General features: G+C 40.1%; 3 protein-coding genes across 10 annotated transcripts in view; 2 read left to right on the plus strand and 1 right to left on the minus strand.

Moving 5' to 3' along the window:
- The first annotated feature begins 45,515 nt into the window (after positions 1–45,515).
- ZNF25 (zinc finger protein 25) lies at positions 45,516–70,164 on the plus strand. 7 transcript variants are annotated; one of them, XM_029245016.1, is made up of 7 exons: positions 45,548–45,657; positions 47,923–48,038; positions 53,529–53,612; positions 62,162–62,288; positions 62,588–62,683; positions 64,704–64,767; positions 65,262–70,164. In XM_029245016.1, the coding sequence occupies exons 4-7, from the start codon at positions 62,255–62,257 to the stop codon at positions 66,343–66,345; spliced, it is 1,278 nt and encodes a 425-aa protein (XP_029100849.1). In that variant the 5' UTR covers positions 45,548–45,657; positions 47,923–48,038; positions 53,529–53,612; positions 62,162–62,254; the 3' UTR covers positions 66,346–70,164. The 7 variants fall into 7 exon arrangements, with proteins under 7 accessions (XP_029100851.1, XP_029100848.1, XP_029100849.1 ...); XM_029245014.1 differs by lacking the exon at positions 53,529–53,612 and adding an exon at positions 47,715–47,815 and having other exon boundaries at positions 45,577–45,657; XM_029245015.1 differs by lacking the exon at positions 53,529–53,612 and having other exon boundaries at positions 45,537–45,657.
- A 13,866-nt stretch (positions 70,165–84,030) lies between these two features.
- Positions 84,031–120,176, minus strand: LOC114908647 (zinc finger protein 33B-like). Its single transcript, XM_029244997.1, has 5 exons — positions 119,894–120,176; positions 117,578–117,636; positions 105,604–105,730; positions 105,251–105,346; positions 84,031–86,960 (listed from the first exon to the last, which is right to left on the minus strand). Exons 2-5 carry the CDS (start codon positions 117,590–117,592, stop codon positions 84,841–84,843), a joined length of 2,358 nt encoding a protein of 785 aa, XP_029100830.1. The 5' UTR covers positions 117,593–117,636; positions 119,894–120,176; the 3' UTR covers positions 84,031–84,840.
- A 10,594-nt stretch (positions 120,177–130,770) lies between these two features.
- ZNF248 (zinc finger protein 248) overlaps positions 130,771–131,324 on the plus strand; it is a 20,238-nt gene continuing 19,684 nt past the window's right edge. Inside the window, exon 1 of one of the 2 annotated variants that reach the window (XM_029245007.1) lies at positions 130,771–130,854. The gene's annotated coding sequence lies outside the window, so the exon portion shown is untranslated. The remainder of the gene's footprint in view (positions 130,855–131,324) is intronic. The other variant, XM_029245008.1, reaches the window with a different exon arrangement.

Here is a 131,324-nt window from a genome sequence, read left to right on the forward strand (position 1 = left end):
CGACCCTAAGGAAGGAGGCTGGAGGTGGGAACCCCGCCACCAGGAGACATGGAGCCCAGGAAACCTTTCAAGGCTCTTCCAGCCTCGAGACTCCATCATCCTTTGGGTGCACTAGGCTTGCTTTCGCTGTAGGAGGGCCCGCCTGGATCTGGAGATTGTGGGCTCACACAGAGGGGAACAGGAACTCCAGGGGCTCAGTAGCTGGCTCATTGGCATTCTCACTGGCTCACTGGCACATCTTCCCCAGCTCCCTCAGCCCCACCACAGTCCAGCTTTGGAACACAAGCCTGCTCAGGCTCCAGGGATGTGACACTGGCCCAGATCACCAAGGACTGGCGGGAATAGGTCAGCATTTCTTTCTTTTCTTTCTTTTTTTTAATGTTTATTTTGAATTGGAGTATATAGGTGATTTACAATGTTGTGGGGGGTTTTTAAAGTGTACGGCCACTCGATTCACTTATACATAGACATATATGTGTTTCTTTTCGGGTTCTTTTCCCATATTGCTTATTACAGAGTGTTGAGTAGGGTTCCCTGTGCTATACAGTGGGTCCTCGTTGATTATTTTATAAATAGTACTGTGCATATGTTAATCTCAACCTGCTAATTTCTCCCCGCCCCGCACCTTTCCCTTTTGGTAACCATAAGTTATCTTTCTAAGTCTGAGAGGTTGTCTCTGTTTTGTGAAGAAGTTCACTTGTATTCATTTTTACGTTCCACCTAATAGTGATATCATATGATACTTGTCTTTCCCTGTCTCACTTACTTCATTTAGTACGATCATCTCTACTTCCTTCCCTGTGGCTGGAAATGGCATTATTTCCTGCTTTTTTATGGCTGAGTAATATTCCATTCTGTTTATGTACCACATCTTCTTTATCCATTCATTTGTCCTTCTACCCTTAGGTTGCTTTCTTGTCTTAGCTATTGTACCTAGTGCTGCCATGATCGTGGTGGTGCAGGTGTCTTAAAATTTTGGTTTTCTCCGAATCTATGCTCAGCTGTGGTTTTGATGGGTCACGTGGTACTTCTACGTTTAGTTTCTTAAAGAACCTCCATACTGTTCTCCATAGTGGCTGTACCAGTTTACATTCCCATCAACCGTGAAGGAGGGTTCCCTCCTCTCCACACCCTCTCCAGCATCTATTGTAGATTTTTTGATGATGGCCATTTTGACCAGTGTGAGGTGATACTTCACTGGACTTCTGATTTGCATTTCTCTAATAATTAGTGATGCTGAGCATCTTTTCATGTGCTTTCTGGCCATCGGTATGCCTTCTTTGGAGAAATGTCCATTTAGATCCTTGGCCCATGTTTTTATTCAGTTGTTTGTTTTTTTGATATTGAGCTGCTTGAGCTGTTTGTACGTTTCAGAGATGAATTCCTTGGGGGTATCTTCCTTTGCAAATAATTTTTCCCATTCTGAGGGTTGTCTTTTTTGTTTGTTTATGACTTCCTTTGCTGTGCAACCACTTTGAAGTTTAATTAGGTCCCATTTGTTTATTTTTGTTTTATTTTTCATTATTCTAGGAGGTGTATCATAAAAGAATCTGCTGCGATTTCTGTCAAAGAGTGTTCTACCTATATTTTCCTCAAGAGTTTTATAGTATCCGTCCTTACTTTTAGATCTTTAATCTATTTGGAGTTTATTTTTGTGGGGGGGGGTTAGGGAGTATTCTAATTTCATTCTCTTTTTAATTGTTTAAGGAACCTCCACACTGTCTGCCACAGTGGCTTTTACCAATTTATATTCCCAGCATCAGTGTAGAAGGGTTCCCTTTTCTCCACACCCTCTCTAGCATTTCTTGTTTGTAGACTTTTTGACAATGGCCATTCTGAGCGGTGTGAGGTGATAACCTCCTTGCAGTTTTGATTTCCACTTCTAATCTTTAGCAATGTTGAAACCTTTTCATGTGATTTTTTTTTTTTTAAAGAGTGTGAGTAAAAGTTACCTCTTTCAATTGGCTTCTTGAACATCTGCCCTGTTTTGAATTCTTTTTTGATGACCTACCCCAGGACGTTTCTTGAGGGCAGGTGCTTTTTTAACTTACAGCCCCGCAGGCCTTGTGAATATTAAGCGCCCATCAGCACAGGTTTTAAAGTTGGTGTTACAGGATAACGGCCACAAGGCAGAAGCATTACTTCAGGCCCAACATTTTTTTTTCTTTTGTAATTTCATTTTTATTTTATATTGGAGTAGAGTTGATTTCTGATGTTGTGTTCATCTTAGGTGTCCAGAACCTTGCTTCGGTTATACATAGACATATATGTATTTTTTTCAGGTTCTTTTCCCATATAGGATATTACAGTGTTTTCAGTAGAGTTCCTTGTGCTATTCTATAGGTCCTTTTTGATTATCTGTTTGATATATGTTAGTGTGCATCTGTTAATCCCAACCTCCTAATTTATCCCTCTCCCTACCTTTCCTTTTCAATCATCAGAAGTTAGTTTTCTAAGTCTGTATCTGTTCTGTAAAGTAGTTCATTTGTAGGAATTTATAGATTCCACCTGTAAGTGACATCTTAGGATATTTGTCTTTCTCTTTCTGACTTACTAAACCTACTATGATTATCTCTAGGTCCATAGGTGACTGCAAAAGGCATTATTTCATTTTTTTCATGGCTGAGTCATATTCCATGTGTACATGTCTCATTTCTTTATCCATTCATCTGTCGACGGACATGTTGTCTGCTTCCATGCCTTGGCTATTGTAAATAGTGAAGTGCACACTTGGGTGCACGTGCCTTTTCGAATTCCGCTTTTCAACGCATATACTCCTAAACCTGGGACTGCCGGATCATACGGTAGCTCTCTTTTCACCTTTTAAAGGCATGTCCATAGTGTTCTCTATAGTGGCTGTTACCAATTACATGCCACTAGCACCATAGGAGGGTCCCCTTTTCTTAACCCCTACTTTAGCACTTATTGTCTATAGTCTTTTTGATAATGGCCATTTTCACTGGTGCATGGCGGTGTCTCTTGGTAGTTTTGATTGGCGAGTCTCTAGTAATTTGCCATGATGAGCATCATTTCATGTGTTTTTTTTAAAATGGTGTGAGTTGTACATAGTTGTTGATATTTTCTTCTTGATAGTTCGCCCTGTTTTTAATTATTTTCAATTACTTACGACTGGAAATTTTTTGAGGGCAGGTATAATTTAGAGCCCTGCAGTCCTTGTGAATATTAAGCGCCCATAAGCAATAGTTTTCAGATTGCTGTGGCCGGAAATGTCAACAAGACGGCAGGATTTCTTTGTGCCGAACTCTGGTTAGTCCGTCTCCTGGAGCCTTAGCAGAAATCCTGCTTTGGGGCTGTAATTTGAGTGGAAATTTCCAGAACAAACACCCAATAGCTCGGGTCTCATCAGGTCTTCTTTTTATTAATTTCTATTTTTCATTGGAGTAACACTGATATGCAATGTTGTCTCTGTTGTAGGTGTACACAAACTTTCTCATTTATACACACACACATATCATCTCTGGATTCTTTCCATATAGATTATTACAGAGTGTTAACAGACATCCCTTGGTATATATAGGTCCTTGTTGATTATCTATTTTATATGAAAGAGTTTGTGTTTCTTAATGCAATCTTCAGAATGTATCAATTGCCCCCTTCTTTAAACTTAGGTAACATTTATTTTTTTTTAAGTCTCTGAGACTCTTTATGATTTCTCAATTATTTTATTCATGTGCATTTTAAGATTCCCCCTATAAGTGACACCTTCTGATATCTGTCTTTCTTGTTCCGACTTACTTCACTAGTTTAATTATCTCTAGGCTTCTCTATGTTGCTGCAAACGGCATTATTTCATTCTTTTTCATGGCTGAACCATACTCCATGTGTACAGGCACCACTACTTCTCTATCCATCCATCTGTCCATGGACATTTTGTGTGCCTCCACGTCTTGGCTCTTGTAAATGGTGCTACAGTGCACGTTTGGGTGCATGTGTCTTTTCGAATTCCGGCATTCTCTGCATATAGTCTTAGGGGTAGTACTGCCGGATCATACGGTAGCTCTCCTTTACCTCTTAAAGGCACTTCCGTAATGTTCTCTAGAGTGGCTGCTACCATTTACATCCATAAAAGGGTTCCCTTTACTCCATGCCCTCTCCACCATATATTCATTGCAGATTTTTGATGATGGCGTTGCACTCTTGCAAGTGGAACCCTCGTTGTAGTTCTGATTAGCACATGTCTGCTAACTGCCATTTTGAGCATGTTCTTATGGGCCATTTTTATTCATAATCAGTGTGAGTAGAATTTACCTGTTGAAATTGCCTTCTTGCAAGTGTGCCCTGTTTTCAAATATTTTTGAACACTTAGGCCTGGACATTTTTAGAGGGCAAGTATCATTTAGAGCCCAGCAGTCCTTGTGAATACTAAGTGCCCAGAAGCAATCGTCTGGAGGTTGCTTTTGAGGGAAATGCTCATAAGGCACAGTATTTCCTCGGGCCCAACTCTGGTTAACTCGGCAAACAGAGCCTTAGGGGAAATCCTTTTGGGGGTTGTAAATTTGAGTGGAATGTGCCAGAACAAACAGGCAAATCTTGTGTTTCACTACCAATTCTTTAATTAGATTAATTTTTAGTTTTTTATGGCAGTAACATTGATATACAATGTTGTATATGCTGTAGGTATAGAGGATCATTTTCAGTTATACATATACAGATATCTATGCATGTTCGGCTTTTTTTCCCATATAGGTTATTAGAGAGTGTCGATAGACTTCCCAGGTATAAATAGGTCCTTGTTGATTATCTATTTTATATGAAAACAGTTTGCATTGGTTAAGCACTAAATCCTCCTAATTTATCCCTTGACCCCCTTAAGTACCCTTTGGTAAACACAGGATTACTTTCTAAGTCCCTGAGTCTGTTTATGTGTTCTCAATTATTTCAATGGTGGGTATTTTTAGATTCCACCTGTAAATGATATCATATATGTGTCTTTCTGATTCTGACTTACTTTACCAGGTATGATTATCTCTAGTTTTCTGTATGTTCCTGCAAATGGCATTATTTCATTCTTTTACGTGGCAGAGCCATACACCATTGTGTACATGTATCACTTTTTTTTAATCCGTTCATCTGTCCATGGACATTTTGTATGTCTGCACATCTTTTGTATCAGTGCACGCATGGGTCCATGTGTCTTTTCGAATTCTGGTATTTTCTACATATAGTCTTAGGCACTACCTAAGTAGCACTGCCGGATCACGTGGTGGCTCTATTTTTAACTTTTAAAGGCACTTCCGTAATGTTCTCTATTGAGGCTGTTACCATTTACATCCCACCGGGACCATAAAGTATCTCCTTTCCTCCTTGCTCTCTCCACCATTTATTTATTCATTGTCGATTTTTGATGATGGCCTTCCCAATTGGTGCAAAGTTATGTCTCGTTGTAGTTCTGACTTGCATGTCTCTGCTAATTTCTATGTTGAGCATGTTCTTATGGGCTGTTTTTATTCATAATCAGTGTGAGTACAATTTACCTGTTGAAACTGCCTTCTTGAAAGTGTGCCCTGTGTTCAATTATTTTTGAACACTTAGGCCTGGACATTCTTTGAGGCCAAGTATCATTTAGAGCCCAGCAGTTCTTGTGAATATTAAGTGCCCATAATCAATCGTTTTGAGTTTGATTACCCGGATTTCCTCCGGCCCAACATCTTGCCCAGCAAACAGAGCCTTAGGGCAAATCCTGTTTGTGGCTTGTAAACTGAAGAGGAGTGTGCCAGAACAAACACCCAAATCTCGTGTCAATTTTTAAATTAGATTTTTAGATTAATTAAATTAATTTTAGATTAATTTTTAGTTTTTATTGGAGTAACAGTGATATACAATGTTGTGTATGTTGTAGGTATAGGGAATCATTTTTTTGTTATACATAGAGAGCTATATATGCATGTTTGGCTTCTTTTCTCATATATATTATTAGAGAGTTGATAGCCCTACCTTGGTATACGTACATCCTTGTTGAATATCTGTTTTATATGGAATAGTTTGTATTTGTTAATCCCATCCTCCTAATTTTTCCCTTGTCCCCTTCTGTCCCCTTTGGTATCCATGTTTTTTTTTTAAGTCCTTGAGTCTGTTTATGTTTTCTCAATTATTTCAATGGTGTGTATTTTAAGATTCCACCTATTAGTGATATCATATAATATTTGTCTGTCTGATTCTGACTTACTTTACTTACTATGATTATCTCTAGTTTTCTCTATGTTCCTGCAAATCGCATTATTTCATTCTTTTACATGGCAGAGTCATATACCATTGTGTACATGTATCACTTTAAAAAAATTTGTTCATCTGGCCATGGACATTTTGTTTGTCTCCGTGTCTTTGTAATCAAATTTACTCTGATAAAAATACAAATTTAATTTTAAAAATTCAAATGAGAACTAATGAGATATAAGCTTTTGGGGGTTTGTCCTGGCTGATTCCACTCTAATTTACAACCTAGAAACAGGACTTCCAGGAAGGGTCTGTTGCCATAGTAACCAGAGCTGGGAATGGAGAAATTGTGCAGACTTGTGGCCGTTTAGCGGCTTTCAATCCAGTGCTAATGGTCACTTAATATTCACAAGGACTGTAGGGCTGTAAATGACACCTGCCCTCAAAAAATATCCTGGGGTCTGGAATTGACAAAAAATTTCAAAACAGGGCAAACTTTCAGGCACATAATTTCAAGAGGTAAATTTTTCTCGCTGTAATTTTTAAAGAAAAAAAAAGGACATGGAAAAATGGTCAATATAACGAATAATTAGAGTCATGCAAATCCAAACAACAAAGAGGTATCACCTCACAGCAGGCAGAATGGCAATCAGCAAAAAGGCTACAAACAATAAATGCTGAAGGGGTTGTGTAGAAATGCGTGCCCTCCTATACTGCTGGGGATATGTAAACTGGTAATAGCAACTAATGAGAAAAGAACGGAGCTGCCTTTAAGAGGTAAAAATTGAGCTACCATATGATCCAGCAGACCTATTACTGGGCCTATAACCCGAGAAGACCAGAATGGATAAGGCAGAGGCACCCAAAAGAGCACTGCAGCCATATTTACAATAGCCAAGACTTGGAAGCAAGCAAAATGTCCATCGACACATGAATGGACAAAGAATAAGTGGTACATGTACACAGTGGAATATTAGCTACAAAAAAGAATGAAACATAGCCCTTTGCAGCACCATAGATGAACCTAGAGATAATCATAGTACGTGAAGTAAGTCAGAAATAGAAAGACAAACATAATAGGATATCATTTGTAGGTGTCATCGAAAAATTGATACCAATGAACATATTTCCATAGAGAAAGACACTCACAGGCTTAGAAGACAAACTTATGGTTAACCAAAAAGAAAGGTGGGAGGAATGGATAAATTAGGATACTGGAGTTAACATACATATACTAATACATGTAAAATATATAATCACCAAAGACCACCTTGTACCAAGGAATGTCTACTCAACACTCTGTAATAACCTACATGGGAACAGGATCTGAAGATGAATAGGTATATGTATATGTATAAATAAACCAAATTCTGCACACCTAAAACAAACACAGCATTGTAATCAAATTTACTCCGATAGAAAATAAAAATTAAATTAAAAAAAAGAAACAAGTCATGAGACATAAGATTGGGGTTTTGTCCTGCCACATTCCACTTCAATTTATAACCTACGAACATGAATTCCAGGAAGGCTCTCTTGCCATGGTGACCAGAGTGGGGAATGGAAAAATCCTGTCACCTTGTGGCGGTTTCCCACAACAGCAGTTTTAAACCCAGTGCCAACAGTCAGTTAATATTCACAAAGACTGCAGGGCTTTAAAAGACACCAGCACTCAAAAATGTCCTGGGGTCGGGAATTTACAAAAACTTTCAAATCAGGGCAAACTTTCAAGAAGATAATTTCAAGAGGTAAATTTTTCTCACTGTAATTTTTAAACAAACAAAAAATGACAGAAAAATGCTCAACATCATGTATCATTAGAGACATGGAAATCTAAACTAGAAAAAAAACATCACCTCACATCAGTCAGAGTGGCCATCAGGAAAAAGTCTACAAACATTAAATACTGAAGTGGTTTTGGAGAAAAGCATACCCTCTATGCTGTTTGTGGGATGTAGTCTGGTAACGGCCACCAAAGAGAACAGAATAGAGGTGCCGTTAAAGGTAAAAATTACGCTACCATATGATCTGGCCGACCCACTACTGGGCCTGTAACTGGAGAAGACCAGAATCGAATAGGCAGAGACACCCCAATGGGCACTGAAGCAATATTTACAATAGCCAAGACATGGAAGCAAACAAAATGTCCATTGACACGTGAATGTACAAAGAAGCGGTACATGTACACAGTGGAATATTAGCCCCTAAAAAGGATGAAATGATGTCCTTTTCAGCACCGTAGATGAGCCTAGAGATAATCATACTACGTGAAATCAGTCATAAAGAGAAAGACAAATATCTTATGACATCATTTATAGGTGTTATCTAAAAATTGATACCAATGAATAAATTTCCACAGATATTTACTCTGTTAAATAAAAATTAAATTTAAAAAAAAGCAAGCAAGAAGTAATGAGACATAAGCTTTTGGGGGTTTGTCCTGGCACTTTACACTCCAATTTACAACCTCGGAACACAACTTCCAGGAAAGTTCTTTTTCCCTAATAACTAGAGTTGGGAATGTAGTAATCCTGCCGCTTTGTGGTCATTTCCCGCAACAGCAGCTTTAAACCTAGTGCTAACAGTCACTTCATATTTCCGAGGACTGCTGGGTTATAAATGATACCTGCCCTCAAAAAGTGTCCTTAAGTCGGTAATGGAAAAAAAATTCAAAACAGGTCAAATTTTCAAGAAGAAAATTTTAAGATGTAAATTTTACTCACACTTAAAAAAAAAAGGGACATGGCAAAATGCTCAATATCACGAATTATTAGAGACATGCAAATCCTAACTACAAAAAGGAGGGGAGAAGGAATGATACACATGCCCTGGGGTGTTTGTCCAGGCACATTCCACTATAATTTCCAACCAGGAGAAGGACTTTCCCTAAGGCTCAGTTTGTCCCAATTACCAGAGTGGGGCATGAAGAAATCCGGCAGGTTTGTGGCTGATTCCCGAAACAACAACATGAAAACTGGTGCTTGGGGTCCCTGCATATTCACAAGGCCCTCAAGGCTGTAAATTACACCTGTGTCTTGGGGTTAGTTTTGGAAAACAAATTCAAAATGAGGCAGAATTTCAGGAACCAGATATCAAGATGTAAATTTCCCTCGCAGTGATTTTATATATTTTTTAAAAAGCACACCAGAAGCTACTCAACATCAGAAATTGTATGCTAATGCAAAAAAGACTACAACGAGGTATCACCTCTCACCAGTCAGAATGACCATCACCACAAAGTCTCTGGAGAGAGCGTGAAGAAAAGGGAACCATGTTACACTGTTGCTGGGAATGAAATATGCTAACATGTGCTAAAAGGCACTCTGGAGAACAGTATGAAGGGTCCTTAAAAACAGAAAAATAGAGCTACCTTAGGATCCAGCAAAACCACTCCTGGGTGTAAATCTGGGGAAAACCAGAAATCGACAAGACACATGGACCACAATGCTCACTGTAGCCCTGCTTACAAGGGCCTAGACTTGGAAGCAATGAAAGTGTCCATCAAAGGACGAATGGATAAAAAACATGTTGTACATATATACAATGGAATATTACTCAACTATGAAATGAATGAAATAAGGTCATTTGCAGCAACTCGGATGGACCTTGATACACATACTAAGTGACACAAATCAAACAGAGAAAGGTAAATTTCATGTGATATCACTTACAGGTGGAATCTAAAAATTGATACAAATGAACTAACTTACAAAACAGAAACAGAGGCACAGACTTAGAAAACAAACTTTTGGCTGCCAAGGAGAAAGGTGCGGGGAGGGAGGCATAAATTAGGAGGTTTTAATTAGCATACATACCCTTATAGAGAGAAAACAGATAATCAATAAGGACCTACTGTATAGCACAGGGAACTCGACTCAACACATTATAATTTCGTCAATGGAAAAGGAATCGGAAAAAGAATATATAGATGTCTCCGTGTAAGTGACTCCAGCTGCTGTACAACAAAAAGAAGCACAACATTGTAAACAGCTGTATCCATTATATGATTAACATTAAATTAGCAAAACAAACAAACAACAACAACAAAAAGAGAAATGGTTACTAAATTGGTTCAGGCCCAGTGACCCAACACAGCCTCACATCCCTGGAGCAAGCGCTGGCTTGGCTCTCAAGGCTGAGCTGCCAAGGGGCTTAGGGAGCTGGTGAGGATGTGCCCGCCAATGCAGCCCCACGGGAGTTGTACTGCCTGATCCCCACTCCATGCGTCCAAAATCTCCAGGTGCAGCGGAGCCAACCTACAGCTAAACATGCCTGGGACACCCAAAGGATGGTGCACCCTCTGGGCAGGAAGAGATATGAAAAGTCACCTAATCTCCACATCTCCTGCGGGTGGGGTTCCCACCTCCAGCCTCTTTCCTTAGAGTCTCCCCACCTGGGGAAGACAGCACCCTCCAACAGCCAGTTCTGCACAGATCGGTATTTGTCCGGGGATGAAGGGTAAGGGGGGGAAGGAATGAGACACAAGCCCTGGGGTTTTTGGACAGGCACAGGCCACTCTAATGTCCAGTCAGGAAGAGGACTTTCCCGAAGGCTCAGGTTGCCCCAGTAACCCGAGTGGGGCTTAAAGAAATCCTGTCCCCTTATGGCCATATCCTGAAACAACAACTTGAAAACTGGTGCTCAGGGACATTGCCGCTCACAAGGCCTGCAGGGTTGTAAAGGACACCTGCCCTCGAAAAATGTCTTTAGGTAAATAATCAAAAAGGACTTGAAAACAAGGCAGAATTGCAGGAACCGGATTTCAAGAGGTAGATTGGACTCGACATTAAAGTCGAGTCATTGGACATCGCCAATGACTGGGTTGGCCATAATGGGCATTGGGGTTTTTCCATAATACCTTATGGAAAAACCCCAACGCCCTTTATGGCCAACCAAATATTCGCGAAATGCAAATCAACACTACAAACAGGTATCACCTCACACCACTCAGAATGACCATCATCACAAAGTCTAAAAACAGAAATGCAGAGAGGGCATGGAGAAAAGGGAACCCTGCTACGCTGATGGTGGGAATGTAAAATGCTACCAGCCACTCTGGAGAACAGTATGCAGTTTCCTTAAAAATCTAAAAAATAGAGCTACAGAGGATATGGCAATCACAACATTGTAAATCTGGTATACTCCATTATAAAAATAAAGTAGCCTAACATGTGAAGTATTTAGGTATGAAATTCTTCATTATTTTTTATTTTTTTAATTTTTTCTAATTTTTTTATTTGCTTGACAGGGTCTATTTCCAAATCGAAAAACAAGACTGTCCTTTTCCAAAAACCAGCCTTTAATTGTATCTATCAAGCATAGTGTTTGCTCTCCAATTGGTTATTTTAGGTTTTCCATTTTAAATTCGTCCTCCATTTCCATTGTTTAAAATTTTGTCTTCCATTCCTAGGTTCAATGTACGTTTTTTGTAATTAATACTTGTAATTTAAAACTTCAAGCTTTTACTGAAAAAAATAAAGCACAGCTGCCATAAGTGAAAAAAGACACAAGAAATGAAGTTATAGTAAGTGATAGACGGAAGAACGTATTTTCCCCATAGATAAGACAAAGAGTTAAAATCAATTACATACAAAGTTACCACAAATTAAGAAAAACGAATAGAAAACCTGACAAAGGGCATAACAAAAACTCACATCTAAGGAACTGCAATTGTCAGTGAATTTCAGATTTATCCCTGACCTTAGCTAGCCATAAGAAAAGAGCATTTTAAATGACTTCCAATCACTACTTTTATACAAATTTTTAAAAATTGTAGCATGCTTTACCTGGCACGAAATGCACCTCTTTCACAACAGAAACAAGCAAATACCCTTCAAGATGCAAGGCTAAGCACATCTCTTTGTGCTTCTTGCATAGGATATAGGGTCTTGATTGGATAACTGCAATAGCATGGATTCTATGGAGGAGCCATTTCACCCATCAGCTTACCTTTTTCCCAATTAATCAAATGATCTAAGATACTGGGGGGCTGAGAAGACTCCTTCAAGGAGAGACTGGTGACAAACCTTCGTTATATGTTAGTTAACCATCATGTACTGGTGTGAAACACTAGGAAATCGAAGGCGTGTGTTCCCCTGGCTGTTGATGGCAGAGTTTTCGTTAGGAGGGAAGGCCCTTTCTCAGCTACCACCCACTTCACACCAGTGTTTCCCAATTTCCCTGAGCATGAGAATTCCTGGGAGCCTTGCTGGAAGCAGAGTTCACCTGGTGCTTCACGGAAGACTCAGCAGCAGGACCAGGAGCATGGACTTTTCACAGCACGAGGGGCTTCTTAACACCAACAAAGACCGGGGAAACACTCTTCAAATCATTCACTCTGCACTGCTTTATCGACAGCTTCATGGGTGCGCCAATGAGGTACAAAAAAACGCACATATTTAAAGTATACACTTCAATGAGTTTTGTCATATGTATATACACAGTAAAGCATCAGCCTAATTAAGATAAAAAACATACCCATTGCCCCCAAAAGTTTCCTCATGTCCCTTTGTAATCCACACCTCCCTCCCTCCCATCCCCAGGCAACCACTAATCTGATTTCTTCCACTAGAGATAACATTGCATTTTATATGAATGACATCTTTCTGTATCTGGCTGCTTTCACATAGCCATAAATATTTTGAGATTTACAAGGAAACAAATAAATAGCTACAAGGATACACTGTACAACACAGGGAATACAGCCAGTATTCTAAATAACTTTTTCTTTCTTCTTTTTTTTTTTGGCTGAACCACACGGCATGCAGGATCTTAGCTCCCTGACCAGGGACTGAACCCACGCCCCCTGCAGTGGAAGTCAGGAGTCTTAAACCACTGGACCAGCAGAAAAGTCCTAAATAACTTTTAATGCTGCATAATCTATAAAATTTTGAGTCACTATGTTGTACACCTGAAACTAGGATAATATTGTAAATCAACTATACCTTAATAAAAAATAAAAGAACACCACTGTGACCACCATCCAGGTGAAAATTTTACTTTTCCATCCATGGCAGAATACCCTCCCTGTGCCCCATCCCAATCTCAACCACCTCCCTACTTCCAAAAGGACTCGCTGTCCTGATTTTTATAGTCATTACTCTCCTTGAGTTTCTTTTAGTTTTTATCACCCAAGTGTGCTCTCTAGAACCTACAGTTTAGTCTTGCTTATGTTGTTGTCTTTTAATCCTCTCTTAGCCACTAAGTTCCTTCTCCATCCCTTTCTCTTTCTTACACTGTATCCATGGAAGAACCCTAGCCCTTCCCCCATGGGATTTTCCAGTAAGAATTTTGTAGACTGTGTTCTCAGGATGCAGTTCAACACATCCCTCTGTTCTCTATTTCCTGCAAATTTTCAACTGTATTCAGAGGCTTGACCAGACTTGGATAAATATTTTTGATGAGACTCTAGGTATTGATATGCTCTTTCATCAAGGGGCACATAATCTCAGGTTGTCTGTCTTTACTGAGATGTCAGCAGGGATGATTTTCAATGCTTACATTCATTAATCCATTTGGGGGTGAAAAATTATGATATTCTAATTACATCATTTCTTTTTATTTATCAGCTGGATTAATCTAATAAACAAATACTTCATCTACTATTTCATCACCCAGTAGAACCATTCATAAAGAAAAGGCAGATTAGATGCTTCTTTCATTTATTTATCCGTTATCAAGATAATAAATGTCTACCCTGTCATACTCCAAAGATGATGAATTAATTTAAACACACTGGGATGAAGTGAAGAATTAAAACATATGTGACAGATTTCAATACATGGCCGTTATTATATTTGTTAATGTTCACATTGTCCCATCTTTTACATGGTGGACCCTCTTCAGGTTAACTCTTAAGTCCTTTTGACATGCCCCTAATAGTCTGAATACTTCCTTGATATCTGGTTTGGCAAGATGTTTCAAGCTCATCTTGTATATTTCCTTCCCAGGACTAGAATCAGTCATTTCTCCAAGAAGCCTTTGTTTCCTTTAGTGGGAAATAATATTGAATATTAAATACTGAACATTGTGAAGTTAGGAATCCTCTTTGCTTCTGGTTTGATCACTGTTTCTAGTCTTTTCAGTGGGAGGAGATAGATTTTACACATATGATACAATACTCTGGTAGGTTATACAGATATACCCAATTCAAATTGAGAACTATAAGGTTTTTACTTAACCTCTTCTGTGACATCTGTATCTCCTTTCCTCCACACTGGGAAATCTGGTTCTCAAGGACACAGTGGAATAACTGAATTAGAATATCCAATTAGTCATTTGTTTCATCTCAACTGATGCACACACAAGTTCAGATTAACAGTATCCATAATAGCATACAATACACAGATGAAAGAAGTTGAAGAAGACAGCACTAAATGGGAAGATATTCCACCTCATGGATCGGAAGAATCAATATTGTTAAAATGACCATGCTACCCAAAGCAATCTAAAGATTTAATGCGATCCTTATCAAAATTCCAATGGAATTTTTCACAGAAATAGAAGAAACAATCCTAAAATTCTATGGAACCACAAAGGTCACCCAATAGCCAAAGCGATCTTGAGAAAGAATAACAAAGCTGAAGGATTTACACTCCCTAATTTCAAACTACATTACAAAGCTATAGTAAACAAAACTGTATGATGTTGGCATAGAAACAAATATATAGATGAATGGAACAGAGGGGCGAGCCTAGAAATCAACCCATGTTTATATGGTCAGTTAATTTATCGCAAAAAGCTAAGAATATACAATGGGAAAAGGACAATCTCTTCAGTAAATGGTGATGGGAAAACTGGACGGCCCCATGCAAAGGAATGAAACTGGACCACTATCTTAAAACAAACACAAAAGTTAATGGATGAAAGCCTTGAGTGGAAAACCTGCAATCACAAACGTCCTACAAAAAAACAGGCAGTAAGCTCCTTGACTTCAGTTTTGGTGATGATTTTTTGGATCTGACTCCAAAACAAAGGGGAAAAAAGCAAAAATAAACAAGTGGGACTACATCTAACTAAAAAGCTTCAGGACTTCCCTCGTGGTCCAGTGGGTAAGACTCTGCGCTCGCAATGCAAGGGGCCTGGGTTCGATCCCTGGTACAGGAACTAGATCCCACACGCATGCCACAACTAAGAAGCCTGCATGCCCCCACTAAAGATCCCGCGTGCTGCAACGAAGATCCCACGTGCTGCAACTAAGACTGGGTGCAGCCTAAATAAATATTAAAAAACAAAAACTAAAACTAAAAAGCTTCTGCACAGCAAAGAAAACCATCAACAAAATGAAAAGGCCCATTGGAATGGGAGAAAATATTTGCAAATCATGCATCTGATAAGTGATTAATATCCAAAATATATAAAGAACTCATACCACTCAAGAGCAAACAAAGAGGCACTCTGATTTTTTAAAATGGGCAGAAGAGCTGAAGAAACATTTTTCCAAAGAAGATATACAGGTGGCCAATAGGTATTTACGTGAAAAGATGCTCAACATCATTAATCATCAGGGAAATGCTAATCAAAACCACGAGATGTCACCTGTCACCAATTAGAAAGTCTACTATCAAAAAATACAAGAAATAACAAATGTTGGAGAGGATGTTGAGAAAAGGAAACCCTTGTGAGGTGTTGGTGGGAATGGAAATTAGTGCAGCCACTATGGAATATGGTATAGCATTTTCTCACAAAATTAACAGTGGAACTACCATATGGTCCAGCAATTCCACTTCTGGTATTTATCCAAAGAAAAGGAAAACACTAATTTGAAAAGATATATGCACCCCTATGCTCACGGCAGCACTATTTAAAATAGCCAATATAGGGAAACAACCCATTGTCCAATGACAGATGACTGGATAAAGAAACTGTGGTACAGATATACAATGGAATATTATTCAGCCAAATAAAAAAATGAAATCTTGCCATGTGATAACATGAAAGGACCTTGAGGGCATTATGCTAAGTGAAATAACTCAGACAGAGAAAGACAAATACAGCATTATCTCCCTTACATGTGGAATCTTTAAGAAAAAAAAGAAAAATCCTAGCTCATAGATAGAACAGACTGGTGGATGCCAGAGGCAGGAGGTGGGTGGGGTGAAATGACTGAGGGTGAAAAGGTACAAACTTCCAGCTATAAATAAGTCATGAGATGTAAGAAACATCATGCTGACCATAGATAATAATATTATATCGAATACGTGAAAGTTGCTAAGAGAGTCGACCTTAAAAATTCTCATGAAAGAAAAAAAAATGTACTTATATATGGTGACAGATTTCATCTAGACTTATTGTGGTGATTATTTCACAATATATACAAATAACGAATCCTTATGTTGTACAGCTGAAAGTACCATAATGTTATATGTCACCTATACCTGAAAAAAAAAAAAACTATGATATCCTTAGAACAATAAAATATCAGAACTAGTTGTGACTTCTGAAAAGTTAAAATTTTTTTGCATGAAATTCTCTCCTTCCCTTCCCCATTTCTTTGTTTGTACCATATCTATATTCTTAGAACATAAAGCCATTATGAGATGGGTTGGGACGTGGGACCCTCTACCTGAGCGCTTGTACCTGCACCTGGACAAACGTCTCCTCCAGCAACAAAATAGAAGGCAACTATAAGGGACTAAAAACAGCTTCATGCCAGCCAGGTAGAGGCAATTAGGAACAATAAGATACTAAAAGGCCATAAACCAACCGCCGCTTCTGAGGTGCCAGGAGCAAAGGCAGGGTACTACACATGATCCCTGCACACAGCATCACAAAGAGGGTGGACAGGATACCTAATCCACACCTCAGTCCGAGTTACCAATCCTCCCCCACCCTCATCCCATTTAAGGAATCAGCCCCCCACTGGAGATTTAGCAAGGGCGCCTGTTACTTGTTTTTATCCCTTGTGCTTCAGCATGAGTCCCAATAAAGGCTTGCCTGAATTCCTTGTCTGGCCACTTATCAATTTATGTTGACTGAAGAGTCCAAGGGCCCAAATCTGTATCAGTTACATAGTATAACCTCGTTTTAACCCGCATTTAATCTTAATTCTAGAAGTAACTATATATTTACTGCTCACACTAATCCTTATTGCAATGTCTCTTTAGTTATTGTGGTTTCTGAAGCTGGTTCTTCAGTAGGTTCCTCAAGGAGGGCTCCTGGAACACTCTCCTGAAACTGTAATAAAGACAGGGTCAGTATCACTGGCGTTTCCTTTTGCCCTCGGCTCCAATATGGCTCAATACGAGACTTTTAATGATTCTGTCTTTATTTCAAAGTTTGATATTTTGTTCATCAAGGACTTTTTGGCATTGAATTTGGTTTTCAAAAAATTATTGCATTAAAATTTCAGTTATCTTGATTACTGAGTTGTTTGGTGTCCCTGAAACTTTGTGCCCAATGCCAGTGCCTTTCTCACCTCACCCTGGCTCAAGCATTGAGTTGAGCTTCTCTGTCCTTCCTCTTTACTGTTTCCATCGTACTTATTTTGATCACACACCTTCTAATGGATGTCAATTGTGGGGTGCAGTCCCAGTGGAGACCTGGGGGCTCAGTGGGAGAAGTCAAGGACTTTCATGCCTTACCTTAGACCTCTGCCTCACTCACTGGTGGAGTGAACCTAGTCCTCCCGGTCTCAGCTGCGGCTCCCGGCCTGGCTCCTGCTCGGCACAAGCTCAAGGCTCTGCGGCGGGTCCTCATTTGGCTCCTGCACCGCGCATGCGTGGGGCTCTCCTGGGAAGGGGGCGGATGCGGGCGCACCTGCTCCTGTACTGAGCATGCGCAGGGCCCTCAGGCATCCAGTTACGCTGTTGCTTCCTTCTCCTTTCTCAACACTCAAGGTGATATTGGGCAGGTCTCATGGCTGTTGTTCACTTGTATTTTGTAGTAACAGGAGGATACCTTGTCATCTAGTCTTGTTGTAAATATTGCCCATGGGTTTTGTTTTTAATACCGCTCTGTGTTTATGTGGGGATTCTGGAAGACAAAGACTATGCTTCCACGACAATTGCCATCTTCCCAGAATTCTTAATTTTATTTTTAAAAGGATACTTTAAAAGAAAGCAACGGAGAACCAGAATTATTTTCTACACACAGAAAGGTTTAAAAAAAAAAACGACATAAAAAAATCCACAAAAGAGTATTGTTAGCTAAAGGCCTACGCATGTTCTCATTGTTAACAAGGGAGACTGCAGCTGCCAAGGATGTGACAGCTCCTGGTCCAGGAAAGATGCAGACCACACAGTCCAAACACCCTTGTGCTACAAACACCCAGTCGTGTGATGGCCTGGCCAAGCTCAGAAGAGAGCAAGGGAAAGGCTGTGGGAGTGAAGAGAGAAAGGAAAGCTAGGTGCAAGTTTGTGATCTAATGTTTCAGCTGCCAGGTGAGGTTCCTGCTACTGGTCCACAGAACCAGGTGAGGGACTGAGTTTCACTCCCTTTTGGTGGGAGAGGAGGCAGGGATCAGGGATGGACACACACAGAAAGCCAGGTCTGCTGGTGGGCTGTGCCCCTAACAGAAGGGTGACTAGAAACATTCTACTCACTGAGGAAGCTTTACTGTCTGGGCTCTGGGTGAGCAAGAAAGAGACCCCCCTGAGGGGAAAGCTACTAGGCCTTTTCTATGGACTGAATATTTATGTCCCCCCAAGTACATATGCTGAAAACTTAACCTCTAAGCTGGTGATATTAGGAGGCAGGGCCTTTGGGAGGTGATGAGGTCAGAAGGCAGAGCCCCGATGAATGGAATGAGTGCCCTTGTAAAAAAGGCCTGAGAGAGCCCCCCTGGCTCCTTCTCACATGTGACAACACAACAAAAAGAGGGCCACCTATAAACCAGAGGATGGTCACTCACCAGACACTACATTGGCAGACACCTTAGTCTTGGACATTCCAGCATCTAAAACTGCAAGAAATAAATTTCTGTTGTTTATATGCCACCCAGTCTCTTTGTATTTGTTATAGCAGCCCAAACAGAATAAGACAGCCCGCGATTCAGGCAGCCAGTGTCTGATTATAAGGCCAGCATCTGAACATAAGTAAACGGAGGAACAGGGTGGAGGTGGGGAGTGCGGGACATTTTGTTTTACTGGGGTGATAAGTGAGGTCCATGTACTTTTCATTCTAAACTATCACTCAAGAATAAAAGCAAAATAAGAACATCTTCAGATAAAAAAGACTAAGAGTTTGCCTCTCTCAGGCTCTCACTGAGTGTGAGGAAAGATGTATTTAAGGAAGAAGTGAGTGAATCCCAGAAGGAAGGAGTGGGGTCTGAGAGACGGAGGCGGGAGATGGGGGGAAGCAGGTCTCAGTCAGACAGTCATTGACTGCGTGAAACAACAGTCATGGATTAGTAATAACAATAATCACGACTAATTAGAGGCATAAACTTCTGTGGTTCAGTGCTGTGTCCTGGCCATCACCTGCCACTCTACCAGGACTCGGGAAGCCTGAGCTGAGGTTGGGAGCACATATACATCTATTTATATAATAATCATTTATATCTACTTTGTAATAAGAATATATACCATGAACAAGTGGGATTTATTCCTGGAATACAACAATGTTTCAACCTAAGAAAATGTACCAGTGTAATGCACTACATTAATAGAATGAAGTAAAAAAAACATGATCATTTCAGTTATTGCAGAAAAAGCAACTGAAAAAAATTCAACACACTTTCATGATAAAAAAACGCTCTAAAACTACGTTTGAAGGAAATCACCACAACATAATTCAAGCCATATATGTAAAACGCACAGCCAACATCACACTCAATGGTGAAAGACTGAAAACTTTTCCTTTGAGATCAGGAAGCATGTAAGAATGCTGGGTTTTACCAACTCTATTCAACATTGCACTAGTATTTTTAGCCACAGCAGTTAAGAAAGATAGATAAATACATTAATTAATTAATAAATGAATAAATCACTGACATCCACATTTGAAAGGAGGAAGCAGAATTATCTCTGTTCACACATGACATGATTTCATATGGAGTAAGGATGCCACAAAAATCATGTTAGAATATATGAATTCAGCAAAGTAACAGGATACAAAGTCAACGTTAAAAATCATGTGCATTTCTGTACACTAACATGATCCCCAAGGGAATCAGAGGCATCCCCTGAGCCCTGGAGTGGACAGCCACACAGTAGGACAATCAAGGAGGCCAAAGTGAGCAAGAGAAGTCAGCAGATGGTGAGATTTGATCTAGGAGATACCTGGGATCAGCTCGGTCCTGGCTGAGGGGTGCTATGAGAAGGCCAGCGTGTGTAAAGGGCCTGGCAGGTGAGGTGGCAGCCGATTTACGATGACCTGTCAGGACAGCTCTGGGAGAGTCCTGATTTCAAATACATTCTCAAACCTGTCAGATCTTGCTTCCCAAATGTATTCATTCGGCAGTATTGGCCTGTCTTCTTTGCCAAGTGCAGGGCTGGCAGTCTGTGATATACTGAAACCAAGGTGTAGACTCTGCTGCCAGAAGGTTGAGCATCAGTTGTAATGTAATACAGTGAAGGCTGTTGTAGGCAGAGTACCAGGTAATTAGAACCATAACCCATCTCTCTCCCATAATTATTTTTTTAATTAATTAATTAATTTGTTTGGCTGCGTTGGGTCTGCGTTGCTGTGCACAGGCTTTCTCTAGTTGCAGCGAGCAGGGGCTACTCTTTGTGGCGGTGCACGGGCTTCTCACTGCGGTGGCTTCTCTTGTTGCAGAGCACGGGCTCTAGGCATGCGGGCTCAGTAGTTGTGGCGTGTGGGCTCAGTAGTTGTGCCTTGCGGGCTCTAGAGTGCCGGCTCAGTGGCGCACGGGCTTAGTTGCTCCGCGGCATGTGGGATCTTCCTGGACCAGGGCTCGAACCCGTGTCCCCTGCACTGGCAGGCGGATTCTTAACCACTGCGCCACCAGGGAAGTCCCTCTCTCCCATAATTATTATAACCATTATAATAATGACTCTGATGCTCTTTTAGGATAGACAGGATTTTAGCAAAGTTCCCCAGGGGGAAAGCAGGCAGTGCTTTGGGGATAGGAGACATGTGGACCCGATCTTGGCTGTGCTGAGCAGGAGATCTCCACTTTTGACCGACTCCACTGATACCTACTGCCCACCTTCAATTGTCTCCTATGGCGTCAGGGACATTCTCACTGTCTTATAAGCAGACAACGTGCCACCCAAAGATTCACAGCACAAAGAAGGGGCAATGTGATTGAAAAATATCTCTAATATGTTACATAGATGATGTTTTACATAAACAGATGTTTATAGATGGTTGGAGGGAGAGAGGAAGGGCCAGAGGTGGACAGACATGGGGAGGAGTTGGACACATACTTTTTTTTTTTTTTTTACACTAGGCCACCAGGGAACTCCCTTTGGCATTATTTTTTTTAACGTCTTTATTGGAGTATAATTGCTTTACAATGGTGTGTTAGTTTCTGCTTTATAAGAGTGAATCAGCTATACGTATACATATATCCCCATATCTCCTCCCTCTTGCGTCTCCCTCCCACCGTCCCTACCCCACCCCTCTAGGTGGTCACAAAGCACACAGCTGATCTCCCTGTGCTATGCAGCTGCTTCCCACTAGCTATTTTACATTTGGTAGTACATATAAGTCCATGCCACTCTCTCACTTGGTCCCAGCTTACCCTTCCCCCTCCCCGTGTCCCCAAGTCCATTCTCTATGTCTGCGTCTTTATTCCTGTCCTGCTCCTAGTCTCTCCAGACCCTTTTTTTTTTTTTGATTCCATATATATGGACACATACTTTTAAATGTCTGTAAAGATCATAAGGGACAACATGCAGTCTGTGGCTCACCTTATATTTGTTACTTTTAGTGGATTTTCACTAGTTTCCAAATGAGATTGGAGAAGAAAAGCAAGCAAATATACCTTAAAGAATTCCTCTAAGTTTATAAAACACATTCTGATGAAGGCTAACTTGGAAATGACTGCTTTTGAAGGGGGCAGTGTGTTTGTCAGAAGCAGCTACACACCGCCCTCTCGTGGCCTTGTGAGAAATGGGAAGAGTGCTGCAGGGCTCTATAGTTCTGTCAGCAGAAGTCAATCACACTTACCCACCTTCACAGTTCTGCTGTTAGAGCAAACCAAATTCTGTAGATTCAGTGTTTCTGAGGGGTGCCTTCTAGTGGAAGTCCTTGTCTGGACTATGACACAATAGGCCAATGAGCCCCTGAGTCAGGCGGCCCTGGGTCCACAGCAGAGAATAGAGATGAGGTCGATGCCTCACAGGGAGAGGACCTGCAGGGAAAGGGTGAGAAAGTGCTGGCGTTCACTTGTCTACATCCCAGCTGTGTGTGTCTGGTTTGAAGGAATTAGTCTATCCAACCAATGTAATTTATGGCACTTTTCTGTTTAAATTAACCATAAAAAATTTTAGAAGACTGTCACTCAACATATCTATATAATTTCATCCAAATTTATATAGAGTTAAAAAATGAGATTAGCTTATTTACTGGTCACTTTTTCATTTAACATTAGTAATTATTCCATCCATTTAAAATTTTAGAAAATATGAATTTAATGGCTGCATTATATTCCTTATGATACCTTGTACTTAAAGGACCTGCTTCTACAGCTCCTGCTGCATCTTCCTCCACACCCGTATCTTGCTCATCTCTGAAAGTGGAGTCCAAATCCTATCATCTCCAGGCAGCTTCCAAATCTAAAATCATCCCCTGAACTTCCAGATCAGGTTGTCTTTATCCTTTTCTCCCAGGATGGCAGGCACTTTATACCATGTCCTCTCTGCTTCTATGGATTCAGAGCTTCTCCCAGACCAAGATGCTGCTCAATCAATTCTCAGTTTAAACCCACAGAATGGCAGAAAATATTTGCAAATGATGTAACTGACAAAGAATTATTCTCCAAAATTTACAAACAGCTCATGCAACTCAATACCATAAAAACAAATAACCCAATCAAAAAATGGGCAGAAGACATAAATAGACATTTCTCCAAAGAAGACACAGATGGCCAAGAGGCACATGAAAAGCTGTTCAACGTCGCTAATTATTAGAGACACTCAAATCAAGACTACAATGAGATATCACCTCATACCAGTCAGAATGGCCATCATCAAAAAATCTACAAACATGGGGACTTCCCTGGCGGTCCAGTGGTTAAGACTCCACGCTTTCGTTGCAGGGGGCACGGGTTCCATCCCTGGTTGGGGAACTAAGATCCTACATGCCACATGGCACAGCTAAAAAATAAATTTTAAAAAATTTACAAATAACAAATGTTGGTGAGGATGTGGAGAAAAAGGGACTCTCCTACACTGTTGGTGGGAATGTAAATTGGTACAGCCACTATGGAGAACAGTATGGAGGTTCCTTAAAAAACTAAAAATAGAGCTACCATATGATCCAGCAATCCCACTCTTGAGCATATATCCAGAGAAAAACTTGGTTCAAAAGTATACATGCACCCCAATGCCCACTGCAGCCCTCTTTACAACAGCCAAGACATGGAAGCAACCTAAATGTCCATCGACAAATGAATGGATAAAGGATATGTGGTACATGTATACAATGGAATATTGCTCGGCCATAAAAAGAGAATGAAATAATGCCATTTTTCTAAAACTTTATTAAATTTATTTATTTTTGTATGCGTTGGGTCTTCGTTGCTGCGCGCAGGCTTTCTCTAGTTGCGGCAAGCGGGGACTCCTCATCGTGGTGGCTTCTCTTGTTGCGGAGCACAGGCTCTAAGTGGACGGGCTTCAGTAGCTGTGACTCGCGGGCTCTAGAGCACAGGCTCAGTAGTTGTGGCACACAGGTTTAGTTGCTCCGCAGCATGTGGGATCTTCCCGGACCAGGGCTGGAACCCGTGTCCCGTGCATTGGCAGGCGGATTCTTAACCACTGTGCCACCAGGGAAGCCCCTGAAATAATGCCATTTGCAGCAACATAGATGGACCTGGAGATTATCATACTGAGGGAAGTCAGACAGAGAAAGACAAATATATCATATGATATCACTTACATCGGGAATCTAAAAAAAGAAAAAAATGATACAAATGAACTTATCTACGAAACAGAAACAGACTCATAGACTTAGAGAATGAACTTATGGTTACCAGAGGGGAAGGGTGGTGGGGCGGAGGGACAGACTGGGAGTTTGGGATTGACATGTGCATCTGCAATATTTAAAAAAGATAACCGACAAGGACCTACTGTATAGAACAGGGAACTCTGCTCAATATTCTGTAATAACCTAAATGGGAAACGAATTTGAAAAAGGAATACATTTTTTTTTTTTTTATGGTACGCGGGCCTCTCACTGTTGTGGCCTGCTCCAGACGCGCAGGCTCAGCGGCCATGGCTCACGGGCCCAGCCGCACCGCGGCATGTGGGATCTTCCTGGACCAGGGCACGAACCCGTGTCCCCTGCATCGGCAGGCAGACTCTCAACCACTGCGCCACCAGGGAGGCCCTAAAAAAATTTTTTAATGAAATTAAATTAAAAAAAATAAACCTAGGTGCCATAAAAGTATTATACTTAAAGAAAAATCAAATCTCGTTCTACTCTCCACACAGTGCTTGGTGTATGATAAATACTCAATATAGATTTGAAAACACAGTAAATCTAATGAATTACTCCTGTTGCTGACAACTTTGTCTATGGAAATCCATGCTCCCCTTCTTGGGGCACACAGCTGGAAGATTTCCCAGCCTCCTTTGTGGCCACAGGACCACTTTGTTGTCAATGGAGCAGGAGAGGAACTGACGTGTGTCCCTCCAGACCTGGCTCATTTTAACCTCCCACATGCACTTCTCCTGGTTCTTGGCCCTTCTTCTCATGGAGGCAGATGGGGATGAGGTCCTAGGGATGGTAGAGGCACAAGATGGGAGACTCTGGGATCCTGAACGACCACATGAAGCAGTGCAGCCTCCTCAAAGTGAACACCCACCCAGCGCTGAGATGTGGGAAATATAGAGCGATATGCTGCTGAAATTTTGAGTTATTTGGTAATTCAGCATAAACTAATATACCCACAAAAATTTTAATCATAGAATCAACTTAAATATGACAAAAGTCAATTTTGTATTTTTAATAGTTTTGCCTTCCAATTTAACCCTGCTCTTCTGACCCAGTGATCTGACCTCAGAGAACTTAAATTCCTCAACAATTTTTACTGAGTTTAATAAACACTGCAATCAGCATTATAATAATATTTGAAAAAGTGTTGAGAAAGACATTTTAATTCCTTGATCCTGCTTTGAAAACACAGCACAGTAAATTATTTATAGTTTATCCATGTTTATTTTTAATAAACTGAAAGTATTTTGGTTGGGATCTATTTTTAACAAATAAACGACAGGATTCTTGTCCACATCACAGCTGAATGACTATAAATTCTCTCTTTGGAAGTTCTGTCTACTAATCATTATTTGTACTCAGTCGATTGGCCTAGGTCAAATAACAGACATCAAAATTCTTCAAAATGTTTTTTTTCTTTCATCAATATTCAGTCAATAATTCATTTGATGAGGTGGATTTTTATATGGTGTGGATTATCTCTCCATGACGTAGCAAGTGACCTTAAGTTCGAAATGCTGGGGTCTAGTCAGTCCATTTCTTTGAAGACAGCAATTCACTTTTGGTCCAGCTTTTAAAACACTTGCCCCAAAAGGATCCACCACCCTCCCATTCTGCCCACCTCATTAGAGAAGAGCATTTTCTCAGAGCTACTTAGAAGGACAGGCAGATGAAAGCTACACGACAGATTCTGTCACCTGTCTAGGAACTGAAAGAATATTCCCACTCAAATATCCTGGTGAGGAAACCACATTTCTAATTTCCCTGGGAATCATGAAACACCAAAAAGAAAGTATGTGGTTGGTAAATGAATGTCCATTTCATCTGAAAATCACTCCATCTCCTCCCCTTCATCTTGTTGTTTAGTGTAGGGAAAGAGCCCTGGTCATCACCAGGTGGTTCTCGTTCTTTTTCCCTTAGAAGACAAACTCAGTTTTATTGAGGCCGCCAATTCACCAAACTCAATGCTCCAATTCCTCTTGTTACCAGATCCCCATCTTTGAAATGTGTGTCATTATTTTCAACAGTGAAACCATGTGCTTGCTTCCTCATTACCAGAGACGGAACTGAAGTGTTTTTAAAAGTCATTCCTGAGTGTTTTGTGTGGAAAATGTGCTAAGTCAAGAAAAAATTTCAATAGAGAAAGGCAACCTATCTCTCTTAACAAAGCACTGTACCTTACATCAACCACTACTTCTGACTGCATTCTATTATGATTTGAAGCTAGCTAATTAGGTAGATTGGTACCAACAAAATACTACAAAAAAAACCCCACAGAACAAAAAACAAACTGTTCTCAAACAAACTATGCATTTGCTGGGGACAATCGAGATTCACTCACTGTTAGATACTCAACATTGCAATAGTGCTGCATGGCAGAATATCATGAAATAAACATTTCTCATGATTCAGAAATCTTCCCTTCCTCATGCAACATTTACCAAAAAGCCCCCCGAAACAACCAAGCCCTTTTTAGTAGCTAGAATTTTCAAATATTTGAGCATCTATGATAACTACTCAAAAATGAAATTTTAAATGCTCATTTAACTTAGAGTAACGCTGCTTCGCAAGGGCTTGTTGCTGGAAAGGAGTAACACAAACCAGAGAAACATACTGGTCAAAAAGCCCTCCATACGCAAAAATATAAAAAGCCCAGAATTTCCTTATTTCAAACTTTGGTTAGATGTTATTATGTCCCACGTCACCCTCCAGAGAGCGCTCTGCGAGTCAGTTACGAGTCATTTCAGTTAATCAAGGGTGAAAACGCTGAAAGCGAACCTTCAGCCTTTGGAGCTGACCCTCCTGAGGGCTTCAGGAAAGGGCACAGAGGCCCCCGTCTGAACACCGCTCCTGGCGGCCGGGGGTCCAGGATCCCCGAGCTGTGCACGCGCCCATCACCCGCGCGCGTCCCGAGAGCAGAGGCCCCTGCACCGCTCCGGACACACCGCGCCCGACACGCCCGCCCCGCGGCCGCGTCTTCGGGCTCCTCTGCGGCGCCTCCCCGTCCAGGCCCCGCGAGCCCGCGGCAACGGGGCCGAGTCCGGCGTCCGCAGACCCAGAGGCCAGGCCCCCCCGGGCGCGTGGGGACAGCCCCACCGCGAGGAGGCCCGAGGGGCGCCGAGTAGGGAGGGCTGCGAGCGCGCGGGGCGCCCACCGCTGAACGGCCGCCTTCGTGGCCCCGGCCCGGCGTCCTCACCCTGCGGCCGGTGGCGGCGGTCCCGGAGCCGAGGAGCGAGGGAGGCTCGCGCTCCTCGGGGCTGGAGGGGTCGGGCCCCTGGCTGTTGTGCAGGCGGGGGCGGCGGCCGGGGGGCGCGCGGCGAGGGGCTCCGGGTAGAGCTGCACTTACTCGTCTCTGCGCTGCTACCTCGCCGGGAGCGTCACAGTGTGGGGACCGACTCGGTCTCCAACTTCCCTTTCCTCGGGACGCGGGCCTTCAGGAGCCCCAGCATCCCAGCGGCGCAGCCCTCTCACCTGCCTCCGCTCACGCCTGCGCACTCTCTTCAAGAGGGAGGGGGTGGGGCGGGGCGGGGCGCCTCCCGGCCTCAGGACCCCCGGAATGCATACCCGTGTTTATTTTTAATTTCCTGAAAGTGTTTTACTTGAAATTAATTTAAAAAAAATAAATGACACGTTTTCTTGTCCAAATCATAATTTACTGACTACAGAGTCTGCCTTTGTAAGATTTCTTTAGGGGATCTTAACTGGCTCTCGGTCAAATAACCTGAGTCAAATAACGGGTATCAAAAAAATTTTAAATCATATTCTCCTTCCATCAGTTTTCAGTCACTAATAAGTTTTACCATGTGAGGGTCTATTGGGTGGGGGATTATTTTTACTAATAATCAAAACGATGGTCCATGGGTTCCTAGTGTCAAAATGGCGATGTCTGATAGTTCTACTTCCTTGATCAAAGAGATCTTTTTTTTGACAGATACTGAATTTTGATCCAGCTTTTTGAACATGCTGCTTCCCCCAAAGACACCACCCTCCATGTCTCTCCACCTCATTAGAGAACAGAAGAGGAATTTCTCTGAGCTGCTTTCAAGGTACAGGCAAACGAAAGCTACCAAAAGTTTCCAGTCACCAGCAGGAATTGAAAGAATCTTTAATACTCGAATATCCTGGTTAGAAACCACATCTCTAATTTCTCTGGGAATGAAGAAACAACAAGGAGAGACTGTTGTGGGGAAATGAATGAACAACTCATCTGAAGAGTATTCCATCTTTAACTCTTCATCCTGCTGTTTACTGTAGGAAAAGAGTACTAGTCATCAACGCTTGGTTTTCATTCTTTTATTGAGGACAGCAGTTCACCAAATTCAAGGCTCTAATTTCTAACCTCTCTAGCAGCTCAGAGTGGCCAAACTTCAGGCAAATCAGTTGTGAATAGAAAGATTGCCTGGAGCTTTGGGGACTGCTTAGACAGTGCAGACACAGCTGTGTGGGAGCTATGGCCCTTCATCTTTGCTCCCTCCTGCCTCAGAAATGAAGACATGGTGGCTGGTCTAGGCTGGTGCTCCAGCAGCCATTTTGGGGTAGGAGACTGACTTAAGGATTGACACTACCTAAAAGCTGCTGGAACAGAAAGACAGATGATGGCTGACTATAATCATGGCATTTCAGGGTCAGCAAGGACTGTCCAAGTTCATAGATCTTTTTACATGAGAAAGGAAAAATTCTGCCTCTTGTCTAAGCCTGTATTGTTCTGGGTTTTCTGTTATATTACGGAAATCTAATATTAAGGAAACTATTGGTTTTGTACTGAAATACGGTGTGAACTTTGACGTGACAATCCCCATCTCAGAAATGTCCTCGTGGGTACCATGGCAGTCGCAAGGTTGAAGGTGGCTCATCTATTCTGAAGATCCCATTCTTTGGCCTGGTCTGCATCCATGTCATCTTCTATTACTTACAGTACCTCAGCACATCTTGGGGAACTGTCCCTTGTCCCTCAGTGCACAAGGTTAATTGAGGCTGAAACCCCTTCCTGGCTGCAGGTCAGAGGGACCCAAGAGCCACTGGGTGACTCCAACCTGCAAGGAATGCCTGAGGGTGCTTGTATCACCAAGACATACCCAGCCCAGGGATGTGGAAGGCTAGTCAGACTGTGTGCAGGCTTTAGAACGTCTTTTTTTTTTTAACCCATCATTGTACAATTGGAAAACTGAGGGCCAGAAAGGGGCAGGGAAAACCCAGGGCACTGGGCAGGGGCAGAGTCTTGAGATGAAGTGAGAGTTTGGACCTCCTAGGCTAGGGCTGCCTCCTCCCACAGGGCTTGCTTTGGAATTAGAACTCCTAGGACCCCAGAACATGTGGAGTAGATTCCTCTGCATGTCCACACAAGTGTACACCGACACTCACACATTATAGGAAGGGACCATGGGGCATGGGGTCAGGGAAGGAGTGGACCTTTGGATGGTGAAACATGGAAAAGAAGAAAGACAATAACTGAAACCTGGATCACTCTTCCTTGGACTAAAATTCCCCCTTGTTAGACCATCAGGGTCCTCATTTGAAATTGAGGCAAGAACCACTGCACTGGCTGTACTGAGGAGTCCTTGTAAGGGAACTGGACACCACAGGGCCAATGTGGACAAGAGGGCCCCTTTCCAGGGGGGCCCCAACATGCCAGGGCCCAAGGAATGTTGATGTCCTGAATTCTCTGAAACAAAGGTATGTTTTGTGCTGTGGCTTCCCTGCTTGGTGTGTAGTATGGGTGGTTCCCATCAGGGGGAATGATGTGTCCAGTGTGCTCTACTGGAGCAACTGGGGCCAGGAGAGTGTCCCCTGGACTCCTGAAAATTCCCCTGACCTGGCCTGTACCTCCTCTTATTAGCATCCATCTCTAACATCTGAGCTTGTCAGTGGCAGGATAGAGCCTCTTATCTACTCATTCACCAGCTGTGCCCTGAGCCTTCAAATGGGGGCCATGATGAAAAGAACCACCAGGGTCCCTGCCCTCTAGCAGCTCACAGTCTAGAAGGGAAAATAGACAAAACCAAGAATACAGAAACAAAAGAAAGAAAACAGCAAGTTCTATATCGAAAAACAGCAGGGTGCCACAACGGGGTCCTGGAGTCCACTAGGTGAGGGGATCTGGAAAGGCTGCATTGAGGTGACATGTCTGTTCCCAGCAGTGAGACGAGAAGGAGCCAGCCCTGCACACATCTGGGGAGAATTAGCCTAGAAGAAGGCACGAAACATAGAAGCTGAATGTGTTTGGCCAGAGAGGAAGTCAGAAGGGGGCCAGTGTGGCTGGTGGGAGCTTGGGAGGACAGTAGGGGACAGTAGGGAGGGCAGGGCCAGGGCCTGGTGCTTGATGGCCGTGTGAGTGATCCACTGTGTGCGACAGCATTAGCCACTCTTAGTGGCTTAAGCAACAAACATTATCTCACACTATCTGTGGGCCGGGAATTGAACAGGACTCAGCTGGAGGCCTCTGCCAGTGTCTCCCAGGGGTTTGGGGCTGTGGACTCGAGTCAGGACCCAGGTGCTCCTCTGTCTGCTGGTCTCCCTCGGTGCCAGGCCATGGGGGCCTCTTCAGTCAGCAACTCATAATGTACAGGCTTCTTCCCCAGAGTGAGGGACCTGGGAGAGAGAGAAAGATAGAGAGAGAGAGAGAGAGAGAGGAAATTGCAACATAGATGAAGAAGTGAATAGTACACCTAAATTCTGGGGGGTTGTCAAATTGTAAAAACCACTGTATACAAGACTTGAGCAGATCCTCAAAAGGACAGGTATACAGTTTTCAGTCAACCCCAAAATTCCACTCCTAGATCAATCAATACCCAAAAGAAGTGAATACAGACACTCAAATGCTGGTACACAAGTATTCAGAGCACCACTATTCACAAGAGCCCAAAGGTAAAACAGTCCTAACGTCCATCAACAGATGTAAGGAAAACCAACTGTGGTGTGTTCCTGGAATTAAAATTATTCAGCGACCAAAAGGGTACAAATGTTCTTGAATAGATGTCAGAGGGGGTTATGTAACACTGTGAATGTACTTACTGCCATTTACATGTACAATTTAAAATAATCAAACTATTAAATTTTATTTTAAGTGAACTTCATATCATAGAATAAACAATTTAGTATATGTAACAAAAAATATTAAAAATGGACTTGCACCACTGCTGAGCACCACTGCTAACCAGATCCACCAGACAGTGAGCCGGATGCTCTCCACACCTTGTGTTCTGGGTCCCAGAATGGGGGGTGGAGGCAGGGCTGGGATGGAGAGGGGACAGGTGTGGACTCTCTTAGGGGCTGACTCTGGCCTCTGACCTCCCGGATGCTCCTCACGGCACCCCAGCCCCGTCCGCAGCTCTCTTGGACTCCTTTCCTCTTTTCCAGGAGAAGCCCTCGGACCTCTGCCCTCAGCACGAACCATCAGATGAATGGGATACAGGGTTCTGCCAGCCCTGCCCATCTACAGACCCCACATCTCCATGCAGTTCTTTAGAGAAGGGAGTCCCTCCCTCTTGAATCAAAGCCCACTCACAGGGCTTCCCTGGTGGCGCAGTGGTTGAGAGTCCGCCTGCCGATGCAGGGGACGCGGGTTCGTGCCCCGGTCCGGGAAGATCCCACATGCCGCGGAGCGGCTGGGCCCGTGAGCCATGGCCGCTGAGCCTGTGCATCCGGAGCCTGCGCTCTGCAACGGGAGAGGCCACAGCTGTGAGAGGCCCGCGTACCGCAAAAAAAAAAAAAAAGAATACGTACAAAGCCCACTCACATTTTCAGCTGGTGCAGGGGTCCACCGTCCTCATCAGAGTAAGGGAGGATGCATCCATATCTAGCGGAGGCCAGGAAGGCGTCACATGGACTGTCCTGAGGACACACCTGGATGTGATAGCTGGTGTGACGGTGTGACGGTGTGACCCCCGGTAGAACGGAAGCCCTGGAGGGCAGGACTGCTGTCTGCTCGATGCATTAAATGATGGGTGTGCCTAGAAAAGCGCCTGCACCTAGTGGCCTTCCTCTATGTGAAGAATGAATGAGCCCCACCAGCCCCATCGCACACATCTGAGTGGCCTGGGGCCCCACTGCCCACTCCCAGGAACACTTGCTCTCACCCACCAAGGACAGGCACCCCTAATGGAATCACCCATCACCATTCAACTGGGAAAAGAGTTCATCCCAAGGTGAGAGGCACAGTGACAACTGAGGCGGAGGCTTCCTCATGGGGAGGAGGGACATGATGAATTAGCCCAACCATGGCCCTTCCAGCAGACATTTCCACAGGCCAGGTCCCCAGAAAGCACTTTCCGTGAAGGACCCGCTGGTCTCTACAGTCACCGTAGGGGGCTGGTCCTCTCTTTACCCTAGTGTGCAGAGGGGCCAGCTGAGGCTCAGAGAGGTGGAGTGACATTCCCACATGTCACAGCTAGAAGGTGGCCGAGTCACCAATGTCCCATCGGGAAAAAGTGCTCACCTTGTGAAGAGAAGGTCCAGCATCTGCTGGGTGGTAGGGAAAGCCCTGTAGGTGTCCAGGAATGTGGGGAGTTCGGAGGGGGCCCCGCCCAGGAAGGCAGGCACCAGGTTTCCCACCAGCTTCTCCAGCCTGCCTGCCTGGACGCTCCACACCATGCAGGTCTCATTCCTGTCCCCTGTGGACACGTTTTCCCCCTGGGGTGGAACAGAGCAGGGACATGAGTCAGAGGCAGCGTCAAGGACACCAGGAGGGCTGGGGCTGGAGCTGAGACTGAATCCCCAAGCCTCAGAGACTTGTGGCAAGAGCTGGGACAGGAGTGCCCTCAGCAGAATAAAGGTTCTGGCTTCACAAGTGAACTGGCGGTGGGCGGTGGTTACACGTGTTACTATCTCAGGGCAGTTTGTAGCACAGTATTGACAGCTCCCCCTGTATTAACTGCATCATCCCCGTGATTGTTATCAACACATCCCATCCTGGGGATGAGAACACAGAGTCTCCCTGGGGCGGGAGGGATCAGGTTAGTCAGGCCAACATGGACACCTGAGGATGGAGTTAAAAGAGGAAAATCTGTACAAAAATGCAGAAACAAAGTTGACTTAACATTAAGTGGGGGCTTCCCTGGTGCCGCAGTGGTTAAGAATCCGCCTGCCAATGCAGGGGACACGGGTTCAAGCCCTGGTCTGGGAAGATCCCACATGCCGCGGAGCAACTAAGCCCGTGTGCCACAACTACTGAGCCTGTGCTCTAGAGCCCGCGAGCACTGCAACGAAGAGCAGCCCCTGCTCTCTGCAACTAGAGAAAGCCCGCGCGCAGCAGCGAAGACCCACCGCAGCCAAAAATAAATAAATTTAAAAAACAATGAAGTGGAATCCTATGAAAGTCTCTTTCTGAGATTCCCATATATATGTGGATAGTGACTTTATAGCTGGACCGGGCAGGGCCTGGGCCGTGAGGGTGGGCGGGAGAGGTGATGGGGGCCCAGGTTCCTTTGGGAGCAGGACGCCAGGAGGGACCCAGGGGAGGGGCAGGGCGGCTCTGGGGCTTCCTGGGTGTGCAGTCTCCTCCTCGCTGGCACTCACCCTGAGCCTGCCCTGGGCTCTGTTGCTGGTGTGGGCTCCTGCCCCTCCTGCAGGGAGATGGAGCAGGGGGCGCCATGGACCGGCTCCTGTGCAATCTCCTGTGTGGAGCCCTGTGAACACAGTGCCCGGCAGCCAGGCAGGAAGCCTCAGAGCCCTGCCTGCCGCCTGCGCTGCCCCTCAGACCCACCAGCCATCTCCACTGCAGACACACGCACACCACTCTCTGCACAGACCTCCTCCAAGGAGGGAAAAATGATGACAACCTGAGGGCCTTGGATCCATGCTGGCACAGATAAGAGGCACCTCAGGAATCCTCCCTCACCCTTGTGCTTGAGTGTGATCATGACCAAGTTCCCATCCACCCGTTCCTGCCCAGAGGGGAAACCTCCCCTCAAGTCCCCCTTCCCCCTACATGGAGATGCGGGGACGTGAGGCTGCCCAGGGAGGGCTCCCAGACGCGGCCGGACCAGGACTGGCCTGCTCTCGGCCACCTCGTGTTCCCTTAGGGACCTCCTGGTAAAGGACCAGAGTCGTCCAGGTTAAGTATTGAACCGCCTAACGCACCTGAGAAACCTCCCACTCAGGGGTTTCCTGAAGCAGAAACCCTGGGAAGTCAGGACACAGCAGGAGAACAAGGAGGTGACTTCACTTCCTGGGGGCCCCTTACTTGAATCCCCTCCTCAGACAACACCGCTACACACAGCCCTCTGGGCTGCCGACGGCTCACCCCTTCTCCACGCAACCCCATATCTCACACAGTCACACCTCACAGCCCTCTCTGCCGCTCCCGGGGAGGGAGGGTCTGTGCGCAGCTTTGAGGAGGCAGACCTGGGTTCCAGACTCAATTCCCCGTTTTACCTGTTCTCCATCCTGGATAATTCCTAGTGTAATAGCGTGCTGCAGTGTGCATCCCTAGGCCATTGCCGCGAGCTTTACCCACCTCCCCCACGCTGTTACCAGGCAACAGTTACCGGGAGACCATTAATGCGGGATGGTTAGAGCCGGGTTAGAGGTCCTGCTCAGCCATTGGTCCGCGCTACAGTGGGCCCCGCCCCCAAGTGAGCAACTGTCAATGAGCGACCCTTAGGGGGGCACTGAGCCAGTGTTCGGGGGGAGTGGTGGTCGTCAGGTGGAGAGTGAGGTAAGAGGCAGATCCCGGCCTTCCTTCTCCCTGGGGCTCTCCAGCTCCCCGGCTTCGGGCTGGCGGGTGAGCTGGCGGCCCAGGGAACAGACTGGGGGTGTGTCCTGCAGGGCTCCAGAGCCCTCGCCACGACGTCCACTGGCCGGGCCCAGGCCCTGAGGCGGCGGTGAACCAACCTCTCCCCCATCCCTGCCTCTGCGACCTAATGGCAGCGGCAGGCTGCATGGGACACAGTCTGGGGGACCTGGCCCCCACCATTTGGGCAGCCTGAGGAGCCTGAGGGCCAGCTGGGTGCTGGGTGCCTGGCTCCCTCAGCGATGACAGCTGGGCAGGGTCTGGGGACCCAGCCCTGAGGGAGCCACCATCTGAGATCTGCCTCTTCAGCCAGGCCTGGGCACTGGTGGGAGGACCCAGACTGGGTGCTGGACGAACGCTCTGGGGCAGGGTAACCTGCCCCCCGCCCCCCACGCAGGGACCCCCTTCTCTCAGCCAGGCCTGGACCTCGAAGGGTGAAAGCTGTGCCTTGCGACCTTCCCCTTTCTTGTAGAACAGAGTAACATTTGTTTTGGTGGAGGTTTAAAGGAACATCGTGACCTATGACCTGACCTCAGGAACAAAGGATCTGACACCAAGAAGTCTGCAACAACTAACCACACTCCTTCCTCACCTTTCCTGTAAAAGGGCTTTACTGAAACTTTCAGGGAGTTCGGCGTTTTTTTTTAAAGGCATGAGCCACCCGTCTCCTTGCATGGCCCTGCAATAAACCTTTCTCTGTTCCTAACTCTGGCGTTTTGGTATCGTTTGGCCTCACTGTGCGTTGGGCACATGGACTTGCGTTTCGGTAACACTTAGGTCTCTCAAAGCCTGTCTCTCTCCCCCCACCTGCCCAGTGGGGATGATTCTAGCATGTATTTCTAGGGATGTCCTCAGGCATGTCCTCTTCTGATCCCACCCCATAGTTCCTTATTTAACATCATTCTGCAGGCCTGCGTGTCTGTGCGTACACAACAATAAGCACACAGCCCTCTGTATGTGTGCGCGTGTGTACACAACAATGAGCACTCTCTGGGAGGCCAGAAGAAAACTGCCCCCACATAGGGAGGGATGTGCAAAACTTCCTAAGATCTTATGGTTTCTAATTTCCAAAGCAATCCCAATGAGAGGTGTCCAATCCTTGGCCTAGATCAGGACACAGTGACACAAGGCCATACAGGTAGCAGGAGCTGGAGTTGGGATAACAGACTCAGACACTGGCTCCACCGTCCACACCCATAACCACAGTGCTGGGTGCAGCAAGACAGCCGCCTTCAGCAGGGACCCATCCTGGCAGGCTTGGCTACTCTGGCTGGACACATAGTGGCCCAGGGTCAGACTGGAAAATGATGGGCTGCTGTCACCAGACAGACTTGACAATCTTATTTGCTTCTGCCTTCATGTTCCTGTCCTTAAATACCTCTCCTCAGTACTGAGGGTGGCTGACACCTTTTACCCAGGCCCAACCTCAGTATAAACTGAGTCAACTTCACCAGGATCAAGAGGAGTTTTTAGTCAGCTGGAGTAAAAAGATCCTCAGCCTCGCTGGAAATCCCCGGATAAGCAATTTTCCCAGTGACTTCATTAGGAGTCAGGCACCCGGAGGTAGTCACTGAGATGGGGAAAAATCACATGCTCAAATTTATAAATATTCTCTCATAAAATCATCTCCTTATTAATAATGTCTTACCTGATTAAGGACTTCACGTGTCCTGTCAGATAATATATGCCTACATACTCACATAAAATGCTGCACATTTCCACACTGCATGTTTTATTCAAATATGGCATACATACACACACACACCAAATCTACTCAGAATATAGTTACAGTAGCTATTTGTACTACTCCTTTCCTTTAACTTCTATATATTTGAGGGGGTAACAGACAATCCTAATACAGAGTTACAGTTTTCTAAGTTTATTTTCACCTTTACCAGTGTCCTGTGTATTTTCATATGTTTTCACGTTGCTGAATAGCATCTTTTCATTTCAGCTTGAAGGACTCCTTTCAAGGCAGGCAGTGTCCTATAATTGGCCCATCTGGGTTATGCACCAGCAGAATAATGTGGACAGGAATGCAGAGCCTATAAATACAATAGCCACTTCAAAGGGTAATTCTGCATACATTTTTTTAAACATTTTAATTTATTTATTTATTTTTATATTTATTTTTGGTTGTGGTGGGTCTTCGTTTCTGTGCGAGGGCTTTCTCCAGTCGCGGCGAGCGGGGGCCACTCCTCATCGCGGTGCGCGGGCCTCTCACTATCACAGCCTCTCTTGTTGCGGAGCACAGGCTCCAGACGCGCAGGCTCAGTCGTTGTGGTGCACGGGCTTAGTTGCTCCGCGGCATGTGGGATCCTCCCAGGCCAGGGCTCGAACCCATGTCCCCTGCATTGGCAGGCAGACTCTCAACCACTGCGCCACCAGGGAAGTCCTGCATACAATTTAAAAACGGGTTTCAAATCAGTGAAATAGGGTGAATAAATCAAACGGTGAGAGATCAACTGGCTATTCATCTGGAAAAAAACAAAGTTGGGTCTTTACTTTGCACCATATTTAATCAAGCAGTAACAGAAGGGGGTCAGTTGATCATTCAATTTAACTTAAAACATATTTGTTTCATATGTTTTAAAGAGAAGACACCTGACAAAATGGAAAGTTCTAAAAAGAATCTTCTTGTATCAACAAATAGAAATTCCTTTCAAACAATGGAATGATAGAGAATTTTATTTCTAAAGTTCAAGTTCTGAACATAAATGCCTTTGGCTATAACAGAACACTCCAAGTTAAACTATTCAGTATCTGTGAAGTAGGTAATAGTATCTCCATTTTGCAAATGAGGAAACTGAGGCACAGAGAGATTAAATCACTACATAGGTCACACAAATGATAAGTGGCAGAAATAGAACAGCTTGTCTGAGAAAACAATGCCATGTCACATAATTCAAGGAAGAAAACTGTGGCATTCTACCACACTAAATACAAACACAGATAGTTCTTAGCTCACATAAAATCTGGGCTTCACACCTAAATTTAGATAAGCATATCACTTAGACATATAAAAAATATAAAATGGGGGTAACTTCTTCAACAAGTGCTGTTTTTAATCTGTAAAGTATAAGTACTAATGTTCAAGGCTACTTTTGAACATTGACTCAGATGTGTGTTATAAACAATTGTGTACTGGTTCGTTGCATACTTTAAGTAAACCTTGATTCTATTAAACATTGTTTGGGTCATTTACTGAAAGGACAGTTTGGTAACAATGTTTATACCCATTTATATATGTCACCAAAGAGTAGAGAACACAGGATATGTGGCATTTTATGCATTCAATGTGTCTTCTAAAGTATATGTTGTGTAAATATATGATGAAACAACAATAGTATTTAGTGTAAGAAACCCTGATATAAATAAAGTTATTTAGGTAAGCGTCATCATTCCACTATGATTATTTTGGGGTCTAAAACAAAAATCAAACATACATGAAATAAGTGTTAAAGAGCATACTTATGCGTATCAGCCTGACATAGCTCAGAGCCTATTTACATACACATTGAAAGCTGCTATTCTGATGCTTCAACTCATTTGTGCCTTTTTTAAAGCTACATGTTCCATGGTGAGCATGACTAAGTAAACATACTGTGTTATATTTCTAATAAAATATTTGGTACTGCATCCAAAACCTTGCTTCTAGAATTAGATTATTTCCAGATGAAGATTCCCCCAACATTTTTTTAAATGAATTTATTTATTTTTGGCTATGTTGGGTCTTCGTTGCTGTGCGTGGGCTTTCTCTAGTTGCGGTGAGCAGGGGCTACTCTTCGTTGCGGTGTACGGGCTTCTCATTGTCGTGGCTTCTCTTGTTGCGGAGCACAGGCTCTAGGCGCGCAGGCTTCAGTAGTTGTGGCACATGGGCTCGGTAGTTGTGGCTTGCGGGCTCTACAGCTCAGGCTCAGTAGTTGTGGCACACGGGCTTAGTTGCTCCACGGCATGTGGGATCTTCCCAGACCAGGGCTCGAACCTGCATCCCCTGCATTGGCAGGCGGATTCTTAACCACTGCACCACCAGGGAAGCCTCCCTGACATTTCTAAAGCTGACAATTTTCTTCTGTCACATATTATCTGATATACAAATTTTGAAATGTGTTTTGAGATTATAAGGTTTTATTCTACTCTCAATTATCTGATGTTCAGTAAAATCTGTGCATTTGTGAAAATCTTCCTACAGCCATTTCATCTTGGGGTTTTTCATGGTAAATATCTGATTTACAAAATGTTTGACTTGCTGATGAAGGGTTATTAAAATGCAGGATATTGACAGGGGTTTCTCTATTACTGAATTCTCTGACATACAGTGTTTCTCACTCCATCATTAGATTCACAGGCTATATGAAATACAGGATGGCTAAGATAAGCTATGACAACAAATAGACCTGAACACGTGATGGCTCAACACAATGCAAGTTTATTTCTTGTTCCTGAAAAGACTTAAGGGTCATGGTAGAGAAGGGAGGGCTCTGCTCAGGGAGTCATTCAGAGACCCTGGTTTCTTCCAACTTGTGAATCTGTAATCTCTAATGCCTCACTCCCAAGCTGTCCTGAGGATGATCTTTGACAGGGAAAGAGTGGGAAGTAGGAAGGATTCCAAATGAGGTCTTTCACGGGCTTGGAAATAATGTACATCACTTACGCCCACATTCTGATACAGAGCTTGATCGCGTAACCTCATGTGGATCAAGGGAAAGCTAGAAAATCTTAACTAGTTGTGTACCCACACAAAAAAGGAAATGAGTATTGGGAAAAACATAGCCAGTTTGTGCCACATGGGGCTTCTGCCCTATGTGAATTCCCTGATGATTAGTAAGGGTTGATTTCTGGCAGAAAGTTTTCCCACATTCTCCACATTTATAAGGTTTCTCCCCCAAGTGAGTTCTCAAATGATTAGTGAGGGTAGATTTCTGACAGAAATTCTTCCCACATGCATTACATTCACAGGGTTTTCCCCCTGTGTGAGTTCTCTGATGTTTAGTAAGAGTTGACTTCATATGAAAAGATTTCCCACATTCATTGCACTGGAAGGGTTTCTCTCCTGTGTGAGTTCTCTGATGTTGAATGAGAGCTGACTTCTGGCAGAAAGTTTTCCCACATTCATTACATTCATAGGGTTTTTCCCCTGTGAGAGTCCTCCCATGTTGAGTGAGGGATGACTTTCAGTAAAAGGACTTCCCACATTCACTGCATTTGTAGGGTTTCTCTCCTGTGTGTGTTCTCTGATGGTCTGTGAGGGCTGATTTGTGACTGAAGGTCTTCCCACATAAATTACATTCATAGGGTTTCTCTCCTGTGTGAACTCTCTGATGGACCATGTGCATTGACTTCTGTTGAAAGGACTTCCCACATTTAGTACATTCATAGCGCTTCTCCCCTGTATGTGTTCTCTGATGCACTGTGAGGTTTGACTTGTGATTGAATGTTTTCCCACATTCATTACATTTGAATAGCCTCTCTCCTCTCTGATTTTTCTGAAGTTGAGTGAGGTGTGACATTCTGCTGCAATTATTTTCAATTTGACTGCTTTCATGTTGCTTCATTTCCACGTAGATTCCATGACATTTCAAAAGAGAGGACTTCTCACAGAAACTTTCCTCATGTCCGTTATATTCACAGAGTTTCTCTCCTGTATGAATTTGCCTATGTGGGATTATCACAGTCTTTTTCTCTAAGGCTTTCCCACCATTATTATATTTAAACGTCTTCTCTGAAGTTTGGATGTTTAGGTGTTGAATAATACCATTATTACAATCAAGGGCTTTCTCACTTTGATTATTTTCATAAGAATCCCCTTGAGTATGAGACTTTTCCTCCTTAATAACAAATAATTTCTCATGTATATTTAACACATCAGGCTTCTTTCTTGAAAAGTTTCTATTACTACTAATTGATACTGAAGTATTTTTCAAACTTGTTCCATATAAGTCATATTTATAAGGCATTATTCTTGAAGAAACAAAGTTTGTGCTCATATTAGATGATTTTCCTAAAGCATTAACTTTCTCTGAAGTCAATGTTTTGTTGTTGAATGCAACTTGTGGCAAATATTTGTTTTGGTTGTCCTGGATTCTCTGTTAGGTCATGAGTTTTGCAGTCTTCTAGAAATGAAAATATTGAACATACCATAAGAATTTGAACAGGTTTCTAATAGAATTGGACTAAGATACAAATGTCATACTATATATTTGACTTTTGGTTTCAGGAGTCTCTCAAGATCAAAGTGACTCTTCCCCATCTAGTTTGTTTGGGAAAACAAATGTGGAGAAAAGGGAGAAAAGCTAATAATAGGCAGACGTAATTATTCAGCATTTTACAAACAGAAATTTCAAAGTGGGTAGAAATGAAAATGTAAACTCAAGAAACAGCAAATAGAGGATGGAAGATTTTACAGAAGTGGTAGCTTCGGGTAGGAGGAAAATCACAGAGACTGGGATGGGTACAACTGAGCTAATGAAGAGTAAGTTCAGTGACAAGGAAAACAAGTAGATAAAGGTGTTAATGGGGAAAATAAAGAGATGGACTACAGAGTAGGTCTAATACCCTCAAATCTACATTGTTTTTAATAACATTGTGACAAGTTTTCACGCTCCAGTTGAACTTCCCTTATTTCCATTCTACACATAACGGCAAAGTAAATCTCTGAATGCACCAACTGCCTCATGTTTGAGGGAAGAGTTATTAGATTGCACTCTAATTTCCCTTCTAGCCATGATTCAGAGGAATGTACAAAAGAAAGTACAAAACAATGGCAGACTAAGTCACCTGTGGCAATCTAGTTCTATTTTGGCTGTGATACCTTAATATTGATCTATCATAGTTGTTTGACAGGTAAACTACCATGATAATCACATTTACTTTCACTTACTTTTCCTTAAAACCTTGCCTGTGCCACAATACTAACACTTAATTTTGCTTTATATCTCACATCTCACATTTCTACATTTCAGGCTTCTACATATTATTAGAATTTAAGGGACATATTTTTCAATCCAGTCTTAGAAAATGAGTAACAATCATGTTTATTTACCATTTAGAAAGTCTTGTTCACATTTGTTATCCAGTGCAATGAAGTCTATCCCAAGCTGAAAAACCACTGACCAAGTACCACATAGAAAACTATTACAAGCCATCATTCTAGCAAACAAAATTTACACCAACTAAATGCCCATCAGATTTTCAAGCTACCAATCTACAGCTCCATAATCAATAACCCCTGCCCCAGTCTAGTCAGTTCTTTGTCTCATTGAACTGTCCACTCTTCACAACAAGCTGAAAATGTGTTCTCTCACTCAACCTTGGCTCTATTTAGTATCTAGAAAAAAAAATGTCATAATGATACTATTACTCCAAATATCCACAAATGCCTTCTCAAATCTTCCTACTTTCTAAACTTTCAAAAGTTACATTTACTCTAAATCTAAAAGTAGTTCCTGTCTAGACCACATGAATAGCATCATTCTACAAATTTATTCTACTATCATTTCCTGGGACCAGTCAAATAGAAATCACTTGGATAAGTGGTATGAAGAAAATAAAATTGGGGGAAATTCTAGGTGGGGTTTTAGTTAAGGCAGTACATTTGAAAGGAAATGAAATTTGAAATACCGTAGACAAAATAGTGTCTCATGTTTGTTTTAATATTTCTTTGATTTCTAGTGATGTTACATATTTTTCATATACTTTGTGACTAGTTGTACTTTCTTTTTTAGTATTTACTTAAAAATTTTGGGGGGCTGCATTGGGTCTTAGTTGTGGTAGGTGGGATCTTTCACTGTGGTATGTGGACTTCTCTCTAGTTGTGGCGCATGGGTTCCAGAGTGCATGGGTTCTGTAGTTGCAGCACGTGGGCTCTCTAGTTGTGATGCAAGGGCTCAGTAGTTATGGCACCTGGGCTTAGTTGCCCTGCGGCATGTGAGATCATAGTTCCCCGACCAGGGATTGAACCCGTGTCCCCTGCACTGGAAGGCAGATTCATAACCACTGGACCCTCCAGGGAAGTCCCTGTACTTTCTCTTTTATAATTACATTTCAATATTTCTAAGACATGCATTTTTTCTCGTACTTTAACAGCTCTGAAATTGGATCTTGTAATGCATCTTAAAGTAAATGGTATGTCATAGTTTAATTGTCCATATATTTTCTTTTGCAATAGTAAATAGAATATTGAGGCATCTGACAGTCCACTGCATTGTAGATTGAATGAAAAGCTGCAGCAGGATATTCTTTTTCTATTTTTATTGCATGTTAGATGTTCATCTTTCAACTGATTTGTAAGAGCAGTTTATCAAGAGTGTGAAATCTGTGTCTCGTAGTTATTAAATATATTTTCTCAGTTTGTGTTTTAACTTTCTGTTATATCCTTTCTGGTTTCTGCCTTTTGTTTCATGCTATATCAAATTATGTTCTTTAAAATCTTTTATTTATATTCTAGGTAATTGATGGTTTACTTTTTAAATTTACATGCTGAATTCATGTACCATTAACCTTATTTTCTCAAATCATTAACTTAACATTCCAAACTATCTCCATTGTTTGAAATAACAATTAAAAAATAAATTTATGTATTCATTTATTTTTGGGTGCGTTGGGTCTTCGTTACTGCACGCGGGCTTTTCTCTAGTTGCGGCCAGCGGGGGCTACTCTTCATTGTGGTGCACGGGCTTCTCATTGCGGTGACTTCTCTTGTTGCAGAGCACAGGCTCTAGGCACGCAGGCTTCAGTAGTTGTGGCTCGCAGGCTCTAGAGCACAGGCTCAGTAGTTGTGGTGCACAGGCTTAGTTGCTCTGCGGCATGTGGGATCTTCCCGGACCAGGGCTCGAAACTGTGTCCCCTGCATTGGCAGGCGAATTCTCAACCACTGCTCCACCAGGGAAGCCCTGAAATAACTATTTTAACGTATACTCAATTCTTATGTATTTGGATCTGTTTCCGTTCTTCTTTGAAGCCAGCACCAAACTTTTAAATTATGTTTATAATAATATGCATTTCCAATAAAATTTCCTCCCTATTCTCTGAGGTTATATATTTCCTGATGAAGTTTAAAATTATTTGTCAAGGAAAACAAAACCAAACTCTCAGAAAAAAATTGTCATTTTGATTTAAATTGTTAAGTTTTATAGTTTCCTGTAAGAGTAAATACAAATATTTAAAAATTGAATTTTCCCTGGTTCAAAAAGGGGAAAAGATTTTCCTCCCCTCTTTTCTTAGAGCATTTCCTTGAGAAAACTTGTAACTGAAATCCTTTTTTCTGTCCCTTTGAGATGCATGCAAATGTTTTTAAAAAGTAAATAAACCTCTTGTTAGTTTTACAACCCAGGATTATCTTTGTTAAAGGCCTTGGAGCTATGTCTTTGAAATGTAAATAAACATCAAGGAAGATAGCACCCCATCTCCCTGTGTCTGTGGTAAACTCCTAGGCTTTTGGCTACAAGTTGTAGCTACTTGCTTGTCATAGAGATGCAAGAAGCTTTACTTTTCATTTGGATAAAGGCAATTAACTAATAGAAATGGCCACCCCAATTACCGTGTGAATTTAGGATGAACAGTGTGTAGTAAATGGTGTTGTCAAGTTCTCTTAGTACATAGAAAGGGTTGTATCTGCCTGGCTACATAAAAGTGTGATATTTCTGTCTGCAAACTCATTAGCAGATTGCCTGGAATGCGCATTGCAGTCTAGTTTAATGCTTAGTTCATTAATAAAATAATTAATAATAATTAATTTTTTCTTTCTCCATTTCTGGAGAGGATTTTCTGGGTTGGCAAGAGACTATTTTTAATCATTTCCCGAACACCTCCCACCCAGGATATTGGGGTGTGTGTGTGTGTATACAACTATGCACACATGTGCACACATTATTCAGATATGTATATATATTTTCTCTATATGGATTCCACGTTTTTTAAGTTAATTTTATTATAAAAATTTAGTATTTTTGTAATTACTTTGAGAGGAAACATTTCTATTGTTGGCCCAGAGTAAACTGATGTCATAAAGTTAGATCAGAAAATCAGCATACATTCAGTATATATTCCTTAGTGAAGTAATAGTCAAAATATACCATTAGCGTAAAATTTGGGTAGAAATCTCAGAAGAGTGTGCACCTAACATTAAGCGAGGTTTTTTCCTTTTGTAAAGTGGGATGTGTGCGACTCGTCTTCTGTTTTAGCTTATTCATGTTTTCATCACGTTTCATGTGTCATTTCCATAATTCTGAAAGATAATACTCCTAAAATAAAGTCAGCTGCTACAGGGTGTTATTCTTTGAATGTACTACTGTACTTAGTTCCGAGTACTACCTTTCGATTACTATCGATATTCATCGCACTACCTCAAGGTAGCTTCCTGCTTTCAAGCGGGTGGCCAGTTCTAATCCGTTACCGCTGCGAGTGAGGAAAGGACCGGGCCAGCAGAAAACGCTCGGACCGCGGGAAGAAACCGACCCTCGTGACGTCATCCGAAGTGGAGGCGCCGGGAGGCTCCCGGGACGCGTAGTGCCTGCGTGGGGCGCGGGAGTGTTCCGCGCATGAGCAGTTCCACCTCCCCTCAGCAGCCGCCATTCTCTGTCTCGCTCCCCGGCGGGGAGAGGACTCAGGCGCCTCTAGTCTGCTCGGCGCCGCGGAGGGCGGGGCCTGGAACCTGAAACCTGCGCGGGCCGGGAGCTGAGGCCGAGCCCCTGCAGGTGTGTCGGAGGTTTCGGTGCGGGCGCTAGGCCGGGGGCGGGGGGAAGCCGGTCTCCACGGCCGCGCCGAGTCGGAGACCCTGGCAGCCGCCGCCCCCCACCCCCACTCTGAGCGCCGGACTGGCCTCCGAGGAGGACTGGGGAAGAGGCCAGGCAGGGGGCCTGGCGGGGAGGCTGGCTGTCCGCAGTGCGGTTCCTCCCCAGAAGCCTTGTTTCTCGACCTGCGTGAAAGGGGCGGCTGGAGGAGGCCTGGGGAGCCGGGCTTATAGCGGGACGTACGCGCGCGAGAACAGCCGTTTGTGACGTGGATGCCAAACCCGTCACGTCGGCGCTGGCGCGTGGGCGGCGCAGGCTGTTGGAGACGTGGGTTGTAAAGCCTGAGGGGCTCGGGCTTAAGGCCAGCGCCCGCCGGTAAATGGGCAGGTTAATCTGGGTACGACTCGGATACTCATCTGTAAAATTATAATAGCCTTTAGGGTCGTTTTTTGTATTGAATAGGGTAGTGTATATAAAGTACGTTAAGGATTCAATAAAGGTGAGCTGCTTTTCTCATTAAAAGGTATGCTGTTCTTTTCATTATTGGCTCATTTAATCATCTTAATCATCATAACCATCCTTTGAATCCGTATTTACCACCTCCATTTTAATAAATACAAGTACCGAAGGTTCAAAGAGATAACTGGCTTAGCCATCATTAGCAGGGATTTGTTTTACTCTGTATCTCATGCTGTTTTCCACCCTAAAATCCACAGGCTTGGGTTGTATTTAATCCAGTGATTGTCCCTGGAGTGTAGTGGACCTAATTGTACAATGTAGTATTCTATTTTCAAAAATTCTTGAGGCTTCCTTAAAACTCCTGTGTAAAAGGTTAATTAAGGCCCTTCCTGCATTCTCTAACCTGTCTCGATACCCAGACAACTGTTACACATGTGAATTTAAACCATAGTTGAAACCCTGAATTTTAAGTTTTACTGGAGAAGCTGAGAATCCTATCCAGGCCAGAGGGGAAATGGGACAGACTTTTTTAAAGATGAAAACTGCGATTTCATCCATGCTCCATATTATGACGGTGATATCAAAATGCCTCTGATTGGATGGTGTATCTAGGCTTTAGTAAGTAGGCATCATGTAAGCACCAGGGAAGTGGTTTCTTCTGCATATGAGAAGGACCTCGGCATTTGGCACCTTTTGCTCCCCATGTGAAGTGCCTATTTTGGGATTATGGTGCCAAATTGTTATTTTAGAAGTTATATTTGTGTTAGTGTCAACAGTTTAGATGGCCATGTCAGAATTCATCAAGGCCTAATTACATTTTACTCTAGGCCCCAGCCCAGGGTTGGAGGGGACAGTGAATTCTGGGGTTCTGTTGGATTTGTGGTACTGAATGAAGACTTACAGAATCAGAATAGTACATGATTGTTTAAAATTACCTAATTCCTTCTCATGTTAAAGATAATAGCATAAGTGGGAAGCAGCCACATAGCACAGGGAGATCAGCTCGGTGCTTTGTGACCACCTAGAGGGGTGGGATAGGGAGGGTGGGAGGGAGATACAAGAGGGAAGAGATATGGACATATATGTATATGTATAGCTGATTCACTTTGTTGTACAACAGAAACTAACACACCATTGTAAAGCAATTATACTCCAATAAAGATGTTAAAAAAAAAGATAATAACATAGAAACTAAGATAGTTACTAGGTTTGTTAATAGCAGAGCTTAGCATAGAACTGAAGCCTCCCTGTCACTGTACCATATTTTAGTCAAAATAGGGTTTTTGGAGAAGTGATTCTGGAGAAACTGAAATTTAGAGAGATGAAACATCTTATTTTCGAGAGCTCTGAAGACTTTCTAACCTTGTGGGGTTTATAGTATCAATAGGAAAAATTGTTATGACATGTAACTTAAAAGATTTTCCATATCAATAGATGTTTCTCTTCAACATCATTTGTGATGTCAGCATAGGGTTCCATACTTTGGATATATATTATATACCTTGCTTAACTAATCTGCTATTATTGGACATTTAAGTTTTATATTCTTTTGTGTTATTTAGTAATGGACATATAATTTTCAAAACAGCCAATAGGAAAGAAATGTTTAGATTCAAAAATGTCCCAGATTCATCAAGATTATATGAGAGTCACCAGTGGACAGGTGGGTACTCCTTTCTCATGGTCCTTCCTATTCCTTCTCATGACTCAAAGAGACATTTTCCCAGAGGTTTATCTTTTACTAAAATGTTGTATGTAAATTTCTCACAGGTGATTCCTGACTGCAAGATAAGGTCTCTCTTATGACTTCTGTCTTCCAACTTTCCCTGTTCTGACTTCATAGTTTCTATACTTTCCAATAGCAGCAGAAAATGAACAAGTTCCGGGTGAGTCATTTATTTACCTCTTAACTTTATTTCACTCTGTGTGTGTGTGTTTTCAGTGAATTTTATGAAAGAGAGCCCATATATTAAATTAGAAAAGTGGAAATCATTAAAAATCACCTTCAGGGAAAATACTGTTTGAATACAACAGCAGTTCCAAGGTGTGGTCTGGGAGCCCCAAGACCCTTTCCGAGGGTTTGTGAAGTCAAAACATAATACCAGGATGCAAATTGCCTTTTACACTGAGGACATTAGCACTGATGGTGTAAAAGCAATAGATTGCTGCCTATCTGGCATACATCAGGATGATGACACCAATGACATTGTCTTCCTCTGCAGTAGTAAAAAAACTGCCACCTTTACTTAAGGATATCTTTGATGAAACAGTAAAAGTTCCTAATGTTATTAAATCTTGATCCTTGAGTACACATCTTTTTAATACTCAGTGGGATGAAATGGCAAGTTCACCTAAAGTACTCTTGCGGCATACTGAAGTATGATGGTTGGTTGTCTTGAGGAAAAGCACTTGTGTGATTGATATGTGAGCTCACCTAGCCACTTTTTTTCATGGAATATCATTTTTATGTGAAAGAGCAACTGGCAGACAAACTACGGTATTCACATGGTATTCAAACATTTTCTCAACAATGAGTGATGTGAGCCTGTCATTTCAAGGAAAATAACTTAGTATTTGTTGCTAATATTAAAAGTTGAGCTTTCAAGTGAAAATTAGAATGTTGGAAAACTTGTGAAGTTGACAAATGCTGATACTTAAAGACTTCTGATGAGATTGGTAAGGATATTAACAAATGTGATTCTTTAATATTAAATAATAAAATGTGTCAACATTTGAGTAATATTTCTGATGTATCTGCTCAGAGGCAAACTCAAGCAGTTTAAGAGGACAGAATGTTAGAAGTGAGGAACAGGGAATAAGTTGGTTAGGGAATGCCACTCTAAAAGGTAATATTTGAGGAATATCTTGAATTAAATGAGAGACAGCCAGGTAGAAATCTGGAGGAAGAGCATACTACATAGAAGGAATAGCAAATGCATACACCCTGAGGCATGTTCCAGAAACAGTATTTAGGATACTGAAACTAGAGAGAAGTGAACTTGGGGGAGAACAGTAAGAGGTAAGATCTAAGAGGTAGAAGGGAGTAGAATGTATATGACTTTGTAGGCTGTAGAAGACATGAATTTTGATTTTATTGGTTCATTAAATATTTAAAAAATCATACTTTATGCAAGTAATGTACATAATGTATATGTATAATTTAGGGAATACTGATTAAGTAACACCACTGTATCCCATATCTGGCTTAAGCAATGAAAATTACTAGTACTTTTGAAGCCCCTGTATGCCCTTCCTTAATCTCATCCCACCATTACCCAGAGAAAAGGAATCCTGAATTCTGTGGTAACCATTTCTTTGCTTTTTAAACTTAATTTTTAAAAACAAAATAGCATATTTAGCAATTAATTAAATGCCCAGCCCTTTGGTAAGCCCTTGACGTAGTTTATCTTACATAATTCTCACAGCCAACTTTTGAAGTGTTGTTATTATTACTATAACATAAATTTTCAGTGTGGACATTATCTATTATTAATTAGAGATCATAGCCTTTAGGCCTGATGGTGGAAAGAAAGAGACTCTAGAAAAATTTAACCTATTCTACGGTTCTGCTTTGGTCAGTCTTGAACTCATTTATACCTTATATATGAAAATTTCCTTATCCAGCATTTGTTCAGGTGTGGCACATGATGTTTTTCTTACCTTATGCTCTGTAATTAACTGCTGAGTGGTCAGTCTGGAACAAAAGAAATAACTAGTGAGCCTTTTTGTTTTTTGAAGTAGTTTTAAGTACAGTCATCACTACCTACTCTTGGAAAAATTTATTTTGTGCAGATAATTGGATTTTTTAAGGCATTTTGGCCAGATTAGAAAGTCTTTTTTATTCCTTCTTGCATCGCTCAAGTTCTGCTGCCATCAATTTCTGCTGTTTGAAAACATCCTTTATAGTTTTATTCTGCTTGCTTGTTGTTTTAGTGAGGGTCTGCTGGTGGAAAATTCTGTTTTCTTTATATGAAATATCCACGAAGAGCTTTTTCACTGTGTATAGAAATACTGGTTGACAGTTCTTACCTTTTAAAACACTGAAAAGCATTCATTGTCTTCTACTACTGGTACTATTGAAAATTCACCGTTAACTTGTCACACCTTTGAAATAAATTTGTGTTTTGGGCTAGCTGCTTTTTAAGATCTCTTTTATCCTAGTATGTTTATATCTATATCTCTTTTTATCCTAATTAGATTTACTGTACTTCCCTTGGGTTGAATATTTGAGTATTTTGTGTATTACACTGTATCTCCTTTATTGACTTTGAAGCTTTATTTTTGTGTGTTATTTTGCTTATTGCTGAATCTGGAGATTACAACATGCACCATTAAAATAATGGTGTCTTCAAATACTGTATTCATGAACAGTGTAATAAACTTTTATCAGTATAATTCTCTTTACAGCCTCCTCACCCTGTGGTCCTTGTCTTATATCTCACTTATACATATACTTTTAACCCCCAATACTTGTTATTTTTGCTTTAAACAGTATTCATCTTTTAAAGAAACGTGTGTGTTTGTGTGTGTGTGTGTAAATAAAACTCTTTTGTGTTTATGTACATATCTGCTTTGGGAGCTCTTTATTCCTTCCTACAGGTCTGGGGTTCTCTCTGATATCTTTTCCCTTCAGCCTAAGCAACTCATTTTATTATTTCATGTATTATTTCAGCACTGATGGTGACAAATTTACTTGGCTGGTCTTTCTGAAAATGTCTTTATTTCACCTTGGTTTTTGAAGGATATTTTGCCGGATATAGAACTTTATCGAGAGTTTTCTTTGTATCTGCATTTTTAGGATGTCTTTGTCTTCTGGCTTCTGTTGTTTCTGATGAGAAGCTAGTCTTCATCTTACTGTTACCCACCTGAATATAATGTGTTCTTTTCCTCTGTGCTTAAGATTTTCATTTTATCTTTAGTTTTCAATAGTTAGACCATGATGCACACAGGCATGATTTGTTTTGCATTTATCCCTTTTGAAGGATGACAAAGATTTGTGGGTTGTTGCCTTTTTTTTTTTTTAACATCTTCATTGGAGTATAATTGCTTTACAATGGTGTGTTAATTTCTGTTGTATAACAAAGTGAATCAGCTATACATAAACATATATCTCCATATCTCTTCCCTCTTGCTTGTCCCTCCCTCCCACCCTCCCTATCCCACCCCTCTAGGTGGTCACAAAGCACCAAGCTGATCACCCTGTGCTATGCGGCTGCTTCCCACTAGCTATTTTATGTTTGGTAGTGTATATATGTCCATGCCACTCTCTCACTTTGTCCCAGCTTACCCTTCCCCCTCCCCGTATCCTCAAGTCCATTCTCTAGTTGGTCTGCATCTTAATTCCCGTCTTGCTCCTAGGTTCTTCTGACCATTTTTTTTCTTTTCTTTTTTTTTAGATTCCATATATATGTGTTAGCATACGGTATTTGTTTTTCTTTCTGACTTACTTCAGTCTGTATGAGAGTCTCTAGGTCCATCCACCTCACTACAAATAACTCAGTTTCGTTCCTTTTTATGGCTGAGTAATATTCCATTGTATATATGTGCCACATCTTTATCCATTCATCTGTTGATGGACACTTAGGTTGCTTCCATGTCCTGGCTGTTGGAAATAGAGCTGCAGTGAACATTTTGGTACATGACTCCTTTTGAATTACGGTTTTCTCAGGGTATATGCCCAGTAGGTTGTTGCCTTTTATCATTTTTTTAAATTCTTGGAACTCACTCTTCAGATAGTTTCTTTGCATCATTCTCTTTTTCTTTCTAAAATCCCAATTACACAGAGTTGAAATATGTACATATTGTCCTAAATGTTCAGATGCTCTGTTCAGTTTGGGTTGTTTTTTGTGTGTGTGTCCTTTAGTTTGGATATTTCTGTTGAGCTGACTGTTTTCAAGTTCATGGCATCCTTCTTTTGCTCTGTCAGTTCTCTTCACTCATAAGCCTGTAGAATCCACTTCTGATATTGTATCATTCAGTTCTAAAAATTCCTGTTTTTTCTTTTGTCTTTCTTTCTCTGCTAAGATTTCGCATCATTTCATTTATATTCTCAATTTTTTTTCACTAGGTCATTTAGTTTTATTTATTTAGTTTTAGTGTAATTACTTTAAAATCCTTATCTGCTAATCCCAATATCTAGGTTAATCTGTAGGTCTGTTTCAATAGGCTCCTTTCTTCAGTATGAATCAAAATTTTCTACCTCTTTGCATGTCTCCTATTTCTTTATTATTGCTAGACATTATGTATAAAAGTACAGTAGGGATTGAAGTAAGTAATACCTCCAGAAAAAGTCACGTCCCTTCCTCTGTCTGCTCGCTAAGTCAGTTATGTAGCTGAGATGGCCCTGGGCTTTAGTGAGGTACTGTTCACCACCAAGCTTCACATGATTGAGGGCAGTATCAAGGCTTTCCCTTCAGGGGGCTTGGGTTGTGAACACCACCAAAGCTCCACTGATGTGCTTTTAGCTTAGCCACCAGCTTTTCTTTTGGGTGACTGAGGAGTTGCTGCCCTGTAGAGCTTTAAGCACCAGAGACATCTCTTCCTGCCCTGGTGCTCTGCTCCCAGCCTTTGGAGGGTTGTGGCCATGCACTCAGTAAAGGCCTGTGGGGGGGAAAATGGTGAGTGTTTGTATTTCAGAGCATCCATATACATTATGGAACTTTCCTTTGGTTCCAGAAACTGCTTCCTCAACTTAAAATAAACTGACCACTTTGAGACATTTGATAGGAAGTAAAAAAGTTCTACAGAGGGGGCTTCCCTGGTGGTGCAGTGGTTGAGAGTCCGCCTGCCGATGCAGGGGACAAGGGTTCGTGCCCCGGTCCGGGAGGATCCCATATGCCGCGGAGTGGCTAGGCCCATGAGCCATGGCTGCTGAGCCTGTGCGTGCAGAGCCTGTACTCTGCAACAGGAGAGGCCACAGCAGTGAGAGACCCGCGTACCACCACCACCACAACAAAAAAAAAGTTCTACAAATACTAAGCTTATGTTTGGGGACCTCTTGAATATGAAACTCCCACTCAGTCACCAGGTAGTATCAAAAGGCAAGTTGGTGTTGACTTGCTTTGTGACCAGGGGTCTTAGGGATGCTAATACATCACACAAGACCATAAGCAAACATTAAAAGTTTGTTAAAACTTGAACCAGTTTCTTCTCTTCCCTACTTGCCCCCAAGAATGAAATAAGTTGTGGTTTTCTGTTGTCTTTTGAAATATTTGTCTCTTCTGAATTTTATCTTTTGTTCACCTTTGGATTCTCAGATCTCTGATTTTAGAAAACACTAGGTTAGAGGCTTGTTCTCGTTAAGGTTAAGATCAACTTCTCCTTTGCTTCTCAGAATTTGTTTCTATTCAGAATTTCTTTCTTTATGCTTATTTTAGAGATGCTGGCTCTGAGCTGCTTTCTGCTCTACATTTTTGCCCTGGCTATGAAATTGGAAAATGCCCTGAAAATGCTAACCAGAGGTATAAAACTCATCATAATTAATTTCACTTTTTTCTTGGATCTTTACCTCTCAAATTCTAGTGCTTAAGTTAATATTTGATGCTTTTGTATAGCTATTTTTAGTGTTTTGTTGTTTTTTTAAATTTATTTTTCTTTTTTAAAATTAAAGTATAGTTGACTTATTTTTAATTGTAGTAAAATACACATAACAAAATTTACCATCATAACCAATTTTAAATGTATAGCTCTGTGGCATTAAGTACAATCACATTGTTGTGCAACTGTCACCACCATCCATCTCCAGAACTCTTTTCATCATCCCACACTGAAACTCCGCACAAATTAAACACTAACTCCCCACTCCCCCCATACGTTGGGAACCACCATTCTACTTTCTGTCTCTATGAATTTGACTACTCTAGGTGCCTTATATAAGTAGAATCACATAGTATTTGTCCTGGCTTATTTCACTCAGAACAGTGTCTTCAAGGTTCATCCATGTTGTAGCATGTCACAGAATGTCCTTCGTTTTAGAGGCTGAATAATATTCCATTTTGCTTATGTAATGTACATAATTTTGTTTACATTTGTTGATGGACACCTGGGTTGCTTATACCTTGTAGCTATTGTGAATAATGTTACTGTGAACATTGGTGTACAAATATGTTTGTGTCCCTGCTTTGAATTCTTTTGGATACATAACTAGGAGTGGAATTGCTGCATCATATGGTAATTCTATGTTTAATTTTTTTTTAGGAACTGCCATACTATATTCCATAGTGGCTGGACCACTTAACATTCCCACCAGCAATGCACAAGGGCTCCAGTTTCTCCACATCCTTGCCAATAGTTGATATTTTCTGATTTTCTTTGTTTTTTGGGTCTTCTTTTTTTTTTTTTTTTTTTGCGGTACGCGGGCCTCTCACTGTTGTGGCCTCTCCCTTTGCGGAGCACAGGCTCTGGACGCGCAGGCTCAGCGGCCATGGCTCACAGGCCCAGCCACTCCGCGGCATGTGGGATCTTCCCAGACCGGGGCACGAACCCGCGTCCCCTGCATCGGCAGGCGGACTCTCAACCACTGCGCCACCAGGGAAGCCCCCGGGTCTTCTTTTTTTTTGAGAGTAGTAATGGGTGTGTCATGGGTGTGAAGTGGTTTTAGTTTTGTTTTTATTTTTATTTACTTTCTAACTTACAGCAAAATTCACTTGTTTTGGATGTACATTTCAATGACTTTTGACGTATGCATAAAGACATGTAATCATCACCACAGTCAAGATACAGAACAGTTTAATCACCTCAGCATTTCCTTGGTTCCCTCTATGTAGTCTCCCCATCACTAATTCCTAGCAATCACCAATTTATTCTTCATCTGTATAGTTTTGCCTTTTCGTGAATGTCATGTAAATTGAATCACATAGTATGTAGTTTTTTGAGACTACCTACTTTCATTTAGCGTGACGCATTTGAGATTCGATCATGCTGTTGCATGTATCAGTAGTTCTTTTTTTACTGCTAAATAATATTCAGTTGTATGTGTATACCCCACACACCAGCTGAAAAATATTTGGGTTGTTTCTGGGTTTTTTTGGCAATTATGAAAAGAGCTGTTATAAACATTTGCATTCAGATGTCTGTGTGTACACAGATTTTAATTTCTCTTGGGTAAATACCTAGGCATGTGCTTACCATGTCATATGGTCCTGTTATAATTAACTTTATAAGAAACTGCCAAACTGTTTTCCTGAGTAGCTTGTATTCTTACCACAATGTATCAGAGTTCCACTTGCTTCCCATTCCTTTTTTTTTGTCTAATTTATTTCTTTATTTTTGGCTGCATTGGGTCTTTGTTGCTGCATGCGGGCTTTCCCTAGTTGAGGCGAGCGGGGGCTACTCTTCCTTGCGGTGCGTAGGCTTCTCATTGCCGTGGCTTCTCTTGTTGCAGAGCACGGGCTCTAGGCGCACGGGCTTCAGTAGTTGTGGCACGCGTGCTCAGCAGTTGTGGTGCACGGGCTTAGTTGCTCTGCGGCGTGTGGGATCTTCCCGGACCAGGGCTCAAACCCGTGTCCCCTGCATTGGCAGGCAGATTCTTAACCACTGAGCCACCAGGGAAGTCCCTTGCTTCCCATTCTTGTCAGTACTTGGTATTTCAGGTTTTTTTATCATTAAGTCATTTTGATAGGTGTGTATTGCTATCCCATTATGGTTTTAATTTTCATTTTTCTAATGACTAATGATACTGAAAATCTTTTGATGTGCTTGTTTGTTATCCATATATTTTCTTTTGTGAGTGTCTTCAAATCTTCTGTTCATTTTTAATTTGGGTTGTTTTCTTAATGAATGTTGAGAGTTCTTTATATGTTCTGGATACAAGTACAATGCTTTGTTAGATTTGTGATTTTCAAGTATTTTCCTCACTATCTGTGGCTACTCTTTTCATTCACCTAACAGTGTCTTTCACAAACATGTGATGAACTCCAAATTTTTCTTTTTAGTTTCTTTTGGTATCATTTCTAAAAAGTCTTTGCTTATCTCGAGGTCACAAAGACTTCTAAAAAATTTTGGAGTTTAACATTTCATATTTAGGTCTATAATTGGTTTTGAGTTGATTTTTGTATAAAGTATAAGTTATTGGCTAAGCTTCATTTTTATATATAGATGCCCATTATTTCCAGTGCCATTTATTGAAAAGCAAATGTATATATATTATCTTAATACATATCAACTTAGCATGTATACGATAGATACAGAAATAATTAAAGATATGTGTATACACATGAGTTAATATGCAAACATACATTTACTAACTGTCGGATGAGAGGGCCTATAAGCAGTGACACCTCAGTAGCCGTGAGCAAACCCAGCACACAGATCTTGGTTTCTATCATTCTACAATAAAAGGAACCAGCATTCCGTGGAGAAATTGATTGATTTTTGGGGCTGAGGCGAGGGTAGTACAAAAATAAGTCCAGAGCATTTTGTACTGTCAGAAATTAAGGAAGTGCTCAAAAACAGGGTGATGGGGACATGTCAAATGAACATGGGCACCAACCCAAAAGAGCTTCTCATGGCAAAGCTAGAACAATTTGAGCAACAAAGTAAATAACATGGTATTGGATTCTAACCCAAAGCATTAAATATTTGAGAACATACTTATATAAGTAAATGATTGAATAAATGGGAAAAGAGAGCCCTTTGAAGGATTCCAAGTAATATATCTAGATTCTGCCCCCTCTTAGAGGTGGGGCTTATTCCCTCCTTTCTCGATTATGAGCTAGACTTAGTGATTTGCTTTCAAAGAATAGACTATGAAAAAGAAACATAGTTACTTTACAGTGGAGAAAAGTGGCAAACACTACCTTAAAAAGTGATCCAGGTTAACATCACCCATGATATCATGTACCCCCTGATATATTGTGATAAGAAGCATTCTTTGTTATTCTCCCACGAAACCTAAAATCTCAGTCTGATCAAGAGGGAAAAAAAACACCAGACAAATCCAAATTAAAGGGCATTCTAAAAAGTATCTGTTTAGTATTCATCAAAATTGTCAAGGTCATATAAAACAGGTAAGACTGTCACAAACCAGAAGAGACATGACAACTAAATGCAATATAGTATCCTGAATTAGATCTGGAATAGATAAAGGGACATTAAAGAAAAGACTGATGAAAGTCTGGAGTTGGCTTAATAATCCATTTGTTCCAGCACTTGTTTTTTGAAAAGACTATCCTTAATCCACTGAATTTCTTTTGAACCTTTATCAAAATTATATGTGTGGTTCTATTACTGGACACTGTTTTTGTTCCAATGATCTGTGTGTTTATCCTTTTGCTAGTAACACAATTAATATAGCTTTGCAATAAGTCTTGAAATCAGGTAGTGGATTTGCTGATACTTTGTTGAGGATTTTTGTACTTATAACCATGAAAGATATTGGTTGGTAGTCACTATGGTGGTAAATGTTTAATCATATTTTGGGGACTGGGAGAGAAATCTGGTTTGTACTGTTTACCAATTTCTATGGTATAAATACCCCTGCCGGGGCTAATTTCAAGCTACAAAATGCTGTTAATCAATTGCCCAAAATTTGACAATCAGCACTCTTGATCTGGTACAAACAGGTGCAAGCCACCACTGTAGTTTTCTTTTCTGATAATCCTTTTGTTAGGTTTGGGTATCAGGGTAACGTCGGCTTCATAAAATGAGTTGAGAACGGTTCTCTCCTCTTTGTTTTATGAAAGAGATTGCATATAATTGGTATTGTTTCTGCCTTAAATGTTTGGTGGAATTCACCACTGAGACCTGAAGATTTCTTTGTTAGAAGGTTTTGTTGGTTTAAATGAAGTGAAATTCACATAATATTGACCATTTTAAAGTGTACAGTTAGGTGACATTTAGCACATCCACAATGTTGTGGGACCACTACAACATATAGTTCCAAAACATTTTTGCCATCCCCAAAGAAAACCCCATTCCCATTAAGCAATCATTACCTAGTCCCTCTCCCTTTAGCCTCTGGCAATTACCAATCTACTTTCCGTCTCTGTGCATTTACTTATTCTGGATATATCATATAAGTGGAATCATATAATATGTACCTTTTCTATTTGGCTTCTTTCACTTAGCATAATGTTTTCCAAGTTCATTCACCCTATACCATGTATCGATACTTCACTTTTATGGCAAAATAATATTCCATTGTATGTTTATACCACAATTGTTTATCTGTTCATCCACTGATGGGCATTTAGGTGGTTTTCACTTTTTGGCTGTTGTGAATAGTGCCACTATGAACTTTTGTGTACAAGTATGATGGGTTGTTTGGTATTTGTATGTTTAACTTTCTGAGCAACTGCCAAACTTTTCCACAGCAGCCGTACCGTTTTACATTCCCACAAGCAATATATAAGGGTTACAGTTTCTCCACAACCTCCCCATCACCTGTTATTTTCTGTTTTTTTTTTAAAAAAAAAAACACCCATCATAGTAAATATGAAGTGGTATAATTGTGATTTTGATTTGAATTTCCCCTAAGGACTAATGATGCTGAGCATCTTTTCATGTGCTCATTTGTATAACTTAAAGAAATGTCTGTTCAATTTTTTTGCCCATTTTCTGGCTGGGTTATCTTTTCTGTTATTGAATTGTAAGTATATTTTATATATTCTGGATAATAACACCTTTATCAGATATGTGATTTGCAAATATTATATTACATTCTGTGAGTTGTCTTTTTCCTATTTTGGTAATATCCTATGATGCATACAAGTTTATATATATATAAAATTTCCTTGGCTGCCACGCCACATGGCATGTGGGATCTTAGGTCCCTGACCAGGGATCAAACCTGCGCCCCTTGCATTGGAAGCGTGGATTCTTTACAGCTGGACCGCCAGGGAAGTCCCCATAAAAATTTTAAATTTTGATAAAGTCAGCTTATTTTTCTTTTACTGCTTGTACTTTTGGTGTCATATCTAGAATCCATTGCCAAATTCAAGGTAAGGAAATTTATTCCTATGTTTTCTTCTGAGTTTTATAGTTTTAGCTCTTAATATTTAGGTCAGTGATCTATTTTGAGTTAATTTTTTTTTATATGGGGTGAAGTAGAGGTCAGGTTTCGTTCTTATGCATGTGGACATTTGGTTGTCGCAGTGCCATTTGTTGAAGAAACTATTCTTTCTCCATTGAATGGTCTTGTCTTCCTTGTTGAAAATCAGGTGGCCATAGATGTATGGTTTTATTTCTAGACTTTCATTTCTATCCCATTGCACAATATGTCTATCTTTATGCCAATCACACTGTTTTGATACTTTATAGTAAGATTTGAAATAAGTGTGAGTCCTCCAACTTTGTTTCTTTCCCAATTTTGTTTTGGCTATTAGGGACTTCTTGCAATTCCATATGAATTTGTGGATTGGCTTTTCCATTTCTGTGCAGAAGTCATTGGGATTTTATCAGGGATTGCACTGAACTTGTAGATTCCTTGGAGTAGTACTGTCACTTGAACTATATTAAATCTTATAGTCTATGAACATAGAATGTCATTTCTTTTATTTAGGTCTTCTTTAATACTTCCAGCAATGTTTTGCAGTTTTCAGTGTATAAGTCTTACACCTCCTTGAGTAAATTTATCCCTAGGTATTTTATTCTTTTTGGTGCTACATTAAATGGAATTGTCTTCATTTCTCTTTTGGATTTTCATTACTGGTATATAGAAACACAACCAATTTTTGTGGGTTGATCTTATAATTCTGCAACATGCCGACTTTGTTTATGAGCTCTATTAGTTTTCGTTTTTGTGGATTCTTTGGGATATTCTATATGTAGATTAATGTCATCTGCAAATAGAGATAGTTTTTTTTTTTTTCCTTTCTAGTTTGGGTGCCTTTATATCCTTTTCTTGTAAAACTGCTCTGGCTAGAACTTCCAGTACAGTGTGGATTAGAAGTGGCAGAAGCAGGCATCCTTGACTTGTTCCTGGTCATAAGGAGAAAGTTTTCAGTCTTTCACTACTGAGTATGCTATTACCTGGGGTAGAGGTGGATTAAAAATGTTGTTTATCATTTTGAGGAATTTCCTTCTATTTCTAGTTTACTGAGTGTTTTTATCATGAAAGAGTGTTGAAGTTTGTCAAACACTTTTTGTGAGTCAATTAAAATGATCTACTTTTTCCCCTTTGCTCTATTACTGTAATTGATTGACTTTTGTATGTTGAACCACTCTTGCATTCCTGGGATAAATCACACAAGGTCATGGTATAGATTATAATTTATTTTTTTATTTTGTTGGATTTGATTTACTAGTAATATGTTAAAGGTTTTCGACTTTATATTCATAAAAGATATTTTAACTCTTTATAGGGTAGAATACTTATCTCCACTTCATTTAATTCTTTTTCTGAGGTTTTGTCTTGTTCTTTTGTTTGGAACATATTCCTCTGTCTCCTCATTTTGCCTAATCCTCTGTTTTTATTTCCATGCATTTGGTAGGTTGGTTACATTTCTCAATCTTAGAGAAGTAATCGTATGTAGGAGATGTCCTCTGAGGCCCAGCAGTATATTCCTCTCTGATCACCAGAGCTATAAGCTCTAGGGGTTCCCTATATGTGGGCTACATGAATCCTTCCTTGTTGCGGGGCCGACTATTGTGGGCACACTGGTAGGCAGGGCTGACCCTCAGCCCTGTTGGAAGCCAGGCCCTGCCTCATCCAGTGGCTCCCGGCCCACTGTTGGGAGGGGCTGGGTCCCTGCCTGGCTAGCTGCGCGGCCTGTGGGGTGCCTGGAATGGGACCCAACGTGGCTGGCTGCATGGCCTGAAGTGTCCTGGGATTGGTGATGACCCATTGGTGGGCATGGAAGCCTCCAGCACTAATAGGCTAGAGGGAGGACTCCAGAATGGTCCCTATTAGCACCAGTGTCCTCATGGTAGAACAAGCTCCCAAAATGGCTGCTGCCAGTGTCTGTGTCTCCAGGGGGAGTTCCAGTTGCCTCCTCCCTCTCCAGGAGGCTCTCCAAGGTTAGCAAGTGGGTCTGAGGAAGGCTCCTTTCAAATTACTCCCTCTGCACTGTGACTTGGAACGTGTCAGATTTTTGCATGCACCCTTTAAGAGTGGAGTCTGTTTTCTACAGTCCTCTGGCTCTCAAGCCGCACTGGCCTTCAAAGCCAGACGTTCTGGGGGTTCGTCTTCCTGGTGCAGGACCCCCCAGGCAGGGGAGCCCAATGTGGGGCTCGGACCCCTTACTCCTTGGGGACAACCTCTACAATTTTGGTTATCCTCCCATCTGTGGGTCACCTACATGGGCGTGTGGGTCTTGACTATACTGTGTCTCTTCCCCTCCTACCCATGTCACTGTGGTTCCTTCTTTGTATCTTTAGTTGTGGGGAATATTTTCTGCTACTCTTCAGATAATTTTCAGAGATCGTTGCTCTGTGAATAGTTGTAATTTCAGTGTGCCTGTGGGAGGAGCTCAGCTCAGAGTCTTCCTTCTCCACCATCTTGGCCATCCTTTGTGACCATCTTTCATCTTGTACATACTTCTGTCATAGCACCTGCTATGCATATTGCATTTAAGAATTTAATCTTTGTCTCCCTGTCAGCATGTAAGCTCCTTGATGACAAGAACAGTTGCTTTCGGGGCTTCCCTGGTGGCGCAGTGGTTGGGAGTCCGCCTGCCGATGCAGGGGACACGGGTTCGTGCCCCGGTCCGGGAAGATCCCACATGCCGCAGAGCAGCTGGGCCCGTGAGCCATGGCCGCTGAGCCTGCGTGTCCAGAGCCTGTGCTCCGCAACGGGAGAGGCCACAATGGTGAGAGGCCCACGTACCACAAAAAAAAAAAAAAAAAAATAGTTGCTTTCATTCATCTCTGTATCTCTGGCAGAGTTCCAGGCATGGAGTGATATCTGAGTAAATATATACTGAACAAATATTTTATATATGTATAAAGCAGGGTGGCAGTATATCTAACTCTGCAGAATAAATACTATAGTTAGCACATTAACAGTTCACATGTCTTTTTGATGGTACTGTATTTTGATCGCTTCAGTTTTAACTGAAATACGTTGTTTCAGGGACCAGTAACATTCAAGGATGTTACTGTGGAATTCACCCAGGAGGAGTGGCAGTTGCTGGATGCTGCTCAGAGGACCCTGTATAGGGAAGTGATGCAGGAGAACTATCGTCACCTCATCTCAGTGGGTGAGGAAATCTTCCCTATCTGTAACTCCCAGTAGTTTGCATTTCCTTTCTCAGTTACTGGAATTTGTTAAGTCCCCTATAGGGTTGAATATTAGCTTTGTTTTAGGGGTCAAAGTTGATGAATCCATTTTGGGTACCAGAAAAATATGTGTGTCCCCATGCACTCCACTGATACAATCTAAATTTGCCAAGCCTATGTGGGACCTTCCTTGTTCTGCTCCTAAACTGCACTTCCTTATCCTTCAGAGTTGCTGTATTCCAAGCAATTTGTATTGTTTTCTTTATCTTTCTATTAATAGGTTATTGTGTGAATAAGCCAAATGCAGTCTTCAAGTTGAAGCAAGGAAAAGAGCCATGGATATTAGAAGTAGAATTTCCACGTCAGAAGTACCCTGGTAAGTTAGAAATTATAACCTGTGAGGAGGTTGGTGCCTTTGACTTTTGAAATTTTTTTTTTCAGGAATCTCTTTTTTAAATGCCCTGTACTTTTGGAAATGATTGAGGATACTTGATCTGCATATGTAAGCAACATAAATCACAATTCCAGTTTTCGTTCTCCATCTAAATTCCCTCTTTTGCTTGACATTTTTAAAATAGATTTACTTCTCTTCCCTATATACTAACTTTGACTTAAACTTTCATTTTGTCTTTTTTCTAGAATTCCCAGTTACTCCTTGCCATTAAAGTATGCAACTATAATCTTAAAATCTGTCTTATAAATTTTGTCAAATGGCATTTTCCTCCTTTCATTAACAACAAAATGCCTCAGTTTTTTCAGCACCCATTTTAATTTCCTATTCTCTCTTTAAACTCTGAAATCAGTTTACAAATCATTATGCCTTTCATCGGTTATATTATTTCGGAGTAGATACAAAATACACCTAATTTTCTGTCAAGAACTAGTCTGGCACTTTATTGCCTACTGCATCTTATTATTTATTTATATATTTACTTTTGGCTGCGTTGGGTCTTGGTTGCTGCACGCGGGCTTTCTCTAGTTGCGGCGAGCGGGGGCTACTCTTGGTTGCAGTGCACAGGCTTCTCATTGTGGTGGCTTCTCTTGTTGCGGAGCATGGGCTTCTAGGCTTGCAGGCTTCAGTAGTTGTGGTTCACGGGCTCTAGAGCGCAGGCTTGGTAGTTGTGGTGCATAGGCTTAGTTGCTCCGTGGCATGTGGGATCTTCCCAGACCAGGGCTCGAACCTGTGTTCCCTGCATTGGCAGGCGGATTCTTAACCACTGGGCCACCAGGGAAGCCCTGATTCTTATTTTTCCTTGTGGCCCCAAAACACATGCTAATTTTCATTTCATCTGCTCTCTTAAATGTCTTTCATATGTAAGATCTTATTTCATGAGTATCCAAGTTAACCTTGCACATGTCCTTATCAAATAACTTTTTTTATGTTTTCCCCACAAATGCCATGAAATTCTAACCCCAAGCCTCTGCTCATAATCTTTCACTTTCTTTCAAGCATTTAAAGATGAATAAATATGAAGGTCCATAAAGATTCTAGAACAATGTTGAATAATTACTCTTTAAAGATCAGGTAGCAAATTGAAGCAGACATGTGGGAGCTAAGATGTGAAAGCAGAATAAAACTAGTGTTGAGTCATAGGTAACTCTCTTTTGGAGATGCAGTATTTGGTGGTCAGCATTGAAAATCTCTGGTGCTACAACTGGGAATTCGTTCTGTTATAAGGATGGCTTGCACTCTGCTTTTCTTTAATCTTTCCTTTTGGATGTATGTGTTTCTGGGTCTTCTGAACCAGCAAAAATTAAGCCAACTAGACAGAGCGGAATTTTCCTCTAAACATTAGGAAATGGATGTTTTGAGAAAGTCACTTTAGTGTTGACATCGAGATTGTTGTATTATGGGTAAAGAGAAATAAAGTGGAAGTTTATAGTCTACTGATTACTAGGAATCCTAACACAGTAAACTAGGTTTGAGTGGGTAAAGATCCTATACTTTAGCTCCTTCATCCAGTTTAATCTTTCCTCTGATATTTCCAGTGAACACAGTTGTCTACTAATTTTTATTTTCACCCTACTTACTATTCATTGTCCTTAATGGACTCACAGCATTCTCTGTGTCTCACATTCCTGTTCAGCAGCACTTTGAATGTCCTTTGTTCTCTGCTCCCTATTCTTTGGTTTTTTTTTTTTGGCTTAACCTTCTCCAGGTTTTTAAGATCATATTTGTAGTGTCAAAGATACTTGGGTTTATAACCAGGTCCCTTCCCCTCTGCTACAGCAGTTTTTAGTGTTATTTATGTTTCTTCTAAACCACTGAGATAGAGGAAGTTTGCACTTAAGAGTTCCTTCATTTGAGGATATTGGCCTGAAGCCTAAGAATCCACCCTATGACCATAATAATGTGTTAAGATTTATACGGTATTAAATTTTGGATTCCTTTGTAGAAGACCTATGGAATACTCATGACCAAGGAGCAAGATACCAGGAAAGCCAAGCTAAAAATTCAAGGCAAGTTCAAGAATTCAATTTTGAGATTAGAAGCTTCGTAAGAAAGGGTCTTGATGGGGGTACTAGAAGTGAGAGAGCACTAGTTAATAATAAATGTGAAAAAACTAACACTGGAGAAAATTCCAAAGAACATAATCCAAATGGGAAAGCCTTGTTTCATAATAGAGACCTTGTTTATAATTCAAGATCAGGAGATTACAACTTTGCAACAGTCTTTTGATTCTTCTTACTTACACGATAAGGGAGGCTTTATTACACAAAGTGGAGTTCAGGCAGTTGAGAGACCTATAATGCAAGTGAAATTCCTTCTACCAAATGTTAAGCCATAATGTATTTCAACATAGAATATTCACAATGGAGAAGCCCTATGAATCTAATGAATATTGGAAAAATCTCTAGAAATTGGTTCTCAGAGTTACTTGGAAAATATACACAGGAGACCAAAAAAAAAAAAAAAGCATTATACATTAATGAATCTGGAAATTTCTCTCTAGGAATGGAGAACTCACAAAACATCAGAAAACTCATACCAATGAGAAATCCTATAAATGCAATGAATGTGGAAAGTCCTTCTGCCAGAAGTCTGTCCTCATAATACATGAGCATACTCATTCAAAGGACAAACCCAGTGAATGTGGGAAATCTGTCTCTCGGAATGGAGACCTCACAAGACAACAGAAAACTCCTACCAGAGAGAAGACCTATGAATGTAAAGAATGTAAGAAAACTTTCTACCACCTGTCATCTCTCAGTAGACATTTGAGAACTCATGCAGGAGAGAAACCCTATGAATGTAATCAGTGTGAGAAATCCTTCTACCAGAAGCCACACCTCATGGAACATCAGAAAACACACACAGGAGAGAAACCCTATGAATGTACTCAATGTGGGAAGTTCTTCTACGTTAAGGCATACCTCATGGTACATCAGAAAACACACACAGGGGAGAAACCATATGAATGTAAGGAATGTAGGAAATCCTTTTCCCAGAAATCACACCTCACAGTACATCAGAGAACACATACAGGGGAGAAACCCTATAAATGTAAGGAATGTGGGAAATTCTTCTCTAGAAATTCACACCTCAAAACTCATCAGAGAACTCACACGGGAGAGAAACCCTATGAATGTAGGGAATGTGGGAAATGCTTCTACCAGAAGTCAGCCCTAACAGTACATCAGCGAACTCACACAGGGGAGAAACCCTTTGAATGTAATAAATGTGGAAAAAACTTTTACTATAAATCAGACCTCACTAAACATCAGAGAAAACACACAGGGGAGAAGCCCTATGAATGTAATGAATGTGGTAAATCTTTCTCTGTGAATTCAGTCCTCAGATTACATCAAAGGACTCACACAGGAGAGAAACCCTATGAATGTAAAGAATGTGGGAAATCCTTCTCTCAGAAATCACATTTTGTCATACATCAGAGAAAACACACAGGAGAGAAACCCTATGAATGTCAGGAGTGTAAGGAAACTTTTTTCCAGAAATCAAAACTCACTGCACATCAGAAGACACACACAAAGGGAAAAACTTATAAAGAGTATAAATTGGGAAGTTCTTCTGTCTGAATTTATCCTTCAGAATAATCAGATAATTTACATGAGACAAAAACCTTATGAAATATCAGTATGGGAAAATTTCAGCCACAGTCTTTCATCATGGAGAGAAAGTCTGTAAATATTTTAGGGAGAAATTTTTACCATATTTCAGACTTTCACTAAGTATCAGACAACTTAGATGGTAGAAACACTACAAATTGTAAAACATGAGGGAAACCTCTCTTTCAGAATTCATACTTTATTGCACAGCATAGAAACCATACGAGAGAAATCCTGTAAGTAAATGAATGTAAGGAAATTTCTGTCAGGGTAGCCATCATTTAGACATCCAAAAGCTCACATGAGTGAGAGATTCCTATCAGTATCCTGACCATTCAGAAATCTTTTTATATCAGTTGGACTTAGAATACTGTAAAAGGGGATAATCACAAAGACTGAAACACATATGGAAGGCTTTATCAAGAAGTGATGTTTTGGTGAATGTCAGATCAGTGATAAAGTATAGAACCTTTATAAGTATTTAAATATGTGAAAGCTTTTTAACAAAAATTCCAAGAGAATCTGTACCTAGGGTAACACTTTTACTAGAAGTCATGTTGCAGAAATCTGATTACAAGGTTGTTTTTCTTTTAAAGAAACCTGCAAATATCTAGATATATGGAGCTTCTTAAAAAGCACAACTAAATTGAATAACCAGGTGACATCATTAAACACATGTGAAGAGTCCTGTAGTATGTAGGACTTATGTGTGAATGTCAGTGTGCTACAGAACACAGATTGTGGATGTTTGATGTGCATGTGGACCCATCCATAACTGTACATAGGGAAATATGTAGCCTTATTTAGTTCAGTAACTTTTTTTTTTTGCGGTACACGGGCCTCTCACTGCTGTGGCCTCTCCCATTGCGGAGCACAAGGCTCCGGACGTGCAGGCTCAGCGGCCATGGCTCACGTGCCTAGCCGCTCCGCAGCATGTGGGATCGTCCCGGACCGGGGCACGAACCCGTGTCCCCTGCATCAGCAGGCGGACTCTCAACCACTGCGCCACCAGGGAAGCCCTTAGTTAAGTAACTTTTATGTATATGAAGATACTAAGTCTCAGCAGTGACTCTTGTTAATAGAATGTGTATTTAAGTGTAATACTCTTTTAAAATTATAATGTATCTTTTTCTCCGATTTCTGAATGGATTTGGATTTTACTGAACTAATCTTTCAGAAAGAAGCTAAAAATGTTTTTGTAAATTTTTCAACTCATGGTCAGCCAAATTTTACATTAGGGATACATTTATTTATAGGAAAAACCTAAGTTCATTTTAAAAAACAGCTGAAAACACCCTACACAATAAAAAAAATGCTATGTAAAGAAACGTCTGTCTTAGTGTTGTTTTAGCAGATTGCAGAGCTGTCTGAATTTGTATTTTGTATGAGAGTCCTAAACATTCTTCACTACCTTTTTCTTCCTGGTAGAAGCAACGTGATATAGAGGTTAAGAGTGTGGACTCTGGACTCCTACTGCCCAGGCTTAGTTTCCAGCATGAAGCATGCACTTAACCTCTCTGTGCCTCAGTTTCCTTTTCCATAAAAAAGTGATAATGTGTTAGGATTGTTGTGAGGTGTAAAAAGTTAATATTTTTAAAGCACTTAGAATAGTGTCTGAGACACAGGAAGAGCTATATGTTAGATACTATCATCATTATAATTTGTATTTCTTGAATTATGTTGCAAAATAAAAGGTTGACTACCAGCATTCATCCCTCACTTCATTGCTGTAGTGCCTTGGTTTGGTTTGGTTGTACATTTTTCCACAAGTGATTCAGATCTGGCCCACTGCCTGCAAGCTAAGAATGGTTTTACATTTCTGAATGGTAGAAAAATTAAAGAATATCTTGTGACATGTGAAAATTATATGATATTCAAACTTAAGTGTCTATAAATACGAATTTTATTACAACACTAATACAAAAACAAAGCAAAAAACATTCATACCTGTTTTGCCTGTGGCTGCCTTCACATTACAGTAGCAGAGGTGAGTGTTATGCCTCACATGCCTAAGATGAGCCTAAGATAGTTACTATCTGGTGCTTTACAAATTTAAGTTTTCTTAGAGCTAAAAACATCACAGCCAATGTAAAATACTTTTATATATGGTATGTGTTTCAGAAATGATGCATATAGCAATCTGTGGGTAGGTGGGGGGTTTTCCAATATATTATGTGCATTATATTTATATGTTACAAGACTAAGCATTAGAATTTTTTTTCAAATGTGTTTTACCTGCTGCACTGTTGTAACATCAAAGCAAATTTCCTGATGGAATATAGCAGTAAATTATGAAATCAACATTGTCTAAGTTAAATTAATTGATCCCTACTCACAGTATTCCTGTATTTTCTTCCATGTCAGTGGCCAGTTTTCCCTGTATCATTTTTAAAAATATATTTATTTATTTATTTTGGCTGAGCCAAAATAAGCCAGGTCTTAGTTGTGGCATGCGGACTTCTTAGTTGTGGCACACAGACTTCTTAGTCGCAGCATGCGGACTCTTAGTTGTGGCATGCGGGATCTAGTTCCCCGACCAGGGATCGAACCCAGGCCCCCTGCATTGGGAGTGCAGAGTCTTACCTACTGGACCACCAGGGAAGTCCCCCTGTATCATTTTTTAATTTTCTCACTATCTCATAATAAACTACATCTTTATGTCATACTTAACTAATGCAACCCAATAACAAAAGCAAAATAGAATACCCAACTCCACCAGCTACATTACTAGTAAAATTATTTTATTGCCCACACTTCATAGAATTGTTAAATGCTGCTCCAATCTAAATTCTGCCATCTTGGACCAATGCAGCCTGTGGTGGGGGCCTTGGAGGGCAGGGGACCCAGCCTGGGAGCCCAGCAGGCTTTCTGGGCCTGAGTGGGCAGAGCAAATGCCTTTTGCTGCTCCTCTCCTCCTCCGGTCCTGGAGGGCCCCTCCTGCCTGCCTCTCCTGTTCTCCCCCGGCCTCCTTCCTATGCCCCCAGGATCAGCACGGACCGGAGGGGGCCTCTGGGGGCACAGGACCTGGCCTGAAGGCAGGGCAGACTTCCCTGGCCGGCTGGGCAGGGGAAATGCTCAGTGTGCTCCCCACTGATCTGAGCCCCAGAGGGTCCCTCCAGGTGTGGGAACCCCTCCCCCTTCTCAGCCACCCCTCAGGGGTGCCAGTCCTGTCAGGCCTCCACTTCTCCACATCCCCCAGTCCCCGCACATCCTACTGGTTCACTTGGGGTTCCTCATATCTCCTTGGGCGTTGAGGTCCCTCACCAGCATCTGGCAGGCACTGGTGTTGTGGGGAGATACTAACTCTGAGTCTTCCCATACTGCCATCTTGACTCTGCCTTGGGGGCATAAGAAGGAAGCCAGGACGAGAACAGGAGACACAGGTGGGTGGGGCCTTCCAGGACTGGAGTGGGAGAAGGAGCGGAGGATGTCTGCCCCGCACACTTGGGCCCAGGAAGCCTGCTGGACTCCGAGGCAGGGTCCCCCACCCTCTGAGAGCAGGGGCACGCCTGGGCCCCTTCTGTTCTGCTGAGCTTAAACCCCACCCCCCCACACACCCCAGGGCCTTTTCTAGCCCTGTGTCTCCTAAGCATAAACCCTGCCCACCACCCAAACACCACCTCTGATTAGGCCAGGCCCTCCACAGCCAAGGCCTTTTCCTCCTTTTTGTTGTTGTTGTTCTCCTCTTTTTTACTATTGTGGTTTTATCTTCTGGTTGTTGTTTCATCTATATTTCTATTTTTATATTCTAATATATCTGTTAGTTTTCCAGTCTAATTTTATATTTTACTCTTTGTTACTGTTCTTTTTTTTTTTTTTTTGCCACCCCATGTGGCTTGCAGGATCTTGGTTCACAAGCTTGTGGTCGGGCCAAGCTCCTGCAGTGGGAGCTCCAAGTCCAAACCACTGGACAAATAGAGAACCTCAGACTCCAGGGGATATTCACTGGAGTGACGTCTCCTGGAGGTCCTCATCTCAGCACCAAGACCCAGCTCTACCCAACAGCCTACAAACTCTGTTGGAAGCCTCAGGTCAAAGAACCAGTAAGACAGGAACGCAATCCCACACACCAAAAAAATAAAAAATAAAAAAAGAGACATGGCAAAAAAATACATCACAGATGAAGAAGCAAGGTAAAAACCCAAATAAATGAAGAGGAACTGGGCAATCGACCTGAAAAAGAATTCAGAGTAATGATACTAAAGATGATCCAGAATCTTGGAAATAGAATGGAGGCACAGATTGAGAAAATACAAAAAATGTTTAACAAAGATCTAGAAGAACTAAAAAACAACAAACAGAGATGAACAACACAATAACTGAAATGAAAAATACAACAGAAGGAATCAATAACAGAGTAACTGAAGCAGAAGAATGAACAAGTGAGCTGGAAGACAAAATGGTGGAAATAACTGCTGAGGAGCAGAATAAAAAAAGAATGAAAAGAATTGAAGACAATCTCAGAGACCTCTGGGACAACACTATACACACCAACATTTGAATTATAGGGGTCCCAGAAGAAGAGAAAAAGAAAGGGTCTGAGAAAATATTTGAAGAGATTATAGTGGAAAACTTCCCTAACATGGGAAAGGAAATAGTCACCCAAGTCCAGGAAGTGCAGAGAGTCCCATACAGGATAAACCCTAGAAGAAACACACCAAGACACATATTAACCAAACTAACAAATATTAAATTCAAAGAAAAAATATTAAAAGAAGCAAGGGAAAAACAAAAAATAACATAAAAAGGAATCCCCATAAGGTTATCAGCTGATTTTTCAGCAGAAACTCTGCAGGTCAGAAGGGAGTGGCAGGATAAACTTATAAGTGATGAAAGAGAAAAACATACAACCAAGATTACTCTACCCAGCAAGCATCTCATTCAGATTTGACAGAGAAATCAAAAGCTTTTCAGACAAGCAAAAGCTAAGAGAATTCAGCGCCACCAAACCAGCTTTACAACAAATGCTAAAGAAACTTCTCTCGGCGGGAAACACAAGAGAAGAAAAAGACCCACAAAAACAAACCCAGAACAATAAAGAAAATGGTAATAGGAACATACATATCGATAATAACCTTGAGTGTAACTGGATTAAATGTCCCAACCAAAAGACACAGGCTGGCTGAATGGATACAAAAACAAGACCCATATATATGCTGTCTACAAGAGATCCACTTCAGATCTAGGGACACATACAGAATGAAAGTGGAGGGATGGAAAAAGACATTCCATGCAAATGGAAATCAAAAGAAAGCTGGAGTAGCAATACTCATATTAGACAAAATAGACTTTAAAATAAAGACTGTTACAAGAGATAAGGAAGGACACTACATAATGATCAAGGGATCAATCCAAGAAGAAGATATAACAATTATAAATGTTTATGCACCGAACACAGGAGCACCTTAATAAATAAGACAAATGCTAACAACCATGAAAGGGGAAATCGACAGTAACACAATAATAGTAGGGGACTTTTAACACCCCACTTACCCAATGGAAAGATCATCCAAACAGAAAATAAATAAGGAAACACAAGCATTAAATAACACAATAAACCACATAGATTTAATTGATATTTATAGAACATTCCACCCGAAAGTGGCAGAATACACTTTCTTCTCAAGTGCACACTGAACATTCTCCAGGATAGATCACATCTTGGGTCACAAATCAAGCCTTGGAAAGTTTAAGAAAATTGAAATCGTATCAGGCATCTTTTCTGACCACAATGCTATGAGATTGGAAATCAATTACAGGAAAAAACTGTAAAACACACAAATACATGGAGGCTAAACAGTGTGCTACTAAATAACCAAGAGATCACTGAAGAAATCAAAGAAGAAATAAAAAAATACATAAAAACAAATAACAAAAACACGATAACCCAAAACCTATGGGATGCAGCAAAAGCAGTTCTAAGAGGGAAGTCTATAGCAACTCAATCTCACCTCAAGAAACAAAAATCTCAAATAAACAATCTAACCTTACACCTAAAGCAACTAGAGAAAGAAGAACAAAGAAAACCCAAAGTCAGTAGAAGGAAAGAAATCATAAAGATCAGAGCAGAAATAACGAGAAATGAAGAAAACAATAGCAAAGTTCAATAAAACTAAAAGCTGGTTCTTTGAGAAGATAAACAAAATTGATAAACCCTTAGCCAGACTCATCAAGAAAAAAAGGGAGAGGACACAAATCAACAAAATCAGAAATGAAAAAGGAGAAATCACAACTGACACTGCAGAAATACAAAGGATTATAAGAGACTACTACAAACAACTATATGCCAATAAAATGGACAACCATGAAGAAATGGACAAATTCTTCAATTTGTCCATTTGATCTAGGTCATTAGATTGTTGTCATGCAACTGCCCATACTATTCTTGTATAATCCTTTCATTTCTGTAAAATCATTAGTAATATCCCCACTTTCATTTCTGATATTAGTAATATAAATTCTTTTTAAAAAGTCAATCTAGCTAAATAAAGATCTGCCAATTTTGTTGATCTTTTCAAAGAAATTTTTTACATTTTGTCTTGTTTTTCTATTTTATTTATCTCAGCTGTAATCTTTATTGTATCCATCTGATCTATGAATGTAAGATGTTTTTCCCAGGTACTTAAAGGTCATTTCAAAGTTTCTTTCAACAGTGTTTTGCATTTTTCAGATTATAAGTTGTGCAGTTCTTTTGTCAAATTTACTCCTAAGTATTTTATTCTTTTTGATGCTATGTAAATAGAATGCTTTTTTAAATTTCATTTCTGAGTTATTTGCAAATGTGTAAAAATACAATTGAGTTTTCATATACTGATGTATCCTGCAAACTTGCTGAACTGGTTTATTCTAATTGTTTTTTAGTGAATTAAGATTTTCTATATATTAGATCATGTCACCTGTGAATACAGATAATTTTACTTTAATTTTCTATTGGTGTGTTTGTAGAACGTTTTCCATACTTTTGTTTTCACTCATCCTATATCACTATGTTTTATATCTATTGTAAATAAAATGTAGATACTATTTTTAAATGGGGTCCGTCAAATTCTGTACTCTAGTCAATTTACAATTACTGTAATTAATATTGATATATTTAAAATTCCATCTACTCTGTACCTTCTATTAGTTTTACCTCTCCTATCCATTCCCTTCCTTTTTCTCTTTTTTATGAATTCTTTTATTTTTTCCCAATTTTACATTTAACCCTCAATGTGGTTAGTCCACAATTCTGCTTTGTTGGGTTCTACTGGATCAGTCCATAGTTCCACTTTAAGAACTGCTGGTTTTGTTGGTGTACACCTAAGGCCTTCTCTTGGCTACTCCAAAGGACCATTTCTTTGATTACTGCTGGTGTCCACAGTTCTGTTTCTTCAATTACTGTTGATTTCTGCTAATGTACACATGACATAAAGGAATAACAGATCTGTTATTAATGGGAATCTCACTGAGAAACCAAACCTGCAAAATTGGTGAGCATGGGTTGAACGCTTAAACGGTGTGTTCGCCACCTAACTCTTAAGACTCCTGTGCTAAAATAAACTAGTCATGGAATGGGTTAGATTGTCACTAGGTCAGCTGTCAACCTCGAGAAAATTTCCTTGCAATGAGGTATACTGTAAAGCACCGCAAAATCCCCAACCCAATGGCACATCCCTCTTAGGTATTAATATGGTTCTGAGAGATCCAAGATTAGTTAAAGAAATGGGATCTTCAAGTTTCAAAGAATTGAGTGTGCCACCTTCCAGCACACCTCAAGAACTGTGCTCCTAAAAGCTGTGGTCCCAAAAATGGCAAAATTTTACTAAGATAACCTAGAATTACAATGGCCATTATGGGGAATGTTCCAATTAGATATGATCATTCATTTGAGAAGTACACTTGAAAGCAAGGGCTCCCAAATCAAACAAACAGAATGGGATACTTATTTTGTATGCAGAAGCCTCCAAAAGACTTCAAGATTCCAAAACAGCATCACTGAAAGACTCATTACAAAGGCTAATGAAAAATTAAAGACACAAATGTACCTAAAACAAAAGACTAAATGACTGATGTGTCTCCGACCACTCCCTTTCTACCCTCATTTACCTGAGTACTCAGTCTACTATCTTAATTGCCTTTCCACTCTGAAGACATTGTAAGGCTATAAACAAAAGACTACCAAGTTAGTCGCCTTATAGCTGCAACAGCTCCAAGGCCAGAAACCTAGAACACCTGAGCCTCCCCTGTTGCACCCTCCTAGGGGTCCATCACCAAAACACTGGCCCAGAAACTAGTGTCTCATTTGTAGTAAACTGGGATAGTGAAAAAAGATTGTCCTTTGTCAAATCCATCCATAAAAACTTGAATGCCCCCATTTTCACCCCCAAAGAAGACACCATATGGGGCACTCCCAGGGCTGACAGGACTCCGAGGAATCCTCCAGCAAACTTCTAGCAATTATTCCCTTAAACAGCTAAGAGAAACTGAGAAAGGAACGAAGGGGGGCAGGGCACAACCACTAAAAGAATGAGAAGGGGGACATGGCCTTTAAGAAAAACAGAATATGACAGAAACTTATTAGAACCAACTAGGCCCAAGACGGCAGAAGATCTGACTTCCAGGAGACCTTATGCCTCATTGTACGCTCACTGTAATACATAAGCATGCTAAATGACACACCCACCAGTGCCACGACAGGCACCATGACAGTTCCAAGGCTGACCATAAAAGGTCAAAAAGTGGGCAGTGGCCCAATTCCTGGAAATTTCCATCCTTTCCCCAAAATAGTTAAAACATTTCTCCCACTCATTAGCACATTAAATTACCCAGCTCATAAAAACTAACAACCCTATACCCCGGGGCCATTCTCAGCCCGTCTGCATTCTGCCTATGGAATATGTATCTCTCTAAATAAACTTGCTTTAACTTTACTTTGGCTCACTCTTGAATTCTTTCCTGCTTGAAGCCAAGGACCCTCACTTGGTGGTCCATCCCAGGGATTCACTCACACGTCCCAGGACATGACATTTCTCTCTCCTGCAACAAAACTAAAAATTAGTGGAAAACTGCCAAAGTATGGTAGGTTCTGGGGCAACTCTCTCTCTACCCAACTTGCTCCACAGCCTGTAGATGGGATCCTAGGAAAACTGGCAGAGCCAGCAAAGGGTGAGAATTCTTACCAGAGTCAATTGTCCTAGATCTATGTAGTGCCTGGTTGAGAGAGAAAGATAAAATTTCATATTGTCCCTTTCTTTCCAAATTCAGATTCTTGTGAATTTGGTTTTGAGATACCCATTGGTTGTCATCCTTTCTCTTCCAAGGACAACTACTGCCTTCTTGTTTGTCTTATATTGTGTTCTGAGAACTGGCTTGGTTTTCTGCATGCCTGGGACATGGAAATTGTTGGTTCTTACATATGCAGGCAGCTCAACAGTCAGGTTGGAGGCCAAAAAATGTGGCCTGACAGAAAAGGTGGGTTGCACCGCATTTGCGGCTAGGATCCTATCAACCATTGCTAGCTCCCAGAGGGACTGTCTTACTTTCTTTTTTTTTTGCGGTACGCGGGCCTCTCACTGTTGTGGCCTCTCCCGTTGCGGAGCACAGGCTCCGGACGCGCAGGCTCAGCGGCCATGGCTCACGGGCCTAGCCGCTCCACGGCATGTAGGATCTTCCTGGACTGGGGCATGAACCCGTGTCCCCTGTATCGGCAGGCGGACTCTCAACCACTGCGCCACCAGGGAAGCCCTGTCTTACTTTCTTTTGGCTATCTTTGGGACTGGTTCTGCATCTTGGGAGAGCAGTATCTTTTGCACCCGCTTTTTGGGAGGTCTCTTGTGTCCAAGAGGTTATTCAATACTGACAGGTATATTTACTGTTTGTCTCAGCTGAAACCTGATAAGATATCGGAAAAAAAAATTTTTTTAAGGGGCACTATGATCAAAAGTTGACCAAACTGGAAGCTGATATTCAGAGCCCCATAGGAACTTTTTAAAGGCCTTCTCCCCTAAGCTAAAATGAAACTGTGTACCCAGAGGAAGAAAAGCATTCCAAAGGGAAACAGCTCTAAATCAAGACCAATGGAATCTTTTGATTTCCATCTTGGTTGAGGATCTCCTCTATAACATAAGGGAGCAAGCTAAAGATAATACTGTCTGATGAGTGGGTTAGCTTCTTGATGTCATTCAGGTTGCAACCCAACTCTCTAAGGAATTAAGAACTGTCCTTGTCTTACAAATTTAGTCTTAGCAAGAACAAAAATGCAGCTGTAGAAGCAATTCAAAGCCCACCTAACCTTTTTACCAATCCCCAAAACTTCCCTATTCATCTCAAAAGTGTTATAGATATTGTTAAAAATCTGGACTCAGGGAACAAAAGTCCTTCTTGGTAGAATTTGTATTTATATATATATATATATAAATTTTTTAAAAGTTGGCCCTCTCTTTTTTTTTTAAATATGTATTTATTATTTATTTGGTTGCACTGGGTCTTAGTTGAAGCAGTGGGCTCCTTAGTTGTGGCTTGTGGGCTCCTTAGTTGCAGCTCACCAGCTACTTAATTGCAGCTTGTGGGCTCCTTAGTTGCAGCATGCATGTGGGATCTAGTTCCCTGACCAGGGATTGAACCCAGGCCCCCTGCATTGGGAGTGCAGAGTCTTAACCACTGCACCACCAGGGAAGTCCCAGAACTTACATTCTTTCTCTGTGCCTTTAGAGAGTCATCTCTAGGAACCCAGGTCATTCTTACCAGAATTCAATGGAGAAAGGATAGTCTTGTCAACAAATGGGAGTGAACAACTAGAAATCCATATCCAAAAAAATGACCACAGACACAGACTTACAAGTTTAGCAAAAAGTTAACTGAAAATAGATCACAGTGGTGTCAGCAAAAATGGTGGAGTAAGGAACTCAAAATTATGCAACTCCATAAAAGCAACAAAAATATGGGCAAAAACTGTCAGAATCAACGTTATGAAATCTGGAATTTAATTAAAGCCTTGCATCCAAGTCAGAATGCAAATTCAAGGAACATGGCTGATTTTTGGTAAGAACAGTGAAACTGTGGGACATTCTAACTTGCCCCCATCATGGTCCTCACTCTCCAGCTTAGGAATAAAATGTCAAAATAATAGCCCACATTTCCAATATTAGAAGAATCACAACAAACCCCACTCACAAACACTTATATTTATCTGACCTGTCTGATAGCACAGCTCAAAGGCCTTGTATTTCTTTCAGCTAATTCAAAACTGGCCCAGTGCTAAAGTTGCTTCCTGGGGGGCATCTGTCAAAAATATTTACAGACTGATGTTGCCTAAGGTGATGGATGGCATTTGAGGTGAAGCTACAAATAGAAAATCCCAATAAATTCACACAAAAAGGGATTAAATCCAAAGCAATTCATCACGTGGCACTATACAAGATTAATCCACAAAAATCACTGAAACTACAAAACATCACAGAAAGAATTAAAGACCTAAATAAATGAAATGACATCTCATGTTCCTGGACTGGAAGATTTAATATGGTTCAGATGACAATATTACCCAAGGCAATCTACAGATTTAATGTAATCCTTATCAAAATCCAAACAGCTTTTTTCTGCAGAAATGGAGGAGGTGATCCTCAAATTTACAAGGAATTGCAAGGGACCCCAAACAGCAGAAACAATAATGAAAAAGAAGAACAAAGTTGCAAGATTCACGTATTCTGATGTCAAAACTCATTACAAAGCTATAGTAATCAAAACAGTGTGGTACTGGGACTTCCCTGTTGGTCCAGTGGATAAGACCCTGTGCTTCCAATTCAGGAGGCATGGGTTCGATCCCTGGTTGGGGAACTAAGATCCCACATGCCACATGATGCGGCCACAAAAACAAAATAAAACAAAACAGTGTGGTACTAACAGAAGGATAGACATATAGACCAATAAAATAGAATTTAGAGTCCAGAAATAAACCCGTACATCTATGCTCAATTAATGTTCAATGGGGGTAGGGGTACCATATCATTCAATAGAAAAACAACAGTCTCTTCAGCAAATCGTCCTGGGACAACTGGTTATTGACATACAAAAGAATGCAGTTAGACATTTCCTTCAGAATATATACAAAAATTAACTCAGAACAGACAAAGGTCTAAGTGTGAGAGCTAAAAATATGAAACTATTAGAAGGAAATAGGTGAAAATCATAATCTTGAATTAGATAATTTCTTATATATGAAACCAAACAATCAAACAACAAAAGATAAATTGGAGTTGACTGAAATTTAAAACATTTCTGCATCAAAGGAAGGACATTATCAAGAGTAAAAAGACAACCTTCAGTATGAGAGAAAATATTTCCATATTATATACCTGATAAAGGTATACAACCCAGAATATATATAGAACACTTATATCTCAAAAACAAACAAAAGAATCCAATTAAAAATGGGAAAATAATCTACTGCATAGACATTTCACCAAAGAAGATATGCTAGTGGCCAACAAGTTCATGAAAAATGCTCAATATCATTAGTTATTCAGGAAATGCAAATCAAAACCACAATAAGATACCACTCACACCCATTAGGATGCCTAAAATTTTTTAAATACAAAATATCAAGTGCTGGTAAGTATTAGCGAAACTGGAACCCTCATACATTGCTGGTGGGAATGTAAAATGGTGCAGCTGCTGTGGAAAAGTTTGGCAAGTTCCTAGCAATTCCACTCCTAGTTATAAAAAAATTCACACAAAAACATGTAATATATGTGCTCATAGCAGCATTATTTATAGCAGTCAAAAAGCAGAAACTGGGCTTCCCTGGTGGCGCAGTGGTTGAGAGTCCACCTGCCGATGCAGGGGACATGGGTTCGTGCCCCGGTCTGGGAGGATCCCACATGCTGCGGAGCGGCTGGACCCGTGAGCCATGGCTGCTGAGCCTGCGCGTCCAGAGCCTGTGCTCCGCAACGGGAGAGGCCACGGCAGTGAGAGGCCCGCGTACCACAAAAAAAAAAAAAACAAAACAGAAACCATCCAAATGTCCATGAACTGAGGGATGGATAAACAAAATATGGTAACTCTACAATGTAATATTATCCAGTCATAAAAAGGAATGAAGTATTCTTACATGCTATAACAAGGATGACCCTTGAAAATATAATGCTAAGTGAAAGAAACGAGACAAAAAAAGGCCACGTAGTATATGACTCAATTTATATATAAAAAGTTCAGAATAGGCAACTCCATAGAGACAGAAAGAAGATTTATTGGTTGTTAGGGATGAGGATGAGGGTATAATTGAGACTAAGTGCTGATAGGTATGGGATTCTGGAAAAGAAAAAGGACATTAGGGAAAAGTTACGGATATCTAAATATTAAAGTACTGATATGAACTTCAGTTAACAATAAGGTGTCAATATTGGTTCACTAATTATAACAAATGTACCATATAAAGATATTAATAATGGAAAATAGCTGTGGGGTATACAGCAACAGAAAAACAAAACAAAATAAAATGAAATAAAATAAAAGGCTTAGTGTCAATGACACAATACCTACTGGTCTAAAATATATGTAACTGAAGTATTAGAAGAAAAGAAAAGAGAGACAGGAAAATATTTTTTAAATAAATAGGCAAATGGGTTCCAATACTGACCAAAACTACAACCCTAAGATCAAAGAACCCTAAGCATGATAAATGCAAAAAACAAAAAAACAAAAACAACCCAACCAAGGCACATCATAATCAATTTCCTGAAAAAGATATGAACAAAAAAGTTTTAAAAAAAGTTTAAATGAGTCTGAGGGGGGGGAAACATGTACAGAGGAACAAAGATAAAAATTTCCTCAGACTTCTTATCACAAACTACCTAAGGCAAAAGACAATGAAATGACATCTTTAAAGCCTTAGAAGAAAACAAACTACCAACATATAATTCTATATCCAGCTAAAATAACCTTCACAAAAAGGCAAAATAACTCCCCTCCAAATAAAGAAACGAAAACCTGTGAAAATTCATTACCAGAAGTACTGCATTACAAGAAACGTTAAATGAAATTCTCTTAGGCTAAAGCAAAATGATATCAGATGAAAATGTGAATACACACAAAGTAATAAGAAACATCAAAATTGGTAAAATAAGACAAATATAAAATACTTTTCACTCAAATTTATTTAAAAAGAAATTTTAAAGTAAGCACAATAGTATATCATGAGATTGATAATGAACAAAGAAATGGAAAATATGATAAAAAACAGTGCATAATAGGAGAAATTTAAGTACACTCATTTATTTTAAATATTAAATGATCTATTACTTAAAAGTAGACTTGGCAAATTAAAGAAGCCTACTGTAAATTTAAAAGAAACATCTCTATGGAAATTTTAAAAAGGTATAGTAAATAAGCCAATAGCATTGATAAAATGGAATATGGAAAATATACATTCAAATTCAAAAAGGTGAGAGGAAAAGGAGGCCAAAAGTATAGATGAGATAAATAAAAAACAAAAGCAAACTATTGGTTTATACAATATGGTGTAGAGCCATTTCTCCCTGCTCCTCTCTGTAAAACTCTTCCTATGAAACAATATGAGACAATCAACAGTGAACTGTGAAAAGTATTAAGAAAAAGGCAAACTGGTTTATGACCCCAGGACTGGAGGAACAACTGTAGCACGTTCCTCCACTCAACAGAAGAAGGCCATCCAGACTCACGGTTTCCCAACCCTCAACCTAGCAACAGAAAGTAGGTAGTTTCATTCTTCTCCCCAGATTAAAAGGGAGTCCTTTTGACAGCTCCAGGCAAGCCAGAACCGCTGGCAAAGGGGACTGATCTAGAAGATCCCATCCAACAACAGGCAGCCTGGGGAGGCACACCCCTCCCCTACCAAGAAACAGAGGTAGGTGGGACGAAATGACAAGAGAGACCCAACCAGCACAAGCACCTTGTCAAGGAAGCCTCTTTGCCTCCACAGGCTAAGATTTCTCTTTTCACTGAGACACCAATTGAATGGTGAGATATATCATATTCATGGATCAGTAGAGTCAATATTATTAAGAGGCCAATTTTCCCCCAACTGACTTATAGAGTCAGTGAAATCATAAAACAATATTAAAGCAGTCTTTTTTTTTAAAGAAATTGACAAGTTCATTCTAAAATGTATGTGAAAATGCAAAGGACTTAGAATAACCAAAACAATTTTGAAACAGGAGAACAAAATTAGAGAACTTATACTATTTCCAAAAAGATTTACTATAAAGATAAGGGAACACAGACAGTGTAAAGAAGATATAAAGGTCAGAGGAACAAAATAAAGGGTCCATAGATAGACCCCCCACACATAAACAAATAATCAAATGATTTTTAAAAAGATACCAAGTTAATTCAGTGGGGAAAGGGTAGTCTTTTCAACAAATGGAGCTGAAACAGTTGAATATTCAAATGAAGTAATATAAATCTAGACCCTTACCAAAGACCACATACAAAATGTACTCAAAATAGATCATACACCTAAACATAGAGTTAAGACATTTACAAAACATGGGGAAAAAATCTTCGATGCCATTGGATCTGCAAAGATTTCTAAGAAAAGAAAAAACTGATAAGCTCAACTTCATCAAAATGAAAAGCTTTTTGTGAAAAACCAGACTGGGGAAAATATTTACAATTAACAAAGAACTCTTATAACTCAATAATAAGAAGACAAACAACCCAAACTAAGAAGAGGCAAATGATATGAACAGGTGCTTCACAAAATAAGATATACAAATGGCCAATAAGTAACTGAAAGATGCCTAATGTCATTATTCATCAGGGATATAAATGAAAACTACAATGAAAAACCTATACACTCCTTAGAATGGCTACATCAAAAAGTGACAATGCCAAGCATTGACAAAAATGTGGAACAACTGCAACTCTTGCACACTGCTGACGGAAACGTAAGATGGAACAACCACTTCAAAAAAGTTTGATATTGCACATAATAACCATACCAACCCAGAAATTTTACTCTTAAGTATTTAACCGAGAGATATAAAAACACCAGTCTACACAAAAATGCACATTAAGTTCATTACAGCTATGTTCTTAACAATCAAAAACTGCAAAGAACAGGCGAATGGATAAAAAAACCTGTAATATATGCATACAGTGGAATACCACTCAGCAATAAAAATGAAGGTATTTACTGATACATGCTAAAACATGTATGAATCTCAAAATCATGCTGAATGAAAGAAGACAAACAAGAGGACATCTTGTATAATTCCATTTATGTGAAATGCAATTTAAAAAATCAATCTAACCTAGTGCTAGAAAGCAGATCACTGGTTTTCCAGGGGCCAGAAGGGAGAGGGACATCCCAGGAAGGACTGGGAAGGGGAATGAGGAACACTTCTGCATAAAGGGTATGCTGTCTTTCTTAATTGCAGGAGTGATTACATATGGTTATACTCTTATTAAAACTCATTAAATCAGCTACTTAAATAGGGTATATTTTACCACATTTAAATTATACTTCAAAGTTGATTTAAAAAAAACTCAAACCTTATTACTTTATATTGAAAATGAAAACTTTTTAAATCATAAACACAAAAATGGACAATATTTTTATAGTTGCATAGTCATATATTATGCTATTTTTTTAAGTTTTCTTGATATGGACCATTTTTAAAGTCTTTATTGAATTTGTTACAATATTGCTTCTGCTTTATGTTTTGGTTTTTTGGCCACAAGGTATGTGGGATCTTAGCTCCCTGACCAGGGATCAAACCCACACCCCCTGCATTGGGAAGTGAAGTCTTAACCACTGGACTGCCACGGAAGACCCCATATATTACGTTTTATTAAAATGAGTCAACTAAAGCAAAATATATCAACATGTATAAATACCAAAACCATGCATTTGAAGACAAAAGTTGCAGAACATGTTCCCAGTGATATACCTGTAAAACAATGTTATATCACACACATACATGCAATAATATATGTGTATTATTGTAAAAGTAATGAGACATGTGGGATCAGTATTAACCAAATTTAGAATACTGTGGAAGGTGGTAATAGCTATAGGATGTAGAATGGGCTATGAAAAGCTTCCTGTAAATTTAAATGGGAGCACTGAGGTCTTATGTCCTAGAGTATTCTAGCCAGTACTCTAGCTTCATTCACACTCAATGTTTCCGGTTACTGAACCTAAGAAGAGGAAGCAGAAGCAGTCTCAATGCTGCCCCTGGCTGATCCTGGCAATTGTTCTGGGGATCTAGTCCATTCTGAGATCCCCTAGAGGTAGGCCCCTGGATGAACCGGACAATTAGGCAGTACAGTCATCCCTCAGTATCTGCTGGGGACTGGTTCCTGGACACCTCTTCAAATACCAAAATCAGCTGATGCTCAAGTTCTTTACAGTAGGCCCTCCATACTCTTGGGTTCTGCATATGTGGATTCAACCAACCACAGAACCGCAGATAGGAAAACACAGACATGAAGGACCAACTGTATTTGCATGGGTAACAGCACAGTTGGGGTGCAGACTCATCAAAAACATGTGATGGCTCATGATATGGAAGGCCATGGGCTGATACGTGTTTCTCCAAAAGTAGAATCAGAGACTGAGAAGATGATTCAATTTATTTGTGCTTTTAAAAAAGCTTCATATTCCAGTTAATATTTTTATAAATGTCTATTTTCAGTTTTATTTCTACTAAAAGATTTGAAATAAGTGCAAAATATAACTTTTAGAATAACATCATATCTAAAGGAAAATTTCTGTCCATACTTCCTAAGTTGACAGACTTCCTTCAAAACAATCTTCAGATATAATAAAGTCTGAATTCTGTTAAAGCCTTCACATTCAAAACATCTTTAAGACTTCATCTCAACATTGCCTTGTTCAATAAAATGGCATTTCTTGAAATAGGCTCAACTATATTTGCTGTATTCTTCAGGTCTCTTCCCTATTATTTCCCTGACATACAGCAAGTACAACTTGTGTATGAAGTTTCCAAAAAAATACAAGATGTTGACAGTTCTCCCCGGGTGTGGTTTATCTGACTGTTAGTAATGGCCAAGTTCTGGAAGAACATTTTCCTACATACATTTGATTCACAGGATTATCTCCTACGTAAGTTATTTGTTTAACAAGCCCTAACTTATAATATTTCCCCACATTTCCTATATACATTAGTAGGGTTTCTTCTACATGTATTCATTTTTTAGTTGTCTTATTAATAGATATTCATTACATTCATAGTAATTTCCCCTGTGGTTACTCTTTCATTTACTTTGGAATATGACTTAGGGTAAAAAAATTTGCCACTTGACATTCATAGGGGTCATGTTCTGTGTGAATTCTCCAAAGTATTTCAAGGTATGAAATGCTAGATACTAAGATTTCCCTCATTGCTAAATTTAAAAGATTTTTTCCCCTGTATGTAATTTTGAATGTACTGTGAGAACTGATTTCTTAGAGGTTTTCCCACACTCAATACATTCATAGGGTTTCTACCTTGTGTGTCTTCTCTGATGTACTTTGAGACCTGAGTTGCAACTGAAGGTTTTCCCACAATGATTGCATTCATAGGGTTTCTCCCCTGTGTGTGTCCTCTGATGTTTAGTGAGATCTGACTTATGATAGAAGGGCTTCCCACATTCATTACACTTATAAGGTTTTTCCCCTGTGTGTATCCTCTGATGTACAGTGAGGACTGATTTCTCAGAGTAAGATTTCCCACACTCCTTACATTCATAGGGCTTCTCCCCTGTGTGAGTTCTCTGATGTGATCTGAGGACTGAATTGCAAGTGAAGGTTTTCCCACACTGATCACAGTGAGAAGACTTCTCCCCTCTGTGTGTTCTCTTATGTACAGTATAGTCTGACTTATAGTAGAAGGTTTTCCCACATTTTTTACACACATAGCGTTTTTCCCCTGTGTGAGCTCTCTGGTGTACTGTAAGGTATGAATTTCTAGAGAAGAATTTCCCACATTCCTTACATTCATAGGGTTTCTCACCTGTGTGAGTTCTCTGGTGTTTAGTGAGATCTGACTTATTGTAAAAAGTTTTTCCACATTCATTACACTTATAAGGTTTTTCCCCTGTGTGTATTCTCTGATGTACCGTGAGGACTGATTTCTCAGAGAATGATTTCCCACACTCATTACATTCATAGGGTTTCTCCTTTGTGTGTGTTCTCTGGTGTACTTTTAGGCCTGAATTGCGACTGAAGGTTTTCTCGCACTCATTACATTTGTAGGGTTTCCTCCCTATGTGAGTTTTCTGGTGTTTAGTGACATCTGACTTATGACAGAAGGTTTTCCCACATACCTTACATTCATATGGTTTCTCACCTGAGTGAGTTCTCTGATGTACTGTAAGGTATGAATTCCTGGAGAAAAATTTCCCACATTGACTACACTCATAGGGCTTCTCACCTGTGTGTGTTTTCTGATGTACTGTGAGAACTGAGTTGCTTATGAAGGTTTTCCCACATTGATTACATTCATAGGGTTTCTCCCCTGTGTGAATTCTCTGGTGTACTGTGAGATATGACTTATGGTAGAAGCTTTTTCTACATTCCTTACATTCATAGGGTTTCTCTCCTGTGTGAGTTCTCTGATGAATTGTGAGGTGTGAATTCCTAGAGAAGGATTTCCCACATTCATTACATTTATAGGGCTTCTCTCCAGTGTGGATTCTCTGATGTAAAGTGAGAAGTGACTTCCTAGAGAAGCATTTCCCACATTCGTTACAGTCATAGGGTTTCTCTCCTGTATGTAGTCTCTGATGTTTGGTGAGTTTTGATTTTTCACAGAACGCTTTTTCACATTCATTACATTCATAGACATTGTCTCCTATGCCTGTTCTCTGAGTTACATTAAGAACTGACTTCTCCCAGAAAGGTTCACTCAGGCTGTTACATTCAAATGTTCTCTCTCCTGTGTCAGGAAAGTTTGATCTGCTGAAATTATCCACTTTTTCAATATGTTCATAATCTTTCACCTTCAAATGAACTCTATGTTTCAAGAGAGATAATTTCTCAGAGGCTTTACCATATTCATTAAACTCATAAAGACTTTCTCTTTTTTGGGGGGTTGAATAATTACAGAATGTTTTATCACATTCCCTATGTTCACAAGGACTCTGTCCCTTGTGAGCTTGTTTATATGTGATGAAAAGTGTCTTCTCACAGAAATATTTCCCACGTTCTTTGTAGTCAAAAGACTGCTCTACATTTTTAATTTTCTCATATGGCATGAAGTCTTCATTATGACTGAGGTACTTTCCATTTTGAATGAATTCATAAGGTATCTCTCCCACATGAGTTTTTTCATGGTTAATATGAAGGAATAATTTTCCATATGCGCTGAGATCATCAGACTTCTTTCTTAAATAGTTTTTCTCAATAATTAATTCTGAAATATATTTCAAACTCATACCACTTGTGCCACATTTACAAGGTATTTTTACAGAAGAAACTGGGTATGTGCTGAAATTAAACATTTTTCCTAATACATTACCTCTCTCTATAGTCAGTGTTTTGTTGTTGATAAACGGAGCTTGCCTGAAATGTCTGTCCTGGATTTCCTGACTCTGTTCTAGTTGATTATCAACTTTGCAGACTTCTGGAAAAGAGAAAAAAAACACTATAAGTTATTAATTTTATTACTATTATGATAAACTTACACTTACATACAAATGCCCTTTTATATGATTGACTCAGTTTCTTGAAATAAGAGTAATCCAAGATGTTCGTGTCCCTCATCCTTTTGGCTTAGAAGAAATAAACAAAACCTGACAGAGCAGAAATGGGGGATAAAAACTTAGAATGCACCCATCTACATTTAACAATTTATAAATATGTACTTCAAGACTTAATATAGAGGTTAAAAATAAATACAAATCACAGTGAATAAAGGAAGACAGACTTTGAAAAAAAAAAGACTGATCCAGGTGTTGGAAATGCAGAGAAGCAGAGAGGCAATGATTAGTAGGTAAGAGTACCCTGGAGAAATATCAGAGGACTGATTTGATCTTTTGAAGGATACAGATTAGACTTTACATGATATACTTAAAATACTGCAGCTAAATCTCTATGATTTACGTTTCTAGTTCAATTCTCCTCTTTTTAAATTTATTTTAATTTTCTCTTATATATTGCTAATTTATTATACTGTTAATACCAAATTAAATTTATGGAAAAGTACCAATTTGTTCCTGCTTAAGGAGACCTGTAGCCTACTTTCTTATTCATTCTCTACTCATGTGACTTACAAAGAATACAAATGTCTACCAGGAAATGTAAAATCAAAGAGACAAGGAAGACTGCCAGAGGGCCAGATCCATTTTTTTGTTTGTTTGTTTGTTTTTGTGGTACGCGGGCCTCTCACTGTTGTGGCCTCTCCCGTTGCAGAGCACAGGCTCCAGACACGCAGGCTCAGCGGCCATGGCTCATGGGCCCAGTCGCTCCACGGCATGTGGAATCTTCCTGGACCAGGGCACGAACCTGTGTCCCCTGCATCGGCAGGCGGACTCTCAACCACTGCGCCACCAGGGAAGCCTGTTTTTAGTTTTAGTATATTCAGGTTATTCTCTAAGAGTTTTTGCAAAAGTTAACCTATCCAACCATCAAATGCTAACTTTTCCTCATCTTAAATTTTCTGTGACAAATTTAATATGTTAATGTATTTTTTTGTTTTTAAACCCAGATCTCTACATTTCTGGGTTTTATTTATATTTAAAACCATGGAGGACCTGACCTAAAATATTCACTGATACTTACATTTATTTATCCTAAGAATTCTCAGCTAGACTTCATCTTGTTATCTTCCTGTTCAGTATTTGCAATATAACAATGATGACCCTGTTCAAAAACCTGTCCAGAGCCCACTGTCTCCAAGCATCATTAGACAAAATAGACTGTAGTTACCATTTTGGGGGGAAAAATACTTTTTCCAACTATATTCATATTGGGTAACCACAATATCACTCCACAAGGCCATAATAAATGTATTCTTTCTAGAAATGACAGACTATTAATTTGCCAGAAATTGTTCAAGTTCAACCAAGACTTTCACTAAGCTGGTTTACATTCTCATTTTGGCTTTGCTTAGAACTTAAACATTAAACATCAGGGAAATGACACTGTCTCATATCTGCTTCCCAATATGTCTTTACAAACATCTCTACAATTTCAAGTTCTATTTACACTGAAATTTAAAATTTATTACATTCTGTACATCTCATTCTATCACAACACTGGACAATACTCCTTTGTAACATAAACATCCTCTATTAACTGCTGAAATTTAAAATACTCAGTTGTCTTTTTTTTTTTTTCCTTCTTTTCCCAACTATAACCCATGGTCTTACAAGTGTTTACCTCTGATTTCCTTTGAATACCTTGAGTGGATATGGAATTAATAATGGTCCTTAACAAACAGTGTGCTTTTCAAAACACAAATCTCAAATTTTATTCAAACCTGTAATTTTTGAACAAGAATCTAAAGGTTTAAAATTCAATATGTGCATTCAGAAGTTAATTCTTTTGTAGTGTCTTCTGAATGAATCAATATAAAGGCCCTCTCACTCATCAAGAGTAACAAGTAATGATCCAATATCCATTATAAGTTATATAACAAAATAAGATATGCTCTCTTTGGAGAAAGCATAATATACATAAGAAAACAGCCTCATTCGATATCCATACACTATCAAGAATTAGAATCTACAGCAGATAATGTTTATCAAAACAAGTAAGAAACATTTCATAAAAGCTGGGGAACCTTGAGATTAAATTTTAAAATTTATTAAAATATTTTTACTTCAAAGGATAAAAATTAAAAATAAAAATAAACTAAAGTGAATACATGTTGCAACAGTATACACATATATTATAAGCTAATGGGAAATACCAAGATTTGTTGGAAATACCTCTTTAAAATAACTGCTTATTAAATCTATAATTTTTATTATGAAAATGTACAAATATCTCATTAATGGGTATAATCAATATTTAAAACAAATCATTCATTTCAAAGCACTGTTAAAAAGCACATAAATACAGAAACTTTCAAGCTTTCTCTTTTATATCAATAAATTCTAAACTGATTTTTAATGGATATAGTTTCTATTCTGTTTCATGAATGGTAAAGCCAGGATCTGAAGCACAAAGACAAAGGAAGTAGAAAACCACAAGTATTTAAATAAAAATCAGTGGATGGTCACCTTAAGGCAAGCACTGAGTATAAAAAAAAAAACTAATTAATAAATATAGCATTCTATATAGTGGAATAACATCCCTTTTTGGATCACTAACCAAAAAGGGCTAAATTATTTAAAAACAAATATGCTAGTACTGAGTTTATACCAGCTATTAGACCAAATTCTTTGGGAGGGGCACATCAATGAATAAACCTTAATCCTGACCCCAGGACCTTAGTACATAGTAGAGGAAATGTGGAAAGTGGATGCACAAATACAGCTATACTATATTGCAGAATGTAATAAACACATAAAAGAGAAATGAAGGATTATGAGAGTGGGAACAGGTAGAGATTTTTTCTTTGAGGGGATCTATGAAGGCTTTTTAGAGGAAAGGGTAGAGATTTTTTTGTTGTTGCTGTTCTGGACTTACGGAGGATATAAAAGTTATAAAACAGATTTTTTTAGTACTATATTTTGAAATGAATAAGAAGATCAAACAATGGCAAAATGTATAGCTCCCTCTGAATATTAATAATTTTTATCATGGTAAATGAAGCATTATATGAATCTGCTGTACAAATACTGAACTATGGCCAATTTAGTCATTAATATGTAGAGGGGATAATTTCCAAATTCTAAATATGAGTTGGGGTATTTTTCATCTTATAAATATTACTTGTTTTGTGAAAATATAATTTTAAGCAGAGTGCTCTTTTTTGCTCAAAAAATTATTTATGGAAATATATTATTTTTCTCCTTTGCCTCAGATGTTCGACAAAGTCAAGAAATAATCTAAAAAGAAGAGTAAAAAAACAAAAAACAAGAAAAATGCTTAAAAATATTAATAATGATAATAACAACAAGAAAAATAACAAACCATCTCCATGAGCCAGGCTCTGTTCCATGTACTTTTCACATATTAATTCATGAGAATCACTGAGTACATAGGAATCAAACATAGAGCTGTAGGGAAGGAAAGCATATATATGGGTGATACTCAGGAAGGATTAAATGGGAGTTTAGCACCCCCAGTTTTGTGCCAGCATTATTAAGGGACTTCCCTGGTGGTCCAGTGGGTAAGACTCCACGCTCCCAATGCAAGGGGCCCAGGTTTGATTCCTGGTTGGGGAACTAGATCCTGCACGCATGCCGCCACTGAGCCTGCATGCTGCAACTAAGAAGTCCACATGCTGCAATTATGAGCCCGCATGCCACAACTGAAAAAAAAAGATCCCGCATGTCTCAACTAAGACTCGGCACAGCCTAAGTAAATAAATAAATAAATATTTTAAAAAACCATCATTAAAAGAGAAAAACTTAAATTTCATATATTACACATTGGGAAAAATGTAACTCAGGCTACTAACATGATAAATTAGATGCTTTGGGGGGAAAAGTATAATTTCATTTAGAAACTAGAACAAACTAAAACAATATGGTTAGTGTTTTGGGTGGTGTCAGTGGAAAATGAGAAAATAAAAATATTTTTTAAACACTTTTACAAAAGTATAACAATAATAGTGATCTAGGGACTTCCCTGGTGGTCCAGTGGTTAGGAATTCACCTTTCAGTGCATGGGACGCAGGTTCAATCCCTGGTCTGGGAACTAAGACCCCACATACCACAGGGCAACTAAGCCCATGTGCTGCAACTAGTGAGCCCACGTGCTCTGGAACCCACACACCACAACTAGAGAAGCCCAAGCCGCAACAAAGATCCCATGCATGGCAACAAAGAGCTGGTGTGCCACAACGAAAGACCCCGCATGTTGCAATCCCGTGTGCCTCAATCCTGTGTGCTGCAACTAAGACCTGATGCACCCAAATAAATATTTTTTAAAAAACCAATAACAGTGATCTAATATCAGTAAGAAAGGATGATAGAGAGAAAAATAAAATGCTGCTATGTCAGTTTTAAGAGTAGAAGGTTCACAGAACCTAATAAATGAAGATTAGTAGGGAAGATTGTGATTTGTGAATGATGATTTTAATAGTAGTTCTTGCCACATTAGAGGAATTGGAGTATCCTGTTAGAGATGTTCTGCAGACACATAAAACACAGAATGCTGAGTGAGCAAAAGATGCTGAAGATACAAAGTTACTAAAACCTGATGTCTTAGATATAGGTTATTTTATTATTTGAAGATCCAATTTGACAATTTGGTAAATTTAGTCCTTTTATATACAATTATGGTGATTATTAAAATATGTCACGTTGTCTCCATTTTACTTGCTACTTTGTATTTATCACAGTTTTACTACTTTTATTGTACCTTTCTTTCTTTGTTTTAGACTGATATTTTTTAATCTTTTCCACTTTTTTCTCTTTACAACTTTCGAGGTTATACATACCTGTTTCTCCACTTTAGGTGGCTGTCCATTAAATTCTGTCATTAATATTTAACTTAAAATCTAAGGTGATTCTATAACCTGAACCTCTTTTTCTGAATAAGAGAAGAGTCAAATGCCATTTGATCACCTCCCAACTCAATTATGCAACTATTTTTTAGTTTATCATAGTGTCTTTTTTAGCCTTACAAATTAGATATAATGATTCTATCCACATGTTGTTTAGACTTAGCTATAAATTTCCTAATTTCTTATAACTTACCACTCCTCTCATCTCAAGCACTCTTCTGGATTTCATTTTCTCTCTTCCTGCAGTATTTCTATTTTAATTTTACTAACAAAATTATACAATAAAAGATTGTTCCTATAATTTATTTCAGGACCAATCCAAATTTAATCATACACTCTGACAAAGACTCTCTCCTTGACTAAATTTTAGTTAAGCTCCTCTGAGACTTATTCTTGACTAGGTCTTGACCTTGGCCTTTCATGTCTGTCTCTACTGAGCAGTTTCAGCAAGAAACCTTGTCAGTCTAGTGACAATCTCCTCACCCTTGATATCTCCTCACCCATAAGTTCCTCATGCTCCAACCATGATTTATAAACCCTTGGCCTGCATTTAGCAAGAATTCTGTTAGGCCAGTTTAGCAAGAATATCCCTACCCTTGATGTCTCCTCTTAGTAATTTTCTATTCACTTACCCCTTCACTCTGCTTGTTGGCTACAAATCCCCAGCTGCCTTTGCTGTATTTGGAGTTGAGCTCAGTTTTATTGAAACTTTATCCCTCTATTTCAATAGTTACTGAATAAAATCTATATTGCCTTTAACTAGTATCTGGCTTTATTTCTCTTTGACAACTCTCATCTTTTAAAAAATAGCTTCCTGAGTTCATTATTCTAGATTGACAAATATTTTTTGCTTCAATTTAGATGTCTCTGGCAATGTCTCCTTCCTTAGGCAGTAACCTGATTTTCTCTCTGGCTGCTATTAAGATCCAGTGTTCTTAAGTATATATTACTTTTTATTTATCCTGCTTGGTGTGCGTTTTGTGTCCACATATGTGGTCTTACTGAAGGATTTCTGGAAAATTCTAAGCTATTATTGCTTCAAATATTGCTTCTCCGTTCTTCTTTCTGCTTCTTGTGATCCAATGATTCATGTTATATCTGTCTTCTCATCCCTATCCTATACATCTTTGAACGTACTGACCTATTTTCCTTCTCCTGTCATCCTATACTTGGACTGTGTCATTTATTTAGTGGTATTTTCTAGTAAAGTCTCTTCAGCTGCATCTAATCTGGTACTTAATCCATTTTTTAGAATTTCAACAACTTATTTTTAGTTCTAAAAATTCTAATGGGTTATTCAACAATCTGCCTAGCTATTTAGACATTCTTTCTTCCTTACTGATTTTATTTCATCTTTTATTTCTTTGAATGGATGCTTTACCCTTAACTATCTAAAAAAGCCATTATCTTAATTAACAGGTGTTGGAAAATATATTTTGTTATTTCTGCTTAATCTCACGAACAATATATTTCTTTAAGTTTTTTTTAAGCTCATATTTAATAAGTGAGAATCCTAATGTCCTGTATTGAGGGTGCTTTTCCTTAAGAGAGAACTCATTTTCTTTTGCTTAAAGCAAGCTACCAATCTGAGATGAATTTAGCCAACAATCTGGATCCCCTAGTAGGGGAGTATAGGGGGACAGGAGTAGAAGATAAATACTCTATACTCAGAGAAGGAGCAGAGAACCCATCTTGGGCCCAAAATCCGTAATTGATACAAAAGTAGAAGTCTCTTACCACTGAAGACCACTGAAGAAAAGGGAGGTACGCTGAGGAAACCCCACTACTGAGGCCCAGGCTCACACCTAAAACTGAAGCTGGATCAGAACAACAAAGAACACCCTTGCCCCCACCAGAAGTACAGCATGAAGTAACAAGTAGTAGCAGCTCACTGCTGGAGGAAGAGCAAGAGCAGAAAGATAAACCTTTGTAATACAGCTTTTGGGAGGACAGCTAAAAGCTGAAAATGGAGCACAAATACTGAGAAAATTCTCCTGATGTGAAAGATCCAAGAACCACGGAATAATATCAAACACAGCCACATATAAGTAACTGGAGTCGCAGAAAAAAAAGGTAGAAAAGATGAAAGACATCAAACCATGTATTTGAGAAGCTGAGAAAACAACAAAAAAGAAAAATACAGACAAAACAAAGCTAAACCTAGAAACATCAGAGCCAAACAGTTGAAAACCAAAGATAAAAAAAGTCTTGGGGCTTCCCTGGTGGCGTGGTGGTTGGGAGTCTGCCTGCTGATGCAGGGGACGCAGGTTCGTGCCCCAGTCTGGGAGGATCCTGCATGCCGTGGAGCAGCTGGGCCCGTGAGCCATGGCTGCTGAGCCTGCGCGTCCGGAGCCTGTGCTCCGCAACGAGAGAGGCCATAGCAGTGAGAGGCCCGCGTACCGCAAAAAAAAAAAAAAAAAAAAAAGTCTTGGAGGCAGCTAGAAAAACCAGAACATTAAATACAGAAGAACAAAGGAGGAAGTAAGAGTGTAAGCCAGAAGACAGTGGATCAGCTCTTTAAAGTAAGGACAGAAAAAAAAGTGCCAATCCAGAAATCTGCACTCAGAGAAATTCTATGCTTCACAAATGAAGATTAAATAAAGGCCTTTTTAGACAAATAAAAGCTGAGAAAATTAACTGTCAACAGGGATTCCCTGGTGGCGCAGTGGTTAAGAATCTGCCTGCCAGTGCAGGGGACACGGGTTCGAACACGGGTCCCACGTGCCACAGAGCAACTAAGCCCGTGTGCCACAACTACTGAGGCTGCACTCCAGAGCCCATGAGCCACAACTACTGAGCCCGCATGTCACCACTGCTGAAGCCCACGTGCCTAGAGCCCATGCTCCGCAACAAGAGAAGCCACCACAGTGAGAAGCCTGCACTGTGAAGTGAAGAGTAGCCCCCACTTGCTGCAACTAGAGAAAGCCCACACGCAGCAATGAAGACCCAACACAGACAAAAATAAAATAAATAAATTTACAAAAAATAACTAACTGCCAACAGACCTGTGTTACACGTAGTACTAAAGGAAGTACTGGAGAGAGTAAGATAAACAAAGAAATAGAGTGCTGAACATGGTTTTTAAAAAGGTAAATAAAAGACTTTTTAATCACTTTCAAAGATGATTGACTGTCTCAAGCAAAAATATTAATTATACATTGTGGGGTTTCTAAGTAAAAATGTATGGCTACCACATCACATAAAGTGGGAGAAGGTGACAGGAGTATATTGTTATAAGACTGTAAGACCACATGTAGAATAGTATACTTAGACTGTGATAAACTGAAGATGTATACAGTGTACCACAGGGCAACCACTTAAAAGATAAATTAAGACAGAGGTATTACTAATAAGTAAATAGTAGAGATAAAACAAACAAAAAACTCAATCCAAAAGAGATTTTTTTTTTTTCTGCACCAGGCGGCTCACGGAATCTTAGCTCCCTGACCAGGGATCAAACCTGGACCCTCAGCAGTGAAAGTGCAGAATCCTAACCACTGGACTGCCAAGGAATTCCCCAAAAGAGATTTTAAAAAGGAAAAAAGGGGGAGAAAAGGATAGATGAGACAAATAGGAAACAACCGTGAAATAAATTTGAATCCAAACATACAAAAATTATGTTAAATTTAAGTGGTCAAAATACTCCAATTAAAAAGTAGAGGTTTTCACATTAGATAAAAAAGACCCAAACATATGCTATCTGTATGAAATCCACTTTAAATATAAAAGAATGGGAAAAGGTATACCATGGAAACATTAACTAAAAGAAAGCTGGAGTAACTATAATAATATCAAAGTAAACTTTAAAACAGAGAGTTCTCTCAGGGATAGAGAGACATTACATAATCATAAAAGGATCAATCCATCAAGAGGACATAAAGATCCTAATATGTATGCATCTAATAATTCTTCAAAATTCATAAAGCAGAAACCAATAGAACTGAAAAGGAGAAATAAACAAATGCAAAATTATAGCTAGAGACTTCAATACTGCTCTCTCAATGTGTCACAGACAGAGCTTTTAAGTGTTATACCCCGATCCCATTTTCCCATTGCCATGTGATTTTTAATATACTATTTTGCATAAAACAATGATTTTTAAGGAATGCACACATCCTGTTTTAACAGAATTCACTGTATTACTATATTCCTTTCCATGTTTTTAGCCTCCCCTTATCAAGAGATATAGCCTTTCTGTGTTGCTCAGATTTGTAACTGTTAAGGTCTGCACATCCTAACTAATTGCTATCAAGTAAGTTTTTGCTTTAAATTCTGTGTTCTAGGATCATCCACTAAGATAACATGTATGTTTATTTCCCCACATATAGGCGTCTGTGAGGGGTTTTTTTCCACAGATGGCAAGTCTCTCTTTTCTTACTTGTCAGAGAAACAATAGTGCTACTGAAAAACATGGCTTATGTGTCTATTTCCACACGTAGCCTTAGTATGTCTGATTTGCAGAACCAAATTGTATCCAAAAAGGCTCCAGCTATCCTGTGCCCAACATTGTAGTTAATCTAAACATTTAGGTTTCACACCTCAGAGCGTTTACTTTGTCCCTGATAAGTACTTTGTCAATTCCTTTTAGTGTCAGAAATGCTTTTGTTTTTTATCCATCTGCTGATACATACACTCCTGCTTGATTTTTTCAGTGATTTTGCAGCTTCTATATTTGTACTGATGTGGGACTTTAGATGTTCTCTAGTGTTATTAAATGGAGTTTATATTGCTCACTTACTTTAATGTTTCTGGATGATTTGCAGGCAGGGATAGAGACAATGCTGACTTCACACATTCTTCTTTGAAGAAGTTCACTCTGTCCTTTAAACACTGTCTTCTCTTGGCTACAGGACACCACATTCTGTTTCCCCCTAATCTCCAAACTGCTGCTTCTCTTTTTTCTGCTGAGTCATCTCATTCTCATGGCTTCTGAAAGGTAGTGTCCCAGGGTACAGCCTTCAGGCCTCTCAAATCTGTGCATTCCTTCTCCTAAGGAGAGATGTTATCTAATCCCTTAGCTTTAAATACTGCATTTTAAAACTTTAAATATTGCCATGGCTGATAATTTCCAAATAAATATCTCCAACCTGGACTCTCCCCTAATCTACCTCTGCTTATATACATACCCATATGTTTATTCACAACTTGCATATTTTATAATCACCTGAAATTTGGTATATGCAATTTAAACTCCTAATAACTCCTCCCAAATTGTTTCTCTCCAATTTTCCCAATCTTGGCAATTGGTGCCCATTCATCCAATTTTTCTGGATGAAATCCCTGGAGTCTTTCTTGACTCGTCTCTTTCTCTCACATTCCTTGCCCAATTCAAGAGCAAATCTTATAGGTCCCACCTTCAAACTAAATCCAGAAGTCAATCACTTTTATTCTTCCTCACTACTTCCAACCAAGGGTAAGCTACCATCACATTTACAGAGATTAAAATACTATTCTGACTGATGTTCCTGCTTTCAGCCCTCTGCCCTCAATAGTATTTTCTTTGCTCAGCAGCCAGAGAAATCAATTTAAAAAAACATATCAGCATATGTTGCTTACTGGGTTAAATTATACCAATGGCTTCTCATCTCACTCAGAATAAAATCAAAGTCCTTATCGTGGTCCAAATGGCACCACATAATTTCAGCTCCCATTACCTCTACAATGCCAACTCTTTCTACCCTTCACTCACTCATTTCCCCCAATCCACAGTCATATTTATGTGTCCTCAAAAACACCAAGTATATCCCTGCCTTGGTGGACTGACATTTGATGTCACCTCTGCCACCAAGACTCCCCATGATTCTCATCCTCATTTTATTCAAGTTGATAATATTAGAAAGGCCTTCTTGACCTCCTTTCTAAAATAAAATACTCCATCATTCTTAACCTTTTCTAATTTCCTAGCTATTTACTGGCACATTTAAGTGTATATATGTGTAATTGTTTGTTTCTTATCCTTCTCTCCCTATCAGAATGCAAGCTCCATGAGGTCAGGGGCAAAATTTAGTTCACTGATATATTTCCAACACCTAAAACCAGAGTAATGAACGTAGGTACTCAATATCTGTTGAATGAAAAAACGGGGGCAGGGCGGGGGAGTCAAGATGGCATACTAGGAGGATGTGGAATTCACGTCTCCTCACAACTAGGGCACCTACCAGGCACCAGTGGGGGACCGCAGACACCTAAGGGGCCAGAAGTAACCCCCAGTGACTGGGTAGGACATGGGGCTTGGGGGGAGTAAAGGGGGAGGAGAAGTGGAGGCGGCAGAAAACTGGCGCTCCTGAGGGGTGGCTGGGGAAGGGGAAGTGATACCACGCGGGAAGGAGAAATTTGGGGAACCAATGGGACGGCAGAGGATCAAAAGGGAGCGTGGCCAGGTTTCCCCTGCCCACTTGGACCCCCAGGAATCTGCTGAGATCCCGGGCCTGATCCTCTGCACACCCAGGCCTCCTCCAGCTGCCCAGATCCTGAGGGAGTGGGTGGGGGGAAAAGGGGAGCAAAAGTAAAGGCTGGACCTCTGGGACCGGCACCCCTGAAGGGTGGCTGGGGGAGGGAAGGAGTTCCTACACCCAGCAGAACCCACCCACGCTTAGCGGTCCAGTGGCTACGGGGAAGATGGTGGGGGAGGGGCATGAAGGAATGGAGGGGAATGGGGCCAGCGCTTTCCCTGCCCACTTAGGCACGGGGGAGCCTCTTGGGCTCCAGGGCCTAATCCTCTGCCCTCGGAGCCTCCCTCCTGCCGTGCAGAGCCCAAGCCCTGCCCCTGCACCCCCACCCGGGGCCCCACCTCTGCACTCGGAGACCCCCTCTGAGACCCCCTCCAACGGGCTGGGCCTAAACCCTGCCCAGGCACCCTCACTCAGGGCCCTGCCTCCAAACTCTGGAACTCTACATTCCAGAGGCCCTCCTTTCCACCTGCTGCCTCTCCCCTTCTAAGCAGGTCCGAAGCAGAGGCCCCACCCCACACTCAAACGTCACCCCATCTATGCCCCACCCCACACTTGAACGTCAGCCCGCCAAGGCCCTACCCCATACTCAAACATCACTCCCCCACCTGCCTAGGGCCTGCCCCACCCAAAATCCCACCCCTGCCTAAGTTACAACCCCTGCCTAAACTCTGCCCCCAGAGTCGAGGCTTTTTTTTTTTTCTTTTTTCCTCTTTTAGACTGGGGTTCTGTTTTACCTTGTTGATTCTTTTATATTTTTATTTTTCCTAATAAGTCTTTTATTTTTCTAATTTTATTTTATTTTTTATACTTTGTTAGTGATCTCTCCTTTTGGCTTGTTCCCCACCCCACCCCCTTTTTTTTTTCTGTTGTGGTTTTATTTTACCTTGCTGCAGTTGTTTCAATTACAGTTTTAGTTTTCCTAATATATTTTTTACCTTTCTAATTTTATTTTGTTTTTTATTCTTTGATATTATACTGCTCCTTTTTTTCTTTCTTTCCTTCTTTTTTTTTAACCGCGCCACGAAGCTTGCGGGATCTTGGTTCCCAGTCCAGAGGTCGGGCCCGAGCTCCTGTGGTGGGAGCTCTGAGTTCAAACTGCTGGACTAACAGTGAATATCAGACCCCAGGGAATATCAATCAGAGTGAGGCCTCCCAGAGGTCTTCAGCTCAGCACCAAGACCAAGCTCTATCCAACTGCCTGCAAATTCCATTGCTGGGCATCTCAGGCCAAACAACCAGTAAGACAGGAATACAGCACCACCCATCAAAAAAAAAAAAAAAGAAAAATGAAACAACAAAAAAATGTGTTACAGACGAAGGAGCAAGGTAAAAACCTACAAGACCAAATAAATGAAGATGAAATAGGCAACCTACCTGAAGAAGAATTCAGAGTAATGATAGTAAATATGATGCAGAATCTCAGAAACAGAATGGAGAAAATACAAGAAACATTTCACAGGATCTAGAAGAACTAAAGAGCAAACAAACAGTAATGAACAACACAATTACTGAAGTTAAAAATACTCTAGAAGGAATCAATAACAGAATACCTGAGGCAGAAGAATGGATAAGTGAGCTGTAAGATAAAATGGTGGAAATAACTCCCAGGGAGCAGAATAAAGAAAAAAGAATGAAAAGAATTGAGGACAGTCTCAGAGACGTCTGGGACAACACTAAACGCACCAACATTCGAATTTTACGGGTCCCAGAAAAAGAAGAGAAAAAGAAAGGGTCTGAGAAAATATTTGAAGAGATTATAGTCGAAAACTTCCTTAACATGGAAAAGGAAATAGTCCATCAAGTCCAGGAAGTACAGAGAGTCCCATACAGGATAAACCCAAAGAGAAACACGCTGGGACACACATTAATCAAACTATCAAAAATTAAATACAAAGAAAAAGTATTAAAGCAGCAAGTGAAAAGCAACAAATAACATACAAGGGAATCTCAATAAGGTTAACAGCTGATTTTTCAGCAGAAACTCTGCAAGCCAGAATGGAGTGGCAGAACATATTTAAAGTGATGAAAGAGAAAAACCAACAACCAAGATTACTCTACCCAGCAGGGATCTCATTCAGATTCAATGGAGAAATTAAAACCTTTACAGAGGAGCAAACGTTAAGAGAATACAGCACCACCAAACCAGCTTTACAACAAATGCTAAAGAAACTTCTCTAGGCAGGAAACACAAAAGAAGGAAAAGACCTACAATAACAAACCCAAAACAATTAAGAAAATGGTAATAGCAACATGCATATAGAAAATTACCTTAAATATAAATGGATTAAAGGCTCCAACCAAAAGACACAGCTGGCTGAATGGATACAAAAACAAGACCGGTATATATGCTGTCTACAAGAGACCCATTTCAGACCTATGGACACATACAGACTGAAAATGAGGGGATGGAAAAAGACATTCCATGTAAATGGAAATCAAAAGAAAGCTGGAGTAGCAATTATCATATCAGACAAAATAGACTTTAAAATAAAGACAATTACAAGAGACAAGGATACTACATAATGATCAAGGGATCAATCCAAGAAGAAGATATAACAATTGTAAATATTTATGCACCCAACATAGGAGCACCTCAATACATAAGGCAAATGCTAACAGCCATAAAAGGGGAAATCGACAGTAACACAATAATACTAGGGGACTTTAACACCCCACTTTCACCAATGGACAGATCATCTAAAACGAAAATAAATAAGGAAACACAAGCTTTAAATGACACATTAAAAGTTGGACTTAATTGATACTTATAGGACATTCCATCAGAAAACAACAGAATAAAACAACAGAGTGCTTCTTCTCAAGCACTCATGGAATATTCTCCAGGATAGACCATATCTTGGGTCACAAATCAAGCCTTGGTAAATTTAAGAAAATTGAAATCATATCAAGTATCTTTTCCGACCACAATGCTATGAGACTAAATATCAATTACAGGAAAAAAACTGTAAAAAATACAAACATGTGGGGTTCCAAGGTGGTGCAGTGGTTAAGAATCTGCCTGCCAATGCAGGGGACACGGGTTCGAGCCCTGGTCCAGGAAGATCCCACAGGCCACGGAAAACCTAAGCCCATGCACCACAACTACTGAGCTGGCGCTCTACAGCCCGCAAGCCAAAACTACTGAAGCCCGTGCGCCTAGAGCCTGTGCTCTGCAGCAAGAGAAGCCACCGCAATGAGAAGCCTGTGAACCGCAACGAAGAGTAGCTCCTTCTAACCGCAACAACAGAAAGCCCATGCAGCAACGAAGACCCAATGCAGCCAAAAATAAATAAATAGATTAATTAATTAATTAAAAAATACAAACACATGGAAGCTAAACAATATGCTACTAAATAACCAAGAGATCACTGGAGAAATCAAAGAGGAAATCAAAAAATACCTAAAAATAAATGACAGTGAAAACACGACGACCGAAAACCTATGGGATGCAGCAAAAGCAGTTCTATGAGGGAAGTTTATAGCAATACAATCCTACCCCAAGAAAAAAGAAAAATCTCAAATAAACAACCTAACCTTACATCTAAAGCAATTAGAGAAAGAAGAAGAAAAAACCCCCAAAGTTAGCAGAAGGAAAGTAATCATAAAGATCAGACCAGAAATAAATGAAAAAGAAATGAAGGAAACGATAGCAAAGATAAATAAAACTAAAAGTGGTTCTTTAAGATAAACAAAATTGATAAACCATTAGCCAGACTTATCAAGAAAAAAAGGGAGAAGACTCAAATCAACAGAATTAGAAATGAAAAAGGAGAAGTAACAACTGACACTGCAGATATACAAAGGATCATGAGACATTAGTACAAGCAACTATATGCTAATAAAATGGACAACCCGGAAGAAATGGACAAATTCTTAGAAAAGCACAACCTTCTGAGACTGAACCAGGAAGAAATAGAAAATATAAGCCAATCACAAGCACTGAAATTGAAACTTTTATTAAAAATCTTCCAACAAACAAAAGCCCAGGACCAGATGGCTTCACAGGAGAATTCTACCAAATATTTAGAGAAGAGTTAACACCTATCCTTCTAAAACTCTTCCAAACTATAGCAGAGGGAGGAACACTCCCAAACTCATTCTACGAGGCCACCATCATCCTGATAGCAAAACCAGACAAGGATATAACAAAAAAAGAAAACTACAGGCCAATATCACTGATGAACATAGATGCAAAAATCCTCAACAAAATACTAGCAAACAAATCCAACAGCACATTAAAAGGATCATACACCATGATCACGTGGGGTTTATCCCACGAATGCAAGGATTTTTCAATATACACAAATCAATCAATGTGATACACCATATTAACAAACTTAAGGATAAAAACCATATGATCATCTCAATAGATGCAGAAAAAGCTTTTGACAAAATTCAACACTCATTTATGATAAAAACCCTCCAGAAAGTAGGCATAGAGGGAACCTACCTCAACATAATAAAGGCCATATATGACAAACCCACAGCCAACATCATTCTCAATAGTGAAAAACTGAAAACATTTCCGCTAAGATCAGGAACAAGACAAGGTTGCCCACTCTCACTGCTATTATTCAACATAGTTTTGGAAGTTATAGCCACAGCAATCAGAGAAGAAAAAGAAATAAAAGGAATCCAAATCGGAAAAGAAGTAAAACTGTCACTGTTTGCAGATGACATGATACTATACATAAAGAACCCTAAAGATGCTACCAGAAAACTACCAGAGCTAATCAATGAATTGGGTAAAGTAGCAGGATACAAAATTAATGCACAGAAATCTCTTGCATTCCTATACACTAATGATGAAAAATCTGAAAGTGAAATTAAGAAAACACTCCCATTTACCATTGCAACAAAAAGAATAAAATATCTAGAAATAAACCTACCTAAGGAGACAAAAGACCTATATGCAGAAAACTGTAAGATACTGATGAAAGAAATTAAAGATGATACAAACAGATGGACAGATATACTATGTTCTTGGATTGGAAGAATCAATATTGTGAAAATGACTATACTACCCAAAGCAATCTACAGATTCAATGCAATCCCTATCAAACTACCACTGGCATTTTTCACAGAACTAGAACAAAAATTTTCGCAATTTGTATGGAAACAGAAAATATCCCGAGTAGCCAAAACAATCTTGAGAAGAAAAATGGAGCTGGAAGAATCAGACTCCTGGACTTCAGACTATACTACAAAGTTACACTAATCAATACAGTATCATACTGGCACAAAAACAGAAATATAGATCAGTGGAACAGGATAGAAAGCCCAGAGATAAAACATGCACATATGGTCACCTTATCTTTGATAAAAGGCTAGAGTATAAAATGGAGAAAAGACAGCCTCTTCAATAAGTGGTGCTGGGAAAAATGGAGAGCTACAGGTAAAAGAATGAAATTAGAACACTTCCTAACACTATACACAAAAATACACTCAAAATGGATTAAAGACCTAAATGTAAGGCCAGACACTATAAAACTCTTAGAGGAAAACATAGGCAGAACACTCTATGACATAAATCACAGCAAGATCCTTTTTGTCCCCCCTCCTAGAGAAATGGAAATAAAAACAAAAATAAACAAATGGGACCTAATGAAACTTAAAGGCTTTGGCAGAGCAAAGGAAACCATAAACAAGATGAAAAAACAACCCTCAGAATGGGAGAAAATATTTGCAAATGAAGCAACTGACAAAGGATTAATCTCCAAAATATAAAAGCAGCTCATGCAGCTCAGTATCAAAAAAACAAACAACCTAATCCAAAAATGGGCAGAAGACCTAAATAGACATTTCTCCAAAGAAGATATACAGATTGCCAACAAACACATGAAAATGTGCTCAACATCACTAATCATTAGAGAAATGCAAATCAAAACTACAATGAGGTATCACCTCACACCGGTCAGAATGGCAATCATCAAAAAATCTACAAACAATAAATGCTGGAGAGGGTGTGGAGAAAAGGGAACACTCTTGCCTTGTTGGTGGGAATGTAAATTGGTACAGCCACTATGGAGAACAGTATGGAGGCTCCTTAAAAAATTAAAAATAGAACAACCATATGACCCAGCAATCCCACTGCTGGGCATATACCCCGAGAAAACCATAATTCAAAAAGAGTCATGTACCACAATGTTCACTGCAGCTCTATTTACTATAGCCAGGACATTGAAGCAACCTAAATGCCCATCGACAGACGAATGGATAAAGAAGATGTGGTACATATATACAATGGAGTATTACTCAGCCATAAAAAAGAAGCAAAATTGAGTTATTTGTACTAAGGTGGATGGACCTACAGTCTGTCATACAGAGTGAAGTAACTCAGAAAGAGAAATATAAATACCATGTACTAACACATATATATGGAATCTAAAAGAAAAAAAAAAGGTTCTGATGAACCTAGGGGCAGGACAGGAATAAAGACTCAGCTGTAGAGGATGGACTTGAGGACGCTGGGAGGGTGAAGGGTAAGATGGGATGAAGCAAGAGAGTAGCATTGACATATATACACTATCAAACGTAAAATAGATAGCTAGTGGGAAGCAGTTGCATGGCACAGGGAGATCAGCTTGGTGCTTTGCAACCACCTAGAGGGATGGGATAAGGAAGGTGGGAGGGAGATGCAAGAGGGTGGGAATATGGGGATATACATATGCATAAAGCTGATTCACTTTGTCACACAGCAGAAACTAACACAACACTGTAAAGCAATTATACTCCAATAAAGATGTTAAAAGAAAAAATGAACACATGAGCAATACTTAAGATTAATAAGAATTCATACCTATCACCAGGTGTCCTTCTGTTTAATACAGCCTAACTCACCTGGGGAGCTCTGGCTTGGGGACTCTTCCTCTAATACCCATGGTTGCTCTCCTTGTTCCAACCTGAAGATCAGTTCTGGTTTAGGGATGCAATACCCTGTGAATGGGAAATGACATGGGAATTGCGCTAGGCTCATGGGCTTTACGGCTCCTGAAGAAAACAGAAAATGAAGCTTCAGGGACCAATTTCAATCTATTATTGGGATAAGAAAAATTCTTTATGGTGTTTTAGCAGTCCTTCTTATCACCCTGGATCTCAAGCCTAAGCATCTTCAAACTCAAAAAATTTCCACAGGTGTCAGCAACCAAGACAGGACATGCATACTAGGAATCTACATAGAAAACAATCCCTACCCACTGAGACGAGGTGACTATAGTTCTCCAGCATCACATCCCTGTACAGTGTCCTCTGAGCAGGGTCCAGCTGCTGCCACTCCTCCTGGGTGAAGTCCAAAGTCACATCCTCAAATGATAAGGATTCCTGAAATAGCACATTTGTGCTCAAATTTAAGTAATCAGAATTGAAAGACATGGAGAAGCTACATGAGAATGGTTATACTGTTCACTATTCAGAGTCAATCAAAATACATTTTGGGATGTCTACTTCTGCACTGTACTTGGTTGGACAGGGAGAAATCCTAACAGATATTCCCTACTAATTCCCTCCAGTTATTAATATAAGTTATTGATGCTTGCATGCCATAAAAACTATCCTATTTTGGGGGAATCTGAAGACAAAGCAATGTTACTGTTATCAAGAAGCATATAATCTGAAAAACAGACAAATATACAAGCATATAACTACAATAAGATGTTACTATTGTGAAAAGATGAGCAAAGTTGATTGCGGTTTCAAAGGGGACAAAAGTTCTATTCCTGCTATTAGGGTGGGTTTCACTGAGGAGGTAAAATTCTGAGTGGTTAAACAACATTAGAGTAACATTCATGAACCTGGGGCAACAGCATAACCATGGATACCTCTAAGAATAGTAGTTAAAGGAAAAGCAATTAGCACATAAGAGAGTACCATTTGGGACTATGATAAGATAAAGAGCTATGGAGTTATTCAGGGAGTGAGTTATTGAATACTTTTGGATATAACTCCTGTAGAATAGGGGTGTCCAAAATATCTGCTTACTCTTCCTTCTGGGAGACTTTTTATTTATTTATAAATTGTAAACTTATATTGTCAATCTATATATAAAATTTCATTCTTATTTTTTTAGATTAAAAAAATGTAGGTAGGCATCTGAGTATTTTCTTCCCATAACTGAACAGTCTCATACAATCTTCACTAAGAGTAGATTCTATCTCAAGAAACCCCTTTCTTTGCTCATCTAGAAGGAGCAACTCCTCAACCGTTAAAGTTTTATCAAGAGATTGGAGTAATTCAGTAATATCTTCAGGCTCCACTTCTAGTTGTAGTTCTCTTGCTATTTCTACCATACCTGCAATTACTTCCTCCACTGAAGTCTCAAACTCCTCAAAGTCATCCATGATGGCTGAAATCAGCTTCTTCAAAATGCCTGTTAATGTTGATACATAGACCTCTTCCGATGAATCACAAACATTCCTAATGGCTTCTAGAATGGTGAATCCTTTCCAGGTTTTTACTTTGCCAGATCCATCAGAGAAATCACTGTCTATGATAGCTATAGTGTTATGAAATGTATTTTTTAAATAACAAGACTTGAACATCAAAATCACTCCTTGACCCATGGGCTGCAGACGCTGTGTTATCAGGCATGAAAACATTATTAATCTCATTGTACATCTCCATCAGAGCTCTTGGGTGACCAGGTGCACTGTCAATGAACAGTAGTATTCTGAAAGGAATCTTTTTTTCTGAGCAGTAAGTCTCAATAGTAGGCTTAGAATATTCATCAAACCATGTTATAAACTGATGTGCTGTCATCCAGGCTCTGTTGTTCCATTTATAGAGCACAGGCAGAGCAGATTTAGCATAATTCTTAAGGGTCCTAGGACTTTGCAAATGGTAAATGAGCATCGGCTTCAACTTAAAGTCAACAGCTGCATTAGCCCCTAACAAGAGAATCAGCCTGTCCTTTGAAGCCAGGCATTGACTTCTCCTCTCTAGCCATGCAAGTCCTAGAGGGTATGTTCTTCCAATTTAAGGCTGTTTTGTCTACATTGAAAATCTGTTGTTTAGTGTAGCCATCTTCACTAATTATCTTAGCTAGATCTTCTAGATAACTTGCTATAGTTTCTACATCAGCACTTGCTGCTTCACCTTGCACTTTGATATTATGGAGACGTCTTCTTTCCTTAAACCTCATGAACCAGCCTCTGCTAGCTTCAGATGTTTCTTCTGCAGCTTTCCTCACCTCTCTCAGCCTTACATGGAATTGAAGAAAAGAGAATTAGGTCCTTGCTCTGGATTAGGCTTTGGTTAAGGAAATGTTGTAGCTGCTTTCATCTTCTATCCAGACCACTAAAACTTTCTCCATATCAGCAATAAGGCTGTTTCACTTTCTTATCATTTGTGTGTTTACTGGAGTAGCACTTTTAATTTCCTTCAAGAACTTTTCCTTTGCATTCACAACTTGACTAACAGTTTGGCGCAAGAGGCCTAGCTTTTGGTCTCTCTAGGCTTTCGGCATGCTTTCCTCACTAAGTTTAATCTAGCTTTTGATTTAAAGTGAGAGATGTGCGATTCTTCCTTTCACTTGAACACTTAAAGGCCATTGTAGAGTTATTAGTTTGCCTAATTTCAATACTGTTGTGTCTCAGGGAATACAGAGGCCCAAGGAGAGGGAAAGAGACTGGGGAACAGCTGGTTGGTGGAGCAGTCGAAACAGATACATTTAAGTTCACTATCTTATATGGGTGTGGTTTGTGGTGCCCCAAAACAATTACAATAGTAACATCAAAGATCACTGATCACAGATCACCATAACAAATATAATAATAATGAAAAAGTTTGAAATATTGTGAAAATTACCAAAATATGACAACAGACAAGAAGTGAGCAAATGCTTTTGGAACAATCTGCCAAAAGACTCGATGCAGATTTACCACAAACCTTCAATCTGTAAAAAAAATACAGTATCTGTGAAGTGCAGTAAAGCAAAGCACAATAAAACAAGGTACACCTGTATTATACATGACAATGAAAAATGGAAATGGCAAGCGTCTCTCAGTAAAGAAATGGAAAACTAAAATGTGGTATGGTCTCATAATAAAATATTATATGACATTAAAAATTTTAAATTTGGACCAATCTTAAGTACAATATTAAAATTTTTAAATCGGAGGTACAGTAACCTACATATCAAATGAGATAACTGACATAATTCTAAGAAGCATATAAAACAAAATATATATTCTTCCATGATACATACATTTCTGTCTACTTACACAAATAGAATGAGAAATTAATGTATATATATAAACGTATAAACATGTATATGAACAGTGAGTCAAGGATGAAAACCCAGCTGTGGTAGGCTGAATAATGGCCTAAGGATATTCATGTCCTAATCCTGGAACATGTGAATATTATTGTATACGGCAAGAGGGCCTTTGTAGATGTGATTAGCTAAGAATCCTGAAAAGAGAGCATCCTGGATTATCCAGGTGGACGCTAAGGATAATCAAAAGTGTCCTAATAAATAAGAAGGAGCCAGAAAGAGATGTAACTACAGAAGAGGAGAAGGCAATATAAAGAGTTAACTGAGACTGATGTGATATGCCTTGAAAATGGAGGAAGGTGCCACAACAGCTGAAAAAAGCAAGGAAACAGATTCTCCCACCAGAGCCCAGAAGGTACAAGTCCTGTCATCACCTTGTAAGATTAATTTGGACTTCCCTCTAACTTTGTGTTGGTTTAAACCATTAAATCTGTGGCAATTTGTTACAGCTGTAACAGGAAACTAATATACAGGGATACATTAATTGCCAGGAGTCAAAGTCCTTAATTGTTCTGAAGGAGACATCACTAGAGGGGAGAAGGAGGGCTGTATGAAGTTATAGGAGCTGCTAGTAGAGGCTGTGCAGAAGAGCAGGCAGTGGGGTCAAATGATGCAGAGAGGTCAAGTAACTCCAAAACTGCAACATATCATTGGTAACAGACTCTGACCAGGGAAAACAGCAGAGCACAGAACTCTCAGGGCCACATCCCTCCAAAGGAACACATAAAAACCTGGCAAAAACTATCAGAATCAACTTTAGCAGAACTCTGGAAAATAGACAAAGGTTACAACAATCAAGAGAATGATTAATCAAGAAAAATGCAACTGAAACCTGGTAGGAGGGATCTTGTGTTGTTTTAACTTACCCTTGCTTCGTCTCACCCTCTCAGGCTGTATTAGCTTGCTACGGTTGCCATAACAAAGTATACAGACTGAGTGGCTTAAACAACATAAGTTTATTATCTCACAGATCTGGAGGCTAGAAGTCCAAGATTAAGATGTCAGCAGGGCTGGTTCCTTCTGAGGGCTGTGAGATAAGAATCTATTCAAAGCCTTTCTCCTTGGCTTTCAGATGGCTGTCTTCTCCCTGTAACAACGTCTTGCTGCTATATGTAGCTCTGTGTCCAAATTTCCCTTTTATAAGGACACTAGTATTGGATTAGGGCCCACTCTAATGACCTCACTTTAACCTGACTACCTCTGTAAAGACCCTTTCTCCCAGTAAGATCATATTCTGAGATATCAGTGATTAGGACTTTAACATATAAATTTTCAGGAGACAGTTCAACCAGTAACATTTGGTCTTGAAGACGGACTCCAATATTCTTGGTGTAGATTCCTGGTGCCAGAGAGAGCAGAATGGAGCTGTTTCTCAACAATTGGGGTTGTTTGTTTTGAACTGTCTGGTGGAGACCTGAAAAGACTACAGCAGAATGCTCAGAACCTCTCACATCAGAGAAATGACTACATGAAGGGCATTTACTGAAAACATTTAAAGGCAAATGAACCAGCTGCTGCCACTGGGGCAAAGGACGTCAGCTGGAGCAAACAAAAGATATGTCAAAAAAGTCTGTGAAGAAAAGCTGGGGAGTGAAATACTTTGGGGCTTTGAAAAGTTTCCATATAGTCCTGGAAATCTAGAAGACCCACACATATCTAGGATGAGGCACATGTTCAAAAAAGACCTGACAAAATCCTAAGCTCTCAACTCTGGGTGACTATCAAGCTCTGTACAAATAAGAAGTGAGGGTGAGGGAAGAGTTTTAAACTGCCCAGTGTGGTGTTGAGGATATGCTCCAATACACACAAACCCTACAGTAAGGACTGGGGAGATTTTTAGTTTTGTTGACTCCAGGCACTTAAGGAAATCTCTGTTAAATCACTAGTTGAGCACTATGTAAATGGGACAGAGATTTCAGTAATGACATGCAACAAAGAAGACAGTCTTTACAAAAATAGTTTAGACATTTACAAAACAAACAAAAAACTATGCCTCACACAACAGTAACAACTCTGAGGGTTGGGGAGGAGATCTGATCTCTGAATTAACACATTATAATATTCAAAATGTCCAGTTTCACCAAAAAATTATAAGGCATTTAAATGAGAAAGTATAGCCCTTTAACAAGAAAAAAATTCACAGACACCTTCCCTGAGGAGGCCTAATCTTTGGATTTACTAGACAAAGATTATAAATCAATTGTCTTAAATAAGGTTAAAGAAGTAAAGGAACCATGGGGGGGAAATTAAAGGAAACCAGAAGAATGATGTTCCACCAACGAGAATATCAACAAATAGAAATCCTGAAGTTGAAAAGTACAAAAATTGAAATAAAAACTTCAGTAGAGGGTTCAATAGCAGATGTGAACAGATGGAAAAAAGAATCAGCAAACTAGAAGATAGGTAAACTGAAATTATACAGTTTGAGAAAGAAAAAAGAATAAAGAAAGATAAACAGAGCCTAAGAGACCTGTGGGACACCATCAAGCACACCAACATTTGCATATTGGGAGTACCAGAAGGAAAGTAAAAGACAGAAAAAATATTTGAAAAAATAAAAGCCAAAAACCTCCCAAAGTTGATGAAAGACATGAACCTACACATCCAAAAAGCTCAAGGAACTTCAAGTAAGATACGCACAAAGAGACCCACTAAAACACAGTATAATCAATTGTCAAAGATAAAGAGAATCTTGAAAGAAATAAGAGAGAAGTGACTCATCATGTACAGAAGATACTGAAAAGGAATATCCAATTTCTTATCAGAACCATGGAGAACAAAAGGCAGTGGCATGCATATTAAAGTGCTGAAAGAAAAACTTTCAATGAAGAAGTCTATATTCAAAAATACTGTTCTTCCAAACAAAGAGAAATTAAGCCATTCTCAGATAAACAAAAGCCGAGGGAGTTTGTTGCTAATAGACTTGTCCTTCAAGAAAACCTAAAGAGTCCTTCAGGATAAAATGAATGGAAGACACTAACTTAAAGCTAGTTAAAGAAATAAAGAACACCATTAAACTATAAAGGTAGGGACTTCCCTGGTGGTCCAGTGGGTAAGACTCTGCGCTCCCAATGCAGGGGGCTCAGGTTTGATCCTTGGTTGGGGAACTAGATCCCACATACATGCTGCAACTAAGAGTCCACATGCCGCAACTAAGGAGCCTGCATGCCACAACTAAGAAGTCCACATGCCACCACTAAAGGTCCCACATGCCCACATGCTGCAACTAAGACCCGGCACAGCCAAAATAAATAAATAAAATAAATAAACAAACAAACAAATAATTTTAAAAACTATAAAGGTATATGTGAAAGCCAATATTATTTTTTTTTTGGTTAATAACTCCTTTTTTTCTCTATCTAACTTAAAAGACAAAAGCATAAAACAATAATTACAAATCTATGGCACACGGATTAGATCCCTAGGGTTGCTATGACAAATTCCCACAAACTGGTGGTTTGTAATGAGAAATTTATCCTCTCATAGTTCTAGAGTCTAGACATCCAAAAGCAAGGTGTTAGCAAGGCCATGCTCCCTCTGGGACTCTAGACAGAAACTTTCCTTGCCTCCCCCTTATTTCTGATGGTGGCCAGCAATACTTGACATTCTCTGGATTGAAGCTGCATTACTCCAATCTCTGCTTCTGTCATCACATGGTGTTCTCCCTGTTTGTCTCTATCCTTCTGATACTGTGATACAGTAAGGAATATAGATATATTTTGGTCTTTGTCTCTGACAGGAGGAAGGAAATAATAAAGATTAGAGGAGAGACAAATAAGTGGGGGAAAAAAATAGAATGAACAAAACCAAAAGTGCTTCTCTAAAAAACAATCAACAAAACTGACAAACCTCTAGCTAGACTGACAAAGTAAAAAAGACTCAAAATATTAAAATCAGAAATGGAGACATTACTACCAACCTAACAGAAATAAAGAGGGTTATAAGACAATACTAAAAACAATTTACGTCAAAAAATTAGAAACTTAGATTAAATGAATAAATTCCTAGAAACACAAATAACCAACTGATTCAGGAAGAAATACAAAATGTGAATAGCAAGCAAAGAGATCAAATCAGTAATCAAAAACTTTTCAACAAAGAAAAGTCCAGAACCAGATGACTTCACTGCTGAATTTTAACAAACATTTAAAGAAGAATTAACACTAATCCTTCCCAAACTCTTCCAAAAAGAGGAAGAAAAACCCTGAAAAAGTTTTTCAGACCCCTGAAAAACGCAGGGGTTAGGGGTGATGACCTCAGTGTGGTTGAAAATCCGAGTATAACTTCAGAGCTATCCCTCCTTATCTGCGGTTCTGCACCTGCAGATTCAACCATCCATGGATTGTGTAGTACTGTAATATCTAGTATTGAAAAAACTCTGCATATAAGAGGACCCATGCAGTTTAAACCTGTGTAGTTCAAGGGTAAACTGTACTTCTTAACTAATTCAATGAGGCCAGCATTAATTACCCTAATATCTAAGTTAGATAAAGGCATCACAATAAAATGAAATTACAGGCCAATATTCCTTATGAATATAAATGTAATATCCTCAACAAAATACTACAAAATTGAGTCCAAACAACATATTAAAAGGATCATGGGTAATTCCCTGGTGGTTCAGTGATTAGGACTCCACACTTCCACTGCTGGGGGGCAAGGGGTTCCATCCCTGGTTGGGAAACTAAGATCCCACAAGCTGCATGGTGCATTATGAATGAATGAATAAATGAATAAACAAACAAATAAATAAACAGATCATGAATCATGATGAAGTAGAATTTATACCAGGAATGCAAGAGCAGTTCAACATGAGAAAATCGATTTAACATACCAAATGAAGATGAAAAATCCCCACATGATGCTCAAGTGAAGCAGAAAAAGCACTTGACTACATCCAAAACCTTTTCAGGATAAAATCACTCAATAAACTAGGAATAGAAGTGAACTTCCCAACCTGATAAAAAGGCTTTTATGAAAAACCCATAGCTAGTATTTAATGGTAAAAGACTGAAAGCTTTCCCACTAAAATGCGGAACAAGACAAGAATACCCACCTTGGTCACTTCTATTCAACACTGTAAAAGAAGTCCCAGCCAAAGAAACCAGGCAATAAAAAGAAATAAAGCCATCCAAATTAGAAACAGTGAAGTAAAACTATCTCTGTCTTTAGATGACATGATCTTACACACAGAAAATCCTAAAATATCCATCAAAAAATTATTAGAGCTAATAAATTAAATAAAATTGTAGAACACAAGATTAACACACAAAATATCAGTTTAATGAACAATCCAAAAGTAAATTAAGAAAACAACTGTACTTACAATACCATCAAAAAGAATAAAATACTTTGGAACAGAGTTAACCAAGGAGGTCCAAGACTTGTATACACTGAAAACTACAAAACTTTGCTGAAAAAAATTAAAGACCTAAATAATGGAAGGACACTCCTTGTTCATGGGATAAAATACTTAATATAGTCAAGATAAGAAGACTCCCCAGTGTTCCACAAATTCGATGAAAAATCCAACAACCTTTTTTGCAGAAATGGACATGATCTTTATATTCACGTGGAATTGCAAGGAACCTCGAATAGCCAAAACAACCTTGACAAAGAAGAACAAATCAGAGGACTCACGTGTTCTGACTTCAAAACTTGCCACAAAGCTAGAGAATCAAAACAGTATGGAACTGGCATAAGGGTACACATATAGATCAAGTGAACAGAACTGAAAATCTGGGAAAAAACCTACACATCTCTGGTGAACTATTTGTCATCAAGAGTACCAAGACCACTCAACGTGAAAAAAACAGTCTCTTCAACAAACGGTGTTGGGACAACTGGATATCCACATACAAATATATGAAACTGGACCCCTTCCTCATGTTATATATGCAAAAATTAACTCAAAATAGATCAAAGACCTAAATGTAAGAGCTAAAACTGTAACACTCTTAGGAGAAAACACGGTAAATCTTCATGATCTTGGTTTGGCAATGAGTTCTTAGATATGACATCAAAAGCACATACAACAGAAGAAAAATAGATAAACCAAACTTCATCAAAATTAAAACCCTTGGGCTTTCCTGGTGGTGCAGTGGTTAAGAATCCTCCTGCCAATACAGGGGACACGGGTTTGAACCCTGGTCTGGGAAGATCCCACATGCCATGGAGCAACTAAGCCCATAAGCCACAACTACTGAGCCTGCGTTCTAGATCCGAGCCGCAACTACTGAGCCCGCGAGCCACAACTACTGAAGCCTGCGTGCCTAGAGCCTGTGCTCCACAACAAGAGAAGCCACTGCAATGAGAAGCCCACCCACCGCAACGAAGAGTAGCCCCCGCTCGCTGCAACTAGAGAAAGCCCGCTCGCAGCAACAAAGACCCAACGCAGCCAAATATAAAATAAATAAAATAAATTTATAATAAAAAGAATCAAGCACCACTAAACTAATTTATTTTAAAAAATTAAAACCCTTTTTGATTCAAAGTATATACTATCAAAAGAATGAAAAGACAACTCAAAGAATGGGAGGAAATATTTGAAAATCATATAACTGATAGAAGCCTAGTACCCGAAATACTCTTATAATAAACAACCCAATTTAAAAATGGACAAAGGACACGAATAAATATGTCTGCAAAGTAGTTATAGAAATGTCCAAGAAGCACAAAAAATGGTGCTCATTTGTCATTGGGGAAAAGCAAATCAAAACCACAATGAGATACGACTTCGCACACACTAGGATGGCTATAATAAAAAAATACAGACGTTAACAAGTGTTGCTGAGGATGAGGAAAAACTGGAACTCTCATATATTGCTGGTGAAAATGTAAAATCGTGCAGCCACTGTGAAAAAGTTTGGTGGTTCCTCATTACGTTAAAAATAATTAACATAGGACCCAGCATTTCCACTTCTAGGTATATACCCATAATTGAAAACAGGTTTTCTTTTTTTTTAATGAAATACAATTATTTAATGAGACTATTCAAGACTGGAAAAGATGCAGTGATACAGGCAGAAAACAGGTTTTCAAACAAAAATGTGCACAAATATTGACAGTGGCCCTATTCACAATAGCTGTAAGGTGGAAACAACAAAGATGTCCATCAATTGATACCTGCATAAACAAAATGTGGTACCTCCATACAGTGGAATATTGAGTCATGAAAAGATATGAAATCTTGGTAAAAGGGTACAAATTTTCAGCTATAAAATGCAAAACGTCTGAGGATCTAATGTATAACATGGTGACTACACGGATAACATTGTATTGATTGTATAATTGAAATCTGCGGAGAACTTAAATGTCTCACAAAAAAAGAGAAAAATATGTGAGGTGGTGGATGTGTTAATTTACTAGATGGGAGGAATCCTTTCATAACATATATGTATATCAAATTGTCATGATATGTACTTTAAATATCTTACAATTTTGTCAATTATACCTTAATAAAGCTGGGGGGTGGGGAAGGAATGAAGTCTGATACATGCTGCAATATGGATGAAATTCGAAAACATACTAAATGAAAGACACAAAAAACACATACTGTATAATTACATTTATGTAAAATATCTACAAGAGGCAAGTTCTTAGAGTCAGAAAGTAAATTAGTAGTTGCCAGGGACTGCAGTAAAAGGGGAATAGAGAATGACTTTAAAGGGTATTAGGTTTTATTTTGGGATGATGGAAATATACTGGAACTAGATAGTGATGATGGTTGCACGATACTGTGAATGTATTAAACGCCACTGAAATGTACACTTTAAAATGGTTAATTGTTTACGTGTACTTAAACAATATATATTATTGGTGACTTTCACTGACCAAATTCCAGCAAATGATGAGGCAGAATCCATTCTGCATGAAGCAGATTGAAATGTGATTAGGTGCAGAAACACCTGCCAGAAAATCTTCTCTTAACTGAACACTCTACATACTGAGCAAGACAAAGAATTTTAGAAATTTATTTTAAGGACATGCAGTCAATTTATTCTGTAGATGTTCTAGTTTTATGCAGGGGTGGGCCCCCCAAAAAAACCCAAGACCATCAGAAAGCTGTCTACATGAGCATCAGTAATATGGCCTCCTGAAAAATCTCATTAACTGGGTTTTGCTTGGTACCATCTTTTGCATCCATGGAAGAATAATTACAGGCATTTATTTCATGGTTGCCACCAAAAGGTTGTTCATCATTTACAGGGAAAGAAACAAAAGGTTTTTTTTTTCTTCTTTCAGCTTTCAATGTCAGACAATCTTTTGGCTCCAAAAGGAATCAGGCAGCTTTATTCACATGATCAATAAAAGCCATGTAACATAGTCTTTTTTTTGGCCATGACTACCAGAATGGTCAGAAATATTTGCAGCTCTAATGAGAACCTACTCTATAGCTCAGGGAACTCTACTCAACGCTCTGTGGTGACCTAAATGGGAAGGAAATCCAAAAAATAAGAGGGGATATAGGTATACATATAGCTGATTCACTTCGCTGTACTGTAGAAATGAACACAACATCATAAAGCAACTATACTCCAATAAAAATTAATTTTTAAATAAATAAATAAATATTTGCAGCTTGAATTTGGTAACCACATAATTTCTTATGATCTGTGTGTATGTGTCTCCTTGCCAATTCTGCTCTAGTCACCTGCTATTCCAATGCTACTGGCCTGTAGACCTCAATATCACCATCACCTGCAATCTCAGGCCCCATTCCATGTTTTGCAGACTTTCCAGGTGATTTTAATGCACATTAAAGTTTGAGAACCATTATGCTATGCTGTTTCCCTCAGTTTCATTTTATCTATTTCTACTTTTCCATTTCAAGGATAGGAGTCATTAACCTCATAAAATACATTGTTAAACAGTGTAGAAAGAGTTTAACAACTCACATAAGATTTCTTCATATTATGCTGGTCTTGGAAAAATGTTGAAATCTCTGAAGGTATAGCTGGGATAGAAAGAGAGGAATAAAGTCATTAGAGATATAGACTGCCTGCAACTCCTGGATTTGCCTATTTAAATGGCTACAAAAATAGCCTGGGTAAAATGCTTCTATGTGGGAGAATATCCTTTTCATCCTGGAGAAGGGGCAGGAAGGGACATATGAAAAAAAGTACTCACATGTCTATGTGTGACTGTGATATGGTCATGCAGAGTTTGGGTATGCAATTTTTCACTGGGTGAATGTAATTATTTTCTACTTTTTTTTAAACAATATATGTACCCCTTTATTTCAAAGAAATTAAAAAATTACAAGGAAATTGGTCAAATAACAATACCCTAAATGAAGGAACACTAAGCTTTCATTAATATATACAGCAAATGTTGTAATGTACACATATATTTTCTTATTTACTGCTTGAGGTAGAGAATTCACCCAAAGCTACGGAAAAAGGGAAGGAGGCACTTCAAGGCTACTTTTTAAGTGTTTTTCTAAAGTATGTGTATAGATAAACAACAAGGACCTACTGTATAGCACAGGGAACTATAAAATATAGTTATATATATAAAGCTATTCAGTATCTCGTAATAATCTATAATGGAAAAGAATCTGAAAAAGAATATATGTATGTGTAACTGAATCACTTTGCTGTACACCTGAAACACTGTAAATCAATGATACTTCAATTTTAAAAATCAACTAATTAAAAAAATTTTTTTAATATGGATAAAAGTAAAAAAAAATACAAAAACGTATATATAGATCCTCAAAAGACTGCCTTTTAAGAAACATTTTACCAATGATGATGCAGCAGCAACCGGCCTGGGTATCAGGAGACTCAACATCTACTCTTGGCTCTGCCACTAACACAAAGCGAGGGAAATTCATTTACACCTTCAGGACCAATTTTTCCCAACTTTTAACAAGACAAATAGAAAGTTCTTCTTATACTGTTTTGTATAAGAAAATCATCAGCGTATTTTTAGATGCCAGATTCACTGTGCTAAGAGCTCAGAATCTGGGATGAGTGAGTGAAAAATAGAGAGTGCGGGTTTAACTGGGATTGCTAAAACAGAATTCATTCCAATCTAGCCTGTAAAGCTCCTTTCCTCACACCATGTCCTCAAAAGCTCTCCAGTGAACTTGTATTTCCTGAGTAGCCTAACCCTCCTTCATTCCTCTCAGCCCAGTTCCCCTGCCTTCTGAAAACTGGTCCAGACTTTCCTCCATCAGGCAGCCTGTGACGACTTCTGAATGTGGCAACATCCAAATCTCACTCATTCTGAGCAGGCGGTGCAAACCTGGGATCTGCTCCCTTCTAGGAACTACTGCCTCTGCTAAGACACTTGCTCAAATGGTGGAGTGGTTCTCTCCCACGTCAGATTCTGTTCCTAGAGACTCCTCCTTACTTCACAAGAGGTACTTTATTCCAAGGTAGATGAGAAATGCACCTAAGGAACAAATTCATTTTCATTGGAACCTTCACCCAGGCCCGCAGTTCAGCTCTTAGTATCCATTATTCCATAGAATCTCAGGTCGGACCTTCAATAAACTCAAACCAAGGCTGCTCAGAACACAAAACTAGACTGTTACAGAACTAACTCAGAAACAATTATGTTGTCTGTCCCCAGGACTCCGAAGACATCTAGAAATCCCAGAAACAGAGCTGTTACATGGTAATACTCAACCGTTCAAATTATTTCTTCACACGTCAAATTATTTTTGCTAAGTTCTGGGGAGGATGCAGTGCTGGCTTTTATAACCAAGACAGTAAATGCGAAAGACCATGACATTCGGAGAAAATCTGAGTATGTCTTCTAGTTTGTTATCTGATAGTTTTGTGGCTTTGTCTATATAACTGTCCTGTCAGTCTCAGTGTTCTAATCTGCTACAGTGGGGAGAGTTATACTGACCTAAGTGACAGGTTGTGAGCCATAAAGTAACGAGTAAGAAGAAGAATTATTTCTATGAACCACGGTAGCTAACATTTACTGCCAGGCACTGTGCTATGGTATTTAATCCTCTGAACAACCCCACGAGGCACATGTTATTAATATCTTGAGTTTCACAGACGAGAAAATGAAGTCTCACGTAGGTAACTTTCCCAGATAATTCCTTTATACCTAGTTCTGCCCTGCACCCAAGCTCCCCTCAAACCCGCCCCCCACTCACGGGCAGGGCGCACCCATCACGCATGTGCACATGCCCCAGTCCCGTGGCCGCAGAGACCAGGCGGCCTGCGTCGCGGAATTTGCAGCCTCACCGAGGTCTGGCGTCCCCACGCCCGACGCCGACGACTTCTCCAGAAAGAAACTCCGCCAAGGCCGCCACCTCCTGCCCTCTCAGGTTCTTACGCCGCGGGTCCTGCTCCTCCCCACCTTCGGGCACCGCAGTCCCCCCGCCTACTCCCTTGAGCCGCGCAGGGCCGTCCCCTCCCTCCCCCCGGCCCTCGGCCAACCCTTCTGCCTCGCCCGCCACTCCCACTAGGGCCGCACCAGCTCCCTGAGCGGCGCGCAGACCCGGACGCTCGGTGACCGTCTGCCACAATCGCCCCGAGGCTTTCTGGAGGCAGCGCCTCCAGGCTATTAGACATGCGCAGAAGGAGACGCAAAAAAAGAGACCGGTTCCCGTGACCATGCGCGGTGAGCTCACGAACTTCCAGACTCCATTTCCCAGAAGCCTGCTCGCCCAGTACCTTGAAAGAATTTCGGTAACATTTTTGTTCCTTAGCAATTCAGAGATTGTGGGCTAGGGTTATCACTTCTACTGTATGCAGCCCTGAGTTCTATTAGTACCTCAGAAAAACAGTCTCACAGCCAGTGTGCCTTTTAAACACCAGGCTACCCAAGGAAGCAAAGTTGTAAATCAATGTGAATTATGAATATGAACAGGAACGTTACTTTAAATACTAAGAAATTAAATGAATTAAATAGTAGGAAATACTAGCAATAAGATGATACTGTTTAAAAGTAAACAGTATATGGTAGCATTTCTCTCAGCAGTGAAAAAGATAAGCAAGATGGCGCGTTGTATATCAAAAATAAATCCAGGCTTCGGGTAAAGAGAAGCCTCTAAAAAAGACTACTGCAATAGAAATAATGCCCTGACTTAAGGATCGGAAAGCGTCTCAAAATTAAATAGAAAAAGGCTTTTCTTTTCTAGGGAGGAATAAGAAGGATTAGCGGGAACTCGAGAGGAAATTGAGTGAGTGGAGGAGGTGAACAAACAGCGTGATGGGGTAGTCTGACTGGAAATTTGTCTGACTCTGTTAAGCCCTTTTTGGAATGAGCTGTTAAGGGATGGGAGGATATATTCTGTATTTCTGTGCTTGGTCACACTGGGGGACAGCCAAAGTTTGGGGCTTGTGAGGGCGAGAGAAGCCTGATTAAAATTTGGTCCAAGCTAAGTCAGTGTAGACCTACCCTACAAGAAATTCTAAACTATTTCTGTTAGCCTGAAAAGGAAGGATACTCAACACTAGACAGTAACTTAAAGCCGTATTAACAAATAAAGAATACCAGTAAAGATAACTACATAGGCAAATAGAAAAACAAGTACTGTTTCTTTGTTAGTAACTCCTCCTTTTTTTTTTTTTTTTTTAATGAGTGGGATTGTGTTCCCGTCTCACTGGTTGTTTGGCCTGAGGCTTCCAACACTGGAGATTGTAGGCTGTTGGGTAGAGCTGGGTCTTGGTGCTGAGATGAGGACCTCCGTGACACCTCACCCTGATGAATATTCCCTGGGATCTGAGGTTCTCTGTTGTTAGTCCAGTGGTTCGGACTTGGAGCTCCCAACGCAGGAGCTTCAGCCTGACCTGGCTTGTGAACCAAGATCCTGCAGGATGCATGGGGTGGCAAAAAAAGAATGGGCTCAACAACATGGACTTCTCCTTACCAAGGCTGACTTGGCTAATGCTACTGCTAAGTGTCTAATCTGTCATCAACAACAGACATCAACACTAACTCCTGATGTGGCACCATTATCTGGGAGGACCAGCAAGCTACATCCTGGCAGGTTGATTATATTTGACCTCTTCCATTATGGAGGGGGCAGAGATTCATTCTTACTGGAATAGATACACATTCTGGATATGGATTTGCCTTCCCTACGTGTAATGCTTCTGTCAGCACCACCCCTTGTGGTCTCAAAGAATGTCTTATCAACCTCATAGTATTCCTCATAGCATTGCATCTGGTCAAGAAACTCATTTCACAGCAAAGGCTCATGCCCATGGAATTAACTGGTCTTACAACATACTCTATTACCCAGAAGGAGCTGGCCTAACTTGAAAGGTGGAATGGCTTACTAAAGACTCAATTATGTTGCCAATTGGAAGACAATATCCTGAGAGGATAGATAGTGTCTTCAGGAATGTAGTATATGCTTTTAAGTAAGCATAAGCCACTGCCACTTTCCCCATGGTTGCTAGGCTCCCAGCACCCATGGAGCATTCTTGGTACTACCAAATCAATGAGAGAGTTTTTAATATACCTTCACATGCCTAGTCCACAAGATTTTGGGGCCTCAGGGGTCTTAGAAACTCAGAGAATCCTCAAGCCTGAGGAGACTCCAGGCCTCAGGGCCCATACAAGTTTTCCCCCTTAAAGTAAATGTAGTAGGAGCAGTAGGGCCAAGGTGGTGCCATTCTTGATTCACATGCATATATTTACAAATATTCTCAACAATAGTGTTTTTAATTATGTCTTGGCTCATGTTGAATATAGTTGTGATGGTCACTCACACAATGTTATGAGCCTCTCCCTTAGGATAGCAGGTTACTATGACCCTAAGGGTTCATCCTTGAGGTCACCAAGTTGACCTACTTGAGCACAAGACAGCAACCTGGGTTTCAAGAACAATCCAGGACCTTATCCTTTGTCTCTTTACCCCTATTCTAGGCTCAATATATTTGAAAAATTCAAAAATATATACATATGGGGACTTCCCTGGTGGCGCAGTGGTTAAGAATCTGCCTGCCAGTACAGGGGACATGGGTTCGAGCCCTGGTCCAGGAAGATCCCACGTGTCACAGAGCAACTAAGCCCGTGCACCACAACTACTGAGCCTGTGCTCTAGAGCCCGCGAGCCACAACTACTGAGCCCACGTGCCACAACTACTGAAGCCCCCATGCCTAGAGCCCGTGCTCTGCAACAAGAGAAGCCACTGCAATGAGAAGCCCATGAACCACAACGAAGAGTGGCCCCCACTCACTGCAACTAGAGAAAGCCCACGCACAGCAACGAAGACCCAATGTAGCCAAAAATAAATAAATAAATTTATTTTAAAAAAATATATATACATACAAAATTTTTCCATAACAACCCCTCCACACAGAAGAAATGCTCATAAATCTGGAGGTAACTAAATTAAAGTTCTAGTTGAATGCAGGAAGAAGAGAGTCAATTAGCCTAATTTATCAAGATCTCTTGGGCTGCATCATGAGACTTGTTTATTTGGGCCTGTGAGATAATGGAAAATATATTTTGGTCTCTGCCCCCAGTTCCTGGCACAGGGCTCCTAAAACACTTGAAAATTCCTAAGTGATAAGAGCACCAGAAGCATTTCTCTTCTAATATTTGGTCTTTGACCCTGGTTCCTGACAGTGCTTATGAAACTCTGGGAATTTCCTGGGTGATATTTCCTTTTGTTCTGATGAGGCAACTCTGGGTTGGCTCCTCCATGGGCTCCTCGATGGGTGTAAAATCAGTAATCCAACCTTCTAAATTAAGACATTTAAAAAGCAAGAGCAAAATAAACTTGAAGCAAGTAGAAAGAACTGATAATAAAAGATTAGAGCACAAATTAATAAAACAGAATAGAAAAACAATAGAGAAAATCAATGAAACAAAAAGCCAGTTCTTTGATAAGATCAATAAAACTGAGAAACCCTTAGCTAGATAGATGGGGGGATGAGGGGAGAAGGGAGGAAGTGAGATAGGGGAGACTCAGATGACTAGAATCAGAAATAAAAAAGAGGAATTTACTATCCACCTTACAGAAACAAATAAAAATAGATTATAAGAAATACTATGAACAATTGTATGCCAGTAAATTAGGTATCTTACTACAAATAGAAAAATTCCTAGAAAGACCCAAAGGATCCAAACTGACTGAAGAATAAATGGACAATCTGAACAGACCTACGACGTGTAAAGAGATCAAGTCACTAATCAGTAATTAACAGCAAGAAAAGCCTAGGCCCAGGTGGTTTCACTATGAATTCTACCAAACATTTATAGAAGACTCAATAACAATTCTTCACAAACACTTCCAAAAAAATAGAAGAGGATGGTACATTTCCCAACTCATTCTGTGAGGTCAGTATTATGCTGAAAACAAAACCAAAGGCATGACAAAAAATAAAAACAAGAGAAAAGTATCTCCTATGAATATAGGCACAATAATCCCCAACAAAAGAATAGCAAACTAAATCTTACATAACATACAAAAATTATAAATCACGATGAAATTTTCCCCAGGAAGCAAGGTTGGTTTAACATTTAATAATCTATGTCATATATCATATCAATAATATAAAACTAAAAACCACATGACCATCTCAGCACACACAGAAAAAGCACTTGACAAAATTCAACACACTTTTATAATAAAAGCTCTCAACAAGTTAGGAATAAAAGGAAACTTCCTCAACCTGGTAAAGAGCATCTATATAAACCTACAGCTAATACCATACTTAATGATGAAACACTGGATGCTTTCCCCCTAGGATCAATAATAATTCAAGGATGCCAATTATTTCCACTTTTATTCAACTGTGTACTAGAGCAGTGGTCCCCAACCTTTTTGTCACCAGGGACCGGTTTCATGGAAGAAAATTTTTCCACAGACGGTTGGGGGGTGGGGAGGGATGGTTCAGGCGGTAATGCGAGTGATGGGGAGTGATGGGGAGCAGCAGATGAAGCTTCGTTCACTCGCGCACCGCTCACCTCCTGCTGTGCAGCCCAGTTCCTAACAGGCCGTGGACCAGTACCAGTCCGTGGCCTGGGGCTTGGGGACCCCTGTACTAGACGCCTTAGCCAGGGCAATTAGGCCAGAAAAATAAATAAAAATCATACAGATTAGAAAGGAAGAAGTAGGAATTCCTTGGTGGTCCAGTGGTTAAGACTTAGCACTCGCACTGGCAGGGCCCCAGGTTTGATCCCCGGTGGGGGAACTAAAATCCCATAAGCCAAGGGGTGTGGTCAAAAAAAATAATAAAGAAAAGAGAGGAAAAGAAAGGAAGAAGTAAATCTCTATTTGCAGATGACATTATCCTGTATATATAAAATCCTAAAGAATACTTGAGTTCAACCAGGTGCCAGGATACTAGGTCAATATAAAAAAATCAATTCTATTTCTATACACTTGTAATGAACAATCTAAAAACAAAATTAAAGAAACAATACTACTTAACAATAGTACCAAAAGAATAAAATACTTAGGGATAACTTTAACAAAAGAATTACAAAACTTGCACCTAAAAACTGCAAGACACTGATCAAAGGAAATAAAAATCTAATTAAAGGAAAGAAACTATTTTATTTTTTTGGCCACGCAGCATGTGGGATCTTAGTTCCCCGACCAGGGATTGAACCTGTGCCCCCTGCAGTGGAAGTGTGGAGTCTTAACCACTGGACCACCAGGGAAGTTCCAAAAAAGCCCAAAATTTTAGATCACAGGTCTTAGTATTGTTAAGATGTCAATACTCCCCAAATTAGTCTACAGATTTGATGCAATTCCTACCACAATCCCAGCTGGCTTCTTCATAAAAATTGACAATTGATTCTAAAATTTATATAGATTAACAAGGGACATAGAACAGCCATAACAATCTTGAAGAAGAAAACAAGTTGGAAGACTCACACTTATGAATTTTAAAACTTACTGTAGAGAAGCAGCATCAAAGACAGTGAAGTATGGACATAAGTATAGAAATACAGATCAACAGAATAGAATTAAGAGTCCAGAAATAAACTCATACATCTGTGGGCAACTGATTTTTGGCAAGTGTGTCAAGAATACTCAATAGGGAAAGAATAATTTAAAAATAAATGGTGCTGGCTGTTGGTAGCAATGTAAATTGAAACAGCCACTATGGAAGACAGTATGGAGGTTCCTTAAAAAACTAAAAACAGAACTACCATACGACCCAGCAATCCCACTACTGGGCATATACCCTGAGAAAACCATAGTTCAAAAAGAGTCATGTACCACAATGTTCACTGCGGCACTATTTACAATAGCCAGGACATGGAAGCAACCTAAGTGTCCATCAACAGATGAATGGATAAAGAAGATGTGGCACATATATGCAATGGAATATTACTCAACCATAAAAAGAAACAAAACTGAGTTATTTGTAGTGACGTGGATGGACCTAGAGTAAGTCAGAAAGAGAAAAACAAATACCATATGCTAACACATATATATGGAATCTAAAAAATATATATGGTTCTGAAGATGCTAGGGGAAGGATGGGAATAAAGATGCAGATGTAGAGAATGGACTTGAGGACACAGGGAGGGGGAAGGGTAAGCTGTGATGAAGTGAGAGAGTGGCATTGACATATATACACTACCAAATGTAAAATAGCTAGCTAGTGGGAAGCAGCTGCATAGCACAGGGAGATCAGCTCTGTGCTTTGTGACCACCTAGAGGGGTAGGGTAGGGGAGGTGGGAGGGAGACGCAAGAGGGAGGGGATATGGTGATATATGTATACGTATAGCTGATTCACTTTGTTATACAGCAGAAACTAACACAACATTGTAAAGCAATTATACTCCAATAAAGTTTAAAAAACTGGTGTTAGTACAACCAGATAGCCACTTACAAATGAATAAAGTTAAACCCTTATTTCATACTATAGGAAAAGATTAACTCAAAACAGATCAAAGACCTAAATGTAAGAGCTAAAAGTATAAAATTCTTAGAAGAAAACATAGGGGTATATCTGCATGACCTTGGATTTGGCAATGAATTCTTAGACATGATACCAAAAGTACAAGCAACTAAGCAAAATATAAACTGTACTTCATTGAAATGCAAAACTTTTGTGCTTGAAAGGACAGTATCAAGAGAGTGAAAAGACAACCTACAGAACTGGATTACAAGGACTTCCCTGGTCGTCCAGTGGTAAAGAATCCACCTTACAATGCAGAGGACGCGGGTTTGATCCCTGGTAAGGGAACTAAGATCCCACATGCGGCGGGACAACTAAGCCCGTGTGCCACAACTACTGAGCTCGCACGCCAACTAGAGAGCCTGCCTGCTGAGACTACAGAACCCACCCGCTCTGGAGCCTGGGCGCCACAACCAGAGAGAAGCCTGCATACCGCAATGAAAAATCCCGCGTGCTGCAACTAAGACCCAACACAGCCAATAAATAAATAAATATTTGCCTTGATCGGTTTTTTAAAAAAAGAATTGGATTACATATTTGCAAATCATATATCTGATAATAGACGTGCATCTAGACTACACCAAAAACTTTTACATCTCAATACTAAAAGGACAATAAAATAACACAATTTAAAAATTGGCAACTGATCTGAATAGAAATTTCTCCCGAGAAGATATACAAATGGCCTATAAACTTATGAAAAGAGGTTTATCCTCATTATTCATCAGGGAAATGCAAATCAAGTCTACAGTGCAGTTGTAGTTCATAACACTAGGAAGACTAGAATAAAAAATCAGATAAAAGCAAGTCTGTGTAGGGGAGTTCCCAGGTGGTCTAGTGGTTAGGATTTGACACTTTCACTGCCATGGTCCGGGTTCAATACGTGGTCGGGGAACTGAGCTCCTGTAAGCCACGTGGCATGGCCAAAAAAAAAAGTGTGTGTAAGGATGTGTAAAAATAGGAACCGTCATACACTTCTGGTGAGGATGAAAAATTGTGAAGCCACTGTGGAAAAAAGTCTGGCAGTTCTTCAAAATATTAAACATAGAGTTACCATGTGAATCACCAATTTAATTCCTAGGTAAATACCCAAGAGTAACGGAAACATGTCCAAGCAAAAGTTATACATGAATGTTTACAGCAACGTTATTCACAATATCTAAAAGGTGGAAACAATCCAAATGTCCATCACCTGATGAAGGGATAAAGAAAATTGATACAAAACAAAAATATTCCATACAAGGGAATATTATTCAGTCATAAAAAAGAATGAAGTATTAATATGTGCTAAAACATGGAAGAACTTTTAAAAATAAACTTATTTCATTTATTTATATTTGGCTGCGTTGGGTCTTCATTGCTGCGTGTGGGCTTTCTCTAGTTGCAGCGAGCGGGGGCTACTCTTCGTTGCGGTGTGTGGGCTTCTCATTGCGGTGGCTTCTCTTGTTGTGGAGCACAGGCTCTAGGTGTGCCGGCTTCAGTAGTTGTGGCTCGTGGGCTCTAGAGCACAGGCGCAGTAGTTGTGGTGCACAGGCTTAGTTGCTCCGCAGCATGTGGGATCTTCCTGGACCAAGCCTCGAACCCGTGTCCCCTGCACGGCAGATGGACTCTTAACCACTGTGCCACCAGGGAAGCCCATGGAAGAACTTTGAAAAACATTATGTAAAGTGAAAGAAATCAGTCACAAGAGGCCACATATTGTTTGATTCCATTTATATGGAGACAACAATAGATTAGTAGTTGCATGGCATTGGGGAGATGAAGGTATAGGGGGATGATAGCTAAAGCATATGGGGTTTCTTTTGAGTTGATGAAAGTGCTCTAAAGCTGACTGTGGTGATGATCACTCTTATCTGTGCATACACTAAAAAACGACTGAATTGTACACTTTAAATGAGTGAGTTGTATGTTATATGAATTATATCTCAATAAAACTGTTATTTCTTAAAAATGATAAGAATACTTTAAGAGGATCCAAAAGCTAACCTATGATAGCTCTCAATGCCCAAACACAAAACAATTTGAGCAACATAATAGTATTGGATGAAATTAAAAGAGTGAGGGAAAAGGAACTGACCTAAAAAAAAAAAGGGAGCAACCACATGAATGAATCTTAAATGAATTTTGCTAAGCCAAACCCAGGAGATACATATAATTCCATTTGACATTCTGAAAAGGGTAAAATTATAGAACAGAAGACAGATCAGAGAGTGCCAATGGTTGAGTGAGAAGGTGGGTTGAATAACCATGGTTGGGAATAAAATAAATATCCATACTGATATAAATAAATGATGTAATAAATAAATGCTGGAAATGAAAGTTTTCCCTTACAGGGGATTCCCAGTTAATAAATATAGAAGAAAGAGGTGAAATATAAAATCACCAATTGGAACACCACAGTAATAACTGTTGCAGGCAAGATCTACCAGTGAAAGCTAAAATTAGTGGCCAAAACTCTAAGTAGGAATAGTATATTTGCATAGCCTTAAAGGTTCTCGCCCCAAATTTACTACTAAATGTGGTGATTTAAAAATATGACCCTAAATTTGAGATGGAGCTTATTCTGCTCCCACTGAGTGCACTGGACTTAGTAACCCACCCCTAAGTATAGATTGGAAAGGGAAAAATCCTAAAGATATAGTGGAGAAACCTGCCAGACACCACCTTCACCAAGTAACCAAGGTTAATATAAGTTGTGTTGATATCATGTGTCCCCTCATATATAGGTAGGACACATCCTCTCTGTGGTATTCTTTCTAAAAATGTATAACCTCAGTCCAATCAGGAGAAAACATCAGACAAACTCAAAGTCAGGGACATTCTTCATAATATCTGACCACTATTCTTCAAACATCTGAAGGTAATGAAAGACAAGGAAAGACCACGAAACTATTGCAGATGGGACGAGACCAAACAGACTTGATGATTAAACGTACTGTGGTATCCTGGATTGAATCCTGGATCAGTAAAAGCGCATTAATGAAAAAACTGATGAACTCTGAATAAACTCTGTAGTTTAGTTGATAAAATTGTACCCGTATCACTTTCTTAGTTTTGGTAAATGTACCATGGTTATGTAAAATGTTAACAATTAAAGGGACTTCCCTGGTGGTCCAGTGGTTAAGAATACGCCTTCCAATGTACGAGACTTAGGTTTGATCCCTGGTGGGGGAACTGAGATCCCACATGCCACAGGGCAACTGAGCCCGAATGCGCGCGCAACTAGAGAAATCCTCACGCTGCAACGAAGGTCCCATGTGTGCCGCAACTAAGACCTGATGCAGCCGAATAAAAATAAATAAATAAATGTTAACAATTAGGTGAAACTGGGTGAAGAGTATATGGGAACTGTCTTTGCAACTCTTCTGTAAATCTGAAGTTAGTAAAAAAAAAGTTAAACGACATTGATCAAAAAGAGTTAACTACATATTCTTTTATAAAAAGTTCATCATAAAATAATACACCCATATGCTCATACTGTGCTAAAAATGTCATAAGGATGCCCACATAAAAGAATGTATATTTGGTTCCAGGTAAAGCATTTCTGAGAGATGATAAAGTGCTTTCTTCGTAAGTTTGGTGTGTGAACAGTTTCTTACATAGGAACACTTTTTATTATTAATACTGAATTGCTAGGTTGCTTTTTTCCTCATTCCGGAGAATAACTAGGCTGCTCACAGATATTATTTTAGTTTACATAGATTTATTGTCTAAACTATAGAAGATAAATTTATCAAAACTAAAATAACATCTGTCCACGTTCATAAATTAAATTCATGTACCACTTTGCTTCTCTTGGTTTGTGTCTAGTCGAAAACGCACACTGCTTTGACATACATCTCTGGGACACGGACAGAATCCAGGGTCCAGGTAGCAGGAGTGAATATATCAGATAGTAATATCTCAATCCAGTCAACAAGGCAGAAACTCTGCAGCTGATTTCTAAAGGAGTGCGCATGGCGTATACTGGGCAAGGTAATCTTAAGAAACGTACTGAACAATTTATGTGCCAGACGCCATCCTAAGTGCTTTTACAATGTAAACGCCCTTAATCTTCATAAAAACCGTTAGCTAGGTATTGTACTACTATTAGCTTACTTTTGTACAATTTAGGAGTGAGGCATTGCTTCTAAAGGTAGAGCCACTTTTCCAACCCAAGCTGCCAGAAGCCAACTTCCAACTCGCCGCCACCGCGCCACGCCGCTCCCTCCCTCTGCGCATGTGCATCCCCGCCTTCTTCTCCCGGCTCGTCCTTCCCCGGCCTCCAGTCCCTCGTGGGAAACAATCCCTGGCCTCCAGGTCCACGCGGCGAGGGAGCTGCGGGTGAGCCCCAGAGGGTGGGGGCGAGGGCCAAGGGGACCCCGTGCGGCTCGGGGAGCCGGCGGAGGCAGCGGTGCCGGGTGGTAGGTTGGAGCCCCGCGAACATCGGCAGGACCCCAGGAGTCTGCGGCGCCTGCAGAACTGAAGGGACTGCAGGCGGCGGCGCCTCTGCCTGGAGAGGCCGGAGTCCCGCGCGGGAACGCGGACTCTCGGGCTCGCTCGGCCCTCAGCTCTTCAGCCCTTGAGCTGAGCGGGCGGCGCCGTCGTGTGGCCGCCCGTGGGGAGTGCGCGTGCGTGACGTGTGCGCTAGGCCCGCGGGGAGGGAGCGGGGTTGTCAAGGGGAGAGCGCGTGCGTGACGTGTGATCTGGGCCTGCGGGGAGGGGCGAGGAATGCGGGGAAGAGCGAGTGCGCGTGCGCGACGTTTGTGTGTGTGTGTGTGTGTGTGTGTGTGTGTGTGTGTGTGTGTGTGTGT

This window comes from Monodon monoceros, unplaced genomic scaffold (assembly GCF_005190385.1).
Source record: "Monodon monoceros isolate NGI ecotype Baffin Bay Population unplaced genomic scaffold, NGI_Narwhal_1 Super_Scaffold_4, whole genome shotgun sequence".
In the NCBI taxonomy this organism is placed as follows: Eukaryota; Metazoa; Chordata; class Mammalia; order Artiodactyla; family Monodontidae; genus Monodon; species Monodon monoceros.

Excerpts from the sequence above, each read along its gene's own strand:
- LOC114908647 (XM_029244997.1), bottom strand. Across the intron at positions 105,347-105,603 it reads TAGTCACCTCGTCTCAGTGG|GGTATTGCATCCCTAAACCA; the intron begins GTAGGGATTGTT and ends TCCCATTCACAG. Across the intron at positions 86,961-105,250 it reads CCCAAGCCAGAGCTCCCCAG|AAGTCTGCAAAGTTGATAAT; the intron begins GTGAGTTAGGCT and ends TCTCTTTTCCAG.
- ZNF25 (XM_029245012.1), top strand. The coding sequence starts at position 61,647 with ATGCATATTGCATTTAAGAATTTAATCTTTGTCTCCCTGTCAGCATGT. Across the intron at positions 62,289-62,587 it reads TCGTCACCTCATCTCAGTGG|GTTATTGTGTGAATAAGCCA; the intron begins GTGAGGAAATCT and ends TTCTATTAATAG. Across the intron at positions 64,768-65,261 it reads AGCCAAGCTAAAAATTCAAG|GAATGGAGAACTCACAAAAC; the intron begins GCAAGTTCAAGA and ends ATTTCTCTCTAG.